This window comes from Nipponia nippon, unplaced genomic scaffold (assembly GCF_047370975.1).
Source record: "Nipponia nippon isolate SJK-2023a ecotype South Korea unplaced genomic scaffold, ASM4737097v1 scaffold_3, whole genome shotgun sequence".
Taxonomy (NCBI): Eukaryota; Metazoa; Chordata; class Aves; order Pelecaniformes; family Threskiornithidae; genus Nipponia; species Nipponia nippon.
In genome coordinates this window covers 118,863,608-118,988,128 of record NW_028262347.1, presented here as the reverse complement: position 1 = coordinate 118,988,128, position 124,521 = coordinate 118,863,608, and the positions used below count along the sequence as shown (strand labels likewise).

The 124,521-nt window shown below is 41.3% G+C and overlaps 2 protein-coding genes and 1 long non-coding RNA gene across 10 annotated transcripts; 2 read left to right on the top strand and 1 right to left on the bottom strand.

Moving 5' to 3' along the window:
• The first annotated feature begins 10,726 nt into the window (after window positions 1-10,726).
• LOC148054865 (uncharacterized) lies at window positions 10,727-29,008 on the top strand. Its single transcript, XR_015706808.1, has 4 exons — window positions 10,727-10,785; window positions 24,199-24,292; window positions 25,056-25,165; window positions 27,986-29,008. It is a non-coding gene; the product is annotated as an uncharacterized LOC148054865 (long non-coding RNA).
• A 2,575-nt stretch (window positions 29,009-31,583) lies between these two features.
• On the top strand, window positions 31,584-100,120 carry SHTN1 (shootin 1). 4 transcript variants are annotated; one of them, XM_087765151.1, is made up of 18 exons: window positions 31,584-31,788; window positions 41,649-41,701; window positions 49,042-49,102; window positions 53,665-53,759; window positions 55,956-56,124; window positions 59,747-59,844; window positions 60,806-60,887; window positions 63,029-63,123; window positions 74,889-75,035; window positions 76,352-76,505; window positions 78,734-78,839; window positions 80,574-80,656; window positions 84,039-84,148; window positions 84,812-84,865; window positions 88,992-89,112; window positions 90,041-90,224; window positions 97,893-98,003; window positions 98,584-98,714. In XM_087765151.1, the coding sequence occupies exons 1-17, from the start codon at window positions 31,731-31,733 to the stop codon at window positions 97,972-97,974; spliced, it is 1,752 nt and encodes a 583-aa protein (XP_087621277.1). In that variant the 5' UTR covers window positions 31,584-31,730; the 3' UTR covers window positions 97,975-98,003; window positions 98,584-98,714. The 4 variants fall into 4 exon arrangements, with proteins under 4 accessions (XP_087621277.1, XP_087621278.1, XP_087621276.1 ...); XM_087765150.1 differs by lacking the exon at window positions 97,893-98,003 and having other exon boundaries at window positions 31,586-31,788; window positions 98,584-100,120; XM_087765152.1 differs by lacking the exons at window positions 90,041-90,224; window positions 97,893-98,003 and having other exon boundaries at window positions 98,584-98,796.
• On the bottom strand, window positions 91,566-121,413 carry ENO4 (enolase 4). Of its 5 annotated transcripts, none has more exons than XM_087765146.1 (21): window positions 121,205-121,413; window positions 118,817-118,945; window positions 117,399-117,589; window positions 115,715-115,848; window positions 113,437-113,606; window positions 113,077-113,208; window positions 111,535-111,600; window positions 110,740-110,802; window positions 109,456-109,623; window positions 107,501-107,626; window positions 104,993-105,188; window positions 103,958-104,025; window positions 103,275-103,392; window positions 99,279-101,267; window positions 98,101-98,245; window positions 94,651-96,992; window positions 94,236-94,557; window positions 93,548-93,625; window positions 92,932-93,051; window positions 92,632-92,843; window positions 91,566-92,347 (listed from the first exon to the last, which is right to left on the bottom strand). In XM_087765146.1, exons 1-14 carry the CDS (start codon window positions 121,367-121,369, stop codon window positions 101,086-101,088), a joined length of 1,908 nt encoding a protein of 635 aa, XP_087621272.1. In that variant the 5' UTR covers window positions 121,370-121,413; the 3' UTR covers window positions 91,566-92,347; window positions 92,632-92,843; window positions 92,932-93,051; window positions 93,548-93,625; window positions 94,236-94,557; window positions 94,651-96,992; window positions 98,101-98,245; window positions 99,279-101,085. The 5 variants fall into 5 exon arrangements, with proteins under 5 accessions (XP_087621272.1, XP_087621273.1, XP_087621271.1 ...); XM_087765147.1 differs by having other exon boundaries at window positions 92,768-92,843; XM_087765145.1 differs by having other exon boundaries at window positions 91,566-92,843.
• Window positions 121,414-124,521: the final 3,108 nt, after the last annotated feature.

Here is a 124,521-nt window from a genome sequence, read left to right as displayed (position 1 = left end):
CCCTCCCCCCTTTGATAACTTCTTTGCTTCCCTCCCCAGCATTGACTCTGGGAGAAAAAAAAGGGATAAATTCCTCCATTCAGAAAGGAAAATTGGAGAAATAGCTGAAAGGTGAAACAAATGTAACTAGATCCACTCACTGTGTGAAGGAAATGCAAATACAGGAAGCCAATCTACATCCGCTACCTTTGCTGTGCTTTTGGGGACAGATGTAGATTCATTTTCCTTAAATTGTGTATTCACTGGGTACTCACTGTTTTCTGGGCATGTAGGTTATTTAGAGAGAACAAGGGGGGGTTTTGGCATTTCATTCTTAATCCATTTTAGAAAAACTACACATTTTGATACTGCCAGACTTTTGCAGAAAAAGGTAAAGTGAATGGAGATTTTGGAGAAGGAATTAATTGATTCACAGAAACCACCGTTATCATCTGAGGCTGAGCTGGGGGACAGTGTACCCCATGCGAGAGGCTAAATGCCCTGGAGTTTTGTAACACCTCCTTTAACAGGGTTTTGTAGCCCTGGGTTCAATGCCAGCAGGTTTCGGAGGGCATGTTGTACATAGTGTCAAGCCCCCAAGTTTTAAACATTACGTTCATGTTCTGTTCCTGATTTTGCGGCAGAGTATCTCTGAAAGTCACGTGCCAGGTCTTTTATTAAACCTCTGCATTTCTAAAACACAGATACTAATATTTTCCTTTTAGAGTAGGATGATGGGACGTCCACCTCGTTGATGTACGTGGGGTGTGCAGAGAACACCTGTACTATTTGCCTGTTTGATCATTCTAGGCATTTCTGTCAGTAAAATCCCAGGAGTAACATTTTGCATCCTTCTGAAGAGATCAGGTTAGTTGTGCAGTTCTGCCGCCTCCGTTTTGATCCCTGCCGTTGCTCTCCAGAGCTGACCCACGGCCCCTCACAAGGGATGGGGCGCAGCGGGGGTCCCTGCGTACCCGGCTCAGGATGGAGGAGGACCCTCAAAGAGCTGCGCTTGCTGCTTCTGTGGCTGCTGGTCATGGGGTGTCTTTCTTCCCTCCACCACAGCAGCTGGCATTGCACACACCACGACCCCTCCTTCCCGGTCGCCTGGTTTTGCCAGTTGCTGACATACATAAAAAAGGGACTTGAGGACATTTTTTACACCCTGGAAATGTGCTGCCCTCTGCAACTCTATTCTGTCCCTGCCTTCAGCCACCCCGCTGCCATAGCTACATTTAGAGCAAGTAGTACCCTTTGAGAGCTGATTTAAGCAGGTGTGAGTCTGGTTGCAGTTTTCACCACTGTCCCTGAAAAGCCACAAATGTAAATTCAAATGCAAAAAACGCAACTTTAGAAATTCCCAGAGGCTGTGCAGCACGCAACTCAAAGTTCTGTGGGTGCAACAACAGGGGCGAGGAATCCCACTGCACGCTCTGCCTCCCTTTTTTTTAATCTTTCATTTAAATTCTTCACTTAATCTTTTTTTTTGCAGTTGCTACAGAAATCAAGGGGGACAGACAGTACCCAGCAGGATTAGGCCCTCATTTAGGAATCCTTCTATTTTACTAATCTCCTGCAAAAAGGAGTTGTATACTCTTGTGGTTCTTTGCCACCTGGCAGGGATAACAGAAAATACCCAACAGTTTCTTATAGGCTCACCCAGAGTTTAATACCCCTCCTGCCACGTCAAGAGAAGAAAGGAAGAGTGGGTGGAAACTTTTTTTAAGTATCAAATCAGTCAAAATGCTGATTTATTTTCTTAAAAGCCTGGTAGAGATTAACCCCTGTGACATTTACAACACACATACATTAACTGGATTGAAATACCACTAGAGCTGTAAATGTGAGGGGGAGTGGAGAGAAATGATTGGAATGGGGAGAAAAAAAAGTTCGATATATTCACTATACACTCACCTCCCCAAAGAGGCTGGAGTGGTTTTCAGAGGCTACTTCTCTCCCTGTTATTTTTTTTTTTAGTGCAGTAATACTGAGTGGAAAGCACAGATTCACACACACCAGCAGCAGTTCATAAGCATGGCTTCATCTGAAGGCTCTTTCTCCGAGCAGTCCAGTGAAAAACAAGAACCCTTTGGTGCTCCGGAGCAGTTACTTTTCACTCACCTTGAAAATAAATACTATTTCTTCTTTTCCTAATGATCTGCTGTCATTCTCAGGGAAAGCCCTTGCTTTGAGGTAAACTTTGTCTTCTGCTCTGATCCTGTGCAGCTCCACTCTTCAAATATGCCACCTTTGCCACCAGCAGATGCTCTGCCTTTGCTGAGCAGCTCCTCCAGCACATCACAGGACAGGCAGGTGGAAGCATCCTGCCACTTACCCAAACCCTTGCTCCCTGAGTCACTTTGAATTCCTTCTTCTTGCCTTTGCTTTTATTGCTAAGAAGTAAATTGAAGCAGAAATAAACCCATGAAACATCCAAAATCATTAAAAACCCTCTGTATGCTTTAAAATGACAAATATATTCTGGGAAAATGAATGTTATCAGACTTTTTACCCATGCAATGAATTTTTGACATTTCCATTAATTTAATTTTTCAGCTTCTGAGGGAATTTTTTTTCCAGCTTGATCATCTGCTTTTCCACCCACCTCTTAAGGTGTTTTTGTGGTCCTGCCTTGTTTCTGAGATATACCTTACCTTAACATTTTTAAGCAGCTGACCCAGAAAGTGCCAAGCCAGAGAAAGAGTCACTTTTATCACGATGAGAGCAGTGAATCAGTCATTCATATCGAGAATGCACATTGAGATAACTGAACAAGATTAACTTCTGGTAGCTATCCTTTCTTTATTTGACATTAAAAAAGATACTAATTTTTAAAATATAAGTACGGAAAATGCTGACAATCTCATTTGTGATCCTTCCATCACCAGAAGTGCTTTAGGAGGTCGACAGGAGAATACACCACTTTTTGCTGTTCTCTCCAAACAGATACTCTGCATTTCTTCGGCATTTTGTGTTCGGAGGGTTGGTTTGTTTGTTTTACGGTAATTGTGCAAGCATCGTGCCTTTGTCTTACTTTCCGTCTCTAACGATAGGTCCTTGTTCTTTGAGCAGCAAGTCTCTGCTGGTTAAGGAATCTATCATTTTATATGCCTTATTTTTTTTTTTTTTTACATTGCAAACGCTCATGAAAAAGTACATCTGAATAGTTGTTCCTTGGTGAATGAATTGCTACAGTAGTTTCCTTTCTGTGTACATCGATGTGCTATGGAAGCTTTTATTACTGGGTTTTTACATTCAACACCTTGAAACACTTCCATGAAAAGAGTCTCCTAAGTGTTTTGCCCTTGCCTAGAGCAGTGTCTAATGAAAAATATTCATTATGAGCAAATGCGGGGATGAAAATATACCAAATGTATTCTACCTATCTAAAAACTTGCATTCAGCAAGATTATAATAATACACACACACTTTATATCTTTCTACTTTATCAGGCTGTGGGAGGCAAACTCCTTTGACCTATGAAGTTGATCTGTGAACTGTGTCAAAAAATTCAAAACCTCACGGTTGAGGTTTGTGCATTCTATTAGCATAATTTACCACCCAAGCTGTAAATGTACACTTTGTACAATGGCATGCTGAACAGATAGCATTTTACAACTTCCTAAGGGGGAGTGTTTATATCTAACATTTCTTGTGCACATTTGATTATAAGTATGCCATAATAGCTGCCTTTTTTCCCTTTTTCCGTCCTTTTTTTTCCCCCCCAGCTGCTCTGGAAGTGCCTAATAAAAATGTCTTCTCTACTTCAGCTCCTGGATGTTTATTTGTGCCACATAATGGACCAGCAGAATATGCAGGGAAATGGACTTCGGCCTGGTCTTACCCACCTCCTCCCGAGAAGGAGAGGAGAAGGGGTGTCGGACCCTCGGGTTGCATTTGGGTTTCTCCAGCCCTCGGAAACACAGTTTGCGCATTAGAAATAACAAAATGGAAGAAGGATCCAAACCTGTGGCTGAAATATAAGCAGCCCTCAGCTTTATTTTGTGTGTGTGGAAAGGGTGTTTGTAGAGCTTACTTCACGGTTACTAAAGCTTTGTACGACCGATTCAGAATCAGCAAGATGATGTGTGCCATCCCCCCCTCCGCCGTAACCCCTCTGGCTACACCCTCCCTTCTTTTTTTTTTTTTTTTTTTTTTTTTTAATTCCTGAAATTAAAATGTGTTGGAATGCTCAGTGCTGCTTTTCACTCTCTTTTCAATGGGCCCTTTAGTTTTTCACACCAAGGTGTCCTTTGGGGTGCCAGGTCAGGCTACCAAAACAGCTTCTAGGAGGGGATTAGGACCAATTAACATCTTTGTACACAAAAGCCACTGGCAGCTGAACAGGCGGCCTGGTGGCCTGCTCGGGAGCTGCATTTTAAATAGGGGCCTTCTGTACTTGAGCTCAAGTGGGAAGAGGCGGAGAAAGTTTTTATTTATAATTGAAAATGCTGCTCCTGGATAAAGTCTAATGAAAGGCAGAGTGGTGTTCAAAAGTATCTAACAAATACCATTTGAATATTGGCCTTTATTGTATGATTTCCATCAAGGATAGCATAACAATATAGTCATTTCTCCTACATATTGAGATGAAGTGATTTTTCTTGTAGAGGAAAACAGCTTCATCCACACATCACATCGGCCCTTCTGGTTTTCATCTCTTGTTTTAAATTCAGCTATACATTAAAGATGCCTGGTAGGACAGCTGCTCAGGAGTGATATATGTCCATAAATCTCTTTTTGAAGGGAATTCTGCCATTCATCTACCTGATCCACCAAAGCCTATGGAAAAAAAATAAGAGAGAATTTAAGTATATGCATTGGGCTGGAGGGGGAGGGAGTCCTACAAGGGAATCGCTGTGTTTTATATGAGTAAATTTGCATTTATACCCCTTGGGTTTGTGCAAAGAGGGAAAAAACTAAAGAGCTCCAAGTCTGAAGTGTTGAATTCAGCCAAGCCAGATCCTCAGCAGACGTAATGGCCTTAGCAGCTTGGCCCTGGGTATTTTGCACCTGACTTAATATCTTTGCTTCTGCTCTGCTTTGTTTTCAGTGCATATCACTTCTAAATCATCACTCTTGCAATCTGATCAGGCATTAAAGCAAAGGGAAAGGGAAAAAAATATATGGTGTGTGAATTACTATTGTACGAAACCTAGCAATTTACAAAGGCTTGTAAGTGGGAGTTGTGTGAATTCGCAGCGATGCTATGTTATAAAGATTGTAATGAAACTGATTTCTGTATTTTGAGGATGAGCCATTTTCAAACACAATATTTGTAATCACTGCATGAACATTCCTCCTCCCCATTTCATAATAGTAATAACAGGACAGTTTTGTATATTTTTATGACTCGGACTGAAAAGTCATTTCTAGAAGTTTTCTAACCATGTGTTTGATAGGGAAAAGATTCATGATAGGAAATAATAGCACAAACGTAATAAGTCCACCGGGCATGCTGGTACTGACATCCTGATTGATATGATTTTAAACGAAGGAATTATAAGGTGGAAGGATAGTGCACAAAAGTTTCCAAGAGACTGGCTGAAAGAAAATAAGAGGGAGATCAGAAGTTTGGTCAGTCTGTGTTGGCTTAGCCACACCGCCACACGTGAAGGATGTGGTCTGCTAGAAAAGCACTGGATGTCATTTGCTACGGTGCTTATTCATGTATTTTTGGTAAGCAACTAAAATATGGATTTCTCTCTGGGTTGACATGAATAGAAAAACCCTAATCATGATCATTTTCAACCTCCTGGTTTATACAAATAAGGAGAGATTCCACTTAGTGTGACGTTCTGCAGCAAACATTAATACACTCGCTATGTGTGGCTTTGCCCCTTCCTACCCCCTCTTTAGTTTCAGATACTGTATTGTATTTCTTCCGACATGTTGATTCTACCTAATGTTAAATGGTAATTGGCAGTAGTATAGGTGGGGAGAGAAACATTGTTATATTTTCTTCATTTTTCACACTTCAGCAGTTATCCCTTTCTCTCCCTGGCTGTACGCTTATTAGTGTATGAAATGCAGGTGTGTGGGAAATGGCAAGCACACATTGACAGGTTATTTTGTTGGCCACTGCCTAATTAGTAGCATAGTGGATGCACCCTGCTAAGCTTTAGTGTGGTGCAGTAGAGCTGGTCTGTTCTAATTTCCTCACAGCTTTGATATTCAGCAAGAGATTGACGGTTCGCACAAAGAGCCAAAGCGCGACGGAGGCCTGCAGAAACAATGGCCCTTCTTGCTTGTAGACACCACAGATGTGAGAGAAAGCTGACTAAAAACAATTGGCCGACACTGTCTAATTGTCTCCAATGTCAGCATCATTAATGTTTTCCCATGTAAAAAGTAAAAGGCCAAGGTTGTATCCTCCCTTTATTTTGAGTCACATGATTATGTAACTTACTGAGATTCAGATTAAGTGTTAATTGTATTTGTGCAATAAAGAAACTGAAGCTACCTTGAATTTAATGAATATGTACTTAATTAATTTTGACAGCCTTTATCTTTATTACCTATTGAATAATCACAATCAGAATTAATAACATTTATAGGCAATTAAAATTACAGCCTATTTAATGATAATATATGTTTACATCTTTTGCTGAGATACAAATTATGAATACTTATTAGCAAAGAAGTTGTTTCCCTGCCAGGAGGGTTTCTTGTCTGTGTTAACAGCAACAAACAACAATAATCAGTTCAATGTGTAATAGTGCCTTTCACATCACACAATCTCCCAAAGCGCTGCACAAGGGCACATGAGAAAAGGCTTTGCAGAATTTAAAGGTAATCACTAAATGGCAAAAATTGTAGTGTGCCTGGAACAAATGCTTCAAAATTACACACGATAAGACAAGTCCGACAATATTTGAGCAGTTTCAAAGCTTTATTTTCTCACAGAAAAAATAATAAGAATAAAAAGGGTCCATTGAGGGTGCAACATCAAACTCCTTGCTGACCCAGTAATACCAGACCAGAGCTTCCGCAGCTACAAGCCAGAATATCTCCACTGATACCAGCACGGCTAAAAGTCTTTTGGCCCCGAGGTCTTACGCAGAAATCTTAATTCCCTGGTACTATGGAGGGAGAACAGACATGGCTCTGTTCTACCAGTGCCCACAAGAGTAGGCAGATGTGAAATACAGTAAAACATACAAATAAAGATGCTTTGGAATGGTGAGTCCTCTCTGCCACCATCCAAGAGCAGCAGGGTTATTGCAAATCAAAAGAAAAAGGACATGGGCTGTTCAAAGAACGAAGAAGGGTCAGGCCTGGGGTCACGCAGGTATAACTTAAACCATCAAATGCATCAGAGAGAACCAGCTGGTGCATATGCCCACAGATGCTGCATACATCTGCACGCACACACTCACCGTATTACTCTGCACAAGTCATTTCACTCTTTGAATGTTTACTTTCTTAACATCTCTCCCATTCAAAGGATGGCAAGTCTTTGTCCCACCACACAGCCACTGTCCTCAGAGAGATGCACGACTTCCACTAAATAATGGGACTTTGCATAATCCAGTTCAGGAAAGAATTGGGGTCTGATATGCGTATGAGCTATGAGAAATAACCAACTATCTCATTAGACCTGAACACATGCCAATTTGGTAAGTCCCCATGAAGCCAGGGTTCAAAACACGCACGTCCAGACTCGCATGCTCAGCATCAGCTTTGCTTTCCCTTCCCAATCCTTCGTCCCCCCAGTGCCCTTCCTGGCTTCGCAGGGCAATGCTTCTTTTTCTCTCACTCCCGGCCCTAAACGATCAGGTACAGCCGCTTGGAAAACCTATGGCAGCAAAGTGACAGTGAGTGTAGATGTACCCAGCAATGGCAGGTGAAAGAGGCATGGAAAAGGAGCTAGTGGGCTTCCAGGTGAATTTGCTGCTGCTGTGTGGACTTGGACAGCCTCACAAGGCGACGGGCAACAGAAAGCAGGGGAGGTGCTCCTTGTTTGCTGAGGAGAGGGGAATTGCCATTCCTGGGAACATCTACATGGTTAAATAAATGAAGGGAAGGAACAGGCTGGGCACCTGAGCCTCTCATTGCCCATATTGCTTAGATCACTTCCCAGCTTGCTCTCAAGGCTCTAGCTAAGTCTCCAAGGTAACATTAAGGACAGGTTGTTGCAGAGATTGCTTCCCAGAAGGTAGCATGTCTTGTGATACCATGTGGTTTGGCTCCTCTGGCATTATCCTGACAGGCTTTGCAGTCCCAAACATTGTCACAGACCCCCATGTCTCAACCCCAGTGTACAACATATAGTCTTTGTTTATGCTAATTAAAAAAAAATAAAAAAAAAACCAGTGAGCTGCAACACTGCCCTTGTGTTATTTCAGGTATTTTGAAAGTTAAAAAGAAACGCTGAAAGTACAATTATTTCTGTCTAAGGACACAGTGTGCCTAGGAAATACTGAGGGCCACCTCCAGTGAAGTGTAAACATGGTCCATCAAGAGGGACCTTGCTGCCCTGAGCAGCAAGGGTACAAGTCAGGCTGAGCCTGTTGACCTCGGGGACAGTGATTTCTCCTTGGACTTCTTTTGTTTATCAACATAGATATAGCCTTTGCAACACTTCCTGAATGGGCAACCATTAGAAACCATCGACAAGTGACTAACCTGGCTTAGAAAAGCAGGTCACTGTATCCCAAATAATCTCATCCCTGTCTACCTTGTGAAAAGAATGGAAAAACTCTGAAAAAGGGAAAAAGAAAAGGAGTGAGTAGCATGAGACAGAGAAGCTGAGGGAAAAGACAAGGAGGGAGATCTGCAAGTGGGGCAGAACCATGCTGTTCTCGTATGGTTGTGTTCCTCAACTGACGAGCATCAGGCTCCTGGGCTGGGACCTGAGCTGTCCCAGCTGAGGCCACCAAGCAATTACTGGCTCCTAACTACACCTGTGGTCACCCTGCTGAGACCCGTAACTCTATTTAAAGCAGCCCCACAGAAAGGGAGGGCTTTTGTGCAGTTCTCAGTTTGGTTTGAATGTGTCTCTGTTTTGTATTCTGTGTGATTGGCTGATAGGCTGCTTTCTGCCTAACCTTGCATTGCTGGTGTGTGTACCTTGATCTAAGTTTTGATGCTAACTATTGGGCTGGCTTTTTGCACCTTAGTCTTTTATACTCTGTGTTATCTCAAATAAGCAGTTTTTGTCTAAAAAGGCTTTAGGGAGTTTCTCTTGTTGACTTCTGTGAATCCGTGTAGAGGTAAACTGCAGGGTACCTGGAGAGCAAGTACTGGAAAGGATTGCTTAAATCATGAGGTTCCCCTTGGTCCTGAGTTTGGAGAACTGGATGGACTCTTTCATCTGAGCAGAGGTCCCAAGCAGGCAGTGCCTTTCTGAAAACCAAACATAAAGGCAAAAGATGGAGCCTGTACTTCATGCCATAGTGTTCCTAATAAAACACAGGCATTTAAGTTTGAGCATTTAAGTCAAGCTTTGAGTACCTCCTGCTCAAAGCTTACTAGCCATGGCAGTCACTGTGCCTGTGTAGAGTTAATGGAACAAGTTGCACTTGAGTTACCTTTGCTAAGAAAGCAACTAATTGTGTAGTGTGAAGGAAGAGGGGAGTGGGGCAAGTGAGCAAAGGGCTGGAAGTTTGGGAAATAGAGAGCCTTTGATTCAGAGAGACTAATAGAGCTTTGCTTGCTCATCCTATCAAAATGAGCATGAAAAAGAGGAAATTATTACTCTTTACAAGTAGATAGGGAAAAGAGCCTTGAGGGAGAAAAGCTATAAGGTAAGGTTGATGCTATGAATGGGTAGTTAAATATTGCCTAACCTCTGGTTTAGCATCTGAATAGCCTTGCAATCAGAGTAAGTGTGAGTAGTGTCTATCTGGTCCTAAAAGGGAGCTTGATAATTGTATGAGAGGTATCGTGTGAGATGATGCATGGGGCTGAACTGCACGTCCTGGATGTTCTCTGTCGGCTCACGTTCCCTGAGCAGCAAAAATTCATGCCAGAGGTGGCTGCGTACAAAGAGCTTTGGTGCGTAGGAAAAAGCAGTCATCCTCCCATCCTGCCTTCAGAATCTGGATTGTAAAGGTAAACTGAGGCTAGAAGAGATAAAAACTAACTGCATTAATTCATATCTCTGAAGAAATGTGTACTGACATGCGCAAGGCTTAAGTGAAGTAGGACATTTGAGGGCCTCTTACCAACCATTTAAAAATAAGTCTTATGACTGACTTCAAGGTAAGATTCCTGCCAACTCCCCTCTTGCACAGGGAGACAGCAAATAACGGGTTACTGCTGGGCATTGACAGAAAAAACAACCACCACATTGCTTTATAATAGCTACTGTGTACGAAATCATTATGTTAACTTATAAAATCAATGTCTATATATTGTTATGCTATTCGTTAAGCTGTGGAGTGCATAAACAGTGGTTTCACAACCCTGAACGTCTGCTGCATTCTCTTTTATTCAAATGCAAGATCCACCTCTTTAATCCCATAATTCATCAACTTTTTTACACTTAAGACAGTGACTTTTTTCCATCAGGCATAAGGAAGTGAATCACTCATCCCTTATGCAGCTGTGTGCTCTTACATCAGCTTCTCTCACCTTAGAAAAGTGTACTTGGTTGTATCCAAGATAATTGAGAGCTCAAAGCCAGGTTGCTACAATCTAGGGTTGAACATTAACCTTTTCTGCACTGCAAAGCAGGTGCAAGGAGGCTGTGCCACTCATACCTATTCAGAAAGTGTAAAACAGGAGCAGATGCTGCCTGTAGCAGAAAGCAACCCAGGAGTCCAGGGGTTTGTCGGACTTCTGATGGAATGATGGCCAAAGGTGAGACATTGGGGACTGCTTTACAACTGATTATTTTCGGGGATTTTATTTCCCATTATAAAGGTGCTGGAGTTCAGTCCTAGCCAAGCAGTTAATTTTCAGTTATTGCTTGTATGACTGCTTTTCTCTACATGTCCAACAGTGTAATGTATTGCAGGCTGAGCATGCCTGCAAATAAAATACAATATCCAGAGGAGCTGAGACAGTGCCCTTGCATCATTAAGTAAATGACGATACAGGATTCCCACTAAATAGATACGTTTCTTGTACAGGCCAGTGATGAGAGATGGAACTTGCCATATGGCAGAAATACTTGCCCATGTGGAGGGATGTGCCTTGCTGTCCGGCCATGGGACATCCCCATCCTCCCTGGTACTTGTCAGCACACCTCCCTGCATATGAAATGTGCATTAAGCAGGACCTGCAGCACAAATGCACTGGTTCCAGCTCAGCAGTGGGAGATGGCTTATTGAGGAGAGCTGCACAGCATTACTAGCCCAGGCACGACATTTGTTCTTGCTGCAGAAGACACTCCAAATATGAAAGCAATGGATGCAGACTTAAAAATATCCTTTTCTCAGATACCACCTATCTTGGAAGCCATTCTTCCTTTAATCGTGGTTTGCATTAACAAATATGAGGTATCAGCTTGGTTTTCTTCACTTAATTTCTTGGCAAAGGGTAAACTACAGGGCTTTGCAACTTCCAGGGCATTTTCTCTTCCTTGATACGGCAGAGTAAGCAATGTGCTACTGAATGAGTTGATTGAAGTGAAGTTCTGCCCTTATAAACTGCCCTTGCATTCCTCAAAGACATTCGGTGGCTGCACAACGCACCCTGTTATAGCCATATCTGACAACAAAATGACAGAAGGTAAGCACTTGTCAAAAAAAAAAAAATGTAGTCATATAAAAAAACCCACAGGTTTTGTCTTAAGTATACATCTCTGGGAAAAAGCTCCTTTTGGTGCACGACATTTTGATGAAGTCTTTAAGTAGTAGTGTCTTTACCATCTGCATGGGCAGGCTCTGAAGTCCAGATGTTGCTACAGGATACAGGATCCCTTTGCCCAACTAGGAGCTTCTGCACCTAGTAAACCCTAACTTTCTCCTTAAAAACAGTTGGGAGTTTTGCAATGTACAGATTACATTGTTTCCTGCCAGAAGAACAGACTTTAAGCTAGGTTTCAAAAGCCAATCCTCTGCAAGTATTCTGCTTACCTTTTTTTCAGTGCCTATTTCATCTTTTCTTAGTGTTCTGAGGAGTTTTCACCTGAATGCATTTTGTTTATCTTAATAAAAGGCAGTTTGAATAAATGGTCCTGTTTCATCCATTGCTATGATACCCATCAGGGAAATCAATAAATGAAGCAAATCTTACTAGAAATAAGGAGGCCAAGGAAAAAGATGTAGGTGAGTGTTGTAGTATCATTCACTCAGATAATGGTAGTCTGCAGTAACGTAGGCAAGACCAACAGTATTGACTTGTAATCCATTATGAACCAAGGTGTTAGCTTTGTTGCATGGTCTTGTTTTCATTTTTTAAGACTTCCCGGTGGCTTTTAGTACTTTACATCTTCATTAAGGATTTTAAAAGCAAAGATCTTTGCTTACATTTAAAATACTTTCCCAGTGCTGTGATGAAGCACAGTCACTTGCTAATGGATTTCTGAATGCCATTTTCATTATAATATTTTTATAAGACCTCTCTCTTCCTCTATTATTACATTTGCTTTTGTAAAATGGTTGAGACTGCTCATCATGTACTTTAGGTCCTTTAAATATTGTTCCTGTTTACCATTATGGGAGGGAGTTGGTGTTTTATTTATATAAGAATAAAGCCATAATCCAGTTTGTATTTGGCAGCTAAGTGTGTTTATGCAACACCTACATTTATTCCCAGGATGGATAATAGGCCATCCTCCTTCAGCATGAATCAGTCATGCAGTTAACTTTGAACTATACAAACATAATATTGGCTGAAGCATTAGTCAATGCGGTCTTTATATTTGTAAGTAAGTGTCCAGGGATTCCATAATGCCATAAAAGTGAACTCGGCTGCATAGGATAAGTGGTGTTATTTAGGGGAGATGAGGTATTGACAGCTTGACCATCTCAAGCATGACTGCATAGTCTGTCTATGAGCAAAGGGAGGATGAAGTCTCCATCCCTGGAGGTATTTAAAAGCCGGGCCGATGTGGTGCTTAAGGACATGGTTTAGTGGTGGACTTGGCAGTGACAGGTTAATGGCTGGACTCGATGATCTTAAGGGTCTTTTCCAACCTTAACGATTCAATGATTCTAAGCGCTGCAGTGTCCCTGCCCATGTAGGGACACCTGCTAAGAGGTGGCTCCTGTTTGGAGCAGCTGCTGCTGGCTAAGCAGCTGCTAAGGTGCAGTTGTCTTAGTTAAGGCAGTTTTGGGTCACTCCCTGTCCCCAGGTGGGAAGGTCTCACACTCAGACCTCCCCGCTGGTCTGGAGGCCTTGGTACAGAAACTGCCCTTTATTTAATGAATCAGACCATAGGCCTGACTCCAGTCCAGCAAGGCTCTACCAGCCCAAAAGCCTTTCCTGGGGCTGCTTTGCTCCAGCCTCTTCAGGCAGCCCTGCAGCTCATGGGATGGGGGCTGAGAGCCCAAACCTCCCTAATCCACGCAATGGGCAGGAGGTGAGAACAACTACTCCACCATTGCTGGTGACTTGGCGAGGAGATGTTCGACTTCTTCTTGGTGGCTCCTCCAAGGTGTCCACTACCCCTCTCTTCACTTGAAAATACAGCGTTAGATTCTCTCCTGATCTATATCAAAACAAAGTGGGAAGGCAATCGCTCTGGTTATAACACTAATATTTCAAAAGCAGGATCTCTGTCACTGTCCTCTATTGCAGTCATCTTTCTTGATTTAATTTTGTGGAAGGTAGAGCTAACTTTTATTCCCTGGATATAGTTCTCCAAGTTTATGTCAACAGAGGTGCACTTGAACCTTAAGTAAGAATGATCTAAAGTGAATGCGGTTCCTGGCTGCCCAGAATACTGAGCAACCCTATGAAGAAAAACTGTTATGAATATCAGTAATGCTGAGTTAAGATACAGAGTGTTAGTACAGAGCTTTTGCAATGTATTTTTACTAGTGTTTTTCCGTTATTCCTGCCCTAGCACGTCAACAAGCTGACTTAGTGGCTTAGGATTTGCTCCAATGGGTAGAAGTCAAGGAAAGAAAAGCAGTTCTTGAGCTTGATGAGCGTTATATTCTGCCTTAATGCATCTTTTAACTGATCTGTCAGAAATATTTCAGACCTATTAATCCTGAAAATCTTCTTTCAGTTCATCTGTATGATTTGTGCTGATAGCTCTCTTCTCTTGGAGCAACGATAACAATGCTTTATAGAATTCCTGCATAGTTAAAAGCAGATGCTACCTTTATGAGGGTGATGAATCCCACATGTTGAATGTGGCAAAGCAAGGACAAAAGGCCCAGAGCCTTGAGCCCAAGGGCTGCTGATAGGCAAAAGGAGACGGAAAAACAGCAACAGAGGCTGCCTAATGACAGCACTGGTAGCGCTTCCTTTCTACTGGTCTCTGCTTGCATTATCTATTGAAGCTGATTCTTCTTTTTGGGAGGATGGGGGTGGAGAGGTTTACTTGGCACACTGTCTCCAGGAGTTTTTATGGCAGCTAGGATGATGAGCATAGGCTTCAGCTAGAGCTGCTTAGGTGCCATTGCAATGCAAGCAAACTGAAAACAACCCCAAGCAATTCCAGGTGGGAAATCCCTGTCCCAGCTCCAAAGGGTGGGTGGTAAGGCATCGTAAGTAGAGTGGACCTGGAAAATACCTGATCAGTGCAATGTTTTCAGTCTGCTGAGCAGGTGAAAGAAATGGAGAGGGCAGAAAGGCAGGGGGAGACAAAGTACACACTAGCAGGCTGGTTCTTCCTATACTAAATGTTGCCCACCTAGTTGAACTGGAATTCCTACTGTGATCTGATCTGGTCTTTTGTTTTTGTTTGATATTCCCCTTCCCCCCCTTCCCTTCTTCATACATTTCTGTCCGACTTGTACTACTTGACCATTTGTAGACACCTTGAACTTGAGGTAGCCCCACTGAGGCAGCTGGCTTCATCCTAGACATCAGAGAACTGGAAGGTGCTGGCTGAGTATTTTGAAGATATTTTCCTCCTGTGCTCTTGACAGGAGGATGATTTTCTGTTGTTTGACAAAAGCTAGTTGATTCTTAACCTGGAACTCAAGGCTAAGACACATTTCAAAAGCATTACTGAAATATTAACTGTCCAGAGCAGAGACAAAGACAGTAAAGCATTAGAAGCAGCAGAGCTAGAAAACTTATATTTACTGAAAGTGTGGCTGGCTTTTAGTAGCTCTGGATGTGCGGGAATGTGTTCTGGTGAGAGAGTATAAGATAGGAGATTGAAATTCAAACTGTTCATCTTTAGGTTGCCAGCTCAGACTGGGTCAAGATTTATTTGCTGATGTAAATAGCTTATAGAAAGAGACAGAAAGGTATTAGCATCTGTCAGCACTGGTAAGTTGTAGAAATGAGTTGTGGGTGGAACAATTTGTAGTGGTTTTTGATTGCAGTCTGTTGTTCTTCAGCAGAAAGAGTAAGAATAGAGACTAAATCACCATCGGTGCATGCCAAGGACTTTATCAGACCCGGATGGGCTTGAGACTCATGACTAACTCCGATGCTTATGCCAAAGCCAGAACTGGAGGAGATCTCATAGACCTGCAGTGCCAGCTCTCCCCAGACAGGCAGTGATTCTCACCTCCGCAAGCCACCTTCGTTTCCAGACTCTTCCTGCCAACAGATTTGGTCAGAGGATCTGCCCTTACTTCCATAAAATACAGCTGGTTCCTTTATAAAAGTCAAATGTAATTTATGACAGGGCAGAACAGGCTGTTCAGATGAGCTAGGGAAGCTGGACCGTGTCCCACACAATATGCAATTGCCTGTGTTTTTTACTAACCACACCAGAATGCCTTCTTTACCAGTTTAATAAGCACATGCTAGTTAAACAGACATAATTCTTGAGGCACTGTAGGAAGTAAAAATGTAAAAGTATTTTTTTGCCAAGCATTTGTTCCAAAGAAAACTGCTGTTCAATAAAGACTGCCTGTTCTTGGCTCTTCTGCTGCCTCCAGACCGGCTCAGAGGCGTGTGTATGTGTTTGGCGGAGGGGTGAGTGGTTTCTTCAAAAGTTGGCGTGGCTGTAGGTCAGTTCATTTGGCGTGGGGAACCAGAGCCAGGATGGAAGTGTTGGTGTGACATTTTTGCTACAAAGCCATGCTATACCTATTTGAACAACTAGCCTGTAAACATCGTGGAGCTGCTGGTATTGCACAAACCATAGGGATGACTCTCCTGCCTCAGTAGTCTCGTGTGTGCAGTGCCATAGGCATGGGCGACCCGATTTCAGTGACAGCAGAGGACGAAGTGGCTCCCTGTCTTCCCCTCTTTGCAGGGGATGGAGCTGCTCAGACTTGTAGCTCTAATCCTGTCATGAGACAGGAATGTATGTTACAGCAGCCTGGGCTAATAGCGGGGTTAATGCCCCCTTCGCGGCGTTCCCTTTTCCCTTCCTTCCTCCTGCACCTGCTGCTGTAATTTCCTGCTCCAGCGAAGAATTGTCAAGATTAGAGCCTTTGTTTAGAGCACTCAGACCCAAATCTTTTCTTTGCAAAGTTGAGCGCCTAACTTACCATCCTCAAAGGGCAGTTATTTTGTGTTTGTCTTATAATACCACCTAGAGGCCTTAACTGACTTTGGGCTGATAAACGCTCAGCTTTTTCTGAAAATCACAGTCTTTAAGGCTTTTCTTTAACTGGATGCTCCAGAAATGAAAGCCCCAGGAAGACGAGCCACGCAGGAGTTGTGGTGTTTTGCTCCCAGCAGACATCAGAGCAGTTTCACCAGTATTACTGAGCTGTGCAAACTTCTCAAAACGGATCACTTTTTCTGCAGTGGCAACTTTGCAAACGTTCTGGTCCAGATGTGAGTTATTTCAAAAATAAGAGGGAACATGGCCATTGCACCACTCCGGCTACCCTTCCTGTATGGTTCAGAGTCAAAGACTTTGGGAAGGCAATCTACCCGAGTATTTAGTTTGAGGGTATCTCATGTAAGTATTGGAAAACCTAAATGGGGAATGAAAATGTGCTAGAGTGGTGGATCAAGATGTACAGAAGAGTATGGAGCACTCTTCTAGAGAATACTCTTGCAGGGTAGCCAGCAGCAGAAAGTGGGACCGTTTCCTTCCGTACCCCGGGGGAGTCACCTGCTCCGCTGATGCTGTGGTTTCAGTACTCAAATGTAGCTCTTTCACATCAGGGCATCATGGTGCCATGCTCAGGCTCAAGCAGCTCTCATAGAAATGAGCTCCCTTCTGGTATTTCTTCTTAACGTGTTAGGAAGCAGGACAGGTTTTCTGTAAGCAGCGAGGAATGGTGCTCTCTTATTCTACCTGTGATTTCTCCAGCTGGCATGCTTTGTTTTGAAAAGTGTGAGAACAACTGTAACACCTGATTTACTCGAAGGTCTTGTTTTTAACCCACATGCACAACTGTTTACCACCAAGAGGAAAGTAGTTTTTACCTTGTGCCATAAACGCAGGCCTAAAACTAGACCTTAAATCCCCATATTCCAGAAAAAAAAAAATCTACATTCAGTGTAGAAAATTGAATTAAATTATTAACAAACAATGTAAATAAACAATGTAAATGCTCTTAGATAATCCAAACAGTAATCCTAACTTTAAAAAAAATAAATACTGTCTTTAACAGAACGTTGCCTTAACTACCTCTAACAGGCTCTGGCGTTTAGTTGTACATTTTCCAGCTCCTGCAACGAGATTGGCAGGGTTACTATTAATAATGGCAGTGGAAAGAATAAGATGGGTCCCACAGGGAAAATGATTATGTGATCACATACCAAAGACTGCATCCTCAAGCGTACAGATAAGGTAAGACAAGCCAGGCTTGCTGTGGGAACAAACCTGCAAGTGTTTCACAGTTGGGTAATGCTTCATGTTATATTTCTGCATGCTATTTCCTAAGTTTTAGCATATTAAAACCTAGGGGGAGGAGGGACAGGAGGCAGGCAGGAATAGTCTTGAGCTTCTCCCAAACATGAGTGATCACCAAGGACGAATTTTTCAGGGCTGCTGTCTGGAGGGGTTGGTAGCCAGAGGAGGGGGCTCACTGCAGTGTGGACACCCCACCAGAGGTGATGGAGATGCTTTGCCAGTGGGCTCCATCATCAGCTGTGGGGCTGGGGAGGAATCTGACACTTGGAAATAATGGGATCCACTCCAGCTGGGCAATGGGTCCCGGTATTACAGACCTCACTGACCCTCTTTGACCCCCAGGTCATCTGTTTTCCCAGCTGCTCTCCCCTCCTCTTTCCATACTCTCCTCTGCAAGTGACTCTCAGTCCCACCCACTCCATCTCCTCCTTCTCACCACAGCCTCAGTGTACGCCATCTCCTCTTACCATGGCCCCCCTCACCCTCCTGAGGCAAAAAGGCTGTTGCTGCCCATCTCCAGGTTGCTCCAGCTCAGGCAGTGCAGAGACCACCTTCTCCAGGATGTCCCTGCTCCATCTGTCCAAGCCTTCTGTTTTGGCAAAACCAAACTGTGCGGCCAAGAGGTCTCCTGGCCACAACAGGGATCTCTGGCTGGGTTTTTAGAGCTGCCACAAGGTGGTGAGGTGCTACAGCTTCCCAACCAAGTGGCAATAGGTTCGTTTTGTTTTGTTTTGTTTTGTTTTGTTTTTTCCCTTCAGGTACCCAAAATCAGTGGCAGTGCAACTGCTGAAACAATCCCAAAATTTGGCTTTAGCCAAAACTTGCCACTGAACTCTTTATTCCATATCATATTTTTAGCAATGCTATAAACAAAAGCAAACCAGTCCTTATAATGACACGTACGTGACACTAGACCTGCTTTGCAGTTAGTCTGAAACCTTTGACAGTAGGTACAGAAGTGTTTTGACTCCCATGCATTTGTATATAAATACATAGTGCTGTATCTTTGTAGGGAGTATCCAGAAATCAGTCAATTATGCAGTTTTTAAAAAATTGTTCTGTGGCCTTCGAAGTGGCCTTCTTTAAAGACATGTTCACATAGACCACCCACCAGCCAAATCTTTTTCAGTGCCTGTAGCCTTTGGCATTGCATATGAGATCATTCACTGAATGGTTTAAAGACTGGGTTTTGTCAATTTTCAGTGGCATTTAGCATCAGCACAGCCCATCAGTGTCTACGCCTTGGGATTGAGGCCTTAAATGAAAACAACCAAGGAAAGAAACATTGTCTCTTCAGTTTCTTTATTTGAAGTGTAATGTTTTTAAGATCAAAGCTAACCTATTCTGTGTGAACTTCTCTAGAGAATTTCAGCTCAGGAATGCAAAAGCAGGATTATTATTTTATTTTTTAAAGTATCTCAGCTGGATTTCTGCGCATCTTATTTAAGTGGCTTATACTACCACTTATAGTCTGGCACCTGCTCTGGCACTTTTTCTCTAATGTTTTGTCGAGCGGTGCTGTACACAGCCTGGGATGATTCAGAGTTTAATACTTGGCCCTTTGCTTACGGAGATGCGGGAGCGGTGGAGAAGGCATCCTCAGGGAGCCATGGTGTGAGCGGTGCAGTGGGCAGCGCAGGCAGCATCGCAGCGCGCTGCCTGCAACCGCCAGCCGTTCCCGTGGGCTGCGTGACGCCAAATGCACGGTGACACGCACAAGGAGCGTTGCTTGAATGTCTGGTCCCCAGAGTGCGCTCACTCGCTCTTCCCAGAGCTGAAATACAGGCTCAGAAATACTGCTTGGGTCACACTTTGCATACGCATTTTCTCTAAGTGTTTTCATCTTATCAAGAGATGCTTTATATAGCCAATGCAAATTACATATCCATCTTCCTCCAGGAGCAGAAGGAGAAAATAATAGAATAAGGGATTGGGTGTTTGCTTTGGCTTCTCGCGCAAAGTGTAAGTGGCTACCATAGCAATGCGAAGCAGATTTTAATATTTCCTGTTGTTTAGCAGATAATCAACAATGGCACATGTTGCTGTTTCACGTACAAGGCAGTGTGGGGAGCTGATGAAAGTAGGAGATGGAGACATCTTGGATGATGGCAGCGGAAAGCCCTGCTGTAAACATTGAGCTAGATGCTCGAAGTCGCTTGAGCCTTACTTAGGTAACACCTTTTCAGTCCCTGCACAGCAGAGATGCAGCTCAGAGGCCACAGCTGCAAGACTGAATGAGACAGTGAAGTCAAAAGTACCCAGCACAAATCAGATCACAAGCATCTAATTCGGAGCTTCTCAGCTGAATGCATTTGGAGGGGAATAATACAAGATGGCTATGCTGAAGGCTGCAGTGGCACTGCTACGTTATTCAGATGAGCAGCTTGCAGAATTTCTTGGCTCCTTTCTACCTTTTATCCTTGGGAATAGTGTTCTCGATGAACCTTTTGGTTTATTAATGCTCATCATTATCTAAATTGCTTTTTGTCTTTCAGTTACTGCTGCCTCCTCTTGTAAGCGGTGTTCATATGAACTTGTTCCAGGGAGAGAAAAATGATGATTAACCCTTCGTCTGCCTTTCCATCTTACCTCAATTTTAATACGACATGAAAGGCAAAATCTGAGACATCTGTTGTTTCTTTCAGCCATTTCCACAGAGACATTAGATGATAGCATTTCAAGCACTCAACTGACAAAACAACTCACCTTGTGAGAACACTCTGATTTATTATATTGTTGCACTGCACTAGTTTTGTACAATGTAGGGAATATTTTTTTTCTCTGAGACGTCCTCCATTTTTTGCATTAAAGCAGTATTTTCACATAGTTTTATGGTATTCTATTATATACGAGTAAAGACATTCTTGATATTAGAATGTGAAGGAAGTTAGTTAAAAAGAATGCAATTCATCTCCAAAATAATCTTCTGATCAGACCCAGAGATGTGGTTAATGCACGATTTGCCATCTGCTTTAACTAACAAGCCTTAACGTAGAATCAGTATACAAATAAAAAGCACTGGCAGAGTGAGAATAAGATATATACTACTTCTGGGGATAGAAATAGTACATATTCTCATCCAAAGAGTGGAGTAATCTTCACTTTGTTAAAATGGGGTGAATGAAGAATAATTTTAAAGTCAAGGTGGTTACTGAAAACTAATTTTAATGCGGCAATCAGGATTTTTACCCCCAATGTTCAGTCTAAGGAGTGTTCTTGTATGGTCTGTTTGATAGGGAAGACACAGTGGAGTGGTCTGTTGGCTAAAGCATTCCGTGGGGCCCTGGCTGGGCAGTCACTGGTGGGTGTGCTGCCCCACGAGGTCCTTCTCTGTTTTCACTGTCTGTGATTCTCGGTTTCAGACTCTAGTGGGAACTCACAACAACCTCTTGCTGTATATTTTAAATGCCTATGTAACACTGAGAAGCTAAAGGGCAAACCCCAGCTCCAGCTGATCCATGCTGCAAGTTCATCAGGGTGGCCGAGGGCTCGCAGGAATGAGCTGCTCTGTGTAGGCTCCAAGAGCAGGGAGTCCTCTTAAATGTTCACGAATGCTTTGGGCCAAATTCAGTCCCAGTAAAACTCCACTGTGAACAGTTTTTTCTCTCTCCTGAACAGCCCTTTATGAACTTCTTGGAATTTCTAGTGCAAAATTCATTACCCAATTTCTTTATCTCTGTTTATAGTGCTGCCAGTAACAGCGCTTGAGTGAGCTGTAGGAGCTGCCCTGTGGTACAGCAGATCAGCAAAATGAAGAGTGTTGCAAAGGATATATTTCTTTGGTACCTGATGATGAACAGCTGGGCAAGCAGGAGAACGTTTGTCTGATACTGTTATGGAAGTACATTTGCTTACTCCTTGGTCCCTTTACTTCTGCCTTGTTGAAGGGCTTCCAGAAATGCTGGTTAATCTGGTTAGAATCCTGACGGCCACTCTGAGCTTTGTCTCTGTCCCTAAAAGAGCCCAATTTTCTACTGGCATGAATTGATAGAGCTCCACAGCATACACTAATGCCATGGTGATTTTTATCAGCAAAATACCTGGCATAATTATCTTAGTGCAGCAAGTGTGGTCAAGTGGTGTAATGTAATCCAACACCATCTAAAGAATGCATGTGACAGCTTTGTTTTGCAAGAAGGGAGTAGAAGGGCTTGTTGGAAGGAGAGCCCAAATGCCCTTTAATTCAAGGAACTAGCATCTGACCCTAATTATGTAGTGAAAATGGAGGTAGTGCAAGCACCAGAAAATGGACAAGTCTGCAACAGGAACAAAAGCATCAACTGCTGTTGAGCTGTATGCAAAGTTCAACTGAGAGAGAGAGAGAAAGACAGACAAAGTGGCTCCAGTTGCACATAAATACTAGATGGAAAGTGTGTTGAGGAAGCAGGGCAATGGGTTATTTCTCATAAGCTGCAAAATTGCTTAATATAAGTGAAATGAATTGCCCTTCCTGTAGAAATTAATTATGAAGGCAACTTTACAGAGCAGCATAATAAAGATCTAGGCAAAATAACAGTGGCATTGAATTCAAAAGCTATGCATAATGAATGGTCTATTAGCATTCCTGTGATCAATTCCAAGAGACCTTGACTGTTGTATAGTAACATACTTAAGTTTCTAACTAACTGATTTTATTATTTAGTTTGACATTATGTTAGTTGTTTATCAAAGAACTGTGAGCTCCAGGAATAACTTACCAAGGAGTAACTTTTTGTATTCGGTGACACTTTGTTAGATTTTAGTGTGTTCTTTCCCTAAGATTTCTCCCATGATAAACATCTGCCCACACCAAAATCTGATTATGTCCACGTTTCATAATGAAATTATGAGCACAGAGATACTTGATCCTACATTGCTAAGATTTTTTTCACCCAATCTGATAGATCATCCTTTCTTCCTAGAAAAAAAAAAAAAGGCTTCTTTACTATTTATCATCATGTAACACACTGTAATCGTTTAAAGTTATCAGAGTAGGGACTATTGGGAGTAAATGCTGTTACAGTATTTGCAGATGAGCAATACGCAGACCAGGTACTTGTTAATAGGCAATTTAAGAAATTTCCAGAGTGCTGATAAGACTGTGTGGAGTAACTTTTTTTACAGTGGAGAACAACAGATTCTCTTTCAAGCAGATACATTCACATGCAGTCTTTCCAGCTCATCTCTCCTCTTTGAAGAATACCATAGAAGAGAGAGCATTCGACCAGAGGTATCAGTGGAGGGAGAGTGTCTTTCACAGACTGGCTGAGGTTGGAAGGAACATCTGGGGGTCATCTTGTGCAACCTCCCTGCTCAAGCAGGGCCACCTAGAGCCCGTTGCCCACGACCATGTCCAGATGGCTTTTGAGTATCTCCAAGGATGGAGACTCCACAACCTCTCTAGGCAACCTGTGCCAGTGCTTGGTCACCCTCACAGTGAAAAAGTGTTTCCTGATGTTCAGAGGGAACCTCCTGTGTTCCAGTTTCTGCCCATTGCCTCTGGTCCTGTCACTAGACACCACTGGAAGGAGCCTGGCTCCATCCTCTTTGCACCCTCCCTTCAGGTATTTATACACATTGACGAGATGCTCCCCTGAGCCTTCTCTTCTCCAGGCTGTACAGTCCCAGCTCTCCCAGCCATCCCTCATGTGTGAGGTGCCCCAGTTCCTTAATCACTTCGGAGGCCTTTTGCTGAACTCTCTTTTTTATATGTAAAAAAAAAATACTTTCACACTTAAGAATCAATAATTGATTGTTAAATTATGCAAAATTCTCCATCTGAAACCAAGGGAATTAATTTGGGAACTGTAAGAGGGACTGTCAGCTGTTGGGCTGCAGAGCTGTTACTGGCAGAGCTACCGTAGAGTTTGTGTTTTTCATTACTTGGGTCACTGGTGTAACATCTACAGCAAAAAAACGTGTTACAACTGCTTTAAAGAAGTGATACGGTGCCTCAGTCATCAGCCTATTCCTTCCCTCAAACTGGACAAAACAACTCTCGGATACTCAGAGTGAACACAGTAATGTAGTTTCTAAGAAGAAATAGGACACACAAAAATGTTTCTTGCAAGGGCATCCCTGTACAAATCCTCTTCTCTGCTCTGGCAGCCCATTTTATCCAAAGAGCTACAGAATAAACCAGAGCAGAACCCCAGAGGAGCACATACAAGCCACTGCAACAACTGGTGAAGCACAGCCTCCCCAGTGTGATACTGGTGAAGCAGGGTCCCCCACCTTAGGAAAGAGTTCTGGAGAGGGACTCAGTTTCTAGCTTTCCAAGAGTGTGATATTTGTCTCTGCCAGGCTGGAAGCAAAGGAGATCTCATATTTTGCTGTTAGGAACATAGTGAATCACTTCTGAGCTATTTGTTACCTCCAAATATCTGTTCTTGCAGGTGCTGGCAGGTGTTCCCATCTCAGCGGGTGAAACCCACCACCTGTCTTTGCTTGCACACAGAGGAAGCGCCTATTTCAACCAAATTGCACGAGGTGAGCATCCATAAAGTACGATGTGCTGCTCTGAAGAGCGGGTAGATATAATTTGCCTAGTTATATTTTATAGTTGCAAATTTAATATGCAGGGTTGTTAATTACGGTATAATTAGAGCATTTTAAAATGCCATGTTAAACACTTAATCTTCTTCTGATTTATCCTCCAATCAGTTTGTGCTTTTTTTTTTTGTGCAGACAGACATGTTTGCCATCCTAGATGGGGACAACTAGCAAAGATCATGCCAGTGTCTCTAATCAAATGGTTAAGTTTTTCAAATGAATCCATATTATCTGAGTTTTTTATTTTTAATCATACTTATACTCCAGTTTGAATGTGTGTTGATTAGTTAGCTGTCATCTTAGGGAAACAAGAAGTGCTTATATTTACCCATATATTATGCTAGTCATTATTCAGCACTGATTGGTTTGATGGAAAAATATACATTACCTCAGCAGATAAGCTGCTTAGTCTTATTCATCGTGTTAATTATATACGCAAATAGCTATTACCATTTCATTTTTTTGTTGAGTTTATTAATAGTTGTTTATCTGTGCAGTGATTATGTAGTTTATTCTTCCTTGTCCCTCTTTCCTCCCCCCCCCCCCCCCCCCCCCAATATGTCTTCTCTGAAAGTGGTAAACATCTGGCTGTAGTCGTGCCCTGAGGGTAACTTCAGCCTGTAGTCACACTTGTTCCCACAAGGTAGCTCTCCTCAACAGGAGGATGATGAAACTTCAAGAGCTAATTTAGGCTTTGCAGGGACTGATGGATGCCACTGCTTCAGAAGAGAACGCTCTTCTCTCCCAGCCAGAGGAGGGCCACTGCTACCCTCTTTGCCATTTGTTGTTGGGGTTTTATTTCCATGAGAGGTAAGATTGTCTTTGTGTCCATTAAAAGGTCTGAGTAACTTTTAGCCCAAATGAAGAATAGGAATATGCACATTCTAGCATGGATAACAACTATATCAAATTTCTGATTGTAGTAACCATTTGGTAAGGTACCGGACTCTTCAATTCTGCATGCACAATTACGTGTGGTGTTCTGTTAAATAGCTAATTTATGAGAAAAAAATTTATATCCTGTAAGGATGAATAGATAAGGTTCACAAGCTACTGTCTCTAGATGATTCCAGGCCAAAATCACTCATTCACAAGATAATTGTTTCCAATTCCTAGCTCTTCACTCTAAATTCTGAGTTTAGGAATTATGTGCATAATCACTAGCATTTGCTTCAGTTTGTCATTCTGTGATATTTTCAACTTGCAGAGTCCATTTGTGTGAATGCTCATCAAAGTCTCATCCAAGAGGAGAATAGGCATAAAGCATGTTCTTAACCATGAAAAAAAATTGCAAAGATGATACGCAAGCTAATTATTAGTAAGATTCTGCACAGGTACAACAGTCTGAGTTACATATACATGTTGGGAACTGTTCATTTTCATCAGCTTCAAGCATTAGTGAAAACAACAGGAGGTGTCCAACATCTCGCTAAGATCTATCCCAAGGGAAGACAAAGAAAGTTAAACCTCTCAGTATTTTTCTTTTTCTTCCATTTTCTATATAATTATCCTATTTTATATGGTTGTTGGCTACTGTGAAATTGAGAATATCAGCCTGATTCTCACCTATTGCATCTCTAAGTTCTTTGTTACTTGTTTTTCTTTTACTTTTTGATATGGCCCCAACTGCATGGTTCCCTTCGTGCTGCCTGCTATGAATATCTTTTCTTACTCACCTCAGCATCTGTTCCTGTAGGTATTACAAAGGAATGTCTCCAGAGCAGAGGATACAGTGAAAACAACGATTCCTTAATTTTTGGCTGTTTTAGTAGCTCCTTAAAACTACAAACATTATTCTTGTTCCACCCTGTGCACTGGTTATTTGACTGCAGATACGCTTTGATGCAGATGGGTGTAACTTTTATAAAGATCTCTCACAAGACTGAAGCCACTCTAATACCGAATATTGATCGTAGGCAAATTCTGAGTGTGGTTTTTTTCCCGCTTTAGCTATTCCTCATCTTTACTCTGTTTGTTTGTGAGGACACTGGAAACCTCTGGACATAAAAAGTGCAGGAATGCTATATAAGTTTTAACAAGCAATATAAGCAACATAAGTTTTAACAAGTAAACAAATATTTTTATTTTTTGTCTGCACACAGCTTAGAGGGCAGCCCTGGTGAAAAGACATACATGTATGTATATATATATTAAATATGTCATGAGTAGGAACAAGTCAGTAAAAAGCTGCAGTTGGCAAAATGAAAATTTGGAAAAATTCTGAAAGACGGTGAGGAAATATCTCCCAAAATATTATCAAAAACTGATAGTAGCAGGAAGAAATAATGAGCAATGAAGGTCCCAAACTATCTTGTGATTAGGAGAGCTCACGTATGGCCCCAAAAGGAACTGCCTCTCTGGGGATGGCATCATCGTTTCAAAAGTACCTCGCTCTTTGGCACTGCCCCTCCTGTCCTCTCTAGGTACAAACATAAGACCTGCTCTGTTCTTAAGGCAGCAGGCTCAGGGACAGGCTTGTGAGTAGTCTCTTTGCAGACTTGAGGCTGTCTTGCTTATCACCTGCTCTTTCACTTCCATATTGGCACCAACTCTCCTTCTGGAAATCCTACGGAAGAAGTGACCGGCCGCACCGCGTGGGCGGCTGCCAGCAGGTGAGAGGCAGCGCACAGAGCCGGACAGGCAAATGGCAGGGTGGCAGCTGCGTTTTGCTTTGAAGATAACACCTGGAGCTGCTGCCCTCCGCTGCTGTTGCTCAGAGATGCTGCCCTGGATGCTGCACCTGGGTTGTGACCCTGCGTTTATTGGTGCCTCTCTCCATTCATTCCAGGAGCTGTGGCCGTACCCCATTTCCATGGGTGAGCCTACGCAGGCCTGTCCATGGCTCACGGAGCAGCACGTGCAAAGAATAAATCTGTCCTGCTGCCAGGAGAATAACAACAAAAAAGGGGTTTGAACAAATGTGCCAGAATGTTATTTCCAATAAAGCTTATAAACATAATTATCTGTGAACAACAGGGGGTGGGAGCAGAGATATGGGAAGGCTGAATCATCCCTCAAAACACAGGACTCTGCAAACCCTTCCAAGTATCCAGTTTGTATTACTATGCTGCAAGATTCAGCAGGGAAGAGGTATTGCCATTTAGCTCTAGTTTTCTCTCCCATCCCTCTTAGAGGTTAGTCAGAGTCCATCACCAGCTCCCGGGTATATACAGACCTGCCTGGAGATACAAAATTGCCTGCGAAGAGTTGGACAGGTTGCAGGGGAGGCCTCTGGTGAAGTGAGCCTTAGTGTGGATGATGGGAACTGGAGGCAGAGAGGAGTGGGAGTGGTACATTTGCTCTCCGTCCTGTCACCTATGCAGATTATCAGAAGGGCAGACTCTCACAGGCCACCTAGACCTCTCAGAAACTTCTGAAGATTTCACCTTCCACTCTTCTTTGTAGCCTGTTCCAGTGCTTCCACTAATAAAACCTTTTTTAATACCTAACCTGTCTCCTCTCTTACAGTTTAAACCCTGCACTAATTCTCCAACCCAATGGTTACTGAGGACAGCTTATTAACAACTTCGTGATAGTCCTTCACTGATATCAAAACCTTCATTATTCTTTCCCTGGGTTTTCTCTACAGGAAACGATCCCCCCGAACACACGCTTTATTTCTTCTTGCAGGCCCAGGTTACACTTAGAACCGATCGCTCTCATCGCAGGCTCTCTGCAGACTCCCCCCAGCAGGTTTGTGTTTCTATTCGACGCGTGGTAGCAGGAGCTGGCATGCTGTTCTCTCTGATGTCTCACCAGAGCCAAACACAGCAGGAAGAAACCACAGCATGTCTGATGTACTTATTTAGCTTCCAGATTTTGTCTTTTTTCACAGCCACATATTGCCTTCATTTACTCAAACTTCCAGAAATGATGCACTTGTTGTACTGATGCATTGATTATCACTTTTTACATGTGGCATAACAGAGCATTGTGTAGAATGATACCCAGCTGAAATCACTGCTCCACTTGGGCAAGAGCTGAATTTCAGTCCCACTTGCTAACAGTGCTTCTAGCCTTCCTCACGTCTGTCTTCAATTTTCCTACCAAGCATCATTTGTGATTCTCAAAACTTTGCACAGTCTGTGACTAAGCTGTCCCAGGTCTTGGAACAACGGGCACATATGGGTGAAACCTAAAGATATGGTGAATCCGTCTGAATTTTCCTTTCAAAAAGGACAGGGATTATCCATTACATGCCATCCACTAACATGGATTATCAAGTAGAAGGTGACCCAGTCCTTGATTTTTTTCCCAATACTGGTACCGACTATGTACTGGACAAGTTTTCAGACAGCTTTAGTCTTAGCCTTCCCATTTAACAAAGATAAAACCGTATTCTTGAAATGCTATCACTAGAAACTGGTTATGTATGTTCAAAGTACAATGTTGCTTTTCTTTGATAGAGGAAGCAATTGCTACACAATCCCTATTTAAACACTGTGAAACCCCATGTCGGATGCTTGTACTGCCTGCTCAAGCCTTTTATGATCTTAATGGTTTACGGCACCAGCTATCAAATCACAGTGTAGACATTATATTACATAGAAACAGGCATTATGGACTAACTCTTATTTAAAATAACCCTGAAACAATGAGCTGAATTCATGATCCAGGGAAACATTTCTGCGGATGCTAAATCCTTAGAGCATAGGGGGATCCATTAGCAAATTTAGTAATGGAGTTAATTTTTCTGTTGTCTGCTAACTTAGAAAAAGAAAAGCAACACTTGATTAACAATTGATTAATATCTTTGAGGAATGACATTGTAGTGGCACCCATCCTACTATTGCAACCAAAAGGGTCTGCAACAAGGACATCCTTGTTTTAAATGCTTGCTTTTCAAGATATTGTGACTTGATGTACGTCTAAGTGAATAATAACAATAAGAACAATGATGAAGCCGCAATATAGAAATTATGGAAGGGAATTCTTTTGACAGAGCCATAATACTTTAATTTGAATAAATAAATAAAATAATGGAAGAATCGGCTTACTGTCTCTGCAGATATCAAAGAGATTTTATGCCCTGTTCTGGCTGCGTACAACAGACTGAACATTGTTGCAAGACGAAGATGTCCGGTGTCTTGGCACGGTGCGGGGATAAGCAAACCTACAATGACTCTTTTGAAAATCCTGCTATTGCGCTGCATGAAAGAAATTGGTTTGGAAACGGAGGGGGTGATATCAGCAATGGGAAGAGGGGCTTGGAAGGAGACCTGTGGCTGAAGGGAAGCCAACAGGCAGCCCAAGAAAGGATGCTAAAAAGTGAAACACTGGCAAAACTGCTCTGACTTAAAGTGGGGGCTACTCGAAACTGAGGTCAGCCCAGAGCTCTAAGGACCTAAATAGGACCTCTGTGCTCCTTCAAATGGAGGCGTTTATTGATGCGTGACTTTATTTGTAGTTTTTATATTCAGCTTCTGGTTACAGAGACATATTCTGGTTGACTCTTTTCCACCAGGCTGAAAAGCCCTCAAGTATTGAGGATTTTCTCCTGTGAAATTAACATAATCAAATATTTTGTTTCCCTGTTGCTCAATTAAAAAGATCAAGAGTTTGAGGTCTCTCATTGCAAAGCACTCTCCTCAAAGATTAGGTCTTTTTTTTTTCTCTTGTGCTTTCTCCATAAATGTCTCTGTACCATCTTTTGAAGAACTGGATCCAGTAACTTTATTTTGGTCTTGTCAATGTCATAGAAGAAATTTTTTCCCTGCTGTCAGCATACATCCCCTTCTTTTGCTGCAGTACCTTACTGGCAGCACGTATGTAATTACTTGCACTTTGCCTCCCACTTCCTCTACTGAGCCTTCGTTTTCCAGGATAATTTCCCATTCTTTACATACGACTCCACCTCTAGGAGCATGAATTTATAACTTTGCATTCGGTACAGTTAAATGCATTTTGTGCTGACTAGTTCAAAATAAGCTGACTAGCTTATGAACTTCCCTGCATGGCCTCCTTTGCCTTACATGAGCATACCACGCTTATGAGACACCAGTATAGCTCACATGGATCTCCTGTCTTCTTTCCAGGATGCTACATGTGTTACTAACCACGTCTAGGACAGATAATGCTGTAAAGCATCAATATGGAGTCTCTTCACGTTTTAAAGGTCTCCTAGGGTCAAGACGAGAGGACTAGAGGATGCAGCCTGGGAAGAAGGATGCAGGAGGATTGAGCAACTCTTTGTAGTGAGGTTTTCTTTCCTTTCCTTCCCAGGTATTTCTACCTAATGTTGCCACGTCTGTGGCAACGCTGTGTTTTCTGACCGGCCTGCCACGGTGAACGATGGGTGTTTGCCACAGGAGGAAGGAGGGAGGTGTACGACTGGTACCTTTGCCCGTGCAAATCTGAAGACAGTTGCCACTCAGCTGACCAGTACTGAAGCTCAGCAAATAACAGGCAGAAATAAATTACGCAGTGTGCTCAGTGTCAGCCTTGGGATAAGGCGGGTTAGGTAATCATTTTAATACAGAGATCATCACTGGATCCCCTCCTTTTCCACACAGGGGTCATCAGAGAACAGCAGCGAGAACTGTGCTCTTCTAAGATGAACACAGAGGGGCCCCTGTCAAACCCCTCCGCCCTCACGTTGGTCCAAAGTTGCGATTAAGTGCTGGACACTGGAACTGGCATGCAGTTGCTTCCCTGGGATCCTCACAAACAGTAACGCAACCCTTCAATTATTTAAAAAAAGCACCCAACTTTTAGCTTTCTTCGTCCCATGGTACTCAAGTAGCAGTTTTACATCCTCCCGCCACTCCTCTGGGCAGCGCACGGATCCTAGGTGGAAAGCTGTCCCGTGCAAATCGCGCAGAAGGGCTTATTAAAAACGCAGGCACCCGCAGGCGTGCGGGGATCGGTGCGGGAGGGCTTCCCCCCGGCCCACGGGGGATCCCGTGGGGGACCCCTGCCCGGCGGCTGGAGGGAAGGGCGCTCAGGGCCTGTCTGTGCCTGGCCCAGGGCGGCTGGCGCCCGGACCACGCCAAGCGGGTACGAGGACATAGGCCTCCTCTCACCGGTGCCCTGTTGGTGGGGGTTTTTCCCTCCTCCCCCCGAGCAGCCCTCCGAGGCCCTGCCCGGCCTGGGGAGCGGCCGGGGGGGGACAGGAGCCCCGAGCCCCGGCGTGTGCGGGCCGTGCCTGCGGCCGCCAGCCGGTGCCCGCCCGCGGGCTGAGGTACCGCCGTGCCCGCACCCTCGCACATGCTCACTGGGGCGCCGCGGGAGTCTGGGCATGTGCAGAGCGGGCCGGGCCGCTCCCCGCGCCCGCCGCGCCCCGGGGCTCCGGCCGCCGCCGCCCGCCCGCTGCCAGGTGAAGCCGCGTTAGGTGAGGCGGAGCGGGGCAGCCGCTGGCCGGCGGCGGCGGGGCAGGATGAACAGCTCCGACGAGGAGAAGCAGCTGGAGCTCCTCGCCAGCCTGAAGGACCAAGGTAGGGGCGGGCGGCGCCGTCGCCGCCTCCGGCGCTGGAGAGAGCGGCTCCCCCTTCGCTGCCGCGGGCCCGGGCTCGGCCGGCGGGAGGGCGGCCGCCGCGGGGCGGCGTGAGGCGGCCTGAGGCGAGGGCTCCGCGCCCGGGGGGACGGGGCGCGGCAGGGCGGGCGCGGCCTGCGCCGGGGGGGGCGGCTGCGGCCTGGGCGTCCCCCGGCCCGGCGATCGGGTCCCCTCTCGTTCCAGGCGCCTTTCTCTGTCCACACGGACAAAAAAAAAAAAAAAAAAAAAGCCTTAACAAAATAAACGTGGGGAGTGAAACGTTTTGGCTGTTCCCCGTGTCGGTGCCCGTCCCGCTGCCTCGCTTCCCCACAGGTGCTCGGGGCTGATGCGCGGGCGTCGCGGCGGGCGATGGTGGGCTGGGGTGAGGGCAGGAGGCTGCCTGCCGTAGCACACGGGCTGGCGCTGCCGTCAGCCCGGACCTTCCTGCCCGGCGTTCCCTCCGGCCCGCGCGCTGGTAACGGGTGTGCGGCGGACGGCTGGCGTGGATCCCCTGGCCGGCGGTACCGGTGAGCCCGGACGTCTGTCCGGCTCCATGGGGGGGAACGTCCGTCTGTCTTGCTGTCTCTCTGTGGAGCTGAGCGTCACATGGAGTGCCTGGCGGTGCCGAACCGGGCATCGTGTCCCGTCTCCCGCTCTGCGTTGCAGAGTCCGATACTAACCCAACCCATCAAACACCCTCCGTCCCGTCAGTGTGCAAACTTCCCACTGGTAGCTCGGGGCTCGCCCTGATATGCCATAAGTTTCTGTAGAGCCTTTGTAGTTCCAGTGTAAATGAAAGGAAGCACTTGTCCTGGCCTGGTTTGGTTCCCCGTGTGAGTCACTCTCGGTGCTTCTGTAGGAAAGTCCGGTACTTCAGCTTTGTAGATGTTTAGCTTCATGAGTGCATAGTTTGGCTCGGAAACTAACGCACTGTACTATTTCATCTTCTGTAAGAAGGGGCATGGAAAAGAGCTTGGATGCTCAAAAGGCAGCCCATTTTTTAAATTCCCTGGTCAGTCTGTCCCCGAACCAGGCTGGTCCAGCAAAGTTTCTACCTTGGTTAAGTAGGTAGGCGACATTTGAAGAACCATCATTACCAGTCGTTTGAATTGTGGACATCTGCTTGTGAGCATGCATCAAGTGGTCGGCGTGCCTCCTGTCTCACAGCTTCATGCACAATAGGTGCTGTAATTTGCAGCTGGCAATTCCCACAGCTGCATTCTTCTGGTCTCCTGCGAGCCTGGGAGGAGCTGTTTTGAAAGGACCTGTTAGACCAAGTAGTGTAAAAGAGTGAAATTACAGGAGTATGATGAGCACCCCTTTTTCTGTCATTCATTCTGACCCTAAATGCGTTTGGTCACCTTTGCTGTATAGCACAAACTTTTCTTAACCAAATTTCAGCTGGATATTTATGAGCTGCTTTGGCACTTCTTTTTTTTGGTTGTTCCTGTACACTCAGCATTGTAAATTCATGGTTACCAGCTGCACTGGGTAGATTCTGACTTACAATGATTTCAACGGGTATAAAATTCACGATAATCTTACAGCTGTGTGTTTTGATAATATGGGACCGAAAAATAAGGCTAAAAATCTGTTTTTTTGTTGACTGCTTCCCTCCAGTACTGTTGGCTCCAGAAGAGTTGCCTGTGCCAAAAAGGCAGTTGCTAAAATGACAATTATCAGTTGCAAAAAAGACAAGTTTAGGTTATTCTTTAAAGAAATCCTAGCCTCTTGAAATTGGTTAGATTGGGGCTTCAGTTTTGATGTCTGAAAGTCATCTGCTCCAGTAGGCTGAGTATCCTTTAACGTCTAGTGACATTTATGGGACTGCAGGAATTAGTTCAAGGGAAAGTTACTGTAACTTGAGGACTGACCGTCCCAGATCCATTTAAGCTGTTGAAATAGAATCTGTACTTGGCAGACCCTGTCCTTAAGGCACTGTTCTTCATGGAGGTTTGTCCCCAAATGTAGGAGTTGTAATATGTTGTTGTGAGGCTAACAGATGTTTTTGTGATTGTATGGCTGGCAAGAAAGTTGTTTTATACGGGTGAAAAGTTATCCAGTGGAAAACTTTTGAAAATACTCTTCTATATGCTATTTTGCATCTAAAACAATGCAAAATTATGATAGCACACCGTAGTTAAATTAGTAGTTAAATTATGTCAACTGACAAGTCTGAGGTGCCCACAGTAAAGAGTCCAAGTGATGAAAAGGTAATGAGATGCATAAAATTATCCTAACAGTAATGACCTAAATATTGTTACTGTAGGTAAGTAAATTTGCTTCCTCTTTATATACTGTAAGTTTGGATATATAGCTTCCCCTCCATTCTTACTGATAACAAAACAAGACTATTTTAGGTACTAACAACGTTCTGCAATTAATTTTAGGATGCTCTGTTAAACAGGGGCAGCATGAAAAGAGGAGGAAAAAGCCTCTTACTTTTCCTCTTTACTGCTTCCAGGTGTAGGTAACAGTATTACTTTGGAAGTAAATGCAGTTGGTGGAAGGATCTGCTGTCTCTGAATATTTGGGGTAATGGGTGTACCTACTTTTCAGGAGTCCTGTCTTTGTTGCATTCAAAGTGGCATATGGCTTCAGATTACTGTAACATTATGGTCTGTAGTCAGATACCTGAAAAAACACCCTTTGGTTTGAAGGGGTTTCAGAGAACATTCATTCAAGAGCCCTTGTTCAGTTTCTCTTTCAGCATGTGTTTTCCTAGTCTTGAGAAACTTGCCTGACACCAGGTAAGTAAACTGTCTGAGAAGTGATGCGAAAGGTAGAGGGGAAGGCAAACAGCAGCGTAGGTGGCTGACTGCTGTTATGTTTAACTACTGCTCATGCTTTCCCTAAACGAGGTCAGTAGATTGAACCCGAGGCAGTTGTTTCGTAGCTGCCCGCTCAGTTCTCAGTGGCAGCTGTGATGCTGACTGGTGTCTGGGCAAATTTGCTTGCCTGTTTGGCAGAGCTCTGAGCGGTGACAAGGACACCGAAGCTGTCTGTGTGCAAGATATGCTTATCTTTCACCCATACTGAATTTTCCAAGTCCTGTGTGTTACGCTCAGATACCTGATACTGATCATGCTTTGGCTTGCTCCATTACCAAGTTTAAGGTGAGCATCATGAAGAAACACGATTTCTGTATTGATGATATTTAGGACTTAAAAGTATTGTTTGAGTTTGAATCCTGTGAATAGCTTTCTGGGATGGCTTGGTTAGATAAAGCAGTTCCGCTATGAATATTAGTGTTACCTAACTGTACTCTAAGTGGTATTTCCAGCAGTGCACATTTCAGTTCAACTGGCCCTTATAATAACTATAGGCAAGACTTAAAATTGAAACAAAACAAAATCAAGTGAGCAAAACCTTGTGTTATTAACGGTTGGTTGTAGAACCTGAGGAGCGGTAGCAAACTGACTAACAGCTGCATTGTAACAGCGGTTGGTTACCTGCCTGGAAGGTTGCCTTGTCTGTCTTTGGTTTTATTGGCACTGCTGGTACTTTGCTCTTAAAGACAGAGTCATCTTCCGCTGTGGGCTTCAGTTGAAAACAGGAGTCAGCAACGAAAACATCTGGAGTTATAAACTAGGTAAAATTACACTTCAGCTGCCACTGTCATAGTGCATTTCTGGTCACTTTGCTAAATTACAGTGGTTAACAACTACTGTTAACTACACATATATTAACATGCTTATATTGCCTGGATTTTCTTAATTGGTTTTATAGGTCTTATCTTGCTCTGTGATTGTTGGCTGGATTTAATGAAATGTGATGATTTCCAGTCTCTAGTTCCGTAGTTATCTAGATCTATTTGATCTCTTTTTTTTTTAAAAAAAAAAAGTGCCACAAACTTTGAGTAAGAGGACCATGTATCTTCTAAAGAACAGATGGCTAATCTGGCATAAATATCTCAGAGTAGTACTTTTTAAGTATATGCTATTGGCAAGCTCTTGATGCGATATGACAAATTTATTCTTCTTTGTGGCAGAGGGGTAATTTTTATGGCCAGAGGAATTCCTTTTTTTAGGGTAGGATACCTTGTTGGCAGATGCATTCCCCTCTGTAGGCATCTGCTCTATAGGTTATTTTTTCCCCCCATGCATCTGTGTATGTGGATGTTCATACACAGCGGTCATCGTTCCCCAGCAGAACCCAACCTGCTTGAATGTTTTCTTCATTTATTAGAGTTTAAAAGTGTTTCCCGTTTAATTTTTTGTGTTGAGCCATGTCTGGTTTTCAGAAACTTGTGAAGGCAAATCTTTTGGTGTGAGCTTAGTGGTTGGGCTTTATCAGGTGTATTTAATTTCCCTGTCCAGTTCCAGGAAGCTGTAAAATTGCAGGATGCAAATTTGAGGTCTCATTAAAAAAAATTATTTGTACACACTTTTACAGGTTTGAGTGAAATCGAAGCACGTGAGAACACAGATGCAGGATCTGACTTACAGTATTTGTACTTAATGCTTACCTTTGTATACTTACACACGATTTTTATTTGTTTATTTTTTTTAAGAACTCTTTGGTAATTGAATCTGATAGGTATCAGCTAGCGCAACTGATATGTGACCAAAAGCTTGGTTTGGCCATGTAAGCTTTAGGCCTAATAATAGGTTTATATATTCCAACTCAAGATTTGGTGTCATTGTAAAGTAATGGGTATAATGCCATCACATACATTCACCTTTGCACAAGCCCATAAGGGCTTATTCCTCAGCTCCATCTCTCTTCTGTGGAGGCCCAGGAGATCTTAAAAATGCTGCCCAGGCATTTGAATTAGGTTGCACATGGCTGGTGCTGCTGATGCCACACCACGTCCCGTTGAAATAGAGATCGCCTGGGTTTAGCGAAAGGGATCTTTGAGCCTAAAATGGGGAACAAGATAAAAAATGAGCCCTTTTGACTTTTGTCTGTACTCTTGACAGCAATTCACAGGTCTTGTGCATGCTGTGCTTGTAGGGAGACCATTGCTGTTTGAGAGATGGTTTGTGTACCAGACTTGGCCTGGCTCTTCCTATTCCAAGTACACTGGGATGAGGAGGGTGGTGGCAGCTGTGCCATTAAAGCTTCTGGTGCAGTGTTGCTGTCAGGGGTAATTATCTCTCTAATGCTGTATCCGAATCTGCAGAAAGCCAGGTGTTGGTTTACTTCTACCAACAAAAAATGACTTCATTAGGATAGCTTGTTTCATCTGGAGCAAGGACTTCTTGCCCTGTAAGCTCTTTCTCTTGCCTGTACCAGCAAAGACATGCCTGGTCTGTAGTCTAGAAGAATAAATAGTGGAATGACACTTGCTGCCTTTGACAGCTCTACTTACTTTTTGATTAAATAAGTAGGTTTGAAATGCTGAAGTGGCATTACTCATTGATTTGGCATGGAAGGGCTCTCAATCTACTTGAAGGCCACCCTGGTTTACAATATAAATGCTAAAGTATATATATGTAGCATTTTTAATGTTGCTTTTTTAATTTGTATTTTTAATATACAGCTTTAGAAAAGGGGCTGATGAATTTTTTAATAAAAAGAGTAGGAAGAGTCTCACCACCTCACTCTGTGTAAATGAAGGTGTCTTTTCTGTTGTTCACTATGAATTACAGTCATTATATAATTTTACCCTTACGACCTTGTTGTACTAATAAGTGCTTTTTAGCCATAATAAGTATCTCATATATAAAACATCTAATTTAGATAATGCATATCTTCTGTCAGCAAATCTAGGTTCAGGAGACACAGGTTCACCACTAAAAATCAAAAGACTAAGATATAATTATAAGAGCTTCTGTATACAAAGTTACCTGCTTAATTTAATATGGATAAAGTGCAGTGATACATGTTGACAGGACAGTCCCTTCTGGCCAACTGAGCTGAGGAGTGAGCAGTTAGTGAGTGAGCATGGTTGCGTTATGAAGGAGCAAGCTGCCTTCACTCGTGTTGGCTATTTTATGGTTTGACTGTTTTACAATAAGAACAGGGTTGGATGGGAATATGTTTTGGGTGGGTTAAGAGCTATAGCCCCAAATATTCTGTTCTTCTCTCCTTAGTATTGAGGTGAAGTTGTAGTGTTGCCCTCATACTGCATGAAGATAGCCTGTAGCAAAGAAATGTGATTTGTATCCTGATAAATTGTTTATATAATACTGCTGTATATCAGGAATAATTCTATTAAGGATAAACTTAAGTTAGCGTTAGACAGCGAGAGTATCTCAAGAGGTCTCCGATATGTATTTATCATAGTTCTTCAGGATTCACTGGAGGCTAATGAATACAACATAGGCATTTTACTATCAATATATGCTACAATATTGATTCTTTGAGGAAAATTATGTATAATTCTGGAATTTTAGTAGCACTGTTAGTAAAGTATCTTCACTTGTTTGTTTCGTTCACCACTAATTTATTGGAAAGAGATATCTTTATTCGAGGGTAATTTATATATAGCATAATCTGATTGAGTCAAGGTGAGATGTACCAAGTTTTGAGATGCTCAGGTACTGTTGTTGCGTATATTGTGTGAGAGCCTTCATAGTTTAAGGAGAAAAAATAGTCCTGTCTCTCGGAGAAGGTTTAGGGAAGTCCTCATACAACAGGATTTATGGCCTGTCAATCTATAAACGAGTGATAACGGTACCTCCTAAACGACCAAAGTGGTTTTAAGGCCCAGTAATCTATATGACGCTTGGAACATGTAAAGTGTTGCCTAGCGCTGCTGGTATTAATTGTTCTGGGGTAGTTTTAGAGCAAAGAGATCATTGTCACCTTTAGGCCATTTGCTGCTTCAGTGAAGGTTATGTAGACTCTTTACTTTTTTTGAGATGGCCTCAAACCTTCATTGTACATAAAACACTTGAAAAACTCTGTATAAAAACTTCCCTATAGCCCCCTCAATGTTCAAAAAAAGAAAAAAAATCCAACTCTCCAGTCATACTTCATAACTTCTAAGTCATCTTCTGCTTTTGCAGGGAATCTGATATACAGCAGAAAATGTGTACAGTAATTTTTTAATTACTATTTCTGTTTCCAGGCCTGATAAAAACAGTAGTTTCTTAATGAGATTTAGTGTTTAATAAATCCATACCAGAAAATCCGAATGACGGGATCTGTATGGGAGCATCATCTAGAGGTTGCCATCTGTGAAGAACAATCTTATTTTAAGACATCAGATCCTTACTACGTATTAGCTGGATTGAAGGAAGAACTAATAGTTTTGCAGTGACGGTAAGGGGGTGGGCACGGTAAAAAGGCACTGAAGAAAGGTGCTGTGTGACTGCAGCTGAGTATCTGATGATTTTGTGTTTTCATTCCACGACGAACGTGCCATGGATTACCATCTGCAGTAAAAGAGGGCAAGGCTGCCCTGAACAGGCAGTTTAATTTCCAGTCTCACACAGGTGAGCGCTTACTGGGGATTGCTGGAGCGTTGTGTAAGTTCGTATCCTTGTTTTTTGGTAGCTTGTTCTTGTATCCGTGCCTTAAGGGCTGATGATTCAGAGTTCTCTGTTCACGGAGCATGTGAGGAAAGCTGTCAAGGGTGGGGCAAATCTATATTTACATTTTTCAGTCATTTATAAAGTATTGAATAGCAAGTATGAATTTGCCTTAAAGGCAAGCAAACACCAGCAGTTTTCAAGTATGAAGAAACTTGAATTGTATCTGTTGATACAGTTTTCAGTCCTTTTCTTGCATCTGGATGCTAGAAATCTCTTCCCTTGATTTCCTAAAGGGAACAGGGAAATGGCTTAGAAGTGGAACAGTGATCAAGAGGCATAGCTTTTGTGTTCTTGTGTAGGAAACAAGTTGTTTCACTTTAGGTGCCCTTTCTTAGAGCAACTGCATCAGCGTGGTTTCTTCCCCGTTCATCTACCTGTTTTTCTCTACTTCTTGAATATGGGAGGTGGGTAGGAGTCTCAAGGGTAGGTAAGGAGAAGTGGGGACAAAGTAAAGGGATGGATGAGCGACCTTGGCTTTACTGGTACGGGGGATGCAGGCCACATTTTAGGAAACCTGGTTTTGTTCATTCCACTCTTTCGATATACCTTTTTACTTGGATGAGCGGCAGTGAGGATTTTTTCCCATCTGTTTAAATTATCAGATTTCCTGTGAGTTTTCATGTGGCCTGTGACTTGGTTTTCAGTGGTTTTATTTAACTTTCTTTTTCTGGACATTTTTCAATACTTGCTGCTAACAGCAGAGCTGAGATTCTGGCTAGGACATTTCTAGTGTTCCTCAGTTTCCCTTTCTAGTTAATAGAGTCCGCAGGGTCTTGCCATTTCCCCGTTGCTGGTCCGGGCACATGAGGACCAGAGCCCTGTGTTTTGAGTTAGTAGCCCAGGAGCTAATACTGCTGTCTGTATCCCAGACTTCATGTACCTCAGTTCTGCATCTCTAAAATGAAGAGATCTTGGAGAAAAGAGGAATTAGGATAATTTGAGGTTTTTACATCAGAGGTACTTCTGTGCTGCTGCTGAGAGTAATAGGCATGCTGAAGGCAAGCAGAACAGTGATGCCATGGACCTAGCTTTTAGGATTGAGTTGAATTAGTTTTATTTCAACAGATTTTGAAATGCTGGGGAGGGGGGAGAAGAGGGACGTCGCAAGAGTGTAGAGTGTAACTTCATTTGTAAGAGCTTCTTGTTTGAAAAAGTTTATCTAAAGCTAGAAAGGGCTAGTAGGTTTTCAGATGGCTAATCTGCCAGAATCTACATGTTCGTGTCTTCAGATGTAAGGTAAGACATGTTAAGTTTAAGATGAAACTCCAACATCTCTGCTATCATCAGCTGAAAACTATATATTCATACCCTTTATCCAGTTTCAATTAAGTTGGCTTGAAATAACACCTGTATGCTAGTGTGGCTTCTGTTAGGTACAAGAAAAAAATTGAGGAGATACTGAGGGGCTGCAATAAGATGTAGAGTAATGTCAACAGCCCTCTCATTTTACTCTTGCAGTATGCATCTCAAAGACTGAAAAATGTTCCTTTCTAGCAAGGTTTGTTTCTTTAAGGTTTGGAGGTGTATTCAGCTTCTTTCTAGGGACAATAAAATTTCTATGGTATTGAAGGCCAAACAGCCCATATGGGACACACTGAAAGAACAATAGAATTGGGAACTTGTGGCAATGATGGCACGTCCCTAAGGTAGTAAAATAAAAATTTCAAGGGTGGCACACAAAAATACACAATAAACTGGAAGCTGAATTGGTATCTGATCGGTTGTTTCTGCATATTATTTACTGGTTTGAAGTGATGGACCTCCAGCATCCTGGAGGTTGATCCCTTCCCTGCTGATCCCTGCAGCTGAGTTCTTGTGTGATCTTGGGTAAATCATACAATCTTTTCATGTCTCCACTGTGGAGTTTAATGAAAAAAAATCTCTCATAGGACTCTTGTTGGGAGAAAATGTTAATAAATAAATAAATAAAGGTGCTCAGCTACTCTGGAGGTACATATGTGTAACAGTATTGCATTAATCATGCTTTCTAGCATTGATCTGTAACCTGAGCCAGTGTGGGTTTAAAATGGTGACTGCAAGCCAGTACATTCACCTCGTAATTTTTGAACTCAGTCAATAAGGTTGTTTAACTCTTCATTGATCAAAAATTGATTGTTTTGGGAGCCACCATCTTTTTCAGACACTTTCCAATTACTTCAATTCTAAAAGGATATCCAGTTCATCCATAGGCTATTAATGAAGTTTATGACCCATGTTATTTAAGAAGTCTGTGTAGATAGCCAGAAGAGCTTTAAAATGAATGAAATGGCAAGCTAATTTGGGTAAACGAGGTGCTGCAATATTAACGCTTTTCTTTTTTTCTTTTTTCCTTGTATAGCTATTGGTGAATATGAAGAGCTTAGAGCAGAGAATAAGAAAACGAAAGAGGAGGTTTGTATCTATTGATTATGTTTTTAATACTAAAATGCTAAATATCAGAATACCTTATTGGCTATGGGAGGTTTTTGTCTGCTTTTGTGAGCTCAGCTGATTACTTCCAGAGTCACTCATAAGTACTACTTCTATACCTATAGGTATTAAGGAGCAATGAATGCAACTCCTAGCAGCTATTCTAGCTGTCCCACTCCAGAAAAGCTGCTATAAAAATATATGTATGTATATATATATATTTTAAATGATTGCTGCTGTAGCCAGTTTGCATATGGTTACAATGTGAGCATAGACCAACTCAAGTGTTTAGATATTCTTAGGAAACCTTGTTTCTCTTGGATCTAAACCTTGGTTTATTATGACTTGGTTTACACAGTGGAACTTATTGAACAGAAAATAGAGTAACTCCTCCCCTCACCCAGCCCTTCTGAAAATACAGAATGTGGGAATATGATTTCTGAAGGTATTTGAAGTCTTTCTCCCTGCCCTCCCCCCACCCCCAACTTTTAATAGGAGAGCAAGATGTCTTATCTCAACTTGCAGAATGGTACTGCAGCATAGAACAGATTTGCAGCGTATCACGTATCCTTCTGTGAAATCTGCGTGCCTGCCCAACTTGAAAAGAGGCTTTGAATGTATGGGCTGAACTTCATACATCACAGCAGGCTTCATTTTTTAATGTTCAGAGATACTGGAGTAAGAAATAATGACCGTTTTCTAAGTTGTACATTGTAATTATGATATGTTGTTTTCCTAGAAGTAAAATTAAGCACATTTGGTCAGGTAGCTCTTCCCACCCAGGACTCCTGTTCATTCAACACACCTGCTTTCTGTGAGGAAGCCAACAGGAACAGAGAACTCTTGAGAGATTTGATGGCAGTGTTGTATTGCACAAATCCCTGTCAATGTGCAAAAGGTTTTTAGCAGATACCCGCCAAAAGAAACTGTGGCCAGTAAAAGCCTCTTATCAGTTCTAGATAAACAGAAAATTCTCCTTTCTCCAGTATTAGTGAGCTGAAGATGCAAGAAACATGTTAGTTTTCAAATCTGCGTTAGCTGCCAAGGCATGTAGGTTTAATTTAGCTTTTTGTGAAGTCATTTCTGAAGGGTCATGTTTGGTCCTGTTGTTCTAAATGTTGCAATTCAAGGCTGTATTGGGAAGACCTTGTCCTTAACTACTTTCTCATTACTAAAGAAAACTTGAAGCTTATCTTCACATTACACTTCAGCAATGAGTACATATATTTCCACTGAGCTCAGCATATTGTGCTTCACCCCCTCCTACCCACTGACCTTCTTGTCTTTTTTACTGTGCTTGTTGCTGCATTCCCATTCTGCTCTCCTACACCAGAGCCTCAGATATCCCAGGAAATCTGTCCTCTATTTTTGCTGTTTGGAAGACTGTGGCAGTTCATCTCCTAGAGCTCAGAAGAAAAGGAGAATGAATTAGACCAAGAGTCCATCTAGCCCAGTATCCTGTCTCTGACAGCAACAGAGAGGGAGGAGTGTAAGAGCATGTATAACACCTCCACAGAGTCCTCTTCTGGTCTCTAAACCACTTGCAGCCTGGGCACTCCTCAGCTGCATGGGGTTTGCGTGTGTTCTGCCCTTCACAGCTCTCTTCCTTCAATTTGTCTCGTCCCCCTGCAAGCCTGTGCTGATTGTTGGCTTCCATCACGTGTGAGGATTTCCACACCAGGCCTGTCGACTGCATGAAAAATGGCCTCTCCAGCTTTGCCCTGAACCCAAGTCCTGCTAGGTTTGGTGTTTCTTCAACAAAGCTTTATTTAGGTTGAGGGGTGGGGAGAATGAGGAGACTTGAGCTGCATTTTTATTTAGAAATTTTTTTTTTCAAAGGCAATTCCAATGAAAAATTTTGTCACCAAAATTGGGATGAAATGAGATGTTCTGAGGATGTTTCTGGCATTCTGCTCTTCTTTCTTCCTTGCTCCTCTCTCTCACAAGACTTCTTTCCTGTAGCTGCATATCTCTAGCCACTTCTGTGTGTTTCTTCTGAAGGTTGGTATGATGTTTTTCAGAATACTTGCATAACAATTGAAAATCCTCTGGCCCTCAGCACATGGGGATTACATCCCCAGTCGGGCAAATTAGTTAAGCACATGCTCAGGGTTGGAGGATTTTCACTTGTTATGCAAGTATTCTCCATCCAAGAACCTCCATCCTGCAAATTGGTGTGCTTGTGTAAGCAGTCCTGCTTAATTGTTTAAGTGCTTGGACTCAAGTGGTTAAGTGTGAGGCCCTAAGTGCATTTCTTCTACAAAAAAAAGGACCTACTGATACAGAGTTCATGGCTATGTTTGCTTACAGTGCCAATACTGGAAGAAACTACTCCTCGTTTTATTGCAGGGCTGGGTAATCCTGAAAGCTCATTAGTGTCTCTCTGACTTTGTATGTTACTTTATGCTTTGCAGAATCAAACCTGATATCGGAGGAAGTATGGCCCAGGCTATCTCTGCCTGTGGGTCTGGGAAGTTGTGGGTGACTTCTGTTCCGCTTTTTGCCACTGTCTGTCAGTATGAGCGTAAGCAAATGACTTCCTCTCTATCAATTGTGGTCACATAACTGCATTGATAGGAGGAAGAGAAGAGAGAGTTAATTTGTTTAGAAAAAGATTTGCAGATTATTTGTGGAAAGTACCACACAGAAGTTAGATACCAGTCTGTATGTATGTGCTTTTGACACACTCAGTGGCATTTTTTTTAAGTCACCAGTACACTTGTATGGCTCTGAAAGATGAGCTGTGTCATGGAGAAATGATACTAGTTTACATTAGAAACATGGAACTTGGTGCATAACAGGCAGCTAACTTAAAATAAACGTAATTTTAATTTTTTTAAATTTATGCTCTTTGTTCTTTATTTTTTCTTAATATTAGAAAGTAAATTGACTTTTACGTAGGTTACTTTGTTCAGAGTACTGCTGCTTAAAAGGATACTGATAACCGTGAAAATTCAGAGGCAAAAGAGAAGATCTTTGATCTGCAGTGTCTCTTCCTTATTGCCTTGCTAAACTCCCAATTTGGAGACCTCTGGTGGGGTCTCTGACAAAATTGGTGCAGGCATATTTTTTATTAGTATTTTTAAATACTTTCAAAAAACAGAGAAAAAATGACATTGGCAGATTACTTCTCTTAGGTCCTCCCTTTAATTGAAGTAGCCGACTAAACATGCATACCACTCCCCAAAAAATAGATAAGTACCGTTCAATTGCGCACAAACGTAGATAACTTAATATGCAGTTCTGACATATTCAGAGTCAGATCATGAATAAATATTTGACTACTTGCTAATCAGACAGAAATGACTCTGAACACTGGTTTTGACAGTGTTTTGTCATGCTGCCAGTAGGGGGAAAAAAAAGGCAAGACAGCTTTCCAAACAGTAGGTGTAATACTGTATCTCTGATACATCATTCATGATGTTTGCTCTGTTAAAGCACATGTATAGAGTGGATTATATGTTTTGTCACCAAATGGGAACAGAGAAGGGATTCTGCCTTGATGACATGCTCATTCTTTCTGTAAGTAGAGTATAGGAAATGTCATAGGATGCTTTTGAGCACTGTACCAAACTCATAATTTTAGAACAAGCATTAAATCTGCATAAATTTCACAATCTGTGTAAATGGGAAAGAATGTATCTTGTGTTGCTTAGCAATGGCTTACTTGACTATATGGCTACTACGTGAACTTCTTGCATCTTAATATCTGGACTGAACAATCTCCTTCTTGTTTTTGCCCTTTGAAGGCCCTTTACTGAAGTCAGTAGGAGCTTATGTGCAAATTAGTTGGCAAAAAAGAAGCCTGTTAGAAAACAGACAAGAAATCCAGGCCTTCCCAGAATTAGTGGGAAAGAGTCATTAGGCTGGTGGGAGCAGGTGTGCGGAGACCTGTGTATCCACAGGCTTCCAGGTGGTTGTGGGCATCGACCTCCCAACATCACGTTGTAGCGTCAGGTTCCCGTGATGGCATGGTACTATCCTGGTATTGTGCTAACTCAGGCACAGGCCAAGTTCGTGTACTGCTGTTCACCTTGCTATATATGCAGCATTTAGTTTGAACACCAATCTTTGACGTGTGCGTGATTTACTTGTAAGTAGTCAGCATATCAGTTCTCTGTGCTAGAAATGAAAGTATTGCCTTGTATCTCGTGTACCTAGAAGGCAAAACTCTGAAATTGAGTGGGATTGGCAAAGCTCCTGAACTTGCTTCTGCAAAGATGAAAAATCCTAAGGAATTATTCACAGAATGAATTTTGGAAACTGAACTGTTATTTGTTTCTAAAAACATAGATGCAATGTCTTTTTATTGCCAAGAAATTATCGTTGACTCCTATAGCTAGTTCAGGACTGGAATGGGAATATTGTCTATTACCTTTGGTTTTTATTGGGATAATGGTGCTATAAATATTAGACTAAAATATAGTAAATCAAATGGTATAAATGCTTATTTTCCTCTGCAGAGAAGCTGGAACTTTTAACAAAATAAAGTTAAAAACAGAAAAATGACCGACAATCCAGGAGTTATCAACTTTTTTTTTTTTTTTCATTTGAAGGTACTCTTGAGTATGGAGCTATCTGTTAATACTGACAAGGGGAGACTTAGTAAATGCTTGAAAATTGTTTCTCCTCAACAGTTGCATGCACTTGAATGTGAAAAGTGAACAGTGGATTTTATAGTAATGTTATGCTATTTGCCTTTTAACATTTAAGATTAGTGATATTCTTGTCAATTAACAATTCTACTGTGTATGCCTCAAATTGCTTTTTTGAAAAGTGAGGTGGTCGTGAATTTTGAAGGCTTCTGTGCAGCTTTTTGAGAGCAGCTAACACTTCTAAATATTGATATTTTTAAACTTTCCTGTTTTAAAGGTAAGGTTAATTTATTTTAAGGGGTGACAGTGCTTTTTATAATGAAACTTAATTGCTTTATATGAATATTTTATTTGTGTAACTTTCCAGTTTGAAACAGTACAGGTAGTTAAAGACAATCTCAACTCTTTCTAATACTTAGCTAAAGTGGAGATAAACTAGTTTTTTTGGTAGGACTTGTAACTGCTCTGCTTGCACAGGTTTGATTGCAAGACAAAAGGCAAAGTGCTTTCCATTGATCATTTCAGCAAGGGCAACTATCTCCTGCTCTGCTTTTCTTCCTGCTCTTTCATTCTGAAGCACAGGAGCAGTGAAAGGAAAATATTCAGAAAGCTGCAACAGGGAGCAGGAATTGCTCTGCAGAGACCCAAACCTACAGACCCTGATTGTGCAGAGAAACATGTGTAGCTATCAGGAGAATAGTCAGCTTGCCGTGGTCCAAATGGAGCTCTTTCTGCAAGTAACACTCAAGGTGAAGTGGAATAGGTCATTTAACTTCTCCTTTTGCTGCGCAGGGAAAGCTGTTACGCCTTACAGCATGTTGCTGGAGGATTTCAAAAGGCGTTTTTCCTACCATTGGGATAGGAAGTGTACCGCATCCTCTACATCAAGGTTTCCATCAGTAGGAAAGTGTCTTGTTGACTTCCACAGGCAACAGATCAGATCCTTAAAATGCTAGTCTTCCTGGTTTTTAAACTGAGCATTAAAAGCGCTTGCTCACTTAATGTGCAGTGGGCTGAAAGCTTGCAGCATGCAGAAAAATCCGTGGGTGAAGTATGCCAGTGTGGTTACAGTGTCTCTCTTGTAAAATACAGAGAGGCAGCAGCTCCCAGTGATCCCCCTTTTGCAGCGCAGCTGTGCTCTGCAGGAACAATCGGAGATTCTTCCTGCGTCTTTTACTGCCTTCTGTTCTTAGGCTGCACTTCTGCCGGTAAGGTAAGGCAAATTTTCGCTGAGGAAACCGAGAGGGAGGGCAGCAAGCAGCAAGATTCATGCACAGATTTCCCTTCCCCACCTCTGCTGTGCAAGATTCTCTAAACAGCTTCTTTGTTAACAGGGCCAGATGAAGCGGTGAGTCCTCGTCCGGCAGCTCTTCCTTGTTTCACAGACCTTTATAGCAGCTGGTGACTGACCTGTCCCCCCTGCTCAGCCGCTGTCCCTTGCCTTATCACCCCAGTGCCACGAGAGGAGTGATTGCTTGTTGAGTGCAGCTCCTTTTGCTCCCACAGATAGCCCTCAGCAGCGGCTTCCAAAGCCCGTGGGGAGGCTGCCCCTGAGGTGACACCAATGGCATCTTCTTGCTCAAAAGCAGATCCTTCTTTGGGCCTTATCCAAGGTCCTCCGGAGCTGATAGAAGGGCTCTCTTGAATTTGGCTGCCATTGAATCGGGCTCTCCCCCTTCTTGTTACTTAACAGCAGGCTCCTTTCCCAGCTAACTCAAAGTGGGTCCTCATGTGGAAAAACTGAAAATCGAGCAAAATAATTTCAGGGTTTTTTTCCCATTCTGTTCCAATGATCGGTATTCCTGTAATTGCAGTTACACTGTAAGGAGCTCAGTTACACAGATCTCTTCCAGAAGTTAACTCGTGGTCTTACGTTGATTTATTACTGTGAACATACACAGCCGCATGTGAGGCAGGATGTCTGGAACGCCATGTGTGTAAGACACATTGTGTGCCAGTCATACTTCCCCCTGGGTCATGTGTTTTTCACAGTGTGGTTAATCACTGTGTCTCTTGTGAAGTTTACTCATTTCTTTGAGTTCTTTCATTTGCTTAGAGAAGGGGCTTTCTTAGAGAAGTCTCTTTAATGTCTGTTTTATTCTTTCTCTTTGAAGAAACCTTTCCATCGTAAGATCAATGATTGCAGCCCTGTGTAGTATTAGCATTAACCCCCAAATTAATAAAACTGGGGTGATGGGAAATCCTCCAAGTATGGGAATGAGTGTCTTCCCCTCTTCAAGTTTTGCTCATGGTGTTATGAAACTGAACGGTACGTCCCTGTTTATTGGCTTTGAGGTTTTCCTTGCACATGGTAGGTATAGAAATGTAGGCTTCTTTTCCAAGTCTATTTGTGTTAAAGAAGCTAGACTTAAAGCATGTTCTTGACATGCAAAGTATTGCTTTTACTGTTGTGTGGAACATGGGTGACTGTTTATATCAGTTTTGGATAATGTGGCTCTTCTAAAATATTTTCAGAGTAGCTCTGAATTGGAACCTAAAATCAAGTACAACTTGCCAGTTTGTTTAGGAAATACTCTGGGTAATGAATTTTTTATGCATAGTTTCCATCTATCTTACATGAATGAGAGCAAAAAGAAATGATGCTTTGATAGGCTTCTGTACGTTATTGTGCCGGCAATTGATCTTTGTTGATTTTGCATGTTGTGACTGACTGCTAATTAAATAACTGGGATCAGTGTTTCATTTCAATTTTCTCTTCTCCTGCAGTGTGACAAAATCAAGCAAGAACGAGATGAGGCTGTCAAAAAACTGGAGGAGTTTCAGAAAAGTAAGTTGATAATGTTAGTGGGAATTTTTTGGTATAGAGAGTTACGAACATCGCTCTGCATACTGAATGCTGAGATTCAGGTCCACTTGCTGTTTCTCCTTCAAAGCCTTGTTTTAAGGAGTTAATCCAGTGAGACTTTGACCATTGTCAGACTAACTGCTGTCACAGCATTTATATGCTCTGACACAGGTAGCCATTCTTGAGGTGCAAAGTGGTGAAAATACTGCGGTACAAATGTGGCTCTGTCTCACCTGGATTCTGCAAGTGACTTTTAGAATGATATGTGCTTGGACTGAGTGGGGTTTGACCCTATTGCTGAGATTGATAATAATAATAATAATAATAATAATAATAATAATAATAATAATAATAATAATAATAATAATGGTAATTTTTTCATGAAGAATGAGTAAAATTACTTTAAGCATAGACAGACCAATAAAGGTTTTTAAGATGAACTGCTGTCTCTTGATAATTTTTAGAGCAAGTTCTGTCTTGTCTGGGCTGTGAGAAGGTCAATATTCAGTTTTACACTTTTATGGTAATGGTTCTGTTGAAACTGTATGGTGTCTGGAAGCAGCAAAGCACATCTAACGGGAGTGGAAGTATCCTAGTGGAATAGCTCCTTAGAAGAGACAATTACAATAGGATTGTGGTCTGTTATGTCTGGTTTGTGCCAGTATGGTGAACTGCATGAGGAAGCATCAGAAATGTGGATGAAGTTAATGCAGAAGAAGGAAATCACATGGTCTATACTTTTGTGTGACTGTGTTAATAGAGGAATTTGCTCACTTCTATTTTATAATTGTTCATGTGATACAATTATGGAAAATAGTCTAAAATCAACAGGAATCATCTACTGCCTTAAATGATCTTCGATAACTGTTCTGTGAGGCAAGAATGTTCTCTAAGAAGTCTAATTCCTCTGGAAAAAATTGCAGCCTCTTTTGTTTTTGTTATGATACAAGGAATACCAGAGCGTGGCAGAAAATGTCAAGTAGTTAAGACTTAAAATTTGAAGTAATATTTGATGTTGTAAAATTTTATAGGTTTCTTTTATCTTCCTTTCACGTTTTTAAAGGACATACCTTGTAAACATAGTGATAAAATGCCAGGAATATTAGGATTTTAAGGCAATAATAGAGCCCATTATTTAAACGACAATATAAAAGGCAATTATATTGATGAAGAGCTACATCGGCTTTGTGTCTGTGAATAAACTTGGCCTGTACTCAGCTTCTATTTGTTCTCCTGGCATAAACACATATTGTGTGTGATTCCAGTTTAATGGGGCCCCGTTTGTATGCCAAGCAGCTGCATTTTAGGCCCTATTGCGTGATTTCATAGCTCTCTGAAAATTGGTTCTATTGAGCACAAGAGATAGAAGGTGGTGGTGGGGGGGAAAGCTTCAACACACAATCATTTCTTTTCAATTGGAGCCAGCAAGGTTGATGACAACATGACCATTGTGTTATAATGATAAGACCACTAAGGATCTGTACCTCTCATCAAGGCTTTCACACAACAGCAGATACAATTTAATTCACTGCTCTGTCAGCAGTGCTGATACCATTATGCCGTCTGTCTCCACAGTTATAATCACTGTCCTCCGAGAAATGCAGTTGAAATGATCTTGAGCAGTCAAAGAAACTCTCAATTAAGGCTGCCACTTCCAATGTGTCAGATTGTGTCTTATGCACTTGGTACAATTTTCACTTCCAATCCTGTTTATTTACAATGTCTACCAGTAATTATGCTTAACATGTCATTTAGTGAGGGTGCCCCTGCCAAGGAGATTGTTGGGTGCTGCAGTACCATTGAGTGGGAGTTTCTCGCAGTCAATGCCATCAGCGGCTTTTAGTCCCTGATGGGATGCAGTAGTAATGTTGATAATGCAAGTATCGTGCTCATCAAGTCATAATTAGATGCCACTCAAATGTGCCACTTGTAATAACAGTGTTGATTCATGTTTTCTCGGTGACTGCAACTACTAATTAGTTAAGTGGTTTTTGGTTGGCCTGCATTTGCTGCGGATTATTATTACCCCTGAAAAAAACTGTCAAGGTTAGAGATGTTTCAGGCCACTTAGTGCTGCTTTATGAATTTTAATATTGACATAATAAGAACTTTGGACAGACTTAGGAAATAATATATTTTTGTATTTAATTTGGAAAGATTTTTTTCCCCCTGAGTTAATCATAATTGCAGGTTAATTAAGTTTAAATGAACCAAGAGTAATCCCTAGTTCTGCCATGTGAGCCCAATCCTTGTTTCCCAACTTTAGCCTTGCTTGAGGCCATTAGATTCCTGTCTGTAAAATGGGAGCAGCTCTGAATCTTCACTGCTCCCTCATCCTGTCTGAAGCATTTCATTACTCCAAATTCCCAGAGCTAGGTAGAATAAAAAGAGAAGAGAGATGGACATGTACTACCTGAAGCTTTTCCTCTCTCAAATTAAATGTAGCAGCTGGTACGGCACGCTTGGAGCAGATAATTTCCCCAAAGCCAGAAAAAATGGAAATAAAACGACAACCAAAGAAAGAGGTGTGGTTGCTCTGCTGTTAGAAGACTTCATGTGGATATCGTTTTTAGGCCAAGATTTCCCAGTACTCTGCCCTGCTCTTTTTTTTGGCTGCTCGTATTTTGTAGAACTTGTTTCTTGTGTGCAGCTACTGATTTGACAGCAAACCCTAGTGTATTGCTGGTTTCCTATATTATTAACGAAAACATTAGTTAATATTGACTAAGTATTAATAAAGCTGCATAAATAACACTTGCTAACAGCCTGCTTTTTCCTATCCTAAAGTCCTGTTAGTAGTCATTAAGATGACCTCTGGGTATCAAAGAGAACTTAAGTATCTCTCCTCAGTTTTTAGGCAAAAGTCTGGGAAGAGGGCAGGTGGGACTTTCTACCCAGTGGTATGAAATCGCTAGTTTTTAAAGCTTATCTTCATGAAAACAGATGGAGATACTAGAAAAAGTCCTCCGTATTTACACTGTATTCTTCCAGCCTTGTTCTTGCTCCAGAGTATTGTTCTGCTACGAATAGTCCTTTCTGCACATTGAAATCCTGACACTGGGCTGAAAAGGAATCTGCACCGTGAAATGACTTGCAGAATTAGGGTCCAGGCTGCTGCCTAGGAGGAATAAGGGTGCCAGGAGCCAAGGAGGGGTTGTGTCAATGGGCAAGGTGCTAACCTGAGAAACGGGAAACTGGTGTTGGCTTTCCTGCTTTGCTCCAGATCCCCTGTGTGACTTGTCACTTAGAAGATGACTTTCAACACCAGTTAAGTACCTTTGTGCTGCTGGAAGCTGAGAGGAATTGCGAGCCAAAATGCATCTGTGCTTTTAAATGTCCTCTAACTCACATTGGTATCCTGTGTTACAAAATAAGATTTGTTCCATAACTTTTTTTGGTCACTCTCGGAATATTGTGTATTTTCAATATAGTGATATGTACCCACTGTAGTAATAAGCATCCTGTAAGTGCAAAGGACAGATGTGTCTCTTGGTCTTCCAGCTGTGACATCAAATGCGGTGGCACAGACATGTATTTCAGGTGCAGTCAGGCAGCTCACGCTCGGCCCTGGTGTCATGGAAGATTGTGTGTGTCCACGTGTGTGTGCTGGTGTCTGAATCTGTGTAGGACTGTGAAGGCAGGGTGTATTTTAGGGCATGCTCGAGCACAGAGGGACTTCAAATACGAAACAGTTCAGCTGTTACAGCCATATAGTAATACAGAACTTGGGTTGGTCAGCTGAGGTTGTCAGAAATCGGGCAGTGCAGGCAGTGTTGAGTTTCCATCAGGATTGCATCCATCAGGGTGTATCCCAGCTACTGCAGCTAGCATCGAAGCTGATGGGGCAGAACCAGAAGAAGGAACTGTGCTGTGCTAATGATTTGACTTTGGTGGTATGTGCTGTAGGAGGCACTACAAATATAGAGGCTTTGGTCGCTTAACTCCTTTCTCCATTTCCTAGTAAACTTGCCCCAGGCCTGTTCTATATGTCCATCCTGCAGCTCTTCTTGTACAGTGTGTTTAGCAAGTGTGATGATACTTAGAACACCATGTAAACCTGAAGACCGGAAGGTGAAAATAATCTTTGTAAGACACCTGAGTTAATCTTGCTGTTTAAAAATATCGACGTTCCAGTCTTCTGAAAACGGCGTCCGTACCAAATTTTCAAGGGGATTACGATAGCAATCTGAAGGGACAATCCTAGCGGTCTGACTCTGATTCCTCAAGTGTTAATGAAATAAAGATGGTGAATGACGATGGTCAGGGGGGCTCCTGCTGGCCTTCTACTTCCAGAAGTTTATGCTCAGTTCTCCAGTTCCCCCTCTAATGCTGCAGACGTGGCTTGAGAGGGTTGCTTAAAGCAATGAACTGGATATTCAATGTTCTGAACAGTTTCTATCCATGGAGATTATCTAAGTACGTACTTCCCTGTATTTGAAATACTTACATAGAAAGTTAATAGAAAAAGATGTAATATTTCTGATCATGGGATGCATGTGTCAAATGCAGGAAAATACTGACTAATTTTTAAATGCTTCCCCTAGTTTCTCACATGGTTATTGAGGAAGTAAACTGTATTCAGAACCATCTTGAAATTGAGAAGACGTGCCGTGAAAGTGCTGAGGCTTTGGCTTCTAAGGTGAGAAGATTTATGGTGATTCTGTTTCATCCGATTTCTTTTTTATTTTTATTGTTTTACCTTGAGATTGTATACATGTCCCATATATGTTTTCGTATAATCTTACAGATCTGTGAAATTGTTTTGAAGTGGCAAAAACTATAAGCCATATGTGAGATGCAAAATAGAATTCCTTCCTTTGAAGAAAAAAAATACCTGTTTTAATTTAGTTTCTGTTTTGGAACAGTAAGTCATGGACCAGCATCTTGGTATCTAGTTTTTATGAACATTTAGGTTAAATGGAAAACAAATCTTAGAACTGTCCCGTGTGAGATATAAAACAATAATGAGCATTTCGGTGTCTAAATCGAATGGAAAAAGTCAACCACTGCATTACATTTCAAGTGATTGTTTATGAAAGCAAAGCGAGGGCAGGGGAAAGGTGACCTCCGCTGCTCTGTTGATTGCGTCTAGTCTGATGAATTTAGCAAGTGTGTAATTTTCTATATTCCATCTCATCAGAAGTGCATTATTATTAAAGAATGTTTTTATCTCTCTGTTATATATTTTTGGTTGTGTAAAATGCATCTGAGCCACTTCATCAGAAAATGGATTACAGCAATTTTGAACCAAATTTCATTAGCAATGCTGACTGCCTTTTTTTTTTTTTTTTTTTTTTTTCCCCCCCCTCCCCATCCCCTGCCCAAAGTACATCCTTAGATATGGTAAAATTCACACCAGCAAGAAATCACTTTAATTTAGATGCATTAGCAATGTACTTTCTGGAGGTATTTACTTAATTGTTTGCATAATGACACTATATTAGAATTCATAAGATAGGCAATCAGCATATAAGTAAGAAAATGAATGTATTTATGCAACTTTTCTTCGTCTATGCACTTTTCCTGTAATGCACGTACAGGGGCAGTTCAAAGACTAGCTTTACCCCATGGGGCTGCTTTGTCAAAGCTGATTTGTTTGTTGCTGTGAGCTGACTAAATAAGGTACCTTACACCACCCTTCCCACTTGCTCAGTTTCATTCTTTGGGAATGAGATGAAGACGTTCTTGAGTAAATCTCCTGTGGTTGGGGGGCTGAGGACAGGGGGGATCAAAGATGATTGCTTAGGTAAAACTTCAGGGTCAGCCTATGGTGAAACTGCAGGTTCAGTATGCGTTTTATTTTCAGGTAAATATTGGGCTTCTGAAATGCATGTTGACTTCAACCTGTTGTACGTCATAGTAGAAAACTGAGCCTCATTCTTAGACCTGAATGCAGGGAATGCTTGGCTGGTGGGTGGGCAGTCACCCCAACGTATGCCTGAACACCCCCGAGACTGTGCTGAGCTTGCTGAGAGCTGCTGGCACGGGGTGTCTAGATGCAGGCCAGCAAAAGAAATGGTAAGAGTGAAACATTTGCAGCAGTCCCTGTTGTTCAGTTTTTCCTGGCACCTTGGTCAAGACGGAGATGCGTTACAGAACCTCTTCTGTATCATCCACCAGCCAGGCACATGTTTCGGCATCCAGCCCAGAGTGGTTTTTGGCTTGTGGTTTGACCCATAAAGAATTGGTTTATGATATGGCTTTCATCTTATGTATATTGACTCTACAGTAATAATTCCTGAGAATTGCACATAATTCAAAAGAATTTTGAGGTAATTCTGCCGTGACTGGGAGTATTGTAGTTGTGGTGTTTGTAGTGTATAAGCAAAATAAGGCCATAGGAGGAGGTAACAGTTTCAGTTTGACCAATTGATATAGCTGGCAAAACCAGACGAGCTTTCAGGAACACAGGCCCTTCTTTAGGTCATTCGGTTAGGGCTCCTGTTGATACTGGTACGTGCTTAAGGGAAGGAGCTGAAGCAGTTATCACAAAGAATGCATAGCATTAAGTAAGCTTGATAGTTGGTTTGATTTGATTTGAACCTACACAGGGTATTTATTAGTCAGAAGTACCAGAGAGGAAAGAAGGGCATGGATGAAGCATCATGTTGAATTCAAGCCTCCTCAGAGGAGATAGAGGACAAGCTTCCCATCTTCAGACCATTTCAATGTTGGATGGAGCATTTAATATAATGTCACTTTGTCTTCTTTGTTTGATAGATCTTTTAATGATAAGGGAGGAAAAAAAATACAGTTGGCTTTTTTTTTTTTCCTTGCACAGCAGCTTAAAGACAGACTAACTAGCTTCTTACTGTTTGTACTTCTCAACTTTCAGCTGAACAAAGAAAATAAAACCTTGAAAAGAATTAGTATGCTTTATATGGCAAAACTGGGCCCAGAAATTATCACTGAAGAGATTAACATTGACGAAGACGATTCATCCACAGATACAGAAGCTAACTCTGGATCATGCAATTCTATGCATTGTCAGCAGCAAATAAAAGGTGAGCGTTGTTGCTGAGCCTACACCACCACACAAGGCGAAAGTTGTCTCAAGAATGGCAGTATTGGTTTGGACCAGAGATCCGTCTGGCTCCGAGTCATGCTTCTGAGAGTGGTCATCAAAGGATTTCCAGGAAAGGCTGTAAGAACTTGGTGGGCTTGTAGTGATACTGTGTAATGCCTATGGTGTATATACAGCCTGCGAAGTCAGTTACAATGCAATAGGAAAATGAGATCTGCACCGCTAAGAGAGTTCAGTGTTACTGAGTCGGTAAAAGAAATATTTCCTCAGATCCTTAACAAAGTGAAAGTTAAGCAGAAGGGCAAGGTCACCTTGGTATCGCTTCCACTGCAATGTTACTGTTTCAAAGCTTGTAAGCAGGACTCTCCATTTCTGTTTCCATTATGTACCTTTGTATGCACAAACTTTGTTTGTGTTCCAGAGTTATTACCAAACAGCAGCTTAAAAAGGGACAGTTGTACTGGGTAAAACAGCAAAGCTTGGGAACATGGAAATACATTGATAAGAGAAATCTATGCTTTATTAAGAAATTTCTGGTTCTTTTTTGAACGGCAGTTTGTATTTTTGTAATCCAAAATCTGTTTTCCTTTCTCGTCTAACTCTGTGATGAAGTCGTCATGATTCAGTAGGCATTCCAAAAAAGGGGAATGCCAACATTCTGCATTTGGTGATAGAGAAAGAAATTAAGTGGTTCACTTTTATAAAAAAAGCTTTCACTTTTTTCTGATAGTAAATGACAATAGCAAACGATGTCTAAGTACAGCTGTCCTGAACTTTCAGCCTGACCTTGTTAATTGTTTTGTGTTTGAATGCAGCAGCCTCAGTGAAGTGGTACGAAGTATCACTGAGAAAAAAGAATGAGTGTTGTAAAAATGCTTTAAAAAAAGTCTCACCCAAGAAATAAAATGTCATAGTACCCTTCTATAATAAGCAGTTTTCCATCCTATAGATGTAGGATGAGAGGCAGAGAACAGTGTGATCTACACCATGCAACCCATCTGAATTGGAAATAAGACTCTGAAGTTCCTCCTGTCTTTTATTGGAGAGAGGTGTCAAGGATACCTTTGAAGAGAGTGAAGACTGGCTGCAGATCAAAGGAGAATGTGGTTAGGAGGGTAGCAGAGTGAAATTAGAGAAATATTTTAGAAAGGCTTTGATGCATATGCTTTCTGTCTTGAAGAATTCATTAAGGAACAAAGTGCGTCATGTTGTAAAGGATTTAGAACTCCTGGCTTCTGCTCCTCTCTCTGGCCTTATTATTAAATGTTAATGACCTTACTTTTACAAGTGCTGAGTATTTTTGAAAGCATTGGCATCCCATTTGCTATAGGATAAGATATTCCATCGCTGTGCCTTGAGAGAAGCATGTGTGTGTATGGTAGCAGAGTGATCTGACAACACGTACTGAAAGGCAGAATCAGGGCTGTGTCCCTAGCCTAAGCCAAGCTGCATGGCGTTTGTCTTCAGGGAAAAATCTGAAGTTACATCTTGGGTTAACTGTTACGTGAAAGACCATATCATAGAATCATAAAATCGTTAAGGTTGGAAAAGACCCTTAAGATCATCAAGTCCAACCGTTAACCTGTCACTGCCAAGTCCACCACTAAACCATGTCCTCAAGCACCACGTCTACCCGTCTTTTAAATACCTCCAGGGATGGAGACTCGACCACTTCCCTGGGCAGCCTGTTCCAATGCCTGACAGCCCTTTCAGTAAAGAAGTTTTTCCTAATATCCAACCTAAACTTTCCCTGGCGCAGCTTGAGGCCGTTTCCTCTCGTCCTGTCACTTGTTACTTGGGAGAAGAGACCGACCCCCACCTGGCTCCAGCCCCCTTTCAGGCAGTTGTAGAGAGCGATAAGGTCTCCCCTCAGCCTCCTCTTCTCCAGAATGAAAGAGGTATTTTCAAAACTCCCCTTAATGCTTTGTGGTGTTGCCCAAGGTGAAATGTGCTCTTCTGTGCATGTTTATGATTCCAAACATTTGTGTTTTGTGTTAGGGATCTTGGAAGTCTTTTAGCCTTCTCACCATTCAAGAAAATATTGTATGTTTCTTAGAATGATTCCTTCCCTCCCACTGGTTTTCTGTAAGGATATACAAATAAGGTAGTACAGTCTGAGGCTCTCTGATTAACACCCTCTCATTTATTAAAGGGATAAAATTTGGTCTCTCAGATACCTTCCTCTTTTTTTGCTCTCTCATACATTAGGGAAAGGTGATAGTAAAGCCGTAGTTCCTAATGGAAGTGTAGAGTGGTCTCAGAGCAGTACCTGAAATTCATTTATAGGTTTTGGGTTTTCTTTTTAACTGTCCTTTTGGATATAACAAGAACTAAAAACTCAACTGTGTTGGTCAAGCAGTTTAGTGCACACCCCATATCTGAAAAGAAATATTTCTTGTACATATTTATAAAGATTTAGGTATATGCATACGCTTTCTTCTCTGGATAATGAGGTTGATATATGGATTGTAAGACCTGACTTAATCCAGTTACCACAAATTTCAGTGAGACTTTTTTCCCCATTAATTTCACTGGAAAGCAGTGAAACAGACAATTTGGTTGAAGAATCTTCTGGGAAAACAGGTCTTTCTATTTACTGTGTGCCTTTAATTTGGAGGAGAATAAATCTGAGGCTCCTGAACTGGGAGGGGGGGGCTGGGGTAGAATCAACATTTTCAAGATGTGAGACCGAACAGAGTGACATCCAGCATGTCAGCATCGTCTGCAATTGATTAGCAACAATTTTCTCAACTCGTGGCTGGTATTCAACAAACAGCAGTGCTATGAAATACTGGAAGCAGGTGGGGAATGAGAGCACTTACTGAAAGCTAATATATATCAATAAATTTATATTTTTGTGGTGTTATGTTAACCTAAACCTTGATATATTATGTATGCAAACTGATCTCCTGTTAAGAAGTGATTATAATCAAATGTTTTATTCCATTGTGAATTTAATTTATTTCATATTTTGATAATTAAGGAACAAAAATTCTGAGGGGAAAATTACAAGCATTAGCTCTTCATCAGTAAAGGTTATATTCTGACTCTGTTCACATAATGTTACAAAGACTATAAATTGGCAGCTGTTCAGGACAATTTCTTCAGTGAAAACCTCCCAAGTATTAATTGCCTGTTGTTTTGTTTATTTCCCTTGTGACAAGAACTCATGATCCAAAAAGAATTGAAGTGCATTAATTTGTTTTAAAGGAGGCCTATTAAAAATTGCTTTCTGCTACCTCCGTACGAGAGACTCTGGGATGTGGCCGTCTCCTGAGTAGGTCTGAGGCTACTCTGCGGTGTCAGGACTGGCCCTGTTATAGCAGGAAATGAATCATTCAGAAGGCAAATAAAGACAGCGGTACTGAACAAGGCAGCTTACCTCAACCGAGTAAACCTGAAACTGTGGCCCAGTTATAGAACTGTTACTTGACACTTATGTGACGTTCCTAAATTATTGAGGATGTTCCTTGAATGCAGCTGACGCTTTGTATGCAGTTAAGGTGTTTCATACTCAATTGTACTTGCATTGCTATGACATTTCCTTTGTTGTTTTCTTCCAAGAATAAAATATATTTTTCATTTCCTTCCTCAAACTGTAGAGCTGCGAGATCAAATCATATCTGTTCATGAGGAAAAGAAGACCTTAACCATTGAACTGGAAAACCTGAGGTGCAAACTTGTAGAAGTAATTGAAGAAGTATGTATTGTACCATGGAAGGCGAGACCACGTTAGCGTGTAGTCAGTACTTTTTGTATCTAATTTTGCTAAAAACGCTCAGTTGTGAAGTTAATTGAATACTATCTAATCGCAAGTCCTGCCAGCCTGCCCGTATGATGGAGCGCTTAGGGCATGCACCTAGAAGGGGTCTTCTACATCAGAGTCCAGTCTGCTGCTGTTGCTGGCACATGATTTTTCATGATCTGTTCTAATGCCCATTTTATTACTCTCATCTCCCCTTCCTGATGGCCCCTCACCCATTGCAGCCTGTGGGGTTTTTTTGGGTTTCCTTAAACCTGTGGATGTGCAAGAAATACTTTTGGAGAATGTCCGGTTTAATCACTGGTGCTACTTCATTGAGCATATCCTTGAGTTTAGCTATTGGCAGTGCCCTGTCATGGTAATTAGACCAGCAAATTGGCATTTTGAGCCAGCAGAGTTTCGTTCCTGCTTGAAAACTGGATAAGCCATGTACTGATGCAAATCAGGACTTAGTGGCTCTTCCTGTCTGTGCAACACTTGGATTCAGAAAGACACAGCTGACAGCTTTTGGACAATAAACAGAGCCCAGGAAAAAAACCAAAACAGCAGCCTGACTATATTAAAATGCAAACAGTCAAGGGCAAGCTAGTAACTTTTCAACCAAGTGCTCATCCTGAAAGGTTCCAAAGATGCTGTATTTGCAGCTGTGACTGGTACGTGCCATGTGAATGGGCCATGGGAGCCCCATGTGAAGGATTCGTTCACAACCCTTTAATGTTATGGGGTCTGTAAGTTGAGGTAAAAATGCTTTCCATCCCACTGGAAACCTTAAGATCAAGCCAAACCTAAGAAACAGAATTACTGAAAGCAAAATATTGCTTGCATTATGTCTTGCTATATGCCTTATGCCACTAACTAAAATACTCTTATTTTTGATTTGTTCTTTATACTTTTCTAGGTGAATAAAGTGAAGGAAGAAAAGGCTGTTTTGACAACAGAAGTTAATAAGCAGCAAAAACTGTTGGAGAAATGTAATAGAGGTGTGTGGTCTCAGCAGGTTCTCTAACAGTTTGCTACATCCTTTGCAGAAGCTTCAGAGCTTTTATGTTGTACAAAGAATAGGTTACAGAACAGTGACTGTGGTCCAGATCTGACACTTGGCCTCGTTGCTGCAGGCACTGCATAAACACATGGACTATTCGAGGTATCTCTACTCCAGGAAAATGTGACAGTGTAAATAGCAGGTTGAATGTGAGAATAGGAAAATGTTTTGCCTTGTGGCACAAGTGGCAAACTAGGGCAGGAAGGCAGTCCTTCACAGAGATGGAGTTTGAACCTTAATCTGTGATTTCCAGGAGACTACATCATTACATCAGCCTTCCTTTTAGTTGGGACACAGCTAATAATTTTGAGTATCTAAAGACTTGGGATCAACTTGTGTTATGTTCAGAGGCTGATGAGGAAAAGGCAGGAATGCTGGGAATGAGGTAAATAGGATTTCCAAGTTATGGAAGGAAAGCAGGGACCTTCCTTTACTGGAAGGAGATGAGAGGTAAAACCAGGGCAGGGAAAGTCTAAAAAGAGATACGGCTCAGGAAAGGAAAGCTGTTGCTTAATAAAGGTGAGTGCTTCCACATGAGAGATAGTTGACCCAAAAGAAGTTTAGAGGGGAGAGGGAAGGTTTTAGTGCTTTGGATTACTGTGCCCTTTTCTCTTCTTGCTTATTTAGCCTTGTAAAATTAAAAATTGTTTGGTTAAAAGTCTCGTTGGCTGTTTCACATTTTTCTGAAGTGGAAGACAACAGGTCTGGCCAAGATATGGTAGCATATCCTGTAAGCTTCCACCAAGCGTTCATCTCTTACCTCTTCCATGGGTCTGCATTGCTTAAGCCTATGACAGGCAGTACTCGAAGACTCTTAAACCACCAAATTTCAGATAGGCTGATTAGACAGATCAGCTTGAAGAAGCTTTTGATGGGATAGTGTGGCAGGTGAAAAGTTTCTGAAATGTTTTCTTTTTTCAAAGCACGATCAAAAGAACAACCCCTTGTTTCACATTTGCCTGTTTTCAAGGAAAGAGGAGTTATACCAGGCTAGGTCCTAATGCACAGGCAACATAAAGCAAGATTTTTTTTTTTTTTTTTTTATACTTCAAATGAGCTACCAAAGTAGCTATTCAGTACCTACTATATTCTGTGTCTATGCGACACTGTCTTGGAGCTGTGTAATCAATACGTTTCAGTCAGAGTTGCTGAATTTAGCTTAAATCTTTCTAAGCATGTGGGTTGTTTGTTGGTTTTTTGTGGTTTTTGGTTTGGTTTGTTGTTTTTTTTTTTTTTTTAGTTAACATAATTTTGAGAGTCGGGTGAGCTGGGATGTGTATCCCACTGTCTGACATACCTCCTACTGTACGTAACTTTAAAAACTTATGCTGGTCTCCAAAAAAGCAAGGAACTTGTGTAGAACAGTGTTAAAAATCCGATGTCATCACCCTGCATACTAGTATTCAGCCAGTAAGAACTAAAGCTTATCAAGAGAATGCAAGTGGTCACTGACACATGTTAAGAATAAATGATACTTGAACACTTACAAATGATGCTTGCTGTCCTGGACTGAGGCCTGTTCAGAACGATTTGGGGAAGCATGCCCCATGGGTCACTTCAGCCACCCATACATGCCTCGCTTTTGTGAGCACAGTTTAAATACAGGCAACATAAAATTGCACTGCTTTCTTCTTGAGGCTTCTGTAAATCTCTGTTGTAAAGGAACACATCGAGCCTCACTCAAACCAGGTAGGCAAATACAGGTGCCTCCAAAATAACATCGTAATCTTTGATAGATTCAGCAAGGCTCTCTTGAGGCTGTGGTAGCTTACACCCAAAGAGGCAAAATAGGATCTGTGCTACATGATGCCTGTTACTGGAGATTTTGAGTCTGGGCAGGAGGAGTATTACTCTATTCAGAAGATCAGTAATTGTGCATATATATAGTGAGGTTTAGAGCAAACAGGACAGATATTGCGAGGCGGACTGTATATGGAAGTGTAAAACTAGGTTACACCTTCATTCAAGGATTCATGGTACTGGGAAATAACAGCTTATCTGGGTAAATCTATCAGTAGTTTCTTTTTATTTTAATCCATTCCGCTTTTACTTCTGATCTTCTTTTATTCTTATAAACAGTGTCTGTGCTGGCAGTAGAGGAATATGAAGAACTTCATGTAAACTTTGAACTGGAAAAGAACCTGCGGAAGAAAGCAGAGTCCTTTGCACAAGAGGTGAGTAATCAGGAAAAAGGGATCTTGTAAAATGAAGACATTGCAACTGGGCAAAAACTACCAGCTTAGATGACTTGATTTCAATTCTCGGCTCTCGTACAAAAGATGTCTTTGAATGTCCACATACGACTTAGCTAACATCTGTACTTCATCCGTAAAATGGGTTTCCTGTTTCAACAGCATTTATAAAGCACTTCAGAATTATCCATGCAGTCTTACCTCTTTCCCCTTTTAAAGCAAGGCTTTAAATTTATAATGGGCTTAGTCAGCCACAACATTTCAATGTGGTATATGTAGTGGTTGGATCTGGGAAGGATTAGCTGCCTCTGTAGTGATACAATTTGAAGCACTGTGTTTTTCCTGAAAAATATGTGAACTCACAAAAAAAAGCGTTGCAAAATACAATCTTAGTTGAGGTTTGTGCAAGTTTGGCTGCTATTTAACATATGCCTTTAGAATAACATACTGCAGGGAGCATTCAAGCTGAAAAAAATTGTTTCCATTTTCTGGAAAAGCTATAAACTCCCAAAGAGGAAAATGAGTTACTGGGTAGCATTATGGAGTGGCTGGTGGTTGCTCTGGTGGCTTGTGACTGGCAATGTTTGCCTTAGAAAATGCTGACAAACTCTCGTTCCATTGATAGACCAAAGCCCTGTAAAATCATGAGTTTATTTTTGTTTTGGTTTTTCTCTCGTGCTTTTTCTGTTTGCACTCTGGATTTTGAGAGCTCTGCACTTGGATTATATCTTCAAGCTCTTCTATCCCAAGCTATGCCTCAATATTTTCTTTAATAAAAGTTGGGCTTCCCAAGTAATCATTTTTCAGGGAGGTCGGCTTTAAAGAAAACCGTTATATATCAAAATTACATGAGTCATCAGTATTGAAATATTGTGAATAAAGGAAATATCTGATATGAAATGGATTTTAGATTTTGAAACCGTGGCTGCCAGCAAGCAGGTATTTAACCTTCAGGGAGTCAGCTTTGTCTGAATAGAAAGCTCTTCTGCTTTTTGTCTTTGCTGCTGTTTCTCTCTCTCTCAAAAAAAAAAAATTTAAAAATGTATTTGATAACTCCTGTGCATCTAACCGCATTCAGTCAGTGATTGTAAGCAAGGACATATATACATTTTTAACCTGTATAGAAAACAGTGAATATGCTTACTGTGTTCTGTTAATCTTGTGATTTTTTGCTGGGTATTTGAGTGTGTTGGATATGAACAGAATCATATAGCAGCATTTTAAATGAAACTATTTTTGGGGGGGTTGAGGTAAACTGCAAACAGATTTGAAAATCTGGAAGCTAGGGGTGAGGAAGTAGACCTAGATGTTGCTTGCACTCGTGCCCGAGAGCTTGCTCTCTCTGTGCCGTGTGCAACGGTTGGAGAACTTCAGGGCACCTGGGCCAAGGGTACCGTTTCTCTTTCTCCTCATTCCACCTTTTGCCACTTTTTCCTCTTTTTTCCTTTGCAAGGTCACCCCGTTAACCCTTTGGGAAACCCATTGAAGGCACTAACTTGGCAGAAACCTAGTAACTTATAGGTACAGATCATCTTCTCTTTCTGTTAATACGAAAATCTGCATTTAGGTGACAGGGTTGGGTGCTCATCCTAGAGGAGAAAGGTATTTGCAAATTCAAGTGTATTAAGCTTCGGCAGATTCTCTTTCATTCATACAGGTATATTGTATAACCTAGCTTTAGATAAACTACTGCTTATCGGTTTCACTACTGAAGCTTTAATCATTCAATGGGTCAACTTGTCATTGAAGTAAATTTAAATTTATATAGCTTGTATATATACACATACCTGCAGAGTCCTTCCTATTGTTGTCAGTATCTCTGCCACGTGTTGAAAATGTAACTGTACTTCAGACAAAGCTAAAGCAGCTGATACATTTTTCCCCCCAAAGGAATAAGAAATAATAGAAATGAAAATTATTTACTAATTATTAAAATGTCCTGTTAACTCCCAGATTTTAAGTATAGAGATGGACTTTTCAGGATGCTGTTAGAGTCAAGAGATGTGGGAGAGAAATCGCTCAAGAGGAGTGATTTCTGAAATCAAAGAGACTGCACACACAGCCTCCTCCAAACCCCACTTTTACGGAGCTTTGTGGGATGGAGCCCAAATTCCTCTGCTGGGCAGAACCGGGCACCGCCCTTTGCCGTGGCTTCAGTGCCATTGGGCCATTTACATTTTGGTCAAAGGCTCACTGTGGTTTTTCAGAAATAAAAATGCGATCTGCAAATTCCATTCAAATTTATTAGATAGAGGCATTTATTAGTGACCTAAAGTTGTTAAACAAAATATTGCCTGTGTTTATTAAGTATTTTTTTTGGATTTTTTCAAGACTGTTACCAGTACGTGCTATAAAATGTTACCTTCTTGCAACTGTTTTTAAATTGTAGGATACCTGGATTCGTTCATTACCCATACTTTTATGATAGCTATTTTTATAATGCACTTTTTTTTTTTTTTTTAAACCTCCTGAGACAGCGCAGGCTTTATTGTTTTATTAGCAGTATTTGTTGACTGTAATATCTGCAGAACTGTTTTTTTCAGAAAACAAATTTCTACGAGTGTTAAGCATGTTCATTTAGCATGCATTATTACAGTATCTATCTTGCATCTCCTACTGTTGCTTTGCTTTATCTTCTGAAGTACGGAACAATTATGTGCTTCTGTTCATTAACTGACAACAGAAGATGGTACGTAAAGGTCACTAATAAATGCCTCTATCTAATAAATTTGAATGGAATTTGCAGATCGCATTTTTATTTCTGAGATGTAGATCTCTCAGAAATGAGTAATTTATAAATGCGTAGTTAAGCTAGTTTTCAGATCATAAAAGGGTATTATCTGATACTCTGGGCCCAGAATGTTGCTTCTGTTTAGATTCATAACTGTAGTATTCAGAAAGCTATACATTTTGAAAGACAATATTTAAAGTACTTTTTGTATTTGAATAACAAACTGACAGGCAAGCTATTAAGTACAGTGCCAAAGAAATGCTGGTTATTTGCAAACAAGTACTTCTTGCTTGGTTTTTGTCATTATTTATCTGTTGTCTCTTCTGAAAATATGGGCCCACGTTGCTGCAGATTGACAACGTAGCCCTTTAGTTGAGGCTTTTCATTCCATGAAGTTCTCCAGTCCAAAACGGAGTCATTACAACAGTGAGCTTCAGGCCTGCCTTAGTCTTTCCTTTGTGTACCTAATTCTCTTCCTTTTGTGTCATGCTGTTCAGAAAGGTTTTTGGAAAGTTTTATAAAATACAGGAGCATGTGACAACAATGTCAAACAGCTCCTTTGTGTTTGGGGAACTAGTAGCATCTCAAATTACTTTAAAAATCTGTTATCATTGGCCTGGTTTCACAATGATGGTGTCCCTTGAGTGACCTGAGACATTAGAGACGCAGGCTCTGGCCCACAGCTGCATCCACAACAGCAAAGCTTTGTGCTTGGGTGAGGTTGTATGAGCGTCCTCTCGCATGGATCATGCCACAAGGTCTCAGCTGTGTTGTGAGAGCTGCATTTTCTAGGATGTGCTTACAGGAGCTGTTTGGATTACGCTAAGGATGTGCCAGGATTTTCTGCTTTTTCTTTCATCAGTCACATGTTTTCTCTGTCCCTATAAAATGTTGAAAAAACAAAAATCTTGCTGGATTTTTGCTTGAGTTTTGCAGAAGCCAGAACGGTTGGTTGTGATAAGCTGTGCGGTGTTGAGGCAAGGAATACGTTTGAGTAAAGGGTAACACCGTGTGTTCAGTGCTTTGTGCTTGACTTGTTTGGAGCACTTTGAGAAAGGAAATAGGCTCTGAGCAACGTGGGTGTCACCGCAGCACCACGGCATAGACGTTAGAATGGCACATCTTAGTGTTTCGTATTACTGTTTGTGACATCTCAAACAGCCTAGATGTGTCTTTTAGTTCACTGAAACATGGACTTACTGCCTGTGGAGGGGCTTGTTTGGTGGTGGGCATGTTGTCTTTCTAAGGGGCTAAGGTATCTGAAGCTTGCCTTGACGGGGGGGAGTTGGCCCAGGTATTCAGATGAACCCCTTTCTCCATGGCATGGCTTTTAGCTTTGCCCTCCTGGGGCTGCATTATGGCTGCGATGGGAGGAGACCAGATAAGCGACTGGCGCAGGCTGTTTTTCGAAGGGACGCCCTTCGCGTCCTGCCCTTCTGACAAGCGAGGAGGATTTGCCACAGAACGTGAGCAATTGGGAGTGCAGGTGTGAGAGATAATGGGTGGGTGAGCGCGTGTGCAGAAGCGAACCCAGATGGGGGGAGAGGAGAGACAAGGAGCGAGAGAGGGAGGGAGCAAGCACATATAGGAGTGAGCGAACACTTGAAAATCAGAGCTTTTGATTAAAAAAAAAAAAAAAATCCAATACAGCTTTAATTATAGTCATGCTGCTGGCACCGCCATAATATATATTTAATTAATCAAAAATGATCCAACTTCAAACATTAGAATTCATGCTCTTTAGAGGTTCTAAAGAAACTGAGTAAATATTGTCAGCCGTGGTGTGGAGAGGGGGAAGGAAAAAGAAAGAGGGTTTGAAGTGAGTCACAATCCATTGTGAAAGGTACAGGAATCTGCATAAAAGAACTAAATAAATAGAGTGTGTAAGGGGCGGGGGCATGGAAAAATCTGTACCTACCTGAATAAACCAGGGTTGTTAACACAGGAATCTTGGCAAGCTTAACCAGAATTCTAGTGTCATGTTTTAAGAGACACTAAGATCTCTCAGCTCTTTGTGGAGCAGTTTATAAGAAAACAAAAGAAGGCAGAGAGTATCTTGAAGGCCATCGCAATAATATAGAGGCTAGCCCTGAAAAGCACTCTTCCACAAAGATGAGCAAAACACAGTACATACAGCCAAAGCAAGCCAAAAGGGGAGGAACACAGTGACAGAAGTAAATTGAAAGTCTTAGCAGTGTAAAAATCCCAGGAGTTTAACAAAATAATCTGGCATAAATGGTTTATTAAGCATACATCCTGCCTTGCAACAATATTTTGTAAAGTGAACAGTTTATTACTGTCGTGTGTGCTGGCATGGAGACAACCCCTGCACCTAAAGTTACGCTGGAAACCTCCCGGAGAAGAGGCAGCGTGCTCTCAAAGTTAGCATTGAGCTGTTGTTTTCTGCCCTCTGTATCTTGGATAAATAGAAATGAAGTGTCAGACTGCTGAGCAGGTTTGTTGGGGGTCCTCTCGCTTTTGAGGCTAGCGTAGGCTTTTTCTCAAAACGCAACTGGAAAAAAATGAAGGGTTTCCCAAATGTTTATGGTTATCTGTAAAATAGTTTGCGGTTTGAAAGGCTTCATTCAAAGGAACTGTGATACAGATTCACTTTATTTTTTTAATCCATCTGGAATGTGCATTGTTCATCTTTGCCTTTACTTTCCCTCCAATTCTCAATACTTACGGATGCGTTAGAACAGAATACTATGCCTACGTCTGTGTCTCTAAGTAACTATTACACAACAACATGTTTGCATTTAACTTGTTCACCTCAAAATGCCACCGTCCCGTACCTGGCCCAGTGCACAGCTGACATTACTTAATCTGGGACTGAATCTTCCCTTATTGAAAGATAAAAGGTGGCTATCATTTTATAAGACTTAGGAAAAATTATTGTCATTCTTAACAGATGTCTGCACTGCTCATGAGGTTGTGTGCAATGGATTTGGTTATCTTGATGACAGGAGCTCCCAAAGAACTCTTCCTCAGATGCATTTGTGACGTTTTGGGTTAATTTGTGAGGACTTTTGCATGAACGTGCTACATCTGTGAGTGGATACTGCAAAACCAGCACTCATGGAGCGACTGTGCTTACAAGTACCACGCTCCGTGCATTACCAAGGATAGTTTGAGAGAAGCTGGTATCTGAAGATAAGTAATTTGCAGTCCAGCTGACTGAACTGGAAATAATCATAGAATCGTTTAGGTTGGAAAAGACCTTTAAGATCATTGAGTTCAACTGTTAACCGAGCACTGCCAAGCCCACCACTAAACCATGTCCCGAAGCACCACATCTACACGGCTTTTAAATACCTCCAGGGATGGGGACTCCACCACTTCCCTGCACAGCCTGGTCCAATGTTTGACAGCCCTTTTGGTGAAGAAATTTTTCCTAGTATCCAACCTAAACTTCCCCTGATGCAACTTGAGGCCGTTTCCTCTCATCCTATCGCTTGTTACTTGGGAGAAGAGACCGACCCCCACCTGGCTCCAGCCCCCTTTCAGGCAGTTGTAGAGAGCGATAAGGTCTCCCCTCAGCCTCCTCTTCTCCAGGCTGAGCACCCCCAGCTCCCTCAGCCCCTCCTCACCAGCCTTGTGCTCCAGACCCTTCACCAGCTTCGTTGCCCTTCTCTGGCCACGCTCCAGCACCTCAGTGCCCTTCTTGTAGTGAGGGGCCCAACACTGAACACAGGATTCGAGGTGCGGCCTCCCCAGTGCTGAGCACAGGGGGATGATCGCTGCCCAAGTCCTGCTGGCCACACTATTTCTGATACAAAATAATAATTAGGCATGATAAGTGTTTAGTACTTGAATTCTCCTGAGCTTGAATGTTACCACTTTTGAAGCATGATGCAACACTAATATGTTTCATCAAGCTTTTTCCCAAGAACAGGCTTGTGAAATGGTACCAGATCTATGCTCGAGGAAACTCTTTGGTCTCTTTCTCTTCTCCCTCCCTCCCCCCTTCTCTTTTTTGTTCAGGCAATTAATCTATTGGGGGAAAAAAAGTGAAGAGGTTTCCTCCTTTTTCATGTGGTATATGATCTATTTCTGCATATATTAGATGGTGTCTAAATGCTGTAAGACTGTGAGCATTACAGAATGTATCACTGTACTTCTACCGTCACAAAAAGAAAACTGTTAACTGCAGGAAACAAAGAAATAAGTAACAATAGAGGGGTTTTTTCCCCTCTATTTTGGGCCTTGGGCAGTTATGCCTTATAGGCAAAGAATGAGTGCTGTAGTTTGACAAACCCTTTTGTACAGAACAGGCTGTTAAAATAAATAATACTGTGTTTTTAAGGAAGTCACAGTGCTGATGGAGGTTCAGTTTTCTCACACTCAAAATACATGCTCCAGGCACCTCTGTGGCGAGAAGCAAATGATGGACATGAAATAGGGTTAACTCATCTACTCCAGTTCCCCCATTCTGAGTAAGTTAGACCTCTTGAGCCACAAAACTTACTAATGCTCCATCTTGTAGCTCTTTAGAAATACTCCCTTCAGAAGTTGTCTGGCAATTAGCCAAATAACTAAAGCAACTGTATTGTATCTTTATTAGTCTAAAATTGATGCAGGTCTTAACAAAAACTATTAACCATAAAATATGAATCATCTGGAGAGTGGGGAGTGACTGTTGGCTGCACATTACTATGCATGTGTCCTTTTTCATGATCCGGTTGCTCAGTTTTCTGTGGCAGTTTGAAAATGCAACTAGGCTTAGTCTTCTTAGTCTTTGGCTTCTCTGAAGGAGGAAGTCTATGGAGGTCACAACACGTTGCCAGAAATGTATCACTCTGGTTTTCCATGCTTCACGTTGGTTTTTTGTTTCTTTTTTTGTTGTTGTTGTTGTTGTTGTTTTGGGTTTTTTTGTTGTTCTGTTTTTTTTTTTTTTATTAGAGATTCTTGTCCTGTGCCCTCCATGCCCTTGATATTAGCCATTTGGGTATATAAATCTACACCTGGATTTATATTTTAAACCGAGTACCTCCTGAACTTAGAGCCACTTAGTGCTATGTCAAGCCATAATCAGACAAGATCACTCTGTCCCCCCATCACATAAAATCCTTCAAACAGCCTGTTCTTTTGGGGAGATGCAAGTGTCTTGACCCTACCTCTCTTGGGACTTATTTCAGGTCCGAACACAAGACTGTAAGGTTTCAGTGTACACATAATGCAAAAGAAAGACTATCAGCTCCTGTAAACTATGACAAGTGTAAATGAGTGGCTTACCACTCCATAAGGATGACTTACAGATTTCTCACTAGGGTGTGGAGGGGATGGAGCAGTGCTGCCGAGGATTAAAATCAGGGAAAACTGCTCAGCTGACTGATCTTCTCTTTTCTGTTTGAGACTTCTGAAGTTTGTCTCTGCCTTGCCATGTACCTTTTGTTATTCTATTCATAGTGGGTAGTGTTTGCCACTGATTTTTATTTTACTTCATGCAACCAATGATTACTTTATTATGACAGTGCTGCTGTATTCAGCACTTCAAACTGTAGCTAAGACAAAAAAGTTATTCCACGTAGTGAGTACCCAAACAATGTATAGATGGACATGTAGCAACATATGGATATTAAAGCATTTCCTTTGGCCTCATTTTGCTCCTGGGAGAGGAGTTAGTTGGAAAGCATCCAGTTATGCCCTGAACGCTACTTGAACGAGGATCGAAGTTCCCAGGGACTTGACACTAACAGAATTGCTTTCTAACTTTTTTAATGAGGAAGAATTCCTTTTTCAGCTCTGGTGTAAACAAAAAACAGCTGCAGCGAATGCTCTGTAGGGTAATGGTTAGAGCAGGGGTCTGAGAATCAGGTGTGGCCCCATTAAAGTCAAGGGAAAAACTTCTATTATTTTCAGGATTTCACCCCCTTCTCTTTCCCCCTCCCCGATTCTTGTGCAAACTCTGCTGATGGAAAGTGGCCAAGTCCCAGATTTCCTGCACTTCGGAGCTTCTGTTTGTAAATTCGGGGGGACAGATACCTAGCTGGTTTGCACAACACTTGGAGATTTTTAAAATTAAAATGATAGATGTAAACAAACTGTTGTCCTTTGTGATCTGCTTTTAGTCGCAGTCGTGGTTTCAGTAGATTCCTCCAGCATCAACTTATATTTCTAGTATTGATTGGGATACTCTGCAGATAATTGTCTAGCAGGTGGCAAAGTCGGAACTAATCCATCAATTGGTTAAATTCCACCTAGTCCGAATAATCCTGTTAGTAGCTGTTTTGCCCTTTCAGCAGTCACTTCAATTAATATTCAGGCTTGTGCAGACAGTCAGGTTTCTGCCCTGCTGAAGCAGGACTTGATTGTTTTAATTTTAAAGTAGAATTAATTTCTAAGGGTCTTTTTTGTCTCATGTCAAACACACAGAACGACCTCTCAAAAACTTTCAGTCAGTTCATCACCAGGTCTCTTTCTGCTTTATCTGCCGCGACCATCTTGTCTAGTTTTGCCTCTTCCATTTGGAATATGCTGGTACTTCAAGGACATGTGTGTAAGTAACTTTTGAAACGGATGGCACTCCATATGAGAAAATGATTCCCACGTATTTGATTGCAGCATTAAGTTATAAGCAACAAAGTTTTTTGTGGTGGAGAAGACACTTTCACATATATTTTAAGCAGGAACATATTTGCAATGTCATGAAAGCAATTTATAAAGCTAATTGAAAATGCAGGACTTCATATGAAAACTTCTGAATAAAAAGGTTTTCATCAGTTTCTTCAAGAGGATTTTTTTCATTTTGTTGCAGAGGAGCATGAAACAAAGTGAATATGAGTTTTCTACATTTGGTGAAGTATCTGCTCAAGTTGAAGAAATCAAGTTGCTCTACTTGATTTCTTCTTGTTTTGGCAGATTTCTGCTCCCTCAGGCTGGAACAACTCTGTTCTGTTGGTTTTAGTGGCAGAAACTCAGGGAACAAAAGTCTGGAATTATCACCTCAAACCGTTTTTCAGATTACGAAACAAGGGAACCCAAGTTTTCACTTTGCTTTGAAAGTTCACAGTACGTAAACTACGATGTTTGCTAAAGGTGCCTTTTAGAGAGATGTTTCTGTCAGGGTTAAATAACTTTTGACTGACTTAACAGGAAAGCAGGAGGCTTTGGGAGTGTGTTGAGTTCTTTAGCAGTGATTTAGAGGCCTTTCTAAAGTATGATGTTTCAAAGATGCTGTTTCTTTTAAGAGGATAAAATGTTAATCAAACAGATGAGTTGCAGTACAAAGGCAAGCCTTTACGGGTTGGGGTGGGTAGCTTTGATTCTGAACTTCTTTTGCCTTTGAATTGTTTTTGCCGCAGCCCTGCTAGTGTAAGATAACGCAAGTGTGATTGGTTTGACTGGCAGAATGTGGGGACAGGGAGCTAATGTCCAGTGCACATTTGCACCACGCCACAGTGGCCTGTGTATTGTCGTAAATTTGTTTTTATTTGTTTTATAACGAAGTATAGTACGAGAGCCTGTATTCATCGTTTCCTCTTCATTGAATGCTTCCAGTCCTTTATTGTCTACCCCCATGGCACAGCTCTGCCCAATGAAGTGTTCACTGTAGGTTTTATTAGTATTAAGGCCGCATCAATTGACGCTTCTTGGCACGCAGGGTCAAGCAGGCTGCGTTGTGAGTTAAAAGTTCAGCGCGGTCAGCAGGCTTCTCGGTCTGTACGTACAGCGAGAGAGAGAGAGTTGCTTGCTAAGACGACTCAGTTGAAGTGTCCGTGCAAAGCACTGGGTGGAATGCTTGCCACGAATCCGCACCAGCTGATATTTCTTTAAAATCTAATTGTATTAAAAAAAATAAACAAATCACATAGCGTTGCAGTAGCACCGGATGGGAAGAAACCACGTGTTGTATCTGTAATTTTGGTTTGTGAATTAATAGTATGGGAACCTGAAAAGATCTCAGGGAACTTTTTTATTTCTAATACTTTATTCTTAAAATATCTTCTTGCTTTTGCTGTGCTATACAACAGTGTTTTTACAGTCTGAGGGAGTGTCTGCACTCTCAGGTGGTTCTCTATTCTCCTGCCGTAAGTGGCATGCTTTGCTGACCTGCGCACACTCATCTGAAACCTCAGCGTGACCCAACCCCTGTTTCTGCTGTAAGAACAGGCACAGCTGAGTTTGTCAAGAGTGGAAGCCCCTCTTGCCTGGGGGGCAACCTTCCGCCTGAAAGAGAGGTCAAGATGCAGATAAATTCACTAGGAATTTTTTTTGGCAGGAAGCGATCTTTTTATTCCGAGTTCCTAAACAGTCTGGAAAGCGCAGATCTCTCCTATGGAAACTGCATGTGCTGACAGCCTCCGCACCTCTTAGGTGAAGCCTAGAGAACTGTGTGATATTTTATCAGTGTCAAGTCTCCAGACTATTTGATTATTTTTTTTCCCCTTAATGTATCCATTCCCCACATCAAAAATATAACTAGGGAAGAAGAAAGAACACAAGGATCAGAACTAAAAGGCTGAAATTGCCCTGAAGTGCCTTTTCCCAGGGCAAGTGCCTACACCAATTACACAAGCATGGATTGAAATTCATTTCCTGAAGACTTTCCATCATTCACATATCCAGGTAACCCTCAAATAAGTGGGCTTTATGCCAAAGCTTGCAGATGTGTTTGAGGAGGTAGCCTGTGAATTCATAGACATTTTTTCCTCCACCTGGAGTTCTTTTAATCTCTCCAGAGCTCCCGGAATAGGGATCAGATTGTTCCCATTTCCAGGAAACAAAATTCAGAGACGTGTTTAAATTCTGAATGCTGCCAACATGTGGGTAATTGAGGTGTAGCAGTGGGTGGTTCTCTCAGCAAACACCTGGTTCCTTTCAGTGTGAGCTGAGCTCTTGTAAATTTTACTCTCAAATTTCCTTTCCCCTTCCTTCTCACCTTCTTCCTCACGATCCCTACCATATTAACACGATGTTAGTTTCTTCATTTTCTTTCCAATTGCCATTTTTCCCAGAATAGCATTAGACTGGGCTTAACTATGGTTTTTCTTGGGGGTGGGTTTTGTTTTGGCAGATGTTTATTGAACAAAACAAGATGAAAAGGCAAAGTCAGTTGCTTCTGCAAAATTCTGCTCCTGATCAACAGCTTTTGAAGGCTTTGGATGACAATGCTAAGTTAACCCACACATTAGAAGAAGAGAGGCTTCAACACCAACAAAAGGTAACACAGGATTAGTTTTCATCTCATGCAGAAGTTTTTGAAAGCCTCCTGCATTTAAGGAGTGTCTTGTATTTGTTATGTTCAGAAGTATTGGGGATCTTGTCCCCCATAAAGAGTTCACAATCTAAAAACTAAACTTCAGAGAAGATTGTGAATCCCTCCTTCTGGGTCACTGGTAAGACATGAGTACAAAACCTGAAGGTTTTTCAGTCTGAAGCTCTGGTTTAGGTAAGTATTTTATTCTGGATGTCAGTAAAGTGCAATTACAAGCATTAAGTCAAGTTCCATTAAATGAAGAAGAGATGACAGGAGAATATTTTGGATGTTGAGTAATATAAAGGGTATTTTGGGGGGATAAGCTAAGAAGACCAGGAGGTGAGAGGTAGGCAGTTCACATTAGTAGTCTGGTCACTTGCTAAAGAAATGTATGGGGAAGAGCCAGACATACTGGAGCAGGGAAATGTTAGGTGAATGCTGCAAAGTGGTGGGGTAGGATCTAAAGTGCTAGGATCTAAACAAATACATTCTTTGAAACTGGACTAGGTCAGTCTCGCACTGGGAGAAATCACCATTGCTTCACTTGAAAGCCTGAAAATGAGTTTTCCCTTAGTTTTGAGGCCTGTTCTTAAAACTCTGGTAATAGCGTAACGCTAGGAATAGGTAATAGTTCCTGTGCGTTTACCAGTGCAGCAATGCTAAGACTATGTGTAATCTCACATGCTTCTAAATGAGTATTTTGGAGGAATAATTGCCAGTTCATAGAAAACCTCTGCATCTTTGGCTCCTTGAAGTCTAGAGCAAAACGTATGTATTTAGGGAGTTGGGAAGTGATTGCTACTCTGCACCTGAATGCTGCCTCTAAACCTGCTGTTCTGTAATTCACCCACTGCCGTCTGCATGAGTTGAGACAAGGGACTTTAAATAATGAACCTGTCAGTGGAAGCAGTCAGTAAGAACAAAAATGCCAATGTTCTCGTGCTTCAAATGAGAAACATTCTGAAATTAAATTCTTATTATGTGATAAAAACTCTATAAAAAGAAAAAGGGAACATCTTATAGCTTAAGTACTTCGGAGCTAAAGACGTATTCTAAAGAAGAGATGAAACAAGTTAGGATCATAATAGAAAATTCTGACATCTCTCAGAAAAATCTGTCCAGCTCTCCTTCAAAAATTGCCCTCTTTCTGGGACTTGTAGTTCACTCCTGTACTATAACATCATGTTTTCAGGAATAACTGTGCCTAATGGGTTATTTGTCAAAAGGAAGGACAGAAAATACCTTTTATTGTAATGAATGCTATTGTTTGCCAACTGCAGATCAAAGAATTGGAAGAGCAGCTAGAGAATCAAGCGCTACATAAGGAGATTAGTCGTCTTAAACAGCAACTAGAACTGTTGGAAGAAGATAAAAAGGAACTAGAGATTAAGTGTCAGAACTCAGAAGAAAAAGCTAGAGACCTAAAGCATACAGGTAAAATCATGTAATAACTTTCATTTTAGAGGTACAGTTGCAGGGATGTGAGTGGTGCATGTCTGAGAGAATTACAAGTTATGTTTGAGACCCCAGAAGGAACAGCGTTTGTGTAGCCGAGATCCAGACCTGTGCTTCACAAGACAAAGTACAGCAACTGCCTTCAATCACAGAACAGTCCTGTCCAGAACATGTGTGAAAGAATAACCTCGTAAAACTTCTGTAAGGTATAAAAATACTGTTGTTAGATTGCCCTGCGTCTTACAGATGGATATATACATGTGAATAGGTTTCTGTGTGAAAGACACAATCCTTCGTATTCAGTCAAAATGTATCCTCTTACCTAGGTTTAAAAATAAATAAAATGGGATAAGTCTGCTTTTTTTTTTTTTTTTCCCCCAAAGATGCACAGTGGTTTATCAGACTGTGGGGTCTACATTGTATGAATTGTACAAAAACATCCCATAATTATCAAGCTACCCAACCATTTAATAGTCTTGCAATAGAAGACACCAGTGAAAATAAAGACATGATTTAGCCCTTCATATTGACATGTGAGAAAACAATTTCTGCTGATGTGAGAAGGTCTCGGGGGGGGGTGGGGTGGTGGTGTTTCTTTTTTTTTTTTTTTTAACAGATATGTAAAAGGTAAGTACTGCCTTCAGAGCCCTACAAAGGGAGTTAGCCAAACAAATCTGGTGGGCTTTTATGGCTCATATGCATGAGAATTACACATCTAAACTTCTTACTTGTCGTCCAATATTTTGTTCCATGTCAAGTGACTGAAAGGAAAGAAACAGTCTTGCTAGCTACTGTGTGTGTCTGTCTCTAAGATTTAAACTAGCTCCCAAAGAGTATGGGCAGAAAAGATTCACAGACTATTTAGGAGGGAACAACTGTTGCAGTGCAGATGTCCATACAGTTATTGTTGTCAGGATGGTGCCTGGCTTGTCTGCAGCATCCGATCTATTGAATGAGGATACTTCTGACCTAATGCTCTTTATTTTAAAAAGGGCCCCTGGTGTGTGTGGCCTCACTGTAGGGAATGTGAGGCTATGTCTGGCGAAGTATTTGCATGTGCCTTTGCTTTCAGTCCTTGTTCAGCTCAAGGCCTAAGCAGGTGCTAGTTTTAGGTATGATACCTGGTCAGAGGCGCATTTGAGCCCCCGTCAGAGGCAGCCAAAGTCCCTATCCTTAGTTAAGGCTCCATGTATAGCCACACTTTTCTGAAACATATTGTTAAAAGCAGGATTATCTTTAAGCCTGTTAGCAGTCTTGCTTGGAAGAGCTGCTTTGTGTTAGAGCTTTACATTACCCAGCCTTAAAAATATGCCTAGGCAGCATATGAGTTCTTTTCAGCTGCCTTGGAAAAGATCTAACCTTCACAGCAGATTCTTTCCTTCCAGGCTTGTTTGTCCTTAAGAAGGAATTTATCAGCATAAAGATTGTACCTGGAATTTAAAGTCACTCAGTTGATTTTTTTTTTTCCTTTTTAAATTTAAAAGTAAATGTTAAAGATTGTAATTTTAAATTGAATTCATCATTATGAGAGCAAAGAACCATATCCACTTTGGAAATCATATTCTGTACTTCTGCCATAATTCCTACTGTATTCAGAACAATTGCTAAGAATTTTTGTAACTAAAAGAAATTTAAGGCTTTTTTTTTTCTGTTTCTGCCCTTCCGCAGTTAATTGCATTTGACATTTCAAGTGCAGAAAAGTAATTTCCACATTTTAGATCTGACACGAAAACAGGAGAGAAAGAATCCATTCTGCCCACTGCCCAGTTTTGACGATTTTTATGGGGAAAACCCACACCATCAGCAAGACAGAGATAAGTCTGGAAGCTGAAATTGTTCATTTCTTTCATCTCTAGTTAGTTCGTTCTCAAATGCAACCTCAAATAGACCGTCACAGGAATCTGATAAACTTTTCCCTGCTCTATCATTTTATGTGAAGAATCCTGTATGAGGGAGAGTGTCACTTTAATTTCAAAAGTAACTCAGATTGGAGGTCACTGGTTTCATGAGAATCCTGTGCAGCTAGGACAGTATTCATGGTGGAAAATGTTGCCAAAAATAGGACTTCCTAGCAGTTGTGTGGTTTAGTCTTGTTGTTTGTTTTTTAGTTAATTAGTAGCTTTTTTGCTCAAACCATCAGAGTTGGTTTTTAGAGCAGATTGAGAAACCAAGAACTCACTCTAGTTTGTTTTATTGCTCTTGCGCAGTTGATGAACTTCAAAAACGAATACAGCAGTCTGAAAATCCTGCACCACCTCCTCCACCGCCGCCCCCTCCTCCTCTTCCTCCTCCCCCTCCTCCTAACCCTATACGGTAAGTGCTTAAATCAAGGGTCACAGCATTAATGCTTTGCTGAAGCAGCATACATTACATGAGCTTGCATCCAAGCAGGAAGAGTGTCTTTAAAGAGAAAAAAGGCTTTCTTCATCTGTCTTGGGCTCTTTACCAGCAGGACACGCTCTGTGCCCCACCTGCCAACAGACTAACACCCTGACCCATTTTGAACAGTGTCTGCCTTGCCAAGCCTAACGAATTGTCTAGACTGTGACTTTGGAGGAGGAGGGATACCTGTCTCCTCTAAATTTAGGAGATTATTTTTTTCTATTCACCTTATAGCTGTAATTATAGACTTGTGAAATGCTTGTCTGAATCTACTGCTAAGAAAACCCCTTTGAACCAAAGGATATGTTGGATTACTGTGTGTTCCTTCCTGTCGGACACTGGTGATGAAAATGCAGTCCTATTGAGTTCCCACGATTGCTTTCATAAGTTAAAAAGAAAAAAACCAAAAAACCAAAACAGAAAATCACCACCCCATCATCACACAGTTTTGGGCGAAATTATCAAAACTAAGCCTGACTTTTGCAAAGGGCTGTAAAAGAGGCTGACCAATATATGATGTATCAGGCGTTAGACCCAAATTAATTAATTAAGCCCTAAAGTGTGCTTAGTTAATTTTAGGAACTCAGCTAATCTTCATGTTGTCCACTTGGTTTTAAAAATAAATGGACTTCAATGACACTTTCTAACCTTCTGTCACAGAAATTACATAAAAGAGTCTTGTTAACTTCTGTGTTAAATATATGAATAGAGATGATTAGTAGGGAGAATTCATCCCTTTGTGCATCTTGTTTAGATTTCTAAAAACAAAGCTAAACATGTCCTGAACAATTGTGTTTGGTCTTTTGCTCCTTTTACATCCGTTAACTCATTTGGCTTGCTTGCTTGCTTTCTCACTAATGTGTAGCATAAATTAACTGTGTGGGGGTGTTGTGGGTGGGGTTTTTTTGTTTTGTTTACATTTGTGCCCTTTATTATTTGGAATTGACAACACTATTCATTTAAAGCCCTGTAGTAGCTAAATCAGAGTATTTCCTTCATTCACTGTGATGTTTATCTGCGTAGAGGTGGTTTCAGAGCCTTGGCACTGGTTGCTGCTTTTTTCTGGGAGAGAGTTTTGACCCTTTATGTCAGGGAGGTCACGGCTCCGTAAGGAGCGATGTTCAGTAGGGAGCGATAGGCCCCGCTGACACATCAGATGTGCACAGGAGCTTATACTTGGCTTTAAGATGAATCATTTCCTTGCCTGGACTTTTACGCTTTGACTATAGTGAAGGGATAATTATTTGACACTGTAAGAAGATTACAAACTTGGAGTTGGTGAGGAGATACCGATCACCATATTTAAGTGTCCTCTGGAGAATAATACTTCAATATCTGTAGCTCTTCCTTCCTTTTATTATGCCAGAGCAGCTTCAATTTGTCATGTGTCACAATGAGACACTGTCTTTTAATATTCAAATCTTGGAGTGTTTTGATTTGTGCCTAATGTCTGTTAAAAAGAAATAAATTTCTCTGGTGCATTTTGATGGGAGGCATTGTGGGGGGTAATTCAGTACCTACATCTGCATTCAAGAACTGTTAAATGAGTCTTTTGTAAGTAGCTGTATAATCAGGTATAAGCAAGCTGTTTGTGTGTCATGTTCAAGTTCATTTTAAGTGTAATACAGGACAGAATGACAATCTGCAGTTTCATTTTCCCCAAAGGTCTCTCATGTCAATGATTCGCAAGCGATCTCACTCCAACACCAATGTGAGCAAGAAGGAGAAACCTCCTCAGCAGGAGTCAGGTATGGCTCATCCTTTCTCAAGCCATGCGATTTATCCACTAGGTACTGCAGATAAAGCTAGTGAAAATGAACTGTGGGTACAGAGAGTGATGCAAATGCTTATAATGGTCAACATTAACAACTGCTACCCATGTCCCAGCATGTTCATCTACCTTGCAGTCCAGAAATGTAACTGCAGCCCAGCCATATGTGCTCTGAGATAGGAAGTGGTATCTTTGGCATTGTAGCTCTGGTACTGCAAGCTTCTTCCAGATCCCTTGCAAGTTTGCATAGCCCTCGTAGCCATCTATGCCCCCACAAGTGAACTGGTGATCAGCATCCAATTTATTTTTTCCAAATGGATTTTAGTATGAACGATCTTTGAGGCTGCAGATCAAAAACATTAAGGGAAGACCTAGCACTTGCTGTAACTGAAAAAAATTTCTTATCTCTTCCTACTTCTGTTTCTCATGCTTATCAGATATGTCACTGAGCTGATTTCATTCACTGATGTGGCAGAAAAATTTATCTTGTTTTGTTTTGTTTTTTTTTCCCTTGGGGAGAGGGTGGTCATGTTTATGAGAGGCTCACAGAAGGACCTGACAAGATGAGCTCTTAGCTGGATATGGTGATGTGCTGGGTGAGATGGATGGGGAGAACAGGATGGTTTAATTTAGGCCCTGTGCTGTTACACTGGCATGTGTAACATACAACTGTTGAGTTGCACCCCGGCAGTTTGGAACTGCGTGTAGTAGTTGCACTATAGCAGCGTTGAGAGGCTCAACCTATGCCTCTACGCTGGAGACACTATGGCATGTAGCTGCAGCTACAGTATGTCCAGGGCTTTGCACTTCCACAGGTTATCTGGAAGAGGCAGGAGAACAAACCCAACAAGCATTAAGCTGAGAACAGGTTATGTACAGGATAATACAGGGAAGTTTCCAGCTTCCATATGGCTTCTTGTTTGTGATTTCTTCTGTCCAGAGCCCCTCTGCAGAGCTAGTTTGTTAAATGCTTCAGTTTTCATCCCTCAATTCGTGTCTTATGAAATTACCAGTCAGAGTTGACTGTTAATGCTAATCCTTTAATAATACTGAAAACCTAAAACAAAACAGAATCTTGCACTAAGGTGGCTCTGCATGCAGAGTACCAGCTGAAATTGCATTTTATTGTTGTTAATGGAAGCTGGAGGCTTAGTAGGTTGAGAACAGGAGTTAAGTACAGATTTACAAATGATCATGAGTGCCTGAAGAGTCAACGCTAGTTAGGCAAGTGTTGCCAGTTAAATAACCCAGGTTTTCCTCACTGTTTCGCTCTTCCTTCTGAAACAGCAGGAGTTCGTTTGCAGTGAATTGCTTAACTCAGTTGCTGCCACTTAAACAAAGAAGGGGGCTGCAGACGGGAACCTGGCTGAAATTATAGGTGTAGGATATAACTGTTAAAGAAAAAATCGCTGTTAGCAGACTGTAATGGTATGTAAGCATGGCTGGATTGTTGGATGGGACCAACAGGCAGAAAGTGGGGGAAAGGAGGTGCTACCCCTCCCATTTTTCCAGTGAGGAACGGGGTGACTTGGGCAGATTTCTGTGGGAATCTTTGGGAACTGGTTACCAGTCTGAGAGAAATAAGGTTGTTGGTCTGGGTAAAATCATTAGAGAAGTGACCGTGTACCGAGATCTCTGATGAAGAGTCAATCTTCTTTTTCAGTAAAAGTTCAATTACGTTGCCTTCATTTATCAAGTTTCCTTACCTTGAAGTGTCCTAGATGTTTTGATTACACCTTTTTGTTGAGACTGTTACAAACAGTGATTGCAGGAAATACTATGAAATTCACTGTAGTTCTCTACGCCCCATTCTTTCATTATTTATTAGCAAACTTTAACAGTTCTGACCTTTCTTCAATCACATATAAACTACTTCTTCTCTTAATAGTTGAGCTGTTCTTAAAATAAAAATAAAAAAAGGGGGCAAGTTCTTTCTTGATCTAGTTATTATATGCAACTTGAGGCTTGTTTTGACCCTTGTTAAGGACTTAGAATGAGTGGTTTCTATCCCATACCACCAATTAAGCTTTTATATTTGAAACAGCCTGTTTGTGAAATTAGAGCCTGACATTAAATCGGCTTACAATACAGAAACTGCATTTCTATGAATCATCAATAGTACCCTGACAAGTGAGAGAGCGAAAGTCTATTTAAAATTCCTGTTATATAAGGTACAACATTGCAGCTTTGAATAGCGTCAACCGTATTTCTCCACGTATTTGCTTTAAGTAGTCTTTTTTTTCCCTTTTTGGTATGGCACGTTAAGTGTCTTTTGTTACATTATCCAGAACACTGATAAGTTAACAGGTATTGTTTAGCTTCATCACACAGCTTCCCGTTTTATCTGACTACTTTGCACTCCTGGTACTGAATTTCTTGAAAATCAGCAGGTTCCTTTCATGGTATTTAAGTTTTGCCCTTTAACTCGGTACAGCATTCTTTAACAGTGTGTTTTTAGTTCGGTCTGAGATGATGGTTTATCATTCCAGCAAGGTTCTTAAGCCCATGTGAAATACAAGACACATTTGGTAGCGCTGTAGTGGGCTGCATATAGGCCTTGCCATGCGGCGTTATCAACTTGTCCTGTGTCAGTGAAGCTATGGAAATTTCTGCTGAGGCGCAGTGAAGAGATACAGTGGAAGCGGGGCCGTAGTCTTCAGTCCTTGGTGCTTCAGCTTTTGCAATTCCCGAACAGGAGCTTTGCGTTTGTCAGGATCTGGGCCCTGCTTCTGTCCAAACTTCTGCAGGCACTGCGGTTTGGCGTTTGCAAAGTCCGTGGCTGGATCCTCAGTGTGTGAAGACTGGCATTTTATCCTTGAAGAGCTTGTGACAGTTTAGCTGATAGCAAAGATCACTAATAGTGCTGAATTCAGAAACTAAAATTCCTGATAACTAGAGATGAGGTTGCTGGTTTCTGCTACCACGTAGAAAGTGGGAACACCTTTTAGATGTACGTAGTGTACGGTAAAGTGCCTCTTTGTGGTGAGGAAAATTAAGAGTAAGATAGTGGTCCTGTAAGAACGACCCTGTGAACAGCCCACTTACGAGGAGAAAAATAAGCCTATGTATGTATGCTTATCATTTACATTTTTAATAAAACTGAGAAAAAGCATGGATTTAGCAAGTGCGTGAGCAATACGCATCACACATACGGGCAGGAAGAACTACTGCAGGGAGTATAACTAAGTACATTGTATATGCAAATGCCATTTCATCATTACAACTAATTTCTGATTACAGTAACTGGCTGTATATGGCAAGGAACCTGTTTAGGAGGCTGTTTAACGCGTTTTGCTCTTTGGCCTATTTCTCCGTAGTTCGTATCTGGAATGTGATATGCTCTGTGATTTTTGGAACAGGTGAAGAAGTTACGGATCTGAAGAGACAAGCTGTTGAAGAAATGATGGACAGAATTAAAAAGGGAGTTCATCTGAGACCAGTCAACCAGTCAAGCAGACCTAAAACAAAGGTTTGGAATAAATAGCAGAGCAATAATATTAACTAAGTAAAGTAATTTACACTGAAAATAAATCAGGCTTTCTGTAAAACATTCAAAAGAATACATTTGCCTCACTTACCTCATTTGCTTTGCTTGATTTTGAATAAAATGAATTAGAGCAGCATATATCTGAAGAAGAGAAAAAGAAGTGAAGCCAACAGTAAGTAAATAGAAGCCCGGTTTCTTTGACACAGAAAGGAACTGAAAGCAAGCATCTTGTAAACAAACAGCTACTGAGAAACTAAAAGCACAGAGGCAATAACTGAATTGGGTAAAGGGGATGATCAAGAAGTAGACTGTATTTAGCACTATTTCTTCCTTTTATACAACACTTAGCACTAATACATGAATGTGGCTACTATAAAATATTGCTTACCGTCTTAACAAAAGCGGATTCTTTCTTTATGTATAGGCTACGATTCACTGTGTTACCAGTTAAGACTCTTCCCTTCATCTATATAAGAAAATAGATTGAATGTTAGCCATGTGCCCATGAGAGGAGAGAGCAGAAGAACGTAATACAACTGCACGCTGGTGCAGCAGACCCTTGTGCGATGTCTGTCTTCAAGTCCAAAGTCTGTCATGGTCCATTTCACAAGTTTTTTAACATGCAAGTGTTGTGTTTGTTTACAGCCAGAAACACCAAAGCCCTCTGAAAGTGCAATGAAAGAATTAAAAGGAATTCTGGTAAGAAAACTTGTCGTTTATGTTTCAGTTTTTTCTTCTCATTCAGCTGACAGGGCCTTCTGTGCAAAATAGCTGAGTATTCGAAAGTGCTGCCTCAGTGTTTTGGTTTGAAGCTGTAGAGCAGTTTTGGAGTGAATCCCTCGATTCCACTTTTAACTTTGGTCCGACTGAAAGATTGGTTTTGGTCTTGCTAACAGAATTTATTTTGGAGAAAACTAGCCAGTTAACTCTGCTCCGGATTTGTATGTTCCTGCCACTAGAGGGGATGTTATGGCCTGCACCTGCCATAGATCCTTTGGAAACTTTCCAGGTGCTCACAGTGGGGATGCTTAGGGAGGGAGAGGCAGCTGAATAAATCTGGTCCAAAGTAAAGCCCCTGAACTGCACATACAGTAGATGTGGGGTTCTCATCATCAACTGCTCTGAGCGCCTGCTCTCTCCTGAGGCACCAAATTTCTTGTTAGCATAGCCATCGCCTAAATAGAGCAAGAGGTCTCTAGTCTGTCTGCATTTATATGTAGAAAAATGGATTCTGAGCAGCTGTTGACATACCCGTTTATCACTAAATAAAACCATTAGGCTTGTGTTTGGTCCTGCTCAGAGCAACGTGCTGTTTGCTGCTGGTTCTGGCCTTTACTCGTATATTGCGTAGCTTATTTAACTGGTGGTTTCTTTGGCACAAGTGCTAAAATTGTATCAGTCAGAAGGAGCTGTAGTTCTTGCTCCCTGACTTCTGTGACCCTGAAGCTTTTAAAGTTGAAGTGCAGATTTGGCACATCAGGTGAAATTTTGCCTTTGTAAGGTGAAATACGATGAAATTCTGCCCATATTGAAGCAAAATGCTTCACATCCACTCCACAGAAGGTAAAGCTAATCAGTCTAATCATCCATGATAGCACCTAAAGAGAGCCCTTATAAAAATAACTTCAGTATTGTGTCAGGTGATGCAAGACAGTACAGCAAAGAGCGTAGCCACAGCCGGTGCTGAAATTTAAAATCACGAGTGTGGCACCAATGACGCGTCAAACTTACTGTTCTCCAGTCACATGAAAGCAGGGGAAGAAATGATCTAGAGAGCCCCCAGACCTTAATGCTGAGCTCTGATTAGAGGGACACATAATTAAATGTGGAGGTCAATAGAAAAGGAATAAAATGCAACAGGGAGATTATGTTTTAAATGGAACTCTGTAAGTATAGGAATGGTTTGGTGCAGTGTGCTGTTTGGACGAGTGAGGGTTGAACTTGACGATCCTGCCGAAGGTCCTTTCGTTTTCTAATAGCTGTTTTATTTCTTTGACACTGTATCGCTGACATCAGGGGAGACTTGATTATGTACTTCAGAGGGAGCCGAAAGAAACCTACAGTCACTGTACTTCTGTATCTAGCTTGTTGCTTTTGAGCCCTTCAGGATATTTGTAGTATAAGACAAACTACATAAAATCCAATTCCAGTCTATTCTTGAGACCAATCATTATGCACAGTCAGACAACAAACATGGGGGTGGGATGTGATGGAGTAAACATTTGTTGTTACTATGCTAATTATGCATTTCATGTAGACCTCCAGGTAATTGTTACAAACAAAACACATTTATGTTCTGTAAATTGCAGAGTTTGAGTGACTCCGTTGCTCAAGTTGCTTTCGTACGTGTACGTTTGTAGAGATCTGAAGCATACTACTCAGTAATAATGTACCTGCTCAGTTAAATTTCAAATAGTTGCCAAAGAAAATATTTTAACTTTTGGCTGGGAGGTGAAGAACGAGAGCTGAGTTACTTTGCAGGGATCCTGAAAGTACCACAGCTTTTGCAACTTGCGATGCCATTTCCTTTTGCCATTTGCTATTTCTTATCAGAAGTCACAGGCTTGTCAACAAAAGATGTTAAGAATACGTTATTTATGCTCTGGAAAAATGCTATATGAGTCTGACATGTTTTGGAAGGCTGAATGAACAGGATTCCTGGGGGGGTCCTAAGGATGGCAAGACTCAGAGGGAGAATGAAATAGCACATAGGTCCCAAATTTTCAGTTGCATTATAAACATTTTGGGGAAATTTTACAATCAAGTGGGTGCTGATCCAGTAACTGACTCTCGTCAGTTGGGAAATGCGTGCAGTGTGCACTATGTGCATGTTAAAATTCCTGTGGGAAACTTTGGGTGGTTTTGGGCTTTGATTAAAGCCTTCCCCCCCCCCCCCCCCCTTAAGAAAAGTGCTGCTGGACTTGCAGCTTCCCTGGTACCAACTAACCTTGGCATAAGGCAGTAATTGCGTGCATTTCTGTTTTGTATGTATAAAAACTGTTTCAACTTGAGATCTAACTCTGTGCATAAGAGAAACCATGAAGTATGTGGACACAGGGTCAGGTTTATGGCAGATCAGCTAGATTATAGGGTATAATAACATGCTGCAGTTGCAGCTAGTACATACTGACTTCTGCAGATACGTGTCCACACCAGGATGCAGCAACACAGGACCATGCTGAAATATAAAACATGCTGGAGCAGTAAAATACGGATCTTTGGCTTTTTGCTAATAGAGGTTAATTATGGGCATGGTATCGCTCTAGCAGTTTTCATAGAGTCATAGAATGGTTTGGGTTGGAAGGGACCTTTAAAGGCCATCTAGTCCAACCCCCCTGCAACAAGCAGGGACATATTCCACTAGATCAGGTTGCTCAGAGCCCCGTCCAACCTGACCTTGAATGTTTCCAGGGATGGGGCATCTACCACCTCTCTGGGCAACCTGTGCCAGTGTTTCACCACCCTCATCGCAAAAAATTTCTTCCTTTTATCTAGTCTGAATCTCCCCTCTTTTAGTTTAAAACCATTACCCCGTGTCCTATCACAACAGGCCCTGCTAAAAAGTCTGTCCCCATCTTTCTTGTAGGCCCCCTTTAAGTACTGAAAGGCTGCAATAGCGTCTCCCCAGAGCCTTCTCTTCTCCAGGCCGAACAACTCCAACTCTCTCAGCCTTTCCTTACAGGAGAGGTGCTCCATCCCTCTGACCATTTTTGTGGCCCTCCTCTGGACCCGCTCCAACAGGTCCATGTCCTTCCTGTGCTGAGGGCCCCAGAGCTGGACGCAGGGCTCCAGGTGGGGTCTCACGAGAGCAGAGTAGAGGGGCAGAATCACCTCCCTCGCCCTGCTGGCCACGCTTCTTTTGATGCGGCCCAGGATACGGTTGGCCTTCTGGGCTGCCAGCACACGTTGCCAGCTCATGTCCAGCTTTTCACGCACCAGTACCCCCAGGTCCTTCTCCTCAGGGCTGCTCTCAATCCCTTCATCCCCCAGCCTGTATTGATACCTGGGGTTGCCCCAACCCAGGTGCAGGACCCTGCAGTGCACTCCACCAGTGCATGATCACTGCAGCCCAGGCTTCCTCTGATGTTGACATCACCAATTAGCTCACTTGTGTTGGTGACCAACAGGTCCAGCATCGCATCCCCTCTTGTAGGGCTGTCCATTACCTGGCTTAAGAAGTTACCCTCAATGCACTCCAGGAGTCTCCTGGATTGCCTACAGCTCGCCGTGCTACTCTTCCAGCAGATGGGGTATTTGAAGTCCCCCAGCGGGACGAGAGCCTGTGAGCGCGATGCCTCCTGTAGCTGGAGTAAGATGGTTTTGTCAATGTGCTCCCCTTGATAAGGCGGCCTGTAGCAGACACCAGCCACAAGGTTCCCGCTGTTGCCTTGGTCTCTGATTCTTACCCATAAGCTCTCAACCTGCTCTCGGCTATTCTTCAGAGACAGCTCTTCATACTCTATCCATTTCTTGAGATGGATGAGTTTTTTAAGATCCATTAAATGTTAAGATGGAGGAAATTGGCAGTTCCCTGCAAACATCAGAGTTTGTGCAGTAGGGATCCAGAGCATCTTAAGCCCGGTATCAACCCTCTAGTGTGTAGGTGAGTATGGTTAATCCCTACATTGGGAAATCCAAGTAAAGGGAGAAGTGGTGAGCCAAGCCCCAGGTGCGCTCTGTTGTAGTAAAGGGAGAGCGTCACACACTGGTCTAGAACTGCAGTTGCTTTTCTGCAGTTTAAAAGGTTCTCACATTGTGCATATGGGATGTTTCGCAACACATATTATGTCCTCAGAGAGCTTTTCATGCCTGTTTCTTCCTGTAGGAAACATTGAACAAATCCACTAGTTCCCGAAGCTTGAAGTCCCTTGAAACAGACAGCAGTGAAACAGAGCTGGAACGAGTTCTGCGACGCCGGAAAGTGACCACTGACCAGGACAGTGGCGGTAAGTGGCTGGACTCCGTCGTAGTCTTCTTCCTCTCCCTGCATTAAGTGACTCTTGAAGCTTTACTTTCTCTTCCAGACCATTGCCATTTCAGCCATTACGGAGAACTCTGCTTCCTTCTAGAGGGGCTCACTTCCCCCTCGCACCTGTCGCTTTTCACCCCCATTTTCTCCGAGAGATGCCTCTGGCAGGACTTTCTGTGCACACAGCCATATATGCACAGGTTCCTCTGTCCCGCCTGGAGCTCAGATATTGTTATTGGAGTCAGTAGTCTGAGCCTACTGTGAAAATACTCTTGAAAGTAATGGTAACCAGAGAAATGAGGGTTTAGGACTAAGGGTTTGAATTAACCTCTTCTGCAGAGCAAGGGTCTGCAGTTTTTAAGCTACGCTTTACTATCATCTTCTGTAAGAAACTGTTGATGCTCTGCCTGGTTAGAAACACAGTCTGTGCAAGTGTAAGCCCATGCCATAGTCGATGCGGATGTGGCTGGTTTTAATGTCACTGTATGGTTTTAGCGTGGACTTTGTAGACAGACAGTTCAGTGGCTACTCGTGAGTATGAGAACAGGCTTGTTTGTCACTGGGCTGGCTCTCGCTCCAGCTGCCCTTCAGGCTGGGAGAGCACTGGCAAGTTGTGACTTGGTCGTGCTGCGTGGAGCAGGACTTACCATCCCAGAAGCCAGGGGGATTGAGTGCACGGCTGTGTCAATATAGCAAGCCCTACTTGTGGTACATGAAAGGGTTCATCTTGGCGGGGAGAGCAGAAGCTGCAAATATGGCATTTTGATACTCTCCATGCACTGGACGCTGTTCATTAAAATTCCATTTTGATTTCTCCCATTAGCTTGAATTCTGCTGTGCTTACGTGTTGTTTCTGGACCAGTCAATCTGGATAATAGAAGCCTTAAACTTTCCTTGGGTTTTAGGTCCCACTGGAGTCTTGGCCACCTCAGAATCAAAATCTCTGCCTGTGCTAGGTTCGGGAGCCAGTGCCGCACAAACAGCATTGAACAAGAAAGACCTGGAGACAGAATTCAGTTCTGAAGCACCTGACTCAGGTCCTGTCTCTAACCAGCTTAAGGGTGTCACGGGCTCCAAGCCTACATTACAGTAAGTAGAACAGGGATTTGTAGATATATTTTAGTACCAGATCTGTTGGGCTGGTGCATTTTGAAAGTGATTTAATATCAATTTTGGTTAACAGGATAAATGTACAGTCTGCAGCTGTTTACCACTGACTCCTCAAATAATTTGCAGTCTCATGTGGAGGTAGAAATCGAATTCTCTGTAATAAAGTTCTTTTCCTGTAAAATCTGTGAACGTTCTTCAAAAAACCCTTCATCTTCTCTGCCAAAAAAAAGACCTCAAGAGTTTTTGATGAATAGCAAGGTTGAGGTTATTTTCCGTATCCTTAAGAGCAGATGGATGACAGTTACATAGTTAACTCTTGATTTAAAAAAAGGTAGTTCTAGCACAATAGTTTAAAAAATAGCATCACGTTAAACCACGACAAAGTCATATTGCTCTGTATGCAGGTGTGCAGGGCAGTTTCTGTTGGGCCAAAACAAGTCCTGACTGTTACTCTTAAATGTTTGTTGGTAAAAATTCTGAATTACCTTCAAATTTCAAGATTAAGATTCTTGAAAAAAAAGAAAAAATACTGTCAGTGCTGCATTTGCAGAGATGGGCAGCAGAATCTTTTGTCACAACAGATTGAAGACCCAAGGTGCCAGTGAAGCATCAAAGAGTTAAACCTTCTTCAGAAATATTTATTTCAGACAGATCCTGTGGAAGATTCGTTTGTTTTACAACAAGACCAAGCTCCTTTTGAAATTAGGCTATGCACTTGCTTCAGTTCCCTTGCCAGGTTGTTTGTCAGTTTGTCACTTCAAGAAAAGGAAATAGATGAGACAAATCAGATCGGCAGAATATTGTAATCATGGCTAATTAAACCTCTGATTTCCTGCTCTATCAGTTAAAAAATACCACCAGTACCAATTCTAGCAAGTCTCCATTGCTTGGTTCAAAGGAGTAGGTCACAACAAATGAGCTGCAAATTCAGTTTGCATCTTTTTTTTATGAACTGATATTTACTTCCCTCTCCTGCAGGTACTTTTATCTTTTATTTTTGAATCGATAAAGAGCCCGATTTCCTTTTGTGCTCTACAGTTTTATTTAATTTGCACTGAGTTTTAAAAGCAGAATGCCTTTTCCAATTGTATGTATTCTCCCCTTTTATTTCATTTAAGTATCCTTAGAAGAAAGATAATCCTCATTTTCATTTAATCAGAAAGATGAAGATTTGTTCAGCAGTTAATTTGACATGAATAATGCCATTGCATTTTCTTGAACTGCTAAAGGTGAGGTTGTTCCTGAAAAATACTGTGTTTGTAGTTTGTGGATTTCTACAGTCTTGAACAGACAACCTTAATCAGAAAATACAGCAACTCCTACCACCTTTGTCTACCTTTATTCCACCAAACTAAGTGGAAATTGCATTTACAAGAAAGGAAATGAAATAATTGCAGGCCCCAAGGTCTTGCAGAATGCGTGGTGAATTGACAGTGAAAAGGATCTTGTGTTGACAGTCACAGTTGTTATGTGTTATAAAAGCATATGTGAAGCTCAATTTATTTCTCAGCTTGCCTATTCAGTGACATCCTAAAAGACACATTTCACTTCAATTTATCTGTTTAAAGCATTAAAACAAATGTGGTGGGCCAGATTCCGTAGTGCTGCAGGGCTTCTTTGCACCGAGTCGCTGGTGTAAACCTGCTTGCTTGGACGGGCTCATCCTTGCGGATGGTTTTCCAGCGAGAGAGAAGGGGCTGGGGCTCTCGTACTCTTCTGGCGCTGGGCTGGCAGGGAGGAGCAGAAACAACCTAGATGCTTCCTACCATGTAGAAGCGCAATTACTTTTCGTTTTTCTCCTGGGTGCTGCTTGCAGCAAAGGTGAGTAGAAGCAGCCTCCAGACTCCATGGTGTGTAAGCGCTGTTTTGAAACAGGGCTCACTTGAAGCAGACATCAGAAGGAAGTTCATTTGCCTAACATGTCTGACAGCTTGGCTCTGTAATTAGGCAGTTCTCTGGGCTTCCCTGGGTACCTCTGTACTAGCAGTTTAGTTTGGATCAGCAGAGCGCTTCTGAAGCAAATCTCATGATTGTCCCCATTTGCTATGCTTCGATTTGTATCCTGGAGTGGTCTTCGTGCATAAACTGGATCCCTGGGTTCACTGGATGAGTGAAACAGAACCAGAAGACGTGACCCAGCCGTTAACAGCTGCCCGGGGGCCCCACGGGAGCTAGTTCAGAGAATAACCCCCCTGAAGCGTGTGTTAGGAGGGCACCGGCCTGAAGCACAGGCTGTTTCCCTCCACGTGTCTGCTCCTGTTGCACCACACTATTTTCTAAAGGAGACCGTGTTAACTAAACAAACAGTACACTGCTTTGAGCAGGTACCCTAAATGACAAAGGCATACAAAAGATTTATTGTGGCTCTTCTTCTCCTTATTCATACCTGAGGTAAAAGGAGGCAGCTGTCTCATCATTTGCAATTCCTTGAAATCTGACAAAGGTGTGACCTGCTTCAGCTGTTTGCAGCAGCCAAGCAAGCCTTTTATAGCACAGTAGGGGATTGCGTGTCTCATAATTACCAGGTGTCTCTTGCAGCGCAGTGTTTATTCTTTTTTTCTTCGCCGAGATTTTAATGTACAGCTTCCTATAGAAAACCTTAGGAACAGTTGTGCATGAGAGATTTCTCTTTGCTGCACCATCCATTTACTGAGGTTTGTCATCTGAAGGAGGAGGTAATACTTACAGACATTTAAATGCAAGGGGGCCTTATTCATCATTCTTTATTCAGTAACAGTTGAGCACACCTGTTCGCATGGAGAAGGAAGGTCACGCCTTTGAAAAAGACCCAGTCTTGAAAATGGATCTGTGAACGATACGTAGACAGAAATCAGCTCGTTGAGTAACATCCTGGATCCTCCCGGCCCGCCTGTCAGTGACAGCCTAACCTAAATACGCGGGGGGTGAGGACCTTCGGTCTTTGGCTGAAGCAGGACTCGTACCGTGGTTGCTCCTGCGGTTAAGTGTTGCCAAAGCACTGGCCTCCAGCTGCCTCAGCTGGGCCGCTCGGGTGAGTTGCCAGAGGAGGGATTGTGGAAAAGGGCCGTGACGTCAGCAAATACAGGTTGATTCTGAAATTTCCCTGTAATCAAACTAAGTGATGATACCTCAGAGGAATTAATTCAGAAGAAAAATGCGGGTTTCAGACGACTGGGTGAGGTGTTATTTCGGTGCAGAAGACTGTTAGACGAGGGGTCTGAAGCCATGAAGCGGATGATTTGGGATGTGTGCGGTTCCGCTGCGGTGGAGCTGAGGGGGAAGCCATCACTAATGTGCGTCCTATCGAGAAATTGAGGCCTTACCTCAGTATTCAGGTAACTTCCTCTGCAAATGTCTTCCCAAGCGTTTAACCCAGCGTGAGTGTAATTCTGTGACAATTGCTTAGAAGAGAATAGGTGACAATTTAGTTCCTCTGGGAGCAAGGAGAACTCCTGGGACTCCCCGCGGTGCGCAGACACGGGAGGGAAAGGTGTGGCTGGCTCGGCCCCTGGGTTTGGGGGGGATTTATTTTTTTTTTTCCCCAGCACTTTGTAAACATTTTGTTTCTGGGCAGCGGAGTTCTCCGCTAACGGTGTGAACCACAGAGAGCGTTAGTCTTAATCTGATGATTTTATACAATTAAAGGATTTGTCCTCCTCCTCCTGGCTGTAATCTTAGTACCTCTGAATCGTCTACCAGCTCTGTGGGAAGCAGCTCAGCCTCAGCTAGACAGAACTGCAAAGGTTTTCCAGTGCAGCTTGAACATGGGCAATTTCGTTTGAACAACAAATGAAGAAAACAATGGGATGTTCTGGAAGTTTGAGGTCTCCTCAATTTTAACTGTTTTAAAAGCTACTGTCACGCGTTTTTCTCAGACCGTACTTTATGCACGCTCTCTCGGTGCAGGTAGAAGCTCTCCAAGATTCTTCATTTAAATGAATTTGCCAATCTTTTTGAGCATTTTCAAAAAAAGCACCTAAAAATGGGAACAATTTCCATACTAAAGATTACCTGCAGTTCCATTCTGCTCGCTGCTATGTTGACCACCTTTCTACTCAGCAAGATTTAGCAGGTGCATTCCTGAAACGGAGCAGGTTTCTTGTACTTTCTTCACAGATGTCTGGTGTTATAGGTAGTACTGGTACTATCAGAGGAGGGACCCAACAGACCGGTTCACTGGTGTCACTGTTTGTATTCCCTGTCATTCCCTTTTGACAAATGCTGTAGTGTGATGGAATTTTTTGTTCATTGAAGACTTTCAAGACTTGGAATCGGTGCATTTTTTACTGTTGTTTGGTATTAGCCTTTGGTCCCATCTGTTGTGTTCCCCTGCCTCGTTAAGAATTCGGAAATAATTAATGAACGCATCTGCAGTTTTGCTTTTATTCTCAGTAAAAGTTTTTGTCGGAGGATAAAATCGACTCACCTCTGGCACGCCACAGACCCCCCACGGTGGCACTCTGCTGAGCGGAGAGCCGCTCTCCTGTACGGGCTGACACCTGGGGCGGGTTAGCCCGGGCCAGCTGAGCTGCGGTTATTTGGCAAACCCTCCGAGCACGGTCCTTTGGAAAGGACGTAGTGACTGGAGTAGGAACTCTGTTGCACGAGTGATGTTTGCCCTCAGTTATGGGGATCTTGTTGGAAAACGGGAATGGGGTCAGGGTGGGCGGTAGTTAGGCAAATAGCAAGCTATAACTGACATGCAGGCATGGGTTTTGAGCGTTATAAAGAAGCAACTGGTGGTGAACCACTGTCAAACTAGCTTAATGCTTTAAATCTCATCTTTTGGGGAGTAAGGAATAGCACCAGCGGAGTTTTATTTTGGTTTTGAAAGCAATTTTGCTGTGAAGAGAGATGACAGCTATTTCAGCGCCCTAGATTAGGGAGCTCGCTGAAAGACAAGGTATGCCAACGTGGTGCCATGGTAAGCACTGGCTTTTGTAGCAGAAATGACTTAATTCACACCAGCTCGGTTCCAGGCAGAGTATCTACCCGCAGTCTCCCATGCTTATACTATCTACTTGCAAAACCAGTTGTTTTTTGCCAATATTTTCTAAATATGCTGTAAAATACATGGATTTTCCTACAGCGTTTTTCTTGATCGGTTTCCTTTAGCCTTCTGCTTTTACATAGTGTTAGGAAATTGGATGGGACTTCATCCAATAAAATTTTCCATGATATTTACATACAATTCTGGTTTCTAATGGAAACATATCACAATGAGTTCATGAACAGAGCACCGAGCAAGCTTAAATACCAAGGTTATAATATTAACCAGAGGAAACAAAGAAAATCCAAGTCTCCGTTGACAATCCGATCCTTAGTTTGTCCTTTTGTACTCCTACTGTAAATTATTTACAAAGGGCACAGCAGTACTGGCTCACAGACGGCCCGTCAGGCGTAACCCTTTATTTTTACATCTTCTGTAGCTTCTGGAAGTCTGTACGTGGAATATATTGCTTTTGATACTCTTATATCACAAGCAGTGCTTCTCAGTACTGCATGGGACTTTGCATATCCCATACAATTAATCTAAAATGCATTTATCATCTAAATCTGGATTTCAAAGTACAGATTTTATGTGTTTAGTCATAAAAATATATGCAGGCTTATGAACAATTAGGTGTGAATGAATACAATAGAACTAGGATCTCAATTTCTGGCTTAAATATATAGTTGGACAAATAACAAGAATACTGATAACGACATTAACAATCTTAATGAAGGAAGAGCTTTGCATAGAGCTAAATGCAAGTACCTCGGCTGGACAAATTTACAATTGTTCAAAACTGGGGCTAACTGTATCTGTACTAATTGCTTTTCTCAGCTTTATTTGTAGCAGCAAAACCTGTTTTTTGAAAGGGAGCACCAAAATTACGTTCATTCTTGCACTGAAACTTTATTATGCCTGCATTCTGCTCTTGACAAACTATTGAAAGCGAGCTATGAATACCTGATAAAGAGGGTTAATAATTTTTCACAATACCTCGGCTGTAACAGCAGCACTGTCAGGCTGGCGCTGCAGCAGTGTAAAGGATTTGAAGAAGGGAATGCTAGCACAACGAAGTCTGAATAGTAATTCTTATTTTTATGCTTGAAACGCTGATTTAATCACTGGTTTTCTCCATTAAACTACTTTATATCGACATCTTTCATTTTTCTGTCCTTTGAAGGTGGTAAATATGATTGCCGTTTTATCCATTTTTGTTATAAATGAAACAGACTTCGGAGCGTTTGGCTGTGCATCAGTTGTTGGAATGCTGCCATACACTAATGCAGACTCCCCACTGTGAGCCCAGTGAAGAATTATACTTTGATTCACCAGATTGTATTAAATAGTCCAGCTGTTGGGATTTGAAAGATAGTTACCTCCAAAGTGAAATAAAAATGAACTTGGCATTTATGGCTTTGACCATTTTTATAGTGTTGGGCAATCAGCTTTTCAGAGGTAGCACTTTTTAAAATAACCCTCTTCTGGTTACGCTGCTTTAAAAAGTTTAATTTGCTGCAACATTCAAAATACCCCACCTTGTATTTTCTGGAATGATTGGCAACTTTTGCATAAAATAAGCATTATTTTCCTTATGAAATCACTAGCTTCTGATGATAATCAAATGAGTCTGAAACTGTATCTATTAGCGCCAATTTCTGCATTAATTAACTTATACCGAAGTTCTAGTGTTAGAGACAATTCTTGTAATTAAAGCTTGAACGTGGGATTTCATTCGCTATATCCAGTGCTTCAGTAGCAAGCTGAGGACAGTCTTTCTGAAACGGCAAGTGCAACAACTGTTGTTTCCGCGCTTATTTAGTTGTTTTTAACCTGTACGTTGACTCTGTCCCCCTCAGGTGGGAGCCAGCACATTCTCCGCCCCGTGCTCTAATTGTTGAGTGGGGTGACCTCTTTTTTCCGTGTCATTTTCTCTAGGACAAAGACTGTCACAATAGAGGGCGGTTCGTAGCAGATGGATCCAGTGGCTGAATTTCTTTCTCTGGCCTCCAGTTGATTCTACTTTTTCCTTTCAAGGGTGTACCTTAGCAGTATGGAAGGCCGTTCCTTATGAGTAAGCATGAAAAATTAAAAAAAAAAAAAAAAAAAGAAAAAAAGAAAGGCTGTGGACTAGCAAATGCAGCGGCATTCAGCTCTGCAGTCAGGCGTCCCGGGAGCGGGGAGTGCCTGTAGGGCCTTCCTGCACCAAGGATTTTTCCACCTGTCCGGTTTGGTGGCTGTAGCTGCGTGGGTGTGGGCACCCCTACGGTATTCACGCCGTCGGGTAAGGCCCGGCCTAAAGATGGGCCGAGCACGCCGGTGTGGCCGCGTGGTTACATGCCCTCGGGCGCAGGGGCCGAGAGGCCCTGGGAGGCGCGGTGGAGGAGGTGTACGGCCGTGCTGTGAGGCCGTGCTCGAGCCGCCTCTCTGCCCCTACGGCAGTGCTCAGGTGGTGTAGGAGACACCCCCGTCCGCCACTTGTTCAGGTCCTGCTTTCCCAGTGTTTGCCTTGCTCTCTGCTGGCACTTTCTCGCTGACCTAAGGATTTGCCTGCACGTTTTCAACGCCAGTACGAAGCTTTTGAATACAGACAAGTGCTTTTAGGGTTTATAGCATGATGCCAGCCCCAACAAATAATCCTGGTGTCTCTGACCTTCCCTTCCTCTCTCCCTGCTCAGAGGGCTTTTTATCTGCAAGAACCCCCACGCTGCAAGCAATCACGACATAACCCCATTTCTGCAGCACAGAACGTCAGTCTGACGCCCACTGGATTTCAGCAAACCCAGGAGGTGATGTTCACAAATCACTTATGCTTGCTCCCAGCGAGACCGCTCGCAGCCTGGTGGTGCTGAGCCGTGGCGGAAAATCTGGTTACGGTGGCCCTACCTCCCTGCCGTACGTCGAGCGTCGGGCAGCGAAAGCCCTGGAGGAGGCGGCACCTTCTCCTTTCAGGCTGCGGGGCTGCACAGGAGCGGGTAGCGTTTTCTCTGGGCGCAGCTGCTCTGTTGGATGTGGGGGAGCCTAAATCCAGCTCCAAGAGGAGCAGAGAGAAAATCAGTTCTTAAGACTTTAAACCGATTTGTAGCCTTAAGGATTTTTTCAGTGTTTTCTAAGTTTTGTTTTTCCTGTTAAACATCTTCCATTGCTAGCTTAACAAATGATTCAGGAGAGGTAATGTGAGCATGGCATTTCGCGAACCACTCTCTGGATGTAACAGCTGTAAATCTAGAAATCTGTTTCCTAGTTTAGTAGACCTCTCCTGGTCATACGCGCTACTAATAATAGAAATGCTTTTCTGTATATTTATAGTCTTTCTCCTAAATACGTGAACAGTTATCTGTATTCATCTATTTATTCTTTTTCCTTTAGATCAACTAGTCATACGGAATTTACAAGAAAAGCTTCTAGCAGTGAAAAAGAGACCGAATCCATTGTAGTTTTAGATCCTGTTTCCACCAGCGGGGATCAGACGCCTGAAAACACGCTGAATCCAAACAAAATGCAAGAAGAAAAAAGCAAGCCGCTGCATAAAGAAACTAATGCTGAGAAAATAAAAGAAACAGACAGTTCTAACTGTTAATCGTTATTCTGAAAGGCTGTAACTTTTGGGAATCATTACTGGAGATGTAAATTGCTTAGGTGTGTTACTAGGGGCTACGGTCTGTACTCCAAAGCCTTTTCAATAACATAGATTGAAATGGTCTTTTGTATGCGGTTTTGTTACATGCGTTAAAGTGTTAAATAACTATGTATCACTCAAAATCCCTTTCCCGTTTTAATTCCGCAGGTATGGTTAATATTTTCTTAGATATTGTCAGTTACCTTTTCTTTAAAACTGTATTTGAAAAGGCTTTTTTAATTATTCTTTTGTTGAGAAGATACCTTGTTAAAGGTCCATTCTGAAGCTTGCCAGAAGCCCCTTGCATCCCTCTTGAACTGGACAGCTTTGGGGTAGCCCCTATGAAGGCGGTTACACACACATCAGCTTTAGTCGGGGGGGGATTACTAATAATTAAAAAATCAGGTTTTAGACGCATTGCTTTAAAAATATTTTTGATACCTACTTAAGCCAAGATCTTGTAGGTCTCCTTACTGCCATCTCCACACACGCTCTTTTGAGGAAATTAAAAGCACAAGCGCAACACTTCTGGTTCAGAGTCCCCGGTGCGCAGGTAGCCCACGGGCTGGAGAGCAGAGGCAGTGCAGCACGTCATTTCGGTACCAAGACGTTCGGTAACGATGGCCAAAGTCAGAAGCTTGTGGGTTGAGATTGGTGCTCTCATTTGGAGGAAAAGCTGTTCAAAGGAGGAATCCTCTCCTGGTTTTTGCTTCAGTGTTACATAGCAAAGTTTGGAACTGCTGCAAAAAATAAGTCACCTAGGCTCCCGTGAGTATGGAGTACACTGGGATTCAGTCATTCTAGGACTGCAAGTTACTTGGAGTCAACATTTTGAGAACTCCCAGCGGAGACCTCGCAGCACTAACAGATACGGCTTTGCCTCGGACCTGGTACGCGCTGGGGGCATTAATTTCGTTATTAGGTAACACTTTAAATGTCTGTATCTCACGACACAACTCCCAGTTTCCCTCAGCCCTTGCTGATGACAGTGAGATAGGTACGTCACTGACTCGCTCCACTGCCAATTCACATTCCACTGTGGTCTCTTTTTAAATTCAACACAGGAGCTCATTCTTTTATAATGAATGGACAAATGTAATCAGGGATTTACCTAAAGATCGGCGTAACTGAAATTGGGTGGTCAAGTACTTGAATGCACTTGGATTATTTTTTATTTAATGATTTGAAACAGTGATAGTGTTGAAGGATGAATGTTCTGAGTTTGTTGGTTTGGCTCTGCATGCAACTGTCTGGTGCTTTTCCTACAAATAAACCGATAGTAACGAGTGTGGTAGTTTCACATCTTTTTTGGTGTTCTTTGCATGTTTGCTAAGAAAATCTTGGACTGGATCTAATTACTGAATTACATAGAATTCCTAAACTTGGGGAAATTTGCCTCTCGTTTGATATCTTCATTTCTGGGGGGCGGTTGGTTCTGGTGGTTAATTTTTCACCTAGGTATCTGTTACTCTGAATTTGAAACGCAACATTTTATATACATATTTTTCCTCAAATTATTGCTGCTGTATTATATGTTCAAATTTTCCAATGCTACAAAACCCAGAAGTTTTTGAAGAAGTATTTCTTTTACTTAAACTGTTTGTTACCTAGGACATAAATTATTTATTTATCTTTTCACTGTTGCTTATTAAAAAGACTCCGGACAAGTTTCCCAGCCCTTGTGAAATTGACTGCTTATTCCCTGCCTCCGACGGCAGCTTCCTGGCGATGCCAATTACAGCTCTGTGCCCTACATTTGGGGGTCGCACCGACGCACTTGTACTGATGGCTAGCTAGAACTGGAGCAAAATTTCCCTCGTAGGCTAGATCCAAGAGCAGCATTGAGGGTGTGGGGGGATGGAGCAGCATAACAGTCAAGGCCTTTGTTTTTTGTAAAATGGTTTGGTTTTTGTTTTTTTTTTTTACTGTTTGTCAATAGCTTGCTCTTTGTACGGAGAGAGATTGCGACTTTCCCAAAACAAACATTTAGTTTTGGACTTGACACAGAGGTATTTGTTTTGTCCGTTTGTAAATACAGCACAGAACTTTGTGGTATTTTCAAACTATAGCCACTGCTTGGTTAACTTGGCTTCAGCTGAAAGCAATGGTCTCCTGGGAAAAGAGAAGCTAGTACCTGAATGCTTTTAAAAACGTTTAGCTAAAGTGCTTGAAAAGAAATGGATTAAGGAATAGTTAATACAGGAGTTTCTTACTAGATTTTTTTTTTTTTTTTTTAGAAATTTATCCAAAAGTTAATGTTGACAGCCTAGGTCAGCGTGCTGTTCCCTGGGAGCTGCGCAGGCAGGCTGCGAACCTGCGGGCCTGGCTGAGAGTGGTGGAGGCAACGAATCCCGCTTTGGGGGAGGAAGGGCATCAGAAAGTTGTTTTTCTGGCGGTGATTCTTCAGCAAAAATGAATTCAAGATTTGCTTCACCTGAAATAGAAGAGGAAAAGAAACTCATGTTTGCTGTAATCTGGTTTCTTGTAATGTTCTCTGGTGCCCTCAGATTTTTTTAAAGTGGCACATGATGCTTACAAGAGTCTCTGAACACCTTTAAAAGTCCGGTCCTTGGAAACAAAGGCGCACCAGCCCCGCACTTTGATTACAGGAGTAGGGCACAGCAGCCTGAGCTGGGGCGTTTATTGCATTCCCTTCACTCGTCACCTCACCTTGCTGCCCTTTTTCTGAACGCCCATCTTGCTCTGCACTGGTGCTCTGGCAAAAGTTCCTTCCCATCAGCTGGCTGTGCCTCTTCTCCACCACAGCCTTTAACAGCTTGATCTAAGCCCACGTTCAGGCGTTGCTCCTCTAACTAACACCTCGCCTCTCTTCTCACTGCTGTTTTTCCCAATTCTGTGCCGCTCCTTCATCCCTAACCTCACCACCTAATTTCCTGTGTTGCCACCCACCCCGTCGCTCCGTATGTCTCAGCTCTATACGTTCATTTTTAGCAGAGGAATGGCCGGTCTGATTCGGCTTGCAAGCGGTTCACGCGCACCTTCCAGGGGCTGAAACGTGGCACCGGGGCCGCCCAAATCCCCCGTAGCGAGCGGGGAGAAGGCACAGGAGAGCCGCGGCACCGGCTGCTGGGTTGCTCCTGGGCCCAGCTGCGCCCCGCTCAGCCGCTCCTGATGGGCCAGCGCCGCCTCCCATCTACGAGCCGCTGACAGGGTCCTCTACCCCTCGGCTCTCCAGTGTATTCCATAGCTCGCAGCCCAGCCAAATGAAGAGTTTGGTATGCAGCTCAGCTGCGCTACCTCAATATTGTCCTGCTGTCGATTTAGTTATTGGATTTTGTTTCTGCCAAACCATTAACGGCTTCGGGAATTGTTGCTATTTCATTTTGTGAGATATAGGGTTAAATAGTTGTCAAACTGGAGCTCTTTGTTTAGACTATGCCATTTGAACAGGGCATATATTAATATTGCTGAGGCAGCTAAAGGTCACAGCTCTTTATAATCATCTCTTGTTTTTGGAAAATGCATTCTATGAAACCACTGTCTTAGCAAAAAAGCATTTCTGTCTATGTTTCTATTTTTTACAATGATTATAGATGAGCAAGGGGGAGATTTGGAAAACTCAGAATATTTTCAGTAAAACATTTTTTTAAATAAAAACTTTGTTCTATAGCGTGCATGTCAAGTGCTGCTATCCTATGTATAGAAGATTGAAAATTATTAGAAACAAGAGGGTAAGATGACTTAATTCTCCTTCATTTTTCTTAGGCATAATAAATTCTTGCAAACCCTTTCCTTCCTTTCTTCCTCTGCCTCCCCTTCAGACTGTATGCCTTTATTCTGCCTTGATTGATACCTGAACAAGCGAGAAGTGGTTCTAATGAACTGTTAAGCATTTAACAGCGTATAGTGTAAAAAGAAGATGCAGATCCTGAAATGCGGGCAGATGCATACAAGTGGCTAAGGCTGAATGTGCATAGCCAACTTGGGTTTTTCTTGGTTTTATTTAGTGCTTACCCATGCGATTGTAGCTTTCCAAACACATTTTGCTGGAAATGTAACACACAAAAGGGGGCTGTGAAATGAAGTTTTGTTAGCAATATATGTTTAGGGGCTTGAGGGAGGTGGGGTATCTGGCCTAAAATTCCGTTTTTGGCAGCTTTTTGGCGTGTTATATGCGTGGTTTTTGTTTTGTTCCTTTTGCACTGTGGGTTTCAAGACTCCAACCAATTAATTCTGGAAAAAAGCTTAATGTAGGCTACTCCTCAAGAAGGGGTCTATTTTAACATTCAGTAAACAGATAATCCATTAGGACAACAATATACATTGTGGCAAGTGCTATCCTAGGTTTTTTTTTGTCAGCGCTTATTTATAGTCTTTTGATTTCGCTTCCCTCCTGTGGTGCAGTTTCAATCATTCTCCCTCCAATCTTTGTTCTCGTATTCATTGCAAGCTGAAAACAAAGTAAGAAAGAAGCTCATACGTAGCGTTCTATTCTTGGCCAGTTCGTCCTCTATAGCAAGAAGGCGGTTGTATTTGGTCACCCTTTCTCCGCGGGAAAGACCTCCCAACTTGATAAACCTGGCACCCAGTCCAACAGCCTGAAACGAGAAAGTGCGTATTTTAAAACTACACGGTTCGGGAAGTGAAGTCATTCTTAATTACTAAACATGGTATCCTACTTCTAATTTAACACTCTAATCTTTCCACAGATAAAAACCCTCCTTTAAATAAAAATAAAATCTCTTAGTGAAAGATCTGTCGCATGCAAACAATAATTTTCACTGGCGTATGAAATGAAATTTTATTTGCAAATGTAGCTTTAATACAAAAAGACTAAATATATTAGTGTTAAGAATTTTTGCCTAGAATATTATTACTACTCAGAAATGTTTTAAGTAACTCACGGTTTTTTTATAAACTAATGCAACCAAATAGATCAGACACACTTTTGAATATACTCCCTGCTTTGGCAAATTTCCTGTGTGTTCTCTTTAAACTCAAAGATTAACTCTCTGTGGGGGAAAACCCAACCCTCTAGAAAAAGTCGGTTTTGTAAAACGTTGTTTCTTTCTCAAGCAGAAACAAGCTTTCTCCTTAAAAACATAGTCTACGCTAAAAGCAGTGTTCTGGCAATTCTGCAGTTGAACAGCTTTCAATACTTACCAGATCCACAAGGCTATCATCAGAAGATTCTCCATCTGGGCTTCCTAATATGGTAATATGTCTTTGACCTATATATAATGGGCGTATAAAACCTTCATTAGTGTATATTTTATATATTCAACACAGAAATTGTTTGGACTTTTCATTCTTTTTAGCTTTTGGTCTAGCTAAGCTCAAATACAAACAGGAGTAAAACCAACGAAACCCATCTCATAAAGATGTAAACTATATTAGTTTGCTACATTAACATTACGTTTTATTTTCAGCATGGCTAAGGGAATATCTGACATCCTATCCTAATTTCTGTCTCTAGCTGATCTGTCTGGTAATGTATTCTGCAGGCCAGGAGGCTGTTCGATTTATTTTAAATATGCTCCTTACTATAGTAATGATTTTTCTTCACCATAAAAAGGAGTTTACCATCACGACTGAATGAAACCTTTAAGTTGCTATTTACTCGCTTTGATATAGTGATTCTGGGCTTTTTGAAGGAATAAGGAAGGAACTTAGATATATTAAATATGTCCATCTATTCCTTGGGTATAAAAATGAATAAATAAAAACTGATACAAAGAGAAATCTCTACATATGAAACTGCACAAGTTCTTAGTATTGTTACCGCAAAGGCTTGATAATATGTAGTCAATAATCTATGTAAACTGCAATTTTAAACATTTGGGCTTGTTTGGATTTCTTAATTAATACTAGTATTAGTCAAAACTCAGATTACTCAACTACATCTTTTTTTACTTTGTTTAATTCTGATATCTAATGGTATGACACTTAGCTGCAGTGTCAAAGGGCACCCACATTCAAAGCATCCACAGCGTATTAATTTACTATAGTTGAAGCCCTGAATGCTGTTTTAAGCTCCCAAACAGGGATTTGTGAATCAAAACATGAATTTTAGTTTCTTCTGACAAGCAGTTTCTAAATTAGAAGTGGCAATAATTAAATAAAAAGATGTAATATTTACAGGTGTAGCAACACTATTTATTGACATGTAGGGTTTGAGAGTCAGCCCTCTCTACTCACCGTCTAGAAGTCCAGTAAGTTCTATGAGGTCCGATACCTTGGTTTGGTTAATGTATTTTAGGACAACGCCGCTGCACGTTGGTATGTTTATGTTTTGGTCAATTTTAAGTTTGGAAATATATGTGGCAGCATCTTCAGCAATCAGGTAACATTTGGAACCAAGAGCACAACATACATTATTCCATTGTTGTCTGTCCTGCATAAACAATCAAGTAAATAACTGGAGTTTAAAAAAACTAAACTGGATGAAAACCCTAATTAAGGAGGTAAAAATAATTTAAAAAAAATTTTAAAAACTTGGATTTAATCTTAAAGACACTCTTTATATAAACATATTATATTTTATACTGTATTTTAAATCTGTCTACCTAAGAAAAACACCCCACCAGAATTTTGCTTGGATTTTAAGATTTTGCTAGAAAACATAAATTCTAATCTGTCATTAATCAATCAAAGGTAGTTGCACACAAGTATAGTTTAAAATATTTCAAATTAAATTAACTGTAGGAGTTTGATTTCCTTCCTGAGATTTATTTTTATTATTAATGGAATATAAAATAATTTTCTATTGTGTTCTTCAGAGGACTCATTCTTGTGATAATATTTTAAATGTCATAATATTTGCTTGAATATAAAATAATGAAACAGGAGGCAGTCATAGACTCAATGACACGTATCAAGAGAGGATGTTCAGAGCTGTAAGGCTGACCCACAAAGAACAGCAGAATACAACCCTCTCTTTCCAGCAAAGCTCCATTTTTTTAAGGTCTTTGTTTCTTGATTTTAATGCTTTGTCCACATGGTACTGAGATTTAAGGATAAATAAAGGACAAGGATATGTAAAGAATTTGAAAGAAGAAATTTACGAATTAATTTGCTTTCTTTGTGTCCACAGAATACAAAGTTTTCACATTAAACACATTACTTTTCTAGTTAATAATTCTGCCAAGTAATAATCCGCAGTCTTGGTCTGCAGATCAGAGAAGCTTTTGTACCTATATAGTTGCAGTCTGTATAAGGGTCCACTCCGATGAGGATTTCAAGCCCACATGTAAGTGAAAATGAAGTTTTTGACACCTGAACAAATGTTTAAACTTAAGCACTAAAGTAGTCTGCTGTCTGGCAATGAATTGTTGAATCGGTACCAGAGCTAATCCTCAAGGACCTAATTATCTGTGGCAAAGACCTGGCATGGGTAAACTTCGTAGATTTGCGAGGGGGGAGGAAGAGATGCATGTCCCTTAACGGTATTCTATTTCAAACTGTACTTTGCTATCTGTTGTAATTCTCCTGCAGAGTTTCATATTGCAAATATGTTTCTTCACCAGAATTCTCACAGAAGTTTGCAGCCCTGGCAGGAGTGGGGAATAATCTGGTTTTTTTGGAACATGGGTAATTCAGAGAGTCAGACTGAAACAGTGCAAAGAGCCAAGGCTAACTAGAGTGAGGTAACAATAAACACAGGTATTCGAAAAACGAACTTTTAAAGTTCCAGATAAGAACAAAATCAGATGGATTTTGCAGTTCATCTGTTTTAGAATTATTGATTCAGGCACTGGGCAGATTCACAAAGACAACAGCACTTTGCTTCCCCCTTCAATCACAGTCTTCACATCTTGTTCATGAGAACAACCCCCATATATTTATTTTAAAGAAGATAAAGTGTGCAATTAGACAGCAAGAACAAATTTGTATTAAGTTGTGCAATTGCAGAATGTAGGTCGACAACTGTGGGTTCTGCTACAGTTAAGTATTATCTTTTTTGTAGTATATTGAAACTTAATCTTATGTATAAATGCTAATATTTAATCTGTTTTTTTCATCCGTCTATAACTTGGTAACATGCTTACTAGTACTTTATTGTTGTAATCTATTGCCCATGCTAAATTAACTGCTCTAACTTTGATCACAGTGGTAAATACATGGTATCTTACTACCTCTTTAAAAATTCTGCCGAGCAATGCTGCCAGTGACAGGTTTGTTCTGGCTTTGGGTATAAATCTCAATCATAAAGAATAGCAGCAATAATTTTTTTGAGCGATTCTAAGTAATATACAACTATGTCCAAATTTTTAGCTTCTCCCATATAATATAATATCATTTATGTATCACTTGAATTTTATAATGAGATGTTATAATTTGAATTATTTGTTTACATAAGAAGGAAAATGTAATAAAAATGACAGTGGTTTAGCAAGTAGAATCAGAAAAAAAAAAAAACCAACATTTTCTTGTAATTCTTTAAAATGCTTGTACTCACCATATTCTGTTCATGCCAGGATTATTTTCTGTCAGGAATTATGTCAAAAGTATAGAAAAATTTAGAGTTATTGTCAATTACAGATATGCAAATGAATTGTTACATACATTTTTATAGTGATCTTTTTGTGCCTAAAGACTCCAAAGCCAGAAGCTTCATATTTTATGTTTTGCAAGAATGTGAAAAGTTCAGTGATATCCCACTTAACAGTATTACAGTTTTTCAGGGACTGCACTGTGGTATCTTACCTCTTTTCTCAAGGGATCTATTAATGCAATAATAAAAGGAAATTTATTAATCAGTTCCACATACATGTCAACCATTTCATCAGGACTTTTGAACATTCCAGTGAGTATTTCATATTTTCCTTTAGCCTAGGAAGTAAAGTAAAAAGCGTAAAAGAAAAGGAAGGTAATACTTTAAAACCCAGAGTACTAACATAAGCATACAGATCTTGTGACAGCAGTATCTCTGTTAAGGCAGTGGCTTGTGTGTTCTTCCATAAGGACACATTCACTTGTCTACGTTACTCCATGTCTAAGTGGTCAGCACATTGTTATGGAAAACTCTGCCTAAAGTAACAGTGGGTTCCAGTGGGCTCATGCCAAAGTCTCTGAAAGATGCCACTCCCAAACCAAGGGAGATCTATTTCAGCATTTTCTAGGCAACGCTGCCAGTTTTACACAACTTTATTATAAAGTTAGCGATATTTGATATTTTTATTAATTCTTGGACGAAAAATCTCACTTTTCACTTCCAAAAAAAAGTTAATTTTTTGTCCTCATTTTCATTAAGAAAATATTGCTAGGGGAAAGGACTGCACCCTCAGTGCTCAAAAACAAGATACTGCCTTTCCTTGCCTCTTTCCCCTTTCAAAAAAAAGACCTGTTTAAAACTCCTCTCATCATTTATGGGAAGCACAAACTACAGTGTATGAGGATTATTAAGGGCACACTGTCAAACTGTGCCAGAATACCCACTACTTCAGTGACTTTAACAGTTCAATAACAGAAAGTTACAGAATTACTGATAATTCATTGGTTAAGATTTTGCTCATTCTGGTATAGGACACAGATAACACAAATTGTCTGGAAAGCAACTGCTTTCACAAAAGATATTAATAACGGAAGGTTTGTCGCTATAGTGCACCCAAATATGCAAAATTTCCTGAGATATTAAATGGAATAGGAAGTTTCTTCTGCTTAGAGAGAAACCTGATTGGTCTTGGAACAAGGGGCAAGAACTTTAAGACTTCAGCTGGAGATAAATAAACTTTGTCAAATAAAAATCTTGAAAAATAAGAATTAAAAAATGAATGTTGATACATAATGAGATGAACGTTAGTGGGTATACACACATACCATAGTAAAAATAGACAGAAAGGTCAAGGTAGCTTGAAGAAAACAACAGATGTAGTGTAATAAAATGGAGAAATAAGCACCTAGTGGTGTGAAGGAATTACAGAAGTATACTTGTCTAAATAATTTCTTGTTCTTCATCCTTGAAAGCAAGGTGGATAGAAGATAATTATTTCATTTATAGCTTGTGGTGAAAAAAAAAAAAAAAAAAAAGCCAGGATTTGCCGTTTAATACTTTAACCCAAAATTGTCTGAGATGTAATGTGAAATGAAGATGGTTTGTTAAATAGAGCACATAGTAGGTGTTTGCCCATTAAACCAGTTTGCTATATTTGACACAGACTGATCTGAAAAATCTTATTCAATAAATAAACAGATAAAGGGAATAAACCTGGCTGATGCAGGCAGGCTTATACCATTTGAATGATAAAAGTTAAATCATGAAAGTAACAGAGATTCCTGTAGGCAGGACACAAGCTGTAACGGGGGTCTGCCTTGGTCCAGTGAGCCTTACTCCACGCAAGGTGCACCACCAGTATGCTGGCCCAGCTGCGGAGGAGGAATACACGCATTCTCACTGCTCCCACTGCATCACGCTACCAGAAGGACGTCTGCATGTCTCATCTCCTTGCACTCACAATCCAGTAACATAACTGCTACACTTGTAGGACTGATTCAGCCATAAATTATAAATGCAGAGACAATTCTTTTGGTTTGCTTGATTGCTACCTTAAAAAATGGAGTTAGAAGCTTCTAGGTGAGTTTGCAATGTAATAATAAATAATGTTAACAAATCACTACATTCCTCTTAAAAAACAGCAAAATAGATACTGAAAATAACTTACATAATCCATTAATTCATGAGCAGCACAATTTATTGCTAAGTACATGTCTGTTCCTAGCTCCAGACCTATATTGTTGCAAGCTGTTTGCATTAGGAGCAGCGGTTGTTCTACATTATCGCATCCTGTTATTAGGCAACCTAAGTGTGATATTCTTTTTGAGGCTTGTGGCTGAAAGTAAAATAAAAATAATCACTTTATTTACACAGACATATATATATAATACTCATATATATTTTTTCACTGTCATTTCAGTCTGCATTCAGGCATCAAAACATAAATCTGCTCTCAGAAATCGCATTAGCAACTTTAAGGACAATTCTCTATGAATGAGGGGTAACCAAGTGCTGATGAGTAGAGAGCTAGTAGTCCTTGGAAATATGTCTAGTCATGTAGTTCTCGCTCTTATATGGCCAGTACTGGTTTACAACAAGATTTTAAAGGCACTCTTAACAACCACTGAGTTGTCATGGATGCGAAATGAAAGTTTCTGGTGCTGTGGCCTACCCCTTTGCCACAAAAACATATTCTCCACTTTTAAACAGTTTTTACTCACTTATCTTCACGTACAACTTTGATATTGCCTCTATGGAATGTTCAAGAAACACTGGAATCTTCCAAAACTTCTAGAAGGAACAAATTTCATAGAGGGGAAATACCTCTAGCACAGCTGCCTGGAGCTGTCTGCCTCAGGAACAGTGTTCCTGGACACGAGCCACAGGCAGAGTTGCATTGAGCAAATATTTCACGTGTCCTTCTGTTGTCAGGTTTTTTTGTAGGTTTTTCAAACACTGCACACTATTGTGAGTGCTGCCCATTAGCTACTGGTTTGTACCTGCCGTTATCTATAACCTCAATCAGGAACTGGGAAGTTAATGCAGAATGATTAAGAGGGGAGTTATGCTCCCACAGTTAGGAAACAGCACAATATGCAAGTCTCACAGGTAATAGTTTTATGGCCTACATGATCAAAAGGGCATGTTCTCTGCTGGTGCTACAGGCCTGCAAAATGCTCATTTGGATAATTTACCAGGATTTCTATATAAGAAAAATGACCAGATTCCAGAAGAATTTCCCCTTTCTGTTATTTTTCCACATGATGGGAAAGTATAGTCAGAAGAATCCAAATTATTATGTAAAATATGAGCATTTGGAATATTTAAAAGTCGTGCCTTGACCTTTCCAAAATGGTAATGTAGATTAATGTTTCATTACTTAAGAACATTTTGCTCCCCTGCTGTTGTTAATACCTTGCTGAAGGCTTAAAATGAAAATGTCTTTTCTTACCGGAGGTTTCTTCCCTGTATTATGTGCTTTGCCTTTCTTACTGTCTGCTAGTTGAGGACTGTGCTGTTGGGAGTGAAAGAAGAAAGAAATTAATTCCATGGGAAAGTCCAAAAATGACAGAGAGACCTCAGAATTTAAAAGAAACCAAACAAAAAAAGTTGACTGAATTTTGGTCTAAAGAGATAGCAAATATTTAAATTAGGCAATAGCTTCTGTTTTGTCTTGAATGCTATAAGCAACTATCCAGTTTTATTTTGTGGTGGTAACTCATTTCAAATGTTTATTTCTAGGTGGGCATCATCCCAGCCATCATTTGTTCTTCAAAAGATTCCCACCTCGCCTATCAAAAATACAGGGGATCTTAGAAATGAGAATCTAGACTCCGTACTTGGAGAAACCCAACAACCTCACTTTGTAAAAAGCATATGCACATACTGAGATTGATATACTACTACAGTAATAGTACCTTGAATAATACATGTTGCGTGCGTGTGAGACTGACTTAGAAAGATCAGAACCATATATTGTATATTCACTGCGATACCATTCACTCCCAGTGTACTTCTTCAGGAAAACAGAAAGTCTTAGAACAATGTTTTATTCTGTCTTCCTTAATTTAATATCACCCAATGGCCAATGTTTTATTAATCTGTCAGAGAAACACATCTTCTGTTCTCTGCCATAAGACTAAACCCGATAACAGGCTAAATGTTCCATGGTTAAGCTTACAAAGACAATAGTAGTAGAAAGACCAAATGAATAACATCACATTATTATTACACATTTTTATTGTACCATTTTGCCTGGAGGCTCCAACAGTCTTATCATTTCTTTCTGAATATCCAGAACTCTTTCTATGCCCTGAAATTAAACAACAGTAATCTTCAAAAGAAAGATAAATTATTTCATTTTAGCAGCTTAATCAGAAGAGAGAGAACACTTACTCTAAATGCAGATCTTAATACAAAGTCTGTTTAAAAAAAAACTATTATACACTTCCTAACACAATCCTCCCACCCACAAAATGCAGTCAAGCGTCCAATGATAAAGGGTTAGTAGCAGCGGAATGAACCGGAATATTTGATTGTGCTGCTGAATGGGATGGCAAGAAAAGTGGTCTCTTCTTCCCCAAAAGGAACCCTTCCCAAATCTAACAAGTAAGCAATATCCGGGTCTGTGTAATGTCTGAGAAGCAGGAAGATGATAATCACTGTTCACAGTTGTGACTCCATCTAACACTTCGTAACTGGAAACTGACAAAATTGAATGTATTTACCTTTAGAACATTTCCAGGAAGCAGGGAAAAAATAGCTGTCTTAATTTTAAACATTGGGGAATGGAGGAACACTCCAATTAAATGAATCCATTGCTTTTAAAGCAAGACTTTCTTTCCTTTTCAGCTCAGTTAGTAAAAGTTTAATGCTAACTTTGTAAATCACATTTCAGATTTTCCTAAACTGTGCCAGTAAAGGAATACTGAAGGGGGCAGAAGTCAGTCACAGCTGACAACACATCAACACAGGACGAATGGCTACGTTTTTTGCACTGCAGCAAACAGCTTGCTACTCTCCCATAAGCACTAGGAGGCATTATGTCTTTGAAAGGTACAGAATTAGCAACCTTATTAAGAGCTCTTGGTGACAATTCTAAAAAGTTAAAGGAAAAGGAAAAAGAAAGAGAATCGAGCTCAGCTATTTGTTCAGGTCACCAGCATACAAAGTAGAAACCACAGCCTTAATGTAGGCATCTTGTGCAGATACATTCTTTAATGCAACACATGGCTAAACAAAAAGAGAGGGCTGATCCCGTCTGTCTCATCCATCCTTCTTGCCCCTTGAACAGATTTTGTTCTGCTTTGTATTCCCTTCTATCTTCACAATTTCATTTTTAAAGCAATTTATTCCCAAAGATTTTATGCTTTCCTGTGAATGTTATGAGTTTTGTTGCTTTGTATGCTCTATCAATCAACTGATACTATTTATAACCTACTAATGTAAAATCACATTCTAAACAAAATTAAAATCTTATTGTTGTCTAACACAATTCCCCTACATCATCTTCAATACACTGATTTTTTCCTCTATACTAACACATATATTTTTAACTTGAAATCTTCATGCATGTTCTTTTAAATCTTCATCTATTTACTTCTTTTAATGTTCCTGGTGTTAGAATTCTGCACAAACATTTGTTAAAACTTTGGCCTTGCAAGTAAACAGAAAATGAAAAATATAGGTTGTAAGGACTATATTGAAAAGATCTACGTAATTATGTACATACATAGCACATATATGAAACCTATAGAATGTATTTATAAAAACAAAAATGAAACAGTACCTGTTTGACTGATAACTGAACTGGTGGTATAAGCATAACTTCTTTCACTAATTTCAGTTTTGCAGGTGACAATTTTTCACACTTCAACAGAGTAACCATTGGGAGTGGCAGAGTAATTTCTTTCGGTGAATCCTGTAATTGGGAGTACCATGTGAAAATAAAAATGTTAAAGATCAGAATAATTTCTTATATATTTTAATTATGGCACAGGGTTCAAAGACTGCTACAGACAATGGTCTTAAGGGTGTATTCCATGAGGTATATGTAATACCACTGTCACAAGGGACTACTGGCTTCAGAATTCTAGAATAATTGTGATAACTGGGATAAAATAGATAAAATTACAAAAGTCACAGGTACCTGATTACACTTCAGCAGTGCAATATGTAAGTACAACGGGATATGGCTAATGGTGGCACCAGCCTTAGCTACAGCAAGCGACGTTCCCCCAATGGCTAAGCTGCCACAAAGCACCGATTCCACAGGTTCTGCAGGTGGGATCGTTCTCTCTGCAACTGCCACCTTTTTCCCTACAAGACAGAAAGTAGTAGCTAAATATTTTCTTAGTTTAAAATGTGTGCTTATGTATCACAGTTATATGAGTGAATATGATATTGTCATTTCAGTATGTACCCAATGTATTACAAAAGAATCAGTTCTTTATTTGAACTTAATCTTGTCATTTCTTCTGTATGAAATGACCTTATAAGTAAGCAAAGTATCTGCCCTCACTCTGGTGTCAAATGTATTTCAAATCCGTTTCTTTTAGAGATCATTCTGCCACTGAAACCTGTATTTTTATTTATCTATGTTTATATCCAGTAATGTCATATCATTTTTCAGTTCCTTTCATAAGCATGATTTCAATATTCTTTATTGTCCTCGTATGCTCAGCTTTTGCATAAACAACTTGGAAGATTACATTATAAGCTGATTGGGAGTACACATACTTGATTTCTTCTAATAATTACTGTGAAAAATATGTAGGCCTATTACAGTTGGATTTTCCAATGAGAAAACAGGTCTTTTAAATATTCCACATGCATAGTCTTGTTAAATTTTCAAAAGAACTTATTATCCTTTCAGATACAGTAGATTAACTTTTGTCAAAATGCTTGAAACCCAGCAGTTTCCACTATCATATTTGTTGCCTACGGTGCTTCCATGAACATGTACAGCAAGCACCTATGTGAAACTGAAATAAGCGGTCTGATTCTCACGGATCATGTGCATTGGGGACTTTTTTGTAAATCTGGCCAACTACTTTGGTTCCCAATAGGAGTGCCGTACAAGTTTTGATTTCAATAAAATATAAATACTACAGGATACAACTGATATTTTACGATAAAATTTCTTAATAGGACCTTAATTGGATATGCAGATTAGATTATACATCATTTGCATACTATATGCAGATTCTATACCTCTTACATTGAGGATGAAGAGCTATACACATAGACACCAGTGATCAAGTACTGAGCAACTCTGGTAAACTGCAGTCTTTTGCAGAGATTCTTTCCTTTGTAACCTGCACAAATTACAACACAGATGCTGCCTCTGAAAGTACCTGCTACTGGAAGTCACCTCTGTTACTGGACTCCTGAAACAACAGGTAGCTTTATAATCATTGGCTCCTAATAGTCAGGTATTGATGCTAACAATAATATTACAGTCAATGTCACAATCAAATATAAACACAATCAGTGAAAACAAGTAATATATGTATCAGCAGAAGCTTGACTAAGAGTATAACATACAACATGATGATATCTGGATGGACCTGACAACTGCTGATGTTGCATTTCAGGTCAAAGGTGAATTTACTGTGCACACATCTAACATTAATGGGGAGGTTTTACTCATAGTATATGACAGTTGAAACTAAACTGATATGGAAATAATAATCTGCCAAAATTTTCTGCCCTTCTAATAAACGATAACAAACCTTTTTTTTCTGAGGGTAATGCATATATGGAGGTAACATATGGTGTTTTTTTCCTTTGTGGTTTTTTTTTGGCCATGTATACTTACTCTGTTTCTCTACTCTCACACCATTTTTTCCTTTAGTAGCATTGTTTGCTTTCCTCTTTTTACTCTGTACTGCCCATCGTTCCCATCTCATCCCCTTCCTTCTCTTTTGCTTTTCACCTTATTTCCTCCTTTTCTCAGTGTTAGCAAGAAACTTCCCTTCCTCCCTCTTTCCATTCTTTTCAACTTCAATCTTAATTCTGTTTCCACTTTCCTGTTCAGTTCTGTGATTCCCTTTTCTTTCCTTATCATTTTCATTTTTATTCTTCATTTGCATCCTCCTCCACTCTTATTCCTCACTCTGAGGAGTAATAACCTCCTGTCTAAGGCAACTATAAAACAAAGGCAGAAACTCCGTTCAACCAATGCATGTGAATGATGAGAAAACTCTGTATTTTCCCCTCTCTCATTTCTGCAGTAGAAACTGCTGTGATCAGAAGGAAGATTTAGGACAGAATAACCAAACCCTTTAAACATGAGACACTGTGTAATGTGTTCGGAAGTATTCCATGTCCATATGTGGGATGGACATGGAATACTTCAGAAAGTATTTTAGCACCTTTATCAATATCTGTATTGCAGAAAATATTAAAATCAAATAAACGAAAACCTGGTCTTTCTGCCTTTTTTTTCCCAGGTAGTGCTGTTGCTGATGGAGTGCATGAAGTAAGGGCAAGAGTGACTTCTTTTTCTTCTTGCTTTTGAATTTCTCTTTTTTCTTCCACCTTTTTTGTAAAGTATTCACTGAGGGAAAAGGCACAAAAATTAGTGGCTCAAAATATTGTTAGACATGTAACAAGTAGACACAGGATACAGTATAAAGAACATGCTAAGAGATGGATTAAGGACATCTATTTGAGCTTCTGCCATAGACTCATTGTGTGAAGCTGGAGAAGTCAATAAATGACACTATTTTTTGGCAGTCATCTGCAGCGCTGGTTAAACAAAAAGAACCACAAGCAAGTATTATAAACCTTAATACATACTTTTCAAATCACACTGGTTTGAAAGTCAGCTCTGTGAAGACAATCTTAGCGTGAAGGATGTATTTGTTTTGCATGGGTAGTAACAGATCCTGTCATAACTTCATGACATACAACAGCTTGGCCTAGGGTGCTGATCCACTAGGTCAGTTGTATGCCGGTTATCTAAGTGGCTGCTAGCTCAGAAGTGGCTGAAGTTCAACTACATGCACCAAGTGGAAACTGCATACATGGGTCACGGCCACCCAATTCAGGCAAAGTGGGTATGTAAGATATATCAAGTAGCCTAAACAATGCATTAAAATCTTATTTAGACTCACTTCAGTTGGAAGCATTTCTTTCCAATTGAGTCCTTACGCCCTTCATCAAGGTTTCCCCAAAGCTAATCCACGTGGAAGGCAACAAGGTCTGTTTGCTAGAGTCTGTGTTAAGTGTGGCAGCCCAACCGCTACCCCTACAGCAAAGTGTCATTCCCCTCAGTGACGTAGCTGAAAGAAACACTTCCAACTACGGGAGAGGATGACAGGCCATATTAGTGCTTCCAGGGTGAACAAAGCCGTAATTGTTGCCAGGTAGCTCCTCTAGTGTTACTGTAAAAATATTCAGATACATCTGCGATACTTTTACCTTACACCTTTTTTTCTTATAAAAACTAGACATATTTCAGACATATTTCTTTGAATGGAAAAATATGGCCATTGTTTTTTTACTTTGGGATGCTCCCAAGAAGAAATATTTGTATGAAAAAATAAACATGGCTGTTTACTAAAGAAACTGTTTCCAAAGAAACTAATTGTCCCAAGCAAGAAGCTTTTTGGAGTAGCTTGCTCAGAAAGAAGACTCCACCAGAACCTGAAAATGTATGTACATACATGTTTTCGGTGGATTAGCTCAATGCAGAAGACACACACACACAGACCTTTTGTACCACTGTTGTTCTGCAGTGCAATGAACTGAAGAAGTGGAGTTGCAATCTGAAAAAACATCCCCACCGAACTAAACTGGCACTGAAGGAGTTTCTTAAATGGAGCCTTTGACTCATGAACTTGTTCAGGCATTTTTTTCTTGGAGACCCCAATTTTTGTATCACGTGTATGAAACCTTGTAAAAAACTAGCATGATTTTCATATCATAATTATGAAAAAAGCAGGAAATAATATAATGCAACGTAGCTGAGATAGACATCGCATCCTAAAAATATAAAAAAATAATACTAGAAAACATTGAATATTCTGTATGTTTTTTCATTTACAATATAAATTAATGCTATATATTTCAAATGCAATAATGTGCATAATACGCAAGACCTACCCAAGCATCTTATCAACTTTACACTGCTCAGTAGGCTTCATGTCTCTTAACGTTGTGTTCAGTGATTCATTCACCCATTCCACAGCAGTGTTAACAGAGTCATTTCTCTCTTTCTCATCAGCTTCAGTTGTTCCAGGTAAAGCATTTTCAGGTATTTGAGAATGAGAAGACATTACAGTGGAACAAATCCTCTGAAAAAAAACGTAAAAAGGCTTAAAACACTATTTAATTTCTAACTTGGAAATGTCATTTGAAAGACTAAGAAGTATATGTCCTTACCAACTCTGCAGGTACCTATCTCCAAATCTACTCTTTGCTCCACTTACTTATCTTTTTTCATCCAGCACCTTCTTCCTAGTCTCTTATACTTTGGTAATCACAGACATTATTCAAGTTTCTTGACCTAAATTCTAACTACTTTTAGGCAAAAACCTCCTGACAGATCTGCTTTATACGTATATTTTGTTATCAGAATAGAATGGAGTTATTTTAAAGACCATACAGTCATTATGACATCTTTTATTGCAGCTGTTTGTAGCCTGTTGTACCATGATTCATCAGCATTAATGCTTAATGCCATCCCACATGATCAGTTACCTTTTATCTTACTTAGGTAATTTAAACATATCTTTCTGTACTGCTGAAGGATAAATGATTCTTAAGAAAATTCACTTAATGAAGACATCATTTACAAATATCACAGTTGCCTGCATTAATAATATTAACTTTACATACTGTGAGTATCTATGAAATTATATTTAATTCAAGAGTGAAGTGAACCATAGTTTAACTGAGGGAAAGTATAAATAATTACCCCACAACTGCTAGAGTTGCAAAGACAGAATCTTGAATATTTCAGGTTGGAAGAGAAATGGCAATGCACCATCAGTTTTGCATTGCAGTTGCTAGGTGGGTATGTTTGACTTAACCATCACCCACATCACCCTACTAGCTCAGTGTAAAAAAGTGCCTTCACCTATACTGTGTTTTTCACTTGTACTATATTTTTCTGAAACACTGTCATACAAACAGAAATACAAGCATCTGAAAAAAAAAAAAAAAAAAAAGAAAAACGTAAAATGAAAATGAACTTACAGGGCTAGATACAGGGTGTAAGGAAAAGCTACATGATCATTAAGACAGGCAAAAATTTAATATACTAAGATGCACTGTCACATCCCACTCATATTGCCTAATTAATGGAAAGTAAAGTTTTTATAGTCGCTGCCACTGTCTAACTTTTCATGACAGTTTTTTTTCTAAGTTACAGAACTATTTACTCGACTGTTGAGTCACAGGGATTCATATCCTTTCATTAAAGACAGAAAACAAAATGTTCCTTGTGATGTGAGGAGAATAGTACCTCTCCCTGATATTCTCTTATTAAAATAAATAAAACAGGAAGAAGCAGCTCATACCTTCTCATAGTTTTTAACTGTACAGTATATTTCCACTTCTAATGTTGGCTGACCAACTCCATCAAAAACTTTTCTTCCAACTAATTTGCATATTACTGGAGCTTTTGAAAATTTAGAAAAGTAGTTAGCCTTAAATGAAAGAGAAAGAACTTCATTAAAAGTCAATTTCTATGCAGAGAGGGTTTTATTCCACTAGATAAATTTAAATCAAATCCACCATTGAGCAAATCCATTTATACATCCCAGTATTTAAAATATTTGTTACACTGCACATTTACTTCTATATTATCTGCTTAAGAATGAAATTCCAGGGAACAGATCCAACTCATATCTAAGCATGGAAGTCCAAAGCCACATCCAGGTTAGGTGAACATGTGTTTTACTTGGCAAAGTTAGTGATGAGTATCAAAATCTCCTTAATCCTCCTAGAAAATAGGCATTTGTCCAAAGCTTACTTGGCTTTACACTGAATAACAAAAATAGCCATCGTGCTACTCATGAAACTGATTTCTATTAGAATTTACACAGCCTCCACCTCCCCTGTGCAGTGAGCTGCTATAAAATGATTTTGGCTGTGGATAAGGTCTTCAAAAAATACATGTCTCTTCTCTCTCATAAGGAGAGAAGAAAGATCCTAGACAGGAAAAACTCTTACAAATGCACACGGAACTCTACTAGATCCTAATGTTATATTAAAATTCCTGTAGCGCGCTTTCATCAACAAGTAGTTATTAAGCTTTGAAATGATACTGTAATTTGTTTCCCTAAAAAAAATACTAGAAACAATCTTTAACCAAAATCTTCCTGCTCAGAGAAAGTTCTTGTGTGAAATGCTACACACAAAATTTTGTATGTGCTGCAGACAGGGAAAACCGAGAAGTATTTTCAGAATATACTTCTTGCTTATAGAAAGTACTTAATGTCCTAGATAGCTAATAATGTTTCAGGGTTGCTTCATCAAAGACATATATACAGTGGCTTACGTGTCTCAACACTCAACTGACGCAACATTAAAGATCTTCATAGCGGAAGATTTAATCTGGAAGGAAGAGAAGCTTGTCAACAAGCTCCTCAATAACAATGCTAACCATGCCTTTTGTAGACTCCTCTCTTACAGAACATATTTGGTGTAAGGTTACTTAACACAATGACCAAACTCTCCTAATTAGAAGTGTTTTTTTGGTTGGACAGAACTTGAGCTAACAAGGCTGGCACAATTTTAAGGAGTTGAGGGTATGCCGCACCTAGTATTTGGGGCTCTGTCTGTATTTAATGAATACCAATGTTTAAAAAAAGGATGAAGTTGCTACCTGAGGTTTACTACATACTTCCTTACTAGTTTCATTCTTTAGTCTGGTATCAGAAACGATCACCAAACCATGACTTACCAGATGGGAAAACTAGGAAACACCTGTATAGCTACATAGAAGAGGAACATGCCAAACGCTAAGCAAAGCAAGAACAGGTGTTACCAGTTCTAGCCCCTTCCACTGATGATGTCAAAACACTTGGAGATGGTATAAGATGTAACAAAATGTTTCATTTCCACATCCACTTTCACATCAAAGAACATACCAGAAATTATTTTTTTCAAGAGTTGCTCACTATTGTCGTGTTGGCAATTCCAGTATCACCACTAACAGATGTTTCATTAGGACTACCATCTACGATATTTTGCCAACTGGGAACAGATAAAATCGGTCTGATTCCTGACACTTCCACTGACGCCCGTTCGCTCCTCAGGAACAGCTGCTGTGCAAATAGCACCCAGCGTCTTGTTGCTGCCACTGGCCCAAGCAATCACCATGCCGAGCAGCACTTTTATTAGGGACGCCCATCTGCACCCTCCTGAGGCAACATACTTTGTTTTTGTGTTGAGATGAGCAACTAGCACAGGACGGAGAGCCCCACTCCTGTGTAAATGTATTTGGCCCAGCGTCAAAGCGCCACCGGTCACAGACACAGAACCATCGCAGACCTCGCCCGAGTCAGCAGTAAATTACTTAAACTTCATTTTAATCACAGAGACGTCGAGCTCTTCGCATCAACCTGCTGGTTTACCACACCCTTGGGGCGGGCAAGCAGCACCAGGGCGGACAGCACCCCGTTGCCTGAGGGAGCCCGGCGCCCACGCCGGGGAGCTGGGGGCGGGCGGCGGGGAGGGCCGGTACAGCGGGCACCCACGGGTGCCTCGGGCAGCGCCAGGCGGCCGCTGGCGGCCTCCCCTCCGCGCCGTTCCTTGCCCCTGAAGCAGGGCCAGGAAGGCCCCTGCTCGCCGAGGAGAGCCCCCTCCAGCCCCGCTCAGCCCACCGCGGGGCGGCGGCCCCTCAGCCCGTCAGGGGCTCCCTCAGGCGGGCGCCTGCGCGCTGCTTCCCCTCCCCGCGCTACCAGCTCCCCGTAGAGATCCGCGGGGCGCTGGGGGAAGAGGGCGTTGAGCGCTTCCTCCATCCGCTGCGGCACTCGGTGGCCTCGGTAGTACTCCGCAGCCTCCCGCCGCGGGCCCTGGAGCCTCCGCTGCTGCTGCTGCTGCTGCTGCCGCCCGCCGGGCTCCATGGCGGGGCTGCGGGGGCGACGGGCCGAGCCGGCTGCTAAGCGACGGCGGCGGCCGCCCGCGCTCTCGCGAGAACCGCGGGGCAGCGCCGTCCCCCCCGCCCCGCCGGTGCCCCTGGGCGGGAGAGCCGTCGCCTCCCTCAGGGCGCCGCTGTCCCCTCGGGGGGCACCGGCCGCCCCGGCCTGTGGGCCCTGCGGTAAACGGCGCTTTGCTCCCACAGAACCGCTCAGGAGCATCCTGCCCCTGCTGCCTTGCGGGGCCGGGCTGGGTTGGAGAGCCGGGGGGCGGTTTGGTTTGGTTTTCTTAATGCCGTGCGGGGTTCGCTCTTCCCTCCGAGGCTGGTTATGGTCTTCCAAGTCCGAATGCCTCGAGCAGGTACTCTTTAGTTTTAAAAGTCTCTGAACAACAAAATTGTGTAAGATTATCGTCCTGAAAGAGAGACAGATTATGGTTTGTGAAATGTCTAGTGAGGATAACGCTGCAAAATGCCCCAGTAGCTCTACTTCTGCGTTTAAAAGCCCTTTCAATGAAAAGAAACGTTTCACAACCTAAATGATCATTTTTAGTCTGCAATTTCCTACAAAAACTTTCACTTTGTTACACTGTTCATTGGTAATTTTGTTGAAGTAACTGAAAATGGAGATACTTAAAAAGCTGTTAGCTGCACACTTCCTCAGCTCTAAAATCAATACGTGTAGACCTTTGCTCATTGTACGTTCACTTCTCTAGTTTGGGTGATAATGAAGAAAAATCCCTACTGAATCATTTTCTTTTCCTTTCACATCCTTCAGAAATAGTATGGTACCTCTCCAGAGAGTTAAACCCTCTTCTTTTTTTAAGGTGTTTCCTCGAAAGAAGTTTCTAAACTGACACTGCCTGTTTCGTGAGGAGAGCAGGCGGCGAATACCTCGTTAGCTTTTCCTCGTTCGGAATGGGTTAGCGTGGCGGGCAGCGGCTCCTTTGGGTACGTTACTGCTCAGGAGGGGCTTGTGCGGTCGGTGGGATGGGTGGCAGCAGTGGAGTCATCCCACGTCTCTGTTGCATACGCATGCTTAGCACAGAAAGCTCCGTTTTAATTAAATATTCCTGGAAGGACAGACTTCTGGAGGTAACGGTGCTGGTGTGTGCTCTGAGAGTATCATCATACGCTAGATAATACAACCCAATGTGAGAGCTGTACCTTCTGATACATTTCAAGTGCCTCTAGATCGGTTTCCCACCTTCTGCCTTTTAAAGGGCTCTAAATAAAACGCATTGTGGAGAAACAGCTTCATGTATTGCTCTGTGGGTATTGATCAACCATCTGGGAAAAGGCACTCATCAGCTTTGCCTTTAGGAAAACAACGAGCTGAAGCAGATTCATAGAATCGTAGAATCGTTAAGGTTGGAAAAGACCCTTAAGATCATTGAGTCCAACCGTTAACCTATCACTGCCAAGTCCACCACTAATTCATACTGAGTTTATTTAATAACCTTGCACTCTTTTTTAAATAAACTGTTTGAAACACTAGTAAGGGTTCCCTTCAAGTATTTATCATTTTTGGTTCATGATCAAGTGAACGTTACATGAATTATCTGTATGGCCATGTAATTTCCATTAACAGTAATAGTAATTGTAAGCATGTAGAAAGAGGATGGCTTATCCTATGATCCTACCTATTATGAAGTAGTTAACTGATTAAGGTTAGGATACTGCAAGCCACTTCATACCATTGGTGAACTCTCTGCAACCCCATTATCTTCATTAGGCTTGTGTGGGTGTAATTAATTGGTGTTTAGTTAACAGTTGTGTTGAATGAAAAGAATTTAGTTCTATTTCTCTTAGTTTTATTGGCCCCATGGTGCTAACATGCTAAAGTGTAATTAAAAACTCTCTAATCAAACTATACGTAGCAAGCCCCGAGGAACAAACCCAGTGAGGAAAAGCCTGTGATTGGTGTGACTCAGGACTTTGAGAAATGACCAGATACAAACGATACCCTATAGTCATTCTTTTTTTGTTTTTAAACAATGAAGATGATTCACTTACATCAACATGTACATTTAAAATGTACAAAACCAGCTGTATAAGCTTGCAATCATCGCTTTCCTAGGGGTCTCCAGTAACACCGTATTTTGATGCCGTCTCAATAGATTTTCTCCCAAAATCTTTTAGATTTTATACTGTTTTGGGTGGATAGAGAAATGGGTCTTGTGTGTCGTTCGAGAGCAGCTGTACCTTATTTTTTATCACCTCTTGCCTTTACTGTAACTCTTGTGCCAGGAAATAAATTATGATCAGCTATTCCTCATTTATGATATTGTATTGTGTACCTTCCCTTTTTTGCAAGATGCTTGGTATCTCACTTGAGTATTTATATGTAGTGCTAATCTGGGGCACTCTAAAACCAAGTATAATACGGCATGCTTAAGTGTGGCGTAAAGGATTTGCTTTTTTCTGTTCTAAAATGTAGCTTTAAAGATGTAAACTTGCCCCTTAAATCAATTAAGATCATGGTCTCACTGCCATCTGTGTTCTTGTAGGATTTCACAGAAGAGTAATGTGTGCTTATTCCACTGACAGGGTCTTCTTTGAAGTCAAGTCCGAGTACATAAAAACTGCATGACATTTCCAATAAAATCAGGATTGCCTTTTTAGCTTGGCGATACAAATACTCTTGTACATTACTGGTTTTGAGGCATTTCAATTTCTTAAATAAAAAAGGCTTTTAAAGTTTTTTCTTTTTCCACCTAAAATGCTGCTGTAGTGTTTCTTTTAAGTCTTAATATTCTGTATTGTATAAAGGAAAAACTCCAGTAACAAAGCTAAATATAACTTGACATACGAGAGTAAACAAAAGCTTTGGTCCTCGGATGTGGCCGAACATAACATTTAGATTGGGCTTTGAGGTTAGATAAAAAACTTCCAAGAACTTGGCTAGTATATATACTGGATATTTGGAAATTTCTAATGATTATTTAGCTCTTTTTTTTTTCCCTCTAGCATTATTATTTTAATTTCCAGAGTATTCATATAAGAGTTCATTTGCCTTGAGTAATCATTCTCCGCTCCAATGGTTACTTCAAGTTGAGTGGGTTTTAGTACTAATTTCTTTCTAAAGTTTGAGGATTCTTCCTGCGGGTCTGTTCAGCTCCTGCTGTGCGAGGGTGAGCC

Coding starts and splice junctions, on each gene's coding strand:
- SHTN1 (XM_087765150.1), top strand. CDS start 31,731: ATGAACAGCTCCGACGAGGAGAAGCAGCTGGAGCTCCTCGCCAGCCTG. Junction 75,036..76,351: donor GGCTTCAACACCAACAAAAG/GTAACACAGGAT, acceptor TGCCAACTGCAG/ATCAAAGAATTGGAAGAGCA. Junction 89,113..90,040: donor CACTGACCAGGACAGTGGCG/GTAAGTGGCTGG, acceptor CTTGGGTTTTAG/GTCCCACTGGAGTCTTGGCC.
- ENO4 (XM_087765145.1), bottom strand. CDS start 121,369: ATGGAGCCCGGCGGGCGGCAGCAGCAGCAGCAGCAGCAGCGGAGGCTC. Junction 113,607..115,714: donor AAAAAAGGCAGAAAGACCAG/GTTTTCGTTTAT, acceptor TCTGTCTTGTAG/GGAAAAAGGTGGCAGTTGCA. Junction 110,803..111,534: donor TGGAGCCTCCAGGCAAAATG/GTACAATAAAAA, acceptor CACTCCCAACAG/CACAGTCCTCAACTAGCAGA.